Source organism: Mustela lutreola, chromosome 2 (genome assembly GCF_030435805.1).
Source record: "Mustela lutreola isolate mMusLut2 chromosome 2, mMusLut2.pri, whole genome shotgun sequence".
NCBI classification, from domain to species: Eukaryota; Metazoa; Chordata; class Mammalia; order Carnivora; family Mustelidae; genus Mustela; species Mustela lutreola.
Genome location: NC_081291.1, coordinates 123,131,320 through 123,275,498, shown reverse-complemented (window position 1 = coordinate 123,275,498; position 144,179 = coordinate 123,131,320).

Sequence of the window (144,179 nt, the reverse complement as noted above, 5' to 3'; positions counted from 1 at the left end):
AGCTTTTGATCTTAATAAAATCTGAACTGTTAATTTTTGCCCTTTCTTCCCTTGCCTTTGGTGATGTTTCTAGGAAGAGGCTGCTGTGGCTGAGGTCGAAGAGGTTGCTGCCTGTGTTCTCCTCAAGGATTTTGAGGGGTTCCTGTCTCACACTGAGGTCTTTCATTTTGAGTTATTTTGTGTGTGTGGTGTAAGGAAATGGTCCAGTTTCATTATTCTGCAAGTGGCTGTCCAATTTTCCCAACACCATTTGTTGAAGAGACTGTCTTTTTTCCCCTTGGACATTCTTTCCTGCTTTGTTGAAGATTAATTGACCATATAGTTGAGGGTCCATTTCTGGGCTCTCTATTCTGTTCCATTGGCCTATGTAAAAGTTTTTGTGCCATTACCATACTGTCTTGATGATTATAGCTTTGTAACAGAGCTTGAAGTCTGGAACTGTGATGCTGCCAATTTTAGTTTTCTTTTTCAATATTCCTCTGGCTATGCAGGGTCTTTTCTGGTTGAATATAAATTTTAGGATTATTTGTTCTATGTCTTTGAAAAAAATTGATGGTATTTTGATAGGGATTGCATTAAATATGTCGATTAATTTATATAGCATAGACATTTTACAATATTTGTTCTTCCAATCCATGAGCATGGCAGGTTTTCTTATTTCTTTGTGTCTTCCTCAATTTCTTTCATGAGTACTTTGTAGTTTTTCTGAGTACAAAGTTTTTGCCTCTTTGGTTAGGATTATTCCTACATATCTTGTGATTTTGGGTGCAATTGCAAATGAGATTGACTCCTTAATTTCTCTTTCTTCTGTCTTGCTGTTGGTGTATAGAAATGTAACCGATTTCTGTGCCTTCATTTTATATCCTGTTGTTGCTGTATGAGTTCTAGCAGTTTTGGAGTGGAGTCTTTTGGGTTGTCCACATAAAGTTTCATATCATCTGCAAAGAGTGAGAGTTTGCCTTCTTCTTTGACATTTTGGATGCCTTTTATTTCTTATTTTTTATGATTGCCAAGGCTAGGACTTTTTGTACTATGTTGAATAGCAGTGGTGATAATGGACAGCCCTGTTGTGTTCCTGACCTTAGGGGAAAAGCTCTCAGTTTTTCCCCATTGAGAATGATATTTGTTTGGGTTTTTCATAGATGGCTTTTATGATACTGAGGTATGTACCTTCTATCCCTACACTGTGAAGAGTTTTGATCAAGAAAGGATAATGTATTTTGTTAAATGCTTTTTCAGCATTTATTTAGAGTATCATATGGTTCTAGTTCTTCACATTGATTCACAAATCAATCACATTGACTGATTTGTGGGTGTTGAACCAACCTTGCAGCCCAGAAATAAATCCCACTTGGTTGTGGTGAATAATCCTTTTAATATACTGTTGGATCCTATTGGCTAGTAATTTGGTGAAATTTTTTGCATCTGTGTAGATCAAGGATATTGATCTGTAATTCTCCTTCTTGATGGATCTTTTTATGGTTTGGGGATCAAGTAATGCTGGCCTTATAAAATGATTTTGAAAGTTTTCCTTACATTTCTATTTTTTGGAATGCTTTCAAGAGAATAAGTATTAATTCTTCTTTAAATGTTTTGTAGAATTCCCCTGCTGGTCTTTTGTTTGTTGGGAGAATTTTGATGGCTGCTTCAATCTTCTTACTGGTTATGGGTCTGTTCAGGTTTTCTATTTCTTCCTGGCTCAGTTTTGGTAGTTCATATGTCTCTAGGAATGCATCATTTCTTCCAGATTCTCAAATTTGCTGGTGTATATTTGCTCATAATATAGTCTTATAATTCTTTGTATTTCTTTGATGTTGGTTGTAATCTCTCCTCTTTCATTCATGATTTTATTAATTTGGGTCCTTTCTCTTTTCTTTTTGATAAGTGCGGCCAGGAGTTTATCAATCTTATTAATTCTTCCAAAGAACCAGCTCCTAGTTTCTTGATTTGTTCTACTATTCTTTTGGTTTCTGTTTCATTGATTTCTGCTCTGATGTTTATTATTTCTATTCTTCTGCTGGGATTAGGCTTTCTTTGCTGTTCTTTCTCCAGCTCCTTAAGGTGTAGGGTTAGGTTGTGTACTTGAGACATTTCTTGTTTCTTGAGAAAGGCTTGTATCGCTATATATTTTCCTCTAAGGACTGCCTTTTCTGTATTCCAAAGATTTGACCAGTTATGTTTTCATTTTCATCTTTTTCCATGATTTTTTTTTTCAATTCTTCTTTAGTTTCCTGGTGGACCCACTCATTCTTCAGTAGGCTGTTCATTAGCCTCCATGTATTTGAGTTCTTTCCAACTTTCCTCTTGTGATTGAGTTCTAGCTTCAGAGCATTGTGGTCTGAAAATATGCAGGGAATGATCCCTATCTTTTGCTACTGGTTGAGACCTGATTTGTGATCCAGGATATGATCTATTCTGGAGAATGTTCCATGTGCACTAGAGAAGAATGTGTATTCTGTTGCTTTGGGATGGAATGTTCTGAATATATCTGTGATGTCCTTCTGGTCCAGTGTGTCATTTAAGGCCTTTATTTCCTTGTTGATGTTCTGCTTAGATGATCTGTCCATTTAAGTGAAGGGGGTACTAAAGTCCCCTACTATTGTTGTATTATGTGCATAGGTCTGCTGCCAGTCTAATAGTTCTACTATTGTAGGTTGCAGACCTGAGCTCCTTTCAGGATTTTCTCTTTGTCTCTGAGACTTTTAAGTTTTACTATTAGATGATGGGGTGTTGACCTATTTTTTTTTAATTTTGAGAGAGATTCTCTGTGCCTCCTGGATTTTGATGCTTGTTCCCTTCACCAAGTTAGGGAAATGGAAATTCTCTGCTATAATTTGCCCTAATGTACCTTCTGCCCCCCTCTTTCTTTCTTCTCCTGGGATCTCAATTATTCTAATTTTTTTTTTTTTTGCCTTATGTTAATACTTATCTCTCAAATTCTCCCCTTATGGTCCCTTAATTTTTTATCTCTCTTTCTCTCAGCTTCTTTATTCTCCATCATTTGGTCTTCTATATCACTAATTCTCTCTTCTGCCTCATTTATCCTAGCAGTAAAAGCCTTATTTTTTTATTGCACCTCATTAATAGCTTTTTTGACTTCAACTTAGTTAGATTTTAGTTCTTTTACTTCTCCAGAAAGGAATTCTCTAGTATCTTCTATGCTTTTTTTGAGCCCACTAGCACCTTGATAATCATCATTCTGAACTCTAGTTCTGAGATCTTACTAGTGTTTGTATTGATTAGGTCCCTAGCTATTGGTACTGCCCCTTGTTCTCTCTCTCTCTCTCTCTTTTTTTGGTGGGGAGTTTTTCTGCCTTGTCATTTTATCCAGATAAGAATAGATGAATGAGAGAACAAAATACTGAAAGGTTCATAACAACCCCAGTAAAATGTACACTAACCAAATTGGAAGAAACCCAAAAGTGGGAGGATACCCCCCAAAAAAAAAAAAAAAAATATATATATATATATATATATATATATATATATATATTTAACTAGTGAATAGAAGAGAACCACACACTTGATTTTGGGTGTATTTTGGTCTGTTAGAAGAAACTACATCTCAAAAATTTAAAGAAAGAACTATATATATATATATATATATATATATATATACAAAAAAAAAAGGGTAAACATGATGAAGGGATAATATATGACTGTAAAGATGAAAATTAAAAATGGTTCTAAAAAAGGAATTGACAAGATAAGAAGTTGGTTGAAAAAGAAAAAAAGAAGAGGAAAAATATGATCACGCTGGAGACTAGAACAAAGCCATGAGCTAGATTTAGCATATATTTTGATCTGTTAGAAGAAACTGAATCCCAAAATTGAAAGAAAAACCTACATGTATACAAAAAATAAGACTAAATACAATGAAGGGGTAGAATATGACTATAACACTGAAAATTTTTAAAGATTTTTTTACAAATGTATTGATAAGAAAATAAAAGTTGAAAACCTCAAAAAGATGTATTGATAAGAGAAAATAGTTAACAGAGGCTAACATAGGAAAGAGAAAATTTAAAAAAATAGAATAAGCAAAAAACAAAATTAAAAAAAAAATTTAACTTTGAAAGACTAAATAATCATAGGAAAAGAGCCATGAATTCTATATGTTGCATTCCCCTAACTCTGTAGTTTCACAATTCTCATTCGTGGGTGAACTTGGTCTTGGCTGGATATTCTTGCTAATCTTTTAGGGAAGGGACCTGTTGCAGTGATTCTCAAATGTTTTTGCCTGAGGTGGAATTGCACCACCCTTGCCAGGGGACAGGCTAAGTAATCTGCTCGGTTTTTCTCTCCATAGCTTTTGTTCCCGAAAGGCTTTCCATAGAGCTTTGGAGGCTAAGAATCAAAATGGCAGCCTCTCAATCTCTGGCCCTATAAGAGTTGAGAGCTTGGGGCCCCACTCCTCAGTGTACCCTCAGAGAAAATCAGCCAATCACGCCTTTCTCCCTGGTCTCCGGCTGTATTCTGAGTTCACCCAGCCCATGATTGAGCCTTTCTATCTCTGGTGAACGGCCCTGTTTGGAGTCTCTAAACCCAACAGATTCCTGCCATGTGCTTTCATGCCGCTCTTCTCAAAGGAGGAAGAATGGGATCTCCCCAGATCTGCCACTTGTGGGGTCCCTGCTCGAGGATCAGTGGCCCAACTGTGCCCCAGATCATGGTTTAAGATAATCCCAAACTGAGAGCCCACTCCTTGCCTCCATCTCTGGAGCTAGCTTCCCTGCTCCGGTACCTGGGAGCTCTGCCATACTCAGGCACCCCTGGTGTTTTTGTGACCCAGCAGGTCCTGAGACCACACTGTCCCTGTGCGTGCTCTACCTCCTGGTTAGCCTCTGGAGCAATGTCCCTCAGTGGAGCGGACTTGTAAAAGTTTCGATTTTGTGCTCCATTGCTCTACCACTTGCTGGGAGCTGGCCCCTCCCTCCCTCCCTCAGTCTATCTTCCCATATATTTCCTCAGATTCACTTCTCCACACATCCTCCTATCTGGAAAATTGTCAATTTTCTGTTCCTAGAACTGCTCTTCTTCTCTTTAATCTCCTGTTGATTTTGTAGGTGTTCAGAATTTGATAACTATCTAGCTGATCTCCTGGGACCTGGCATTTTTAGGTCTCTTACTCCTCTGCCATCTTGCTCCTCCTCCCTTGGCTTCTCTCTTATGAAGATACTTGTTATTGCTTTTAGGGCTTACCCAGATTTTCTTTCTTTCTTTTTTTTTCTCTTTCAAATTTTTATTTAAATTCTAGTTAGCTAACATACTGTGAAATTTTGTCCCAGATATTCAAACTAATCTTACCATCTCAGGGCACCTGGTTGGCTCAGTCCAAAGAGTATGCAACTCTTGTTCTCAGGTTTGTAAGTTTGAGCCTCACATTGGCTGTAGAGGTTACTTAAAAAAATAAAATCTTAAAAAAAAAAAATCTCAATATCCTTCATTTAGTCACATCTGCAAAAACTCTATATCCTAACCAGGCAACATTTACGGGTTCCATAGATTAGGAGGTGGATATGTTTTGGAGGAGGGACATTTTTCAACCCACTACAGGTATCTTCTTTGGGTTTATAGTATAATATCTAACATGTTTTATGAATTCAATAACCTTCTTTTCCTATTCCTTTTCCCTCTCTTCCTTCAAAGCCCCATACCTGTCCTCCATATCACCTCCTTCTACCTATAAGCTAGATAAAACTTTAAAAAAGTTTATGCCTGCTTTTGGTATCCCTGTGCCTTCCAGTCTTTCCTTAATAATTAGTCAAAACCACTGGGGCACTTGGGTGGCTCAGTTGGTTAAGCATCTGCCCTTTACTCAGGTCATAAGTTTGGGGTCCTCGAATCAAGTCTTGCTACTTCTCCCTGCTAGATAGGGAGTCTGCTTTTCCCTCTCCCTCTGCCCCTTCTGCAGCTTGCACTCTCTCACTTGCTCTTTCTCAAATATATTAATAAAATCTTTATTTTCCTACCCCCCAATCCCTCCCATGTTGCATATCCACTTCCTCATATCAGGGAGATCATATGATAGTTGCCTTTCTCCAACTGACTCACTTCGCTAAGCATAAAGAAGATGGGATCGGGAGGGAGACAAACCATAAAAGACTCAATCTCAAAAAACAGACTGAGGGTTGCTAGGGGGAGTGGGGACAGGATAGGGTGGTGGGGATATGGACATTGGGGTGGGTATGTGCTATGATGAGTACTGTGAAATGTATAAGCCTGGCAAGTCACAGACCTGTACCCCTGGGGATAAAAACACATTATATGTTTATTTAAAAATTTAAAAGTTAAAATAAAAAAAAATCTTTAAAAATTCTTAAAAATAAATAAATAAAATAAATGTTTAAGTTCACTTACAAAAACATTTATTTAGGAATCACTAAGTGCACTGCCTTAGACTTTGGGGGATTAAAAAAGAAAAAAGAAGAAGAAGAAGAAAAAGAAGCATTCTCTAGCCACAGTAGGTGACTCTCTGAAGTTGGATATAGATAGTTAAACAACTTTTTGTAATGTAAGGGAGAAGAGTTTATGACTTACACAGAAGGATCTGCAGTGCACAATAAGGTAATAAAGGAATTAGTGATGGTTATTGAGAGATAGAGTTTAGTGAAAGTATCTTGGAGCCAATGAAATTTGAACTGTGCCATGAAGATAAGAAGGATGTCAATGGTTAATAATGTTGGAGGAATTTTACAGACAGGAGAGAGGTGCAGAGGAAATAGAGCTCTTTCTTATTTCTCTACAAAAATCACTTCCCTCTGGCTGCCTTAAACATTCCCCTTGGGCCAACCTATCCAAAACTGTTTTCTCCTCAGTGCACTATATGGGAAAATATCCTCTTCTCTAAATCTCCTTCCAATTAGCTGCTTCAGTCTAGGTGTTGAAAGGAAATTAATATGATTAATCTCATTCACTATATGGTTTATGTGGCTGATAGCTCCTAAAATCCCTTAGAACAATAAGAGGAGTTTCTTAACACCAATAAATTTCTGTTGGGACTTTATGTCGTGTGTAAAATTATATTCAGGAAGACTGTGTTCCTAAATCACTTCTATTAAAGAAGATTACTCTAAATGAAGAAAATGATAAGCATAGGAAATATTCCAAATGATAAAAGTGCCTAATTAAGCAGCAAAGATTTTAAGCTGTAGAAGACCACTCCATTATTTTTTATTCTCCATCATGCCAATGTTGTCAGAAGAATTCTCCCTCCCAATCTCCTCCCTGCCCTTCTCTCTAAAAAGAAGAAAGAAAAAAAACCCTTATTTTTAATTTTCTCTTTGCATCTTCTAAGAGGCAACTTGGGAAGCAATGGACAGAAACAAATCAGGCAACCCTCCCCCCCTCCTTTTTTTCAGTTAATTCAGAATGAATTGGATTTACACAAGCAACAGTGCTTAAGCAAAACCGTTCCTATGGTTACACAGAAGGCTTTCTAAATGTGGCACAAGATGCAGGCAGCCAAAATGACTTGACTGTTTATGTTAAATATGAAGTCTATTCCCTATTGAAATTTAATGATCTACTAGCTGCATTTTAGCAGCTTGCACCCTGATAAAATTAACATTTTGAATACATTTGGAGAGATAAATTGCTTTAGCAATTGGCGAGTATTCACTCATTTTTATTTGATCACATCAGTGATTCAGATGAAAGCATTTCCCCCTGTACTATTAGAAATTGGGTCTACAAATTATCCTCATCTCTGGGCCTGCAAGTCCCCAAACACACTTTATTATCTTTTTTCAGGTTTGCTGGTGCCAGATGTTAAACCTAACACTTGGTAAGAGAACTCAGGAAAAAAATATGTATTTTCTTTCTTTTATAACAACCAGGCAGAATAGAATCAACACTGTTTCTTGTGGCATCTCTTGAGTCATCCAGCAGTTCTCAAATATCCAACAAGGTGAGTGGTTCAGACAGGGTGAAGTCTGTTCCCCACCTCCCCTAGCTTCTCCTGAATGAAAAAGACAATCTGTCTGTTTTGAAAGGCTGACAGGAAATTGGAGTCGGAAAAGATATATTCACTGCATATTTTAGCTGACACCATTCAAATTTGCTACATAAGGGCGTTCCTTGACGTCTGTTAGTGGGAACCTCCCATTCAGCAAAAACAGAAAATGAAAGCAGCCTACAGGATGCCAACCTCCTGTAGACATTTACATATTTAGTTCAATTCAGTTAATATTTATTAAGCATCTTATATAGACTAGGCATGTTGTAAAAGACTATGGTCATAGAAATACAATACATAGTCCCTAAATACAAATAGCCCTCAGTCAAGTAGATAAATGGCCAATAAATTTTGTTATGCCAGGTCTTTCTTCTCGATAGCTGATTATGTGTATCTCCATATCATCTTTACCATCTCATACCAAACATGAACATTTCACTAAAGATTTGAGTTGTTAGGGAAGGCTTTCTGTACACATATCACCTGGAGTATTTCCCTAACTCGTTTCCCCTAAATTATTCCTCAGGAAGGTCACCCACTGGAGAATTTTCTCTACCTTCCCTCTTCCTCTACATATCCCCAATTCACTAGTGTCTTGTCTCTTTCCCCCAGGATCCCATTGCCAAAACACAATCAGGCTCAGAAAAGGTGTCAGCTTTTCTATCCAGCATGCAAGTCTTCATTTTCAATAACTGAGAACTATGAATGTTGGGATCTTAATAGATGAATTGTATGAGATTCAGCTACAACATTTTTAAATCCTTGAAACACAAGTTTATCAACACTTCCCTGGCCTTTGCTTGTTAGAGGAAAAATATTTCATTCTAAATCATGTACCAGACAAGCTGGCCATTTAATAGTAGGTTTAATTATAATTTATCTCTTGAGATGAATATACTTAACAAATTTGATACTTGAGAATTTTAATCTGTTTGGGGAAATTTATTTTGAATTGGCAAGTAGAAATACATTCATCATATATTGATTCCCTTGTCATGGTAATTCCCAAATTTAAGTTGCCTCTTAGCACTCTAATTGGTCATTCTAGAAGTGATTCATTGTGGTCATTATTAACATTTTTGTTGAACTTTTTAGTGAATTTCTCCCTGTAGAACATTCATTGGATGAATGTAAGATATAAATTTTTCCTTTTATTTTTGGAAAAATGGCTTTAAGATCTATTCTTTCAGGAAAAAAGTTGCAAGAAGCTGGTATCCAAATATGAGAGACTTACTGAAATAGGTGTGTTTATAGACTTTACAGATGATATCCTGAGGTCCAACAGTGATTTGAGTTTCCAAAGTGATCTATACATTTTGAGAGAGGAAGTCCTAACAACTTGAGTATAGTTCAGAGGAATTCCACTTTTCATTTTATAGCTTCGGGCGTATTTTCAAGGAAAATTGCTTTCTTCAAACCTCGTATCTTTAAGAATATGGGGGTTCCTGGAAATGACTTGATAGTTGGTTAGGTAAACTATTAAATAGTCTCTGAATAGTCTTCAGCTTCCATATCATCAATTATTCACCAAAATTGTACTTTTTTTTCTGTTTATAAGAAGTCCACAACTAGAATATTGTTCTAATGAAGAAGAGAGTTGAGCTAAATGCAAATGTCTTTTTCCTGAGAGACTAAGTCTTCATGGAGAGCTCCATAATGGTAGAATTTGGGTATAAAACTACAGAATTCGATTTTTATTCTGTAGGAATAGCTTATGTGGAATATAAACACTTAGAATTTTTTAGTAGAGGAGTGAAATTATCAAACTTGATTTTGGACAGATGAGGAGAATATTACAGAGGACATCACAAACTTGACAACATGGGGTCATGCACATGAATGTTATGCCAAGCCAGGTACATGGTTTTAACTGCAGGACACAAATCACTTCTATGTAACCAAATCTCAGGAAAAGCATAGGTCTGCAAAAAACTCTTTTTTCCAAGAAATGATGAATCATTTTCCTTTTCAAAATTCACTATTTCAAATTCAAAGAGGAATGTTTATTATGTGGTATCTTAGAAGATATATCTGTTCTTGCCATATTTGTTCTCTTTGCCCTTTTTATTAAAGAAAAAAGTGGGGTGGGGAAGACAAATAGCTCTGAGTGCCAAATGGATTTTAAAATAATGACTCTAAAATACTGATGTCTCAAGTACAAATATAAGGAACTTGATTTAATAATTTTTTTCAATATGCAATTAAGGAGATTTAGATAATATTTCTATGGAGTTGAAACAGTTAATTTTCCAGGGCTGATTTCCAGGGTTCACATCAACAGTCCATGCATAACATAATGTAAGACATATTTAAATACCCAAAAGTAATTTCATCGGGCAATGAACCACAGTGTTTTCCCGTTTGTTCTTACTTGGAACACACTCACCAGTTCACTCGGCATCCATCACTTTTATTTTGTATCAGATACTCATTGTCTGAAGTAATAATGGATAAGTGATCCAAAGAATAGAATATTGCTTTGAACTGCTGACACATTGAATAATGCAGCATTATGCAGGATTGTACTGCTAGCCAGAATACCCACATTCAGTTCATAGCTCTTTCCAGAAAGCATGCCATTGCTCCCCGATTTCTGTATAATAGGTATTCTACAGTGGGTGATTAAAAATGGAAGTTTTTCTCTTTCTGTTCAATAGAATGGAAAATGGTATATGATGTATTTAATTTTAATCATATCACTCCATGGACACATTTTTCATGAGCTATGTTGAAAGACTGCTTTTCATTTCTTTAGTGTAAAATATCCTGAAATAGTAACCAGTGTGGTACAAAAATGAGAGAGTCAATTTATATATTTATGTGAATTGTTTTGGATGCAAACCTACATTACATAAAGTTAAAGTCAGGGAGTGGGAAATCTCTCTCTCCAAAACACCAGTGACTAATCAATGAAAAACAGAATTAAAGAAGCACCTTCTATTTGGCCATTTAAGAAAGATGCTGGATTTGTGATTAATTTCTAATGGCCCACATTCAACACAATGACACAAACCTAGGAGATGTCTATCTATAACACGAGACCATTTGCATGAATGTTGTGGCAAAGTGGACACTTTTTTTTTTTTACTGCAGAAAGCAGAGAAGACATTTTTTTTCTTGGTACCACAGGGTGAAAATATGTGTGTGTTTTGGAATGTTAGAAATGCATGTGTGTGTCTGAATCTGTATCTCTCTGGGTGTTTGTAGATACGGATATGTGTGGGTATCATTTTTAAGAGATGTATATGTTAAATAGAGTCTTGAATTTAGGGAAGAGGTAGTGTGTTTTTGTTCATGGAATTTGAAAGTCACCAGATTGTTGGTGAGAATTTTCCTGGCCTTTTTGTGAGCACCAAAGACCATGACCAGCATGGAGTTATGTGAGCTCTTCCTTTGTGCATGGTGAGATACACATTTTGGTTTTCTTTTACCACTTTACTGCATATAATATTGAAACTATGTCTTTAACTTTGATGATTTTGGGATTTGAATTGCTGCATGGTAATATGGTGCCCCATAGCCTAGAATCAAGTTTCACTTTCTAAACTACACAGAAGATCCCGGAAATGTGAGGAATAGGGAAAAGACTGAGCTACAACCATTGTGCTGAGTGGATGGAATGGAAAAGGGTGTGCAGCATTATAAAATTGTCTGGGTAGCTGAAAAATATTAGTCTCCAGACTTGAAGTTCTGGGAAATACATAAAATGCATGATAAACTTACGGCATTATGCTTGACTTACAAAATATTAGTATTATAATTTGCCTTTCCAATTCTAAAAATTGAATGTGTCCATTATCCCATTGTGGTTTCTTGAAAGTTCTTTCTGGTTGAGTTATAGACAATTGGTAGACAATTGGTGCTTTTCTATATTTATACTTATGGTTTCTGAAATGTTGATCAAGGTAGAAGGAGCTGTGTAGATAGCTGAGTACTGCCGCAGTCTCTGCTGGAAAGTGATTTGAATTTGACGTTATCCAGTTATTCGGGTAGGACACTTAATCAGTCAGGCCTCAGATTTCTCTTCTCAGCTGAGTTACTTGGAGTAGATTATTCTATGTCCATATAGAATTTTTTAAAAAATGTGTAAGTTGTGACAACTTACAGTGCCATAGATTGCATGGGCTTTCACATGATGGCTGTTTTTCATTCAGTACTGGTTGACTGAGAAACTATATAAATAGCAAAAATAAATAAATGAGTGAACAAGGATATCTAGTACATAGTAGGTGTTTAACACTTTCTTGCTGAATATATGAATTTGGTAATGTCTTTAGATGTCATTGCATTTTACTAAGCACAACTGCAACTGAATATATTTGCAAAACAATAAGATATTTCTGTGTGAGAGGCATTTTTAAATTCAGTCCATGGAATTAATAATTGCTAATGTGATTTTGATCACTGACTATGCACCTGGTGTGGAGCCAACCACTGAGTATTAGATCATTTAATCTTCAAAACAAGCCCATGGGGGACCATTTTACAGATGGAGAGACTGGGTATATTAACTATTTTGCTAAAGATTTCACAGTTAGTAAGATAAATGATCTATATCAATCTGAGCTTGAGACCTTTTCACAAATACTATAGTACTTTGCAAGACAACACTTGCTGCATGAGGGGAGTTCATCTGCCCTCTCACAATTCTTCCTCAGCCCCATCTAGCAAATGGCTTGGTATCTGTCTGTCTACTCAACTGTCCCAGCAAAAGCACAGGCAAACACTTAGCTTAGTTATTGCTGTGGCTTTAAGGGAACTCATATCTCTGCAAGGAAGCCCTTTGAAATACAAAGGATCAGTGCACAGCTTTTTGTTCAGAGAAATCTTTGAGCAAGGTCATGTCTGTTTCCTGAATGAACAGGGTTAGGATAGGAAAACTGGAGAGTTTCCCAGCTCCAAGAGAGCCAAGTTTTCACTGTGTCATTTCATTCTTCTCTTTGAAGTAAATTCCCAGAAAATCAGACACACCCATATCCAAACTTAAGTACAAAACACATCCTACAGCCAACTGGGCATGGTTCAGGGAGTTTGCCGCCATTTTGGATTGCCTGTACTTTTGTTCCCTTTCATTAGCAAAGATAATCGCATATTTCCTGTAACTTCAAAAAAGTGCTGATTAATCCAGCACAGGCATATCACTGTAAAGAATTCTAAAGTATAAAGAGGATAAATCAGAAATAGGAAGAGATCAACTTTACTAAACATGTGTTTCCATCACAGCTGCAGATTTAGTTTGGTCTGTTCTTTCAAACTACCAGTATAGACTCTCCCCTATTTTTGTGATTTCATTTCCCATGAAGTGAATTTTTATTATCAATCTGTAATTAGTGGTCTGTTAACTTTAAATAGGTATATTCCTACTTTTTTTTTTTTTTTTTTAAGATTTTATTTACTTATTTGACAGAGGTCACAAGCAGGCAGAGAGGCAAGCAGAGACAGAGAGGGTAGCAGACTCCCTGCCAAGCAGAGAGCCCAATGCGGGGCTCAATCCCAGGACCCTGGGATCATGACCTGAACCGAAGGCAGAGGCTTAACCCACTGAGCCACCTAGGTGCCCTGGTATATTCTTCCTCTTAAGGAGAGAATTCTTCCTAAAAATCGGAGTTGATTATTTAAAAAAATAAATAAATAATCCCAGAAAAATGTCTGGCCTGCAGTTGGCCTCCTTTGTGGGATTAACTTCAAATCTGCTAGCATGTTTTTTTGGGTTTTTTTAAAGACGAATGAACTAAATTCAATGTCAACAAAAGTTAGAATTAATCATAAAAGTGATCAATACTATGTGTGAGAAAGACTTGTTCATCTGGATATAAAAACACTGTCTGTGAGACACATATTTTTAGATGCCTTATAAACTAAACTTATGGAGAAGAAATCATGCAAAGTTTGACCACAGACGAAATGTGGATCAGTCCCACAAATTTCTAGTCACCTAATTTGTAAGGGCCCTGTATGCCTCTCATTCTGGGCACTCAATAAATAGTAAACAGGGCAGCAATTTCCTTTCCTGTCTAGTCAGGCCATCATTATTTCTGTACAGTCTCTGAGCTAGTGAGCACATAGAAAAACACAGTTCTCCACAACTTGAATTATGTCTTTTGCCCTCCCACCTCCTCTTTTCTGTGTGCTTCCGCTGCTATAAAACCTACTGGAAATCTAAGAATGTTAGCTCTCAGTTACCACTTATTAAACCTTAACCTTTCCTCTCCTAAATGCCAAGTTCTAGCAGGTCTAATCAGCATATTTTATTCTGCCCTTTTCAATCAGCCATTTGGTGATGTTGATTTGCTGCTAAAGGAAGTTTATAAAAAAAGAAATCCACTAGCTTTTGAACATGTCTCAGTTCCTTAAGGAAAATGGTATTTTATGTAACCGCTTGTCAGGATGTTTTCAATAGTTGCTTTCTCCATTTTGGAGGTCCTTGGGGAGAGTTCACTTATACCTTTCACATCTCTTTCATTTATTAAAGTACAAAAAAAAATGCAAGTCATTAACATCCAAATATATTTAATACCCTTGGCACTGAGCCTCCTTTCATGCTGCTGAGCAGCCATCTCTACACCACATACCATGATACAAGTCCTATGCCCCAAATATTTCCTTGGCTTCCAGGATGCCACACTCATTTTCTTCCTACCTCACTGACTTTTCCTTTTCAGCCTCTTTAACTGGCTCTCCTCTCTCTGTCCTTCAAATGTCAGAGAGGTCTACTGTTCAGTTCTCTAGCTCCTCCTCAATAGGAACATTCCCTCCTTGGGAGAGTGCCTCATCTCTCTAGCATTACATACATAAAACTTTTCAAGTTTTCCTCTGCATTTTGGAGCTCTGAGTTCCAGATTATTATACTCCTTATTCAATGTCTTAACTGAGTATCTGTAAGGTTTTATAGGTTTATCACAACAAAAAGATATTTTCTCCAAAGTACACTTCCTTTAGACTTCCCATTTTAATAAAATGTGCTACCATTCAGCTGGTTGCTCAAGCCAATAACATATGGGGCATCCTTGGTTCCTTTACTTCTGTCCTTTACCATATACAGTAAAGTGCAATATCACTTTCTTTCTCTGAAATGTATCCTGAAGTTGTTCCCTTCCATCTCCACTGACAGGACCCTTACCCAAGGTACCATCATTTCTTCCCATAAGCTATTGAAGTAACCCCTACGATGGTTTCTAGCTTCACCTCTCCCCTCAATATTCATACAACTGTGTGATTTAAAACATAAATGTACATAAGATGATGTAACTTGCTGGTCAAAACTATAAAATCGCTCTGCCTTAGAAGTCAAGGAAAATACAATGTCCTGAAGATAGCCTACAAAGCCCGAAGCCTGGCATGACCTCCAACCCCTTATCTGGTGCCACTTTCCCTTCACTCATGCTGCTATAGCCACCCTTGGTCTGCTTGATTTCCTCTGAACACACAAAGGCCAACTCTTCCTTGTGACTTGGTACTTGCTTCTTTCTTGGCCTGGGACACTCTTCCCTCTGATCTCCATAAGTCACCTTCTTTATATGTCATCCAGGTCCTTTCTGAAATACCATCTCAGAGAAGTTTCCCCTGTTCCCTCCGCCTTTAAAACTGCTCTCCCCTATGTCTCCATTCTCCAGTTAAACTCAAACTCCGCATGCTGCTTTACTTTTCTTCATGGAATCCTTATTGTTTGGAAATATTTAATTTATTTTTATAAGCAGTTCATCTCCTGCCCCCTCTACAAGAATGGAAGCTCAGTGATTTTGCCTGTCTCATTCAGACAAATGTCCTGGGTCTCCAACATTTGGTGTGGTGCCTAATATATAATAGTCACTTAATACTATCTGATGAATAAATGAGTAACCAGTTGGAAGTCTTGAGTAAATAAGATAGTCTAAGTCATCACATGACTTGTTTTATTGTTCTTTATGAATTATGTTATTTGTTCACTTGGTTTTATGTCAGTAGTCCACAAATTTAAAAAATGGAGATAACTATGCTCTTATAGAGAGATCCATCCTAAAAATCTGGGTAAATATGATTAAAACATCAGCAAAAAACAAACAAACAAACAAACAAAAAAAAAACAGAACAAAACAAAAAAAACCTGTTGTTGTTGCTGAAAATATAAATTTCTATTGTCACTTAGTCACCTGAAAGGTTTGTTTTTGTCCAAATGTCTAAGTGATTATGGCAATGAGGATTAACTTTTAATGTTCACAATAATCAGCTAGGGAAGCTAGCTGTTAAATCTGTTTTTTTGTTCTAAATTTTGATTTATTAATAAGGTTCCAGGCAATGTTGATGTAGCTGCTCCTTGAACGGCTTTGAAAATACTGGGCCGTGGGTTTTGTAATTCCTTTCATAAGTTTGAGAAAAATAGACACATACCTATCTGATTTACCTCTAATGGAAAACCAAATCTTGTCACTTAGGTGCTGGTGCTGGGTCCTAAAGAGCACAGCTCAGTCATGTGAGATATCATCTCATATGAGATATAGCCAACCATTAATAAGTCCAGGTGATAAGTGAGTTGAAAATGGAAACTGGATGTTCTATTGCAAGACCACATGGAGATTATAGGTAAGGAAGCAGAGACAGTCAAAGAAACCAGAAGACCAGGAAGACAATGACGGGAGGATAAAAGAAGCCTAGGATGAGGGCAGAGATTTTCCTAAATGGGACTGAAGCTCTTCAGAAACTGCCTGGGGCAGGTTAAACTTGCCTAGGCCATAACAGTGTGGACAGACAGTTTTGCCCCCCAAAATAGTGCACCACAAACATGCTGTGACGATATATAATAGTCAGAAAGCCCTCCACTAACTTCAATTCCCAGGTAGCACAGAGTGGGAGGGAACTGAACTAAAAGCTTTAGCCAATAAGACAAGGTCATGGATAGTTTTCGTACCATGCACACATGCCATGATGTGCTAGGCAAACTGGAAGTTAGGAAGTTTTTGACATACATTCTCTAATTTCAGTTCTTGCCAGTATGCCATCCTAATGTTATGAATACCACACATCATCATTTTCCAACCCCATACATTCAGACAGATCAATTCTATTGCTTCTTAGTTTTCTTTCATTTTAGAGCAAAAATTTCCTGAGTACCTGTTTTTGGTCCTTTGAAGTATAGTAGCAATCTTAATGAAATGGTTATCACTGACAGTCATTGGAAGCTCACAACTGAAGAAACGAAGGCTCAGGAAACTTGAGAACTGTTCCATTGTCAGAACTGTGAATGCAAAACTAGATCTGTCTAAATGAAGCTTGTGCCTTGAACAATCTGTCTGGACTCAGTGCCAGCAGCCCAGCCTTGCTTCCCCTCTCCCCAGTGCTTCCACTCTACCCTACCCCATAAGCTGTGGTATGAGAAGCCCCACCCTCCAGGAGAAGTGCCATCCGGCTGCCAATCTTGAATTCTAGCAGTGAGGAGGGAGCTATGAATCATCAGAGGTGCTGAGACTATTTACATTGGTCCTGGTGTTGAATATTCTGGTCTGGTTGGTAGTATGGGCCTCAGGCTGAGGCCTCCCATATTCCCCATCAGTGTTTGGCCAATCTGCCTGCTTGGACGTCTGACTGCTTATTCCTTCTCTATCCTACACCTACTCACTGAAAAGTGAGCCTAGTCCAGAACTCCAGCCGTCAGATTCTGGTTACTTGAAACTTCTGCCCAGTTCTTGTTAGCAATTTTCCTTGGTAATGGTTACTGACTCCAGTATCATACTGATGATTCTACACTGACCTTTCTTACCTATATCTTGGACACCTACCAGTTACCAGTGAGTGGCCCTTCTAGAAATCCTGACACCACCCCTGTCCTACCCCAGCAGCATAGGATATTGCCCCACTGTGCCTAGGGTTTCTTGCACTCTCTCAAGTTCTGTAGTTTGCACTGGGTAGACCCATGCCTTTAAGACTGATTTGTGGGCAAGAGGAGCAAAAGAAGGATGAGGTCTTGGTTATGATTTACAGTGAACTTGTCCCAGCAAATAGGCCAGTCACTCCCTGTTTTCAGGCCAGTGGGGATAGGGACCTCAAACATGAAAGGATTTAACAATCCAGTTAAAGGTGAGTTCAGATTTCTAGATAAGATACAGTTCAAATGGTGTTTATGCTATTTGGATATCATGCTCAGGAAACCAAGTGAGGAAAAAACCTGTTTCCTTCCATTGCTGGGCTAAATCAATAGGACACAGAAGGAAATCCTGATATAGAGCTATTCCTGTCACAGGGAGGCAAAGGATCCTGAGTGGAAAATGGAGCAGACTTTTCCATTTTGTATCTCCTCTCACTCTTATCCTTTAGCAGATTTTATTGCAGTGATTTGCCTAATGGTCAGCCCTCCCTGGGATGGCGTGATCCCTGGGAGGGCCACTGGGGTCCTTCTGCTCACCAGCATGTCCAGCGTTGGATACAAAGAATGTGCTCGATCACTGGCAGTTGCTGGAAGCAACGAAACAGTGAATGTTTAAAAAAAATGAAAGACCCTCGTATTAGCAAATAAACTATATTGAAGAAAAGACGGTTCCCAACTCACTTCACAGATACTAGACAAGATACCCTTAAGTCTTGTTAGAGCCACCTACGCCATCATTTTAGAAGTCAAGATTATAATGATAAGCAACAGAACTGTGCTCTTCAAATGCACATTGCACTTTTCAAATGACAACTGCAAAATATCTTGCTCCAGTCCTTAAAGCCCAGAAATAGTGAGATTGGAGGTCTATGCCAACAGAATGGATATATTTAATACATTGCTGGCTAACAGCCATCGAAAGACTCTCTTTTTATTTCCCCCTCACCCTTCTCTTTCCCAACGTTAAGGGTAGACCTAGGCACCAGGGTGTGAAATTCTACAAAAATATCACTCCTAGAATTACCTGGCTTTGGTACATTTGTACATAACTGTTCTAATGTAACAGCAAGAATCTTACCCCTCCTGTTTATTTCTCTGAAGCTGTAATAAGCAATCCTGTGTGACACTGCCTGTGGAGCGGTTGCCAGGCAGCAGAAAGAGATCTACAGCAGGAGGCGGGAGAGCTGGGGGAAGAAGGGAGAGCAGCAGAGAGAGGAGGAGGGGAGGAAGGCTGAGCCAGTGGGGGCTGGGCGCTCAAACCGCTGAGCCAGAATTCCATGTCCTCATCATCGCTCATGTTCCTCGAGCATAATGAGCCAATAAGCTGAACCTTAGAGGAGAAATAGAGATGGAAAAGAAACCTTTGAATGTTGTCATTAAATATGGTGTCACAAATGTTTCTTATTTTGTGAAGAAAGGGTTTCAGATTGTTTTTTTTTTTTTTCCTCTGTTGAACTTTGCTTCTTGAGAAATGCAGCTCTACAAATATCATAAAAGAGCCACTTCTCAGTGGGCCTGCTTTGCTCTAAAGCAACAAACAATTAGCACATAATATCTCCCAGCACTGTGCACGGGGAACATACACATTATAACTTGAAAGGTTTCAACTTCTCTTGCAGTGTGGAAAAGGAAAACACAGAGAAATGGGATTCAGCTCTTTACAGAATATGCAGTATTGAGAGGCATTGGTGTGCCTATGAGCTAGGAGGTTACCCAAGGTGTTTCAAGAAGCTGGCTTTCTCGGTGTGAGGCTTTGTGTAGTTTGCAAAATGGGGAGCTACAGCTGAATCCCATCTCTTGGCTTTATAAGAATCTGACTCTAATGACATTAAAATGATTGGACTGGGATCTGAGCAGAAGGGGAGGGGGCAGATGGCACACAGGTCCCTCCATACTGGCCTGGATATCCCCCAGCACAATGCATCTTGCCTTTTGCCAGCCTTCCAAGCTGTCTGTGACTAGTTGGACACTCTCCAGTGGTAACAGACAATGATTTTTATTTAGATGTTTGATTATTCTTGTTAATCAAATAGAACCAGAACAGAAGGTTTGTTCAAAACAAACAATGTATTTACAGATAGCTGTATTTGGTTGATGCACACTTTAAGGCTCTGAAGTTGCTAGTCATTCTTCTCAGAGGACACAAACCTACCATCTGGGAGAGAAAATAGGACAGAACGTGTTAAAATGGCAAGATGATCCGAATGAACTTGGAATTAATGTAATGATGACCAAGTTTGTATTTCACCTTAGCAATGGGAACTAAGGGTGAGAATGGGAATGTAAAATGAGGATATCAACTCTGAACATTGTGAGGAGCAATAGATGGGCTCTTTCCCCCTTCTCCCTGTTGCATAGTCAGCCTTATTTCTCCCATCCAGTGGCCTGACTTTTTAGTCCCAACTGAGGTCATGAAGGAATCAATTGAGAATAATCAGTTTATCCTGCACATTTTAGGAAAAATACAAAGTGTCAGAAGAAAAAATATTCTTTAGCATAAACCACACAAAGAGATAAGAGGGAAGTACAGATATGGGATGCATGAAATAGATGACAGGACCGAAAACAAGCCCGCAAACCAAATCCACCAAGAACCAGGGCTAGATGCAGGCACAGTCTCACTCTGCTGGTTTTCGGAAGGCTAACACCTTTTCCTATGGAACTGCAAAATATTTACAGACACTTGACAGTTCTCTAGGTAGCACAGTTGGAGAATGGATACTCAAGCTCTCTGGAATGTCCTTTGATTGAGGTTTTGTCTATACGGCACAGCAGGGGAAACTAATCAGGGAAGCTGCTGGTTTGCCTGAACACACTGGTTAATGACCATCTCCAGAGAGCCTCCCTGGAAACGGGAGATGAAATATCACACTAGTTCATGTGAAACTGCACTTTTAATCAAAGTAAAAGGGAAAAATACTCTGGAGTCAGTCTCATAGTTGTGCCACAATGGAAATTTCTACCAAAGTCTACCATCATTGTTTTTTATTCATTATAGATTTTGTCTCTTAAAGTTTAGTTTTTATTCTATCAGAGTTATGCATGACATACAGAATATTAATGGGAGTGCCTGGGTGGCTTAGTGGGTTAAGCCACTGCCTTCGGCTCAGGTCATGATCTCAGGGTCCTGGGATCGAGTACCACATCGGGCTCTCTGCTCAGCCTGCTTCCTTCTCTCTCTCTCTGCCTGCCTCTCTGTCTACTTGTGATCTCTCTGTGTCAAATAAATAAATAAAATCTTAAAAAAAAAAAAGAAAATGTTAATGGAATTTTTCCCAAACTCTCAAAGTCAATAGCAATGGATGACAAAACCCTCACATTCTAATGAGAGAAAATAGACCCGCTAGGCAGCACCCGCCAAGTAGTAGTCAAAATTTGGTATTGTGACCTTGAAACCATATCTGCCTCCAGCCTAGCCAGAAGATAATAAAAGATAATGAAAGGCCCTTTTTGTAATAGAACTGACTGTCGAAATCTAACGTGAATGCTCTAGCATTGAGCCTTCATTTCCTTATTCTTCCCTCTCCTCAACCATGTAGGAGAATTTCACAGGACTTAAGTCGCCACAGGAATGGAGCAGGAGGAGGGTCTTAGGGGAAATGGTCTTGTGTCTCCTGATATTTGGGCAGCCATGAGTTTGAAAGAACAGATGCATTTGGCGTTGAACTTGTCCAAAATGAAACAAAGGCATCATCCTGGATCATAAAGGGAGTCACACAAGAGGATAGAAAGCATAAGTGTCTTTTTATTACTAAGACAAAGGTTCTGGTCCAATTGAAATTCAAAGTGAAATATAGTGATGGATTTAACTCAGTTGGAACAGATTAGACAGATTCCATTTTCTACATGACAATAATAATGTTCAGGGAAGGACTAAGGAATGGAAGAGATCAAACATACAGCCTCCTTATAAACACACCTGTGCACAGCTCTTACAGTGTACACATAAGAGTCGGCATATCTTTCCTCTTGAGGTTTAGATTGTTGAAAAGGTGTTAACGCAATTTACAATGGGGTTGTGTTTTTTATTTGCAGTGCAAATAGGAAAGGACTTTTGATCCAAAACCAAGGCATAATTTTCAGGGTAGAAAAGATAAAGAAAAATAGAATCTGCATCGTCTTTTGAAGATTCCAGCTCTAGCTGCCAAGAACAACAGAACAAATAGATTCCAGTGAGAAGATAAGCACCTTTTCAATCCTGAGAGCTTTGTCATTTTTCAAAACTAGCACATTTTTTATAGTTTGCCATAGTGATCTTCAAATGGAAAAATGGATTGGTCAGAAGCAAGTTAATTCCCATCTAGCCCCTTTTTTAAGGATAAGGGACATCCTCAAAGGGAAGTAGCAACAGGCAATGGTAGGTGAAGAAAATAAAGGCACAGTCGGAAGATGAGTGGATTCAGAAACCAATTAAAATAAAATAGCCTTGAAAGATTCCTTAGACTATTCACATATTGCACTACAGGAAAAGCAACAGTTTCCCTCAGTCATTCCTTCCTAAATGTTTTGGTTTTGTTTCCAGAAATAACAAGTTTAATTAAATGTGCAAGATATACTCAAGTGATCCAGACTAATGCACACAGGGATTTTGAAGTCACTTAGAAGATTTTAGAAAGGATTTTGATTTGCTGGGCTCAGATACTAATGAAGAAAGCTGATCATCAGGGAAAGAGAGAGAACGCTGTGTATGGCTCTGTTACTGCTGTCAAAGCCAGTTATTACATTACTGGGAAGGAGTGGTTTTGAAAGTAACAAACATTATGTAAACTGGAAAGGAAATTAGCTTTATTAAACTCCTTATATGTGACAAGGTGCTTTCACATGCATTATTTCAATTAAATCTTAAAACAACCCCAAGGAAATGGATATTATTGCCCCATTTTTAAGATACATAAGCCAAGAATTTAAGAAAGCCAAGAATAGTCGGGCATGTGAGCCCAGGGCATCTTATGGCAAGTCCAGTTCCCTTTCCATTATATTGACTTGTCCTCCATGCTAATGAAGATGCATGGTCAGTAAATGGTGCCCCTGAGCAAGAGATAAAGGTGTCTGGAATGCACTAAAAACATTCTACCCTTTTAATTCAAAACAACAATATCCTTGAACAGCCCAGTTAGAACACATTTGTATGTTAAGGATTATAATGCAACATCAAGCATTCAACAGAATTCTACAGAAACAGTCACAAAATGTTGACAGTAAGATTTACTCAACTTGAATACAAATGCTAGTTTCAGGAAGATATAATGTGACCTTAAGAACGATTTTTGTATGAGAAGGGAAAAAAGAGAGAGAGAACTTAAGCTGCAAATCAATCGAGGCCACTGGAACTATCTCAAAATGTTGCTATTTATCTGGGATTAGAAATTTGAAAACTAACTGTATAAAAATCTTAAACTTTAAAAGGTGTAAATGCATTAAACATGTCACTACTAGTACCATCTTTTTCTATAAGCCACAAGGATAATGAATGAAGCTTAACACATACTATAGGTAGGTCAGACTAGCTTCTAATTTATTACTATACAGAATAGCACCCTGGCAAGTTACATGGGTGTTTAACACTGGACTTTAAGTCAGGAGACTTGGGTCTTACGAACTACTAAGACTGGGGTCTTACTAACTACTAACATGAGATTTTTTTCAAGTGAACTGGTCTTTCTTGGCTCCAGTCTCCCAGAGGTCAAATGCAAATAGACTTTAACACACATCAGCACTTATGAGGATGTATAGTAAGTACATTCACAATATGTGTTTTTAAATGAATTTATAAAATAAGGAGTTGGGTTATATTTTTTTCTAAAGTTCCTATAATATTCTAACTTTTTATTAACTGGGATTTATTGATGCTGCACTCTGCCAGAAGTTATTCAAAATAAAATCAAGGATAAACGAGCTTTTCTCCGAGTTCTCTGCCAAGGACACAAAGCCTGTCAGACTTTTTCAGCTAAACAAATGTGACTGGAAATAGGATATGAAGTGTGAAGAGAAAAGAGGATAGATTTACAAAGAAGCTAGAACATCTACGTAAGACTTCCCATGAATAACCTGTTATGTCATAGGAAAGGTACTGAGATGAGAGCCAGAACTTAGATGGGATTCATTTCTGGTTCCGGCACTAAACAGCTCCATGCCTTCGGCTGTCTTTTTTACTCTCTGGCTCTTGGTTTCCTCAGCAGTACAATGAACTGCAGCATCAGTGGAGAGGTAAAATGAGGGAAAGTCCAAAATGTCAAAGAGCCAGAAAAGCAGACCTTTGAGGAAAATGCACATTGTGAAAAAAAAGTACCATATTCAACCAAGTAAAAAACTGATGCCATGTAATCATACCAATGTAATGATTAGAAGGAAATTTCCTTATTATGATGATGAGTTCCCAGTAATTTTATGTTTATCCATTAAACAAAGATAAACTAGTATGAAAAATATCAGAGTTCTTTGCAATGAGAAATATCATCCTCCAATACTCTTTTTAGTATGTTTACTTATATAAGAAGTAGGGGTCTGGAATAACTAAGTTGCAGAGAGCTGGGTAAAAAGAAAACAGAATGAGATAGCACAAATACAAACTTAATTATTATTCAACTACTACAAAAAGGAGTGGGTCTGAATGTACTGGTGTTAAAAGATGATTTTTATATTGCATTAAAAAACAACTTATAGAAAACACGGATTTTTAAAAATATGTATATGGAATATATATGTATATTCTGTATATATGTATATATGTGTGTATATATGTATATATGCATGGAATATATATGTACATTATATTCCATATGCATATGGAATATAATATATATATAATATTATATATATAATGAAAATGTATTCAAAAATTTATTTAAAAATTCTGAAAACTGGTCTCCACTGAGGAAATTACCAAGACTGGATACTGGGTGAAAGTAGTGATATAAAAGCAATTTCCACATTTACTGCATAGACTTCTTCATATTTTACTCAGTGAGAATACATGTATGCACTACACTGTTATTTAAAAAATAATTTACAGACACTAATAAAAAAAAAAGCCCAGGTGGCTCAGTGGGTTAAGGCCTCTGCCTTTGGCTCAGGTCATGATCCCAGGGTCTTGGGATGGAGCCCCGCATTGGGCTCTCTGCTCAGCGGGGAGCCTGCTTCCTCCTCTCTCTCTCTGCCTGCCTCTCTGCCTACTTGTGATCGCTGTCTGTCAAATAAATAAATAAATAATCTTAAGGTGGGGAAAAAAAAAGAAACAAAAAGAACATGGGCTACAGAGTCAGACAATGCTGGGATTTACCCTAACCCTATTCCTTATTAGCTCTGTATATTTGAATAAGTTAATTAACTTTTCTCACTGACGTTCTTCTCATAGAACAAAGATAAAAATAACTGCCTTACTGTGTTTTGATAGGGATTAAAGATAATGTATGTAAAGCACCTGGAACATATTCAAAGTTTAATAAATTGTAATTGTTATTATATGAAGAAGATAGATGAGATCATCTTAGTTTTATTTTATGGATCAGTGAAATAGATTCTCATTAGAACTCTTTATTGCCTGATAGAAACCCTTCTCCTTCTGCCCACTTGGTTAAGGAAAACATTGGAGGACAGTAAAGAAGAGACTAGAAGGGGAATGACAGAATGGAGGCAGCTGCACAGCCTTCTGGGGTAGCTCTCCGTAGCATGCACAGATCGCAGAGGAGAGGTGAGGGTGCACTGATGGGTCTTTGTCTTTTAGGGCCTTGTTCAATATCCTGTTGCACAATTCTCTCTACTCAAGGCTTTTTTCCTCCTTTCCTCACTAGCCCTTGGAGATGTCCTCAGCAGGAAAGGAGAGAGGCTATGATTTGAGGCAACTGGTCATCTGATCAACCAGTCTCAGCTAAACCATCAAGATCAAAGCAAGGAAAATGCCATTCAGTCTGTGAGGCTTTTCCTAGGAGGAAAAGTGAAGCAACCCAACTGACACAAAGTAGAGTCGGGAGTACCCGGCCTCCTGCAAGCTGATGTAATGATGGCTTAGAAGAGAGGTTGGAACTTGGCAAAAGGAAGGAAAAATGGTTGAAATAGCATGGCCTGTTTAATATATCAGGGGACAAATAGGTATTTTTGCTTTCAGTTTTTAGAACCAACAAATGAAAATGGCTCAGAAGCCCTAAGCTTAAGGAAAGGAGATGAGCCAGGAAATAATGGTGAATACCCTCTGGAACTCTGTTCCTCCCTGTTTAGGATTAGGGCCACAGACACACATTTGTCAAATTTCTTACAATTTCTACCTATTCAGGGTCACCCATAGCTCACATATCATGTAAAGAAAAATGCACTCCTTCCTCTGGGCAGAGGAGTCTATGCCACAGAGGATGGTTATGCAAGCAGAATATGGGTTGGACTTCAGCCCCATTTACCCCTTTGGGCTGGCACCCTTGTGCAGTGAACAACCTGCACAACACATGCAGCAGCCCTACACTTATTTACTCAAAGTGCCAATCAACCTGGAACACATGCTGTGTTTTGTCATCTTCTTACCTTTGTTTATGTGTTTTCCTTCCTCTGAGCTTGAAACTGGCCAGAACTATAGCAACTGCTTTGAAATTAATCCCCCCAACAATCCTGGTTGTTAGGCATTTTTATCATCCATTTCTTCCAGATGAGAAAACCCAAGCTTCGAGAATGACTCAAGTTACTCACCCAAGGTGGCTGCATGGTTCATTAGTAACAGAACTAGGTGTGAACCCAACTTTGAATGACTCAGGAGCCCATTTTTAACACTGCACCTCAGTCCCTTTCTAACCACAAGGTTGAATTAACATTTAAGCTTCTTTTAAATAAAAATAATTAAAATTTCAGACATATATTTAAGTATGAGGGAGCACCCTCCCTATAAATATTATAAAGAATTCCTTTGAATTGCCCCAATAAAGTTCGTTTATCTGAAGTAATCATATACATAGGCACCTTAGCTATTAAAAGGAATTCCTATAACCTACCTCAGTGATAGTGATGGCAATGTGCACCAGTCTCCAGTTCAGAATTCAAATAACTTTCTCTGCCATCATCTGAGACTCTCAGCTGAATTGAACTCTCATCCCGAGTTGCATATTTCTGTGTGTTAACGCATTAGCTGTGTGTTGGTGCAGATAGAAATAACCCATCATGTGAGCTGCTTTTTAACTCTAGGTCAAAGAAGGACAAAAGATTGTAAAGCCTGCTGCTATGGAAGAATCTCCTCCATACCTTAACTCTTTGTCAAAACTTACTCCTGACACTGAATTATTAAATCAATTATTGGAATATGAAAAGTCTTAGGTGTTCGGGGGAAGCCTAATTTCCAACTCAAGATCAAAGAGGCTCACTCAGCCTGAAAACAGTCAGATTGCTAGGACGACACTTTAAAGCAATTCCCCATCTGGTCTGCTTTTGAAAGATTAGCAAATTAATCACATGGAAGTATGAGCAAACAGAAAGTGTAAAGCCATCCACAACAAAAACAAACAAACAAACAAACATATAAGACATTTGGAACAAAAAATAAAAAACAAAAAGAATGAAGATAAGTTAGGCCAAACTCTATACCCTAAAATACCTTTTCTTACTTAAAATGGAAACTTTTTAAAAAATAAACATATAATGTATTTTTATCCCCAGGGTTGCAGGTCTGTGAGTCACCAGGTTTACAAACTTCACAGCACTCACCATAGCACATACCCTCCCCAATGTCCATAACCCCACCCCCCTCTCCCAAACCCCCTCCCCCGAGCAACCCTCAGTTTGTTTTGTGAGATTAAGAGTCACTTATGGTTTGTTTCCCTCCCAATCCCATCTTATTTCATTCTTTCTTCTCCTACCCCCTTTACCCCCCATGTTGCATCTCCACTTCCTCATATCAGGGAGATCATATGATAGTTGTCTTTCTCTGCTTGACTTATTTCGCTAAGCATGATACCCTTCTAGTTCCATCCATGTTGTCACAAATGGCAAGATTTCATTTCTTTTGATGGCTGCATAGTATTCCACTGTGTATATATACCACATCTTCTTGATCCATTCATCTGTTGATGGACATCTAGGTTCTTTCCATAGTTTGGCTATTGTAGACATTGCTGCTATAAACATTCCGGTGAACGTGTCCCTTTGGATCACTACGTTTGTATCTTCAGGGTAAATACCCAGTAGTGCAATTGCTGGGTCGTAGGGTAGCTCTATTTTCAACATTTTGAGGAATCTCCAAGCTGTTTTCCAGAGTGGTTGCACCAGCTTGTGTTCCCACCAACAGTGTAGGAGGGTTCTCCTTTCTCCACATCCTTGCCAGCATCTGTCATTACCTGACTTGTTAATTTTAGCCGTTCTGACTGGTGTAAGGTGATATCTCATTGTGGTTTTGATTTTTATTTCCCTGATGCCGAGTGGTGTGGAGCACTTTTTCAAGTGCCTGTTGGCCATCTGGATGTCTTCTTTGCAGAAATGTCTGTTCATGTCCTCTGCCCATTTCTTGATTGGATTATTTGTTCTTTGGGTGTTGAGTTTGCTAAGTTCTTTATAGATTTTGGAACCTAGCCCTTTATCTCATATGTCGTTTGCAAATATCTTCTCCCATTCTGTCAGTTGTCTTTTGGTTTTGTTAACTGTTTCCTTTGCTGTGCAAAAGTTTTTGATCTTGATGAAATCCCAATAGTTCATCTTTGTCCTTGCTTCCCTTGCCTTTGGCTATGTTCCTAGGAAGATGTTGCTGTGGCTGAGGTGGAAGAGGTTGCTACCTGTGTTCTCCTCAAAGATTTTGATGGATTCCTTTCTCACATTGAGGTCCTTTATCCATTTTGAGTCTATTTTCGTGTATGGTATAAGGAAATGGTCCAATTTCATTTTTCTGCATGTGGCTGTCCAATTTTCCCAACACCATTTATTGAAGAGGCTGTCTTTTTTCCATTGGACATTTTATCCTGCTTTGTTCAAGATTTGTTGACCATAGAGTTGAGGGTCTATCTCTGGGCTCTCTATTCTGTTCCATTGATCTATTTGTTTTTATGCCAGTACAATGCTATCTTGATGATGATAGCTTTGTAATAGAGCTTGAAGTCTGAAATTGTGATGCCACCAACTTTGGCTTTCTTTTTCAATATTCCTTTGGCTATTCAAGGTCTTTTCTGGTTCCATATAAATTTTAGGGTTATTTGTTCCATTTCTTTGAAAAAAATGGATGGTATTTTGATAGGAATTGCATTAAATATGTAAATTGCTTTAGGTAGTATAAACATTTTCACAATATTTGTTCTTCCTATTTAGGGGCATGGAACGTTTTTCCATTTCGTTGTGTCTTCCTCAATTTCTTTCATGGGTACTTTATAGTTTTCTGAGTAAAGATTCTTAACCTCTTTGGTTAGGTTTATTCCTAGGTATCTTATAGTTTTGGGTGCAATTGTAAATAAGATTGACTCCTTAATTTCTCTTTCGTCTTGTTGTTGGTGTAGAGAAATGCAACTGATTTCTGTGCATTGACTTTATATCCTGACACTTTACTGAATTCCTGTACAAGTTCTAGCAGTTTTGGAGTGGAGTCTTTTGGGTTTTCCACATATAGTATTATATCATCTGCGAAGAGTGATAGTTTGACTTCTTCTATGCCGATTTGGATGCCTTTAATTTTCTTTTGTTGTCTGATTGCTGAGGCTAGGACTTCTAGTACTATGTTGAATAGCAGTGATGATAATGGACATCCCTGCCGTGTTCCTGACCTTAGCGGAAAAGCTTTCAGTTTTTCTCCATTGAGAATGATATTTGCGGTGGGTTTTTCATAGATGGCTTTGATAATATTGAGGTATGTGCCCTCTATCCCTACACTTTGAAAAGTTTTGATCAGGAAGGGATGCTGCACTTTGTCAAATGCTTTTTCTAGCATCTATTGAGAGTATTATATGGTTCTTGTTCTTTCTTTTATTAATGTGTTGTATCACACTGATTGATTTGCAGATGTTGAACCAACATTGCAGCCCTGGAATAAATCCCACTCGGTCGTGGTGAATAATCCTTTTAATGTACTGTTGAATTCTATTGGCTAGTATTTTGGTGAGAATTTTCACATCTGTATTCATCAAGGATATTGGTCTGCAGTTCTCTTTTTTGATGGGATCCTTGTCTGGTTTTGGGATGAAAATGATGCTGGCCTCATAAAATGAGTTTGGAAGTTTTCCTTCCATTTCTATTTTTTGGAACAGTTTCAGGAGAATAAGAATTAGTTCTTCTTTAAATGTTTGGTAGAATTCCCCCAGGAAGCCATCTGGCCCTGGGCTTTTGTTTGTTTGGAGATTTTTGATGACTGTTTCAATCTCCTTATTGGTTACAGGTCTGTTCAGGTTTTCTATTTCTTCCTGGTTCAGTTGTGGTAGTTTATATGTCTTGAGGAATGCATCCATTTCTTCCAGATTGTCAAGTTTGTTGGCGTAGAGTTGCTCATAGTATGTTCTTATAATTGTCTTATAATTTCTTATAATTTCTTTGGTGTTAGTTGTGATCTCTCCTCTTTAGTTCATGATTTTATTTATTTGGGTCCTTTCTCTTTTCTTTTTGATAAATCTGGCCAGGGGTTTATCAATCTTATTAATTCTTTCAAAGAACCACTTCTCGTTTCGTTGATTTGTTCTATTGTATTTTTGGTTTCTATTTCATTGATTTCTGCTCTGATCTTTATGATTTCTCTTCTCCTGCTGGGTTTAGGCTTTCTTTCTTGACCTTTCTCCAGCTCCTTTAGGTGTAGGGTTAGGTTGTGTACCTGAGACCTTTCTTGTTTTTTGGGAAAGGCTTGTACCACTATATATTTTCCTCTCAGGACTGCCTTTGCTGTGTCCCAAAGATTTGAACCGTTGTGTTTTCATTATCATTTGTTTCCATGAATTTATTAAATTCTTCTTTAATTTCCTGGTTGACCCATTCATTCTTTAGAAGGATGCTGTTTAGTCTCCATGTATTTGGGTTCTTTCCAAATTTCGTCTTGTGATTGAGTTCTAGCTTCAGAGCACTGTGGTCTGAAAATATGCAAGGAATGATCCCAATCTTTTGATACCGGTTGAGACCTGATTTAGGACCCAGAACATGATCTATTCTGGAGAATGTTCATGTGCACCAGAGAAGAATGTGTACTCTATTGCTTTGTGATGAAATGTTCTGAATATATCTGTGATGTCCTTCTGGTCCAGTGTGTCATTTAAGGCCTTTATTTCCTTCTTGATCTTTTGCTTGGATGATCTGTCCATTTCAGTGAGGGGAGTGTTAAAGTCCTCTACTATTATTGTGTTTTTCAATAGTGTCTGTCAATGTGTTTCTTTGATTTTGTTATTAATTGGTTTATATAGTTGGCTGCTCCCACATTGGGGGCATAGATATTTAAAATTGTTAGATATTCTTATTGGACAGATCCTTTTAGTATGATATAGTGTCCTTCTTCATCTCTTATAGTCTTTGGCTTAAAATCTAATTGATCTGATATAAGGATTGCCACCCCAGCTTTCTTCTGATGTCCATTATCATGGTAAATTGTTTTCCACCCCCTCACTTTAAATCTGGAGGTGTCTTCGGTTCTGAAATGAGTTTCTTGTAGGCAACATATAGATGGGTTTTGTTTTTTTTTATCCATTCTGATACCCTGTGTCTTTTGATTGGGGCATTTAGCCCATTAACATTCAGGGTAACTATTGAGAGATATGAATTTAGTGCCATTGTATTGCCTGTAAGGTGACTGTTACTGTATATCGTCTCTGTTCCTTTCTGATCTACTACTTTTAGGCTCTCTCTTTGCTTAAAGGACCCCTTTCAATATTTTCTGTAGAACTGGTTTGGTGTTTGCAAATTCTTTCAATTTTTGCTTGTCCTGGAAGCTTTATATCTCTCCTTCTCTTTTCAGTGATAGTGTAGATGGATATAGTATTCTTGGATGCATGTTTTTCTCGTTTAGTGCTCTGAATATATCACGCCATTTCTTTCTGGCTTGCCAGGTCTCTGTGGATAAGTCTGCTGCCAGTCTAATATTTTTACCATTGTATGTTACAGACTTCTTTTCCTGGGCTGCTTTCAGGATTTTATCTTTGTCACTAAGACTTGTAAATTTTACTTTTAGGTGACAGGGTGTGGTCCTATTCTTGTTGATTTTGAGGGGGGTTCTCTGTGCCTCCTGGATTTTGATGCTTGTTCCCTTTGTCATATTAGGGAAATTCTCTCCAATAATTCTCTCCAATATACCTTCTGCTCCCCTCTCTCTTTCTTCTTCTGGAATCCCAATTACTATAATGTTGTTTCGTCTTCTGGTGTCACTTATCTCTCGAATTCTCCCCTTGTGGTCCAGTAGCTGTTTGTCCTTCTTTTGCTCAGCTTCTTTATTCTCTGTCATTTGGTCTTCTCTATCGCTAATTCTTTCTTCTGCCTCATTTATCCTAGCAGTGAGAGCCTCCATTTTTTTTGCATCTCATTAATAGCTTTTTTAATTTCAGCTTGTTTAGATTTTAGTTCTTTTATTTCTCCAGAAAGGGCTTTTATATCTCCCAAGAGGTTTTCTCTAATATCTTCCATGTTTTTTTCAAGCATGGCTAGAACCTTGAGAATCATCATTCTGAACTCTGTATCTGACATATTACCAATGTTTGTATTGATTAGGTCCCTAGCCTTCGGTACTGCCTCTTGTTCTTTTTTTTGTGATGAATTTTTCCGCCTTGTCATTTTGTGTAGATAAGAGTATATGAGGGAGCAAGTAAAATACTAAAAGGGTGCCAAATACCGCAGGAAAATATGCTTTAACCTAATCAGAAGAGACCCCAAATCATGGGGGGAGGGGATAAAGGGGATAAAAAGAGGTTCAGAAAAAAAAAAAAGAAACAATTAAAAAAAGAAAATGAATAAAGAAAAAATATAAAAAGAAAAATATATATACATATTAGATAAACTAGTTAAAAAACATTAAAAAAGAAAAGGGTAAAAGTTAAAAAAATTAGCAGAAGAAGAAAAAAAATTAAAAAAAAAATTAAATAACTGCAAGACTAATGAATCATGGGGAGAAAGCCATGAGTTCAGTGCTTTGCTTTCTCCTCCTCTGGAATTCCGCTGCTCTCCTTGGTATTAAACCTGCACTCCTTGGTAGGTAAACTTGGTCCTGGCTGGATTTCTTGTTGATCTTCTGGGGGAGGGGCCTGTTGTAGTGATTCTCAAGTGTCTTTGCCCCAGGCAGAATTGCACCGCCCTTACCATAAGCCGGGCTGAGTAATCTGCTCGGGTTCGCTTTTGGGAGCTTTTGTTCCCTGAGCGCTTTCCGTAGAGTTCCAGAGGATGGAAATGAAAATGGCGGCCTCCCAGTCTACGGCCCAGAGGAGCCGAGAGCTCGGGGCCCCACTCCTCAGTGCATCCTCAGAGAATAGCACCCAATAACTCCCGTCTCCCTGGCCTCTGGCCTTGCTCTGAGCTCTCCCAGGCTGCAACCGGTTCAATGTAACCCCGAGCTGAGAGCTTACTTCTTGGCTCTGTGTCTGTAGCCAGCTTCCCCATTCTAATACCTGCAAGCTCTGTGACACTCAGACACCCCCATCCTTCTGTGACCCTGTGGGACCTGGGGCCATGCTGACCCCGCATGGACTTCACCTGGGTTTAGCCTCTGGAGTGATGTCTCTTGCGAAACAGACTTTTAAAAGTTCCGAATTTGTGCTCCAGTTGCTCCTCCGCTTCCCGGGAGCCAGCCCCTTCCCCTGAGGTCTATCTTCTGTCGCTTTGGATTCATTTCTCTGCCAGTCCCACCTTTCAGAAAGTGGTTGTTTTTCTGTTTCTAGAATTGCTATTCTTCTTCTCTTCAGTCTCCCATTGGATTTGTAGGTGTTTGCAATGTTTAGATAAGCTATCTAGCTGATCTCCTGCTATGTAGCCTCAGCCTGCTACTTCTCCTCCATCTTGACTCCTCCCCCCAAAATGGAAATTTTTAGAAAATACAGGTTAACTTATGGCAATAAAGATAGTGTGAAGAAAGATGACAGTCACTAGTACTACATGCCAAACATTTTCAGTCCTCCACCTTTCTATGTAAGTGAGAACTGTGCAGTCTCTTGTAGTTAGGTGGAGTTATATAACTAGTGTGAACCAATGACTTCTGCTCAGAGATAATACACATTATTTCAGGGCTAGAGCATTTAATTGACATACCTTGCAAAGGTCATATTTGCCTTTAGCACAAGACTGGCAATATTTGCTGATTCATCACTCTGAGTCTCTGTGTGGCTACTATGAACAGGACCCCAGTGCCAACTCAAGATAGTCATGCATGGTAGACAAAGAATAATTTTGTCATTTTAAGCAACTGGCATTTTGCTATTTGCTACTGTGGCATAAACTAGTCTAACTAATCAAACATTGAGCAAGATCAAACAGAAATGAGAATAGCAATTGAACCACTGAGATCATTGTTGAATATAGAGTTATTAGAAATATGATATAAAAAATCAATAAGCATAAGAGAGCACACTAAAATGCAAGACTAAAGAACAAATATGGAAGATGGAACCTGGAAACATAATTTGTGAAAAATAGGAATTACTAGTAAAGACAAAAATAATTAAACTAATTTAAGTACAGGAAATTAAGACTTTGGGGAGAGAAAAATCTCTTCACATATCAAGAGAAATTTTAAATGTAAAAAATAAGAATATAGCTTACTAGAGTCACATATTAACCAGCAAAATAAAAAAAAAAAATGGGAGTAAAGCTAAAAATCTGAGATTGGCAAAAGTTTATCAATAAAACATAGTCCAATTTAAACATTTAAAATAATCTAAGTATTTCAAAAATGGGAAATGATTGATTATGGTGCTTGTATTTTATATAGTATTATGTATCCCTTAAAATTATTATTTTAAAGATTAGGTAAAAACAGAGTAAAATATATACCATATAATGTAAAACTTAAGACAACAGAATCCCTAGATTTTAGTTTCCCTATAAACACAGTTTTATAAATTTTGGATTTTAAATTGGTAGGAAAGTGAAATTTTAAAAATTGCTGTGCTAGAGCAGTAGAATTAAAGATTATTTTAATATTTATTCTTTCAAAAAAAATTACAGTAAGCCTTTAAGTTAATGTACCAAGACTCAAGAGGATGAAGAAAGGCCTCTTTATTTCTTGAAAAGTTGATTAAATAAGACAGATTTTATACTTGAGCAATATTATAAGGCCTAAAATTTTATAAGAAATTACCTCCAACTTTTCTCCCCATAAGAGATACAGATTTTGACTATTATCATTTATTCTGAATTAAAGTAACATGAAAGTATAAAGATTTATTATTTATTATAATTATTGCAATTTTTTAGAAAAATACTTAATTCAGATAGACATTATTTTAATCATTTTTGTAGTATTTCTATAACCATAATTAGTCTAGTACATTATATATTTTTCTTTACAGGGTGCCTTAATTCTTTTTTAGTAAGGCTATTAGTTTCTGTTGGAGGTGCTGGGGCCATATTCCACTGTTGTGTTTGACTTATGTCAAAATTCTTTCTTACTGAGGAGTAAAGCTTATTGTTGATTGACAGAAGCTGATAAAAAGACATCAGAAGCTAGATGAACACAGTACTTTTCAGACTTTTAGGTACTGAGGTGTACAATTTCTACATTTGCTTTAGGAATTTTGGTACAGTTAGATACTTAAGGACATAAAATATATGCTTTGATCACTCTTACTGATATACTGTTAATGAGTACTGAGCACACAAATCCAGTGCTGGCCAGATAGAAAGATAAATGTGCCCTGGTCTAGTAGCTATAATAGATTGCAAAGGCTGCTGGATATACTTCAAGATAGATCACTGATTTCCAAAGCAAGGCTAAGTGGCTCCTATGTTCCCAACATAATGTGATGTACATTCAACATCCTTTCAGTTTTATTGAAAAAATTATTTTATGAATAAATACATTACATGATGGAAGGAAATACACTTAAATTTAAATATTGGTATTACTGGGGAGTGACTTTTATTTCTTCATTTATTTTACTAGTTTTCTGTAACATCTACAAAGCATGAGTTATTTTGTGATAAAAATTAAATTTAGGCTACACAGAAAGTCACCTTAAAAAAAGAAAGCTAGCAGTCCTATTTTTTAAAATTTATTATAATTTTATTTAAGTATATATGTCATATAATTCTCATTCCAGAATGTGGAACTAGTCTTTGTAAATAAATCATTTCATACATTAAATGCCTTTTTAGCATCAACATTCCCCGCTGCATCCCCACCCCACACCCCACTTAGTCTAGTTGCATGGAGTTTTTGGTATTTCATTGTATCAGAGGAATCCAGGTGAACAAAACAGCATAGGTAGAATCCTTTACCATGTTCTGTCTTAGCTAGGTTTTTTTTTTTTTTTTTTTTTTTTTCAGGTGCGCTGCACAGATACACTCTTACTGGCCCTCTACCTCCTGCAGTCATCTTCAAGGACTTAATATTAACTGTGACCTCTTCCCCCTGTGAATATGGAAAATTCATTTCAGATCACACTCTGTCATTTCCAGTGATTTTAATGAATTATGAAAGTCTGATCTTCTAAGACTCCTCCACCCACATCCTCCCCCAGTTCCCCACACTTTGCATTTCCCATTGCCTCTAGGCCTGAAGCTTCATTCATTTGAAAACTATTCTTGGAAAGATTTCCCCTCCTCCAGCTGTTAATCTGTCATTAATGGACCATAAGTCATTCAGATATACTGCACTATTATGCAACCTCAACAGAGTGGAAAAAATCATTTGCTTTACTGTCAATGTAAAAACTTTTATCTTTTTTGACAGTTTTATTCAGAAAACCTCAGCTTTATTTTAATTTGATTCTAATGATGGTTTTCAGAAAATGACTTGAGTAAGTAAAAAGTTCAGTGCAATGACAGCTGTCATGATTTCTGGGGTATTTATTGAAAAGATGCATTCCAAATACAGTGCATCATTTGTTGGCACAGTGGATGGGAGTTAATTATTCAGAGCTGATAATGTGGTGGTATTTACTCAGTCAGGAATTTAAATGAGGAAGGCCCATTCCTTTGAATCCCCTTTTTCTTTTCTAGCTAGAATTTCTTTGAGTAAAACTTAGATTCACAGATATTCCCATAGTTCTGAACTTATTGCAATTGTTGTTAATTGTAAGGATGAGGTAAAATGACCTTCACATTTTCTAGTGCTAAAAAGAATAACCTGAAGTGCAGTGGAAATGAAAGGTTTTTTTGCCCTTTCTTTCTTTCTTTCTTTCTTTCTTTCTTTCTTTCTTTCTTTCTTTCTCTTTCTACTGTAAACAGCTGTATTGAAATAAAGGGTAGAGGCAGATGTAAAAATCTGAGGTCGCTTTATTTTGGACATTCATGACCTGAATTAAACATAGCTATGGTTCTACCTGTACTTTCAAACTCACTTTCGTTTAGTGAGGAAATATTAACTATGTCTGAGTTTACATGTCTATGATGAAATTATGCTTGGTTGAGAGTGGTTAAAAGACAGAGACTAAAGCCTATATTCTAGGAAGAATTTTATTTGGAAATATTTACATCAGCTTTTCACAAAGTAATATGACCAGCTGAAATCTGCACTTGCCCAAATAATGGAGTATCTAATGCCAGTTCATTTGGTTATCAGTAATTGTGCCATAGAATATCATCCTTCATGGAAATTATGACAGTGATAGCTAAGGAAGCAAAGCTATGCACATTTTCAGTCAAGAAATCTATGTATGAGCAATCTGAAAAATCCATCACTGTACAACTACTAAATTAGTAACACTTTAAATGATTTTAACACTTCATTGTGGTTTCAAAGAACAGCTAGCTAAAGTTAGCTCAGGAATGAACATTTAATATAAAATCGAAGGTGGACTTTTTCTCTCAAAACTCATTTTATTCAGAATTGCAATGATGTAAAACAGATAGATAGCAAATAAAATACAAGGCAAAGAGGAATAGTTCTGTTGCTTGTTTTATTTACCTGGATAGAGGCAACGGAGGGTGATAGCTGCCAATGAACAGGTATAGAAAAAGCCTGGAAGAAGAATATCTTCAAATATCACACACATCACAAATATCTTCAAATATCTTCACATAGTTACTTGCAGCAATGCATTGTCCCTGGGGAAATTGACATAGCCCAATATAAGGTATCAGTAACATCATGTTCTATATTTTGCACTTTTGTTATCCAGTATTAAGTGAAAAGGAACAAAGTTCTTTTCATTTTTCTTTATTATTTTTTCTTCCAGATTGCATCTTTATGCTAAATTCCTCAGACTTCACTGAAGAAAATAAAACATGTTAGTGAGAGGATTATGTTCCCATTCTACCCTAATTATTTTAAACCCAAAAGCTGAAATCAAACAATGAAGCTTTTCTAAATCTGAAAATGTTTCCAATCTGAAGATCTAGAGGCCTTAATAAGTTTATAAGCTCTGACTGCATAATTTAGGCAGGATGGTAAACACAGCTTCGAGAAATCTTAAGCCACGCTTTCTAGACAGCATTAGCTTTTATCTTCACTAGATGAAATCTCATAATACCTTACTGAATTGTTCCATTGTATTTGAACACACACACAAAAATACAGATTTAGCAAATGTTAAAAACTACATTAATTTCACTGTAGTTAAGAAAAAGCAATTCACTACTTAAGAGAAAGTTATACATGGGACAACCATTTAATTCTTGTACACATATATTCTGTTAATTAACACAAGTGAAAGTTTGCTTTGCAAACATCTAATGGGTAGGGTGGTAATTCTATCAGAGTGATCCTGGGAAGGAGGTACTCTGATGCCTGCTATAATTTGTATGCTTTTTTTGTTCAACAGCTTACATTTAATCACTTTTTGTCTATTTAGCTTGGTTGTGGGCCATTCATCATTATACCAAATGTCCTTCCTCTACAGGAGGGATGAGCCGGCTCTGCAAAGTCAGTCCTCTGGAGTTCATTAGCAGATGTCAGAAGAATTGAGAGGGAGGAGGGGGAATCATTCCTTCTCATGCACAGGCATGGTGATGTTGCCCAGCTGTAGTCCACCCAGACATCAGAGCAGACACACCAGTTCCCAGCTGAGTGTTTCCAGGGTCAGAGCCAGCAGACATATAAAAGAGAAATACTTATTACCCATCCAGTCCTTTGGGACTGATTCCATATTTACATGCACAGTAATCGCAAGCAATTATATTGTTTTGATTCATTCTCAGGGTACTTTTTAACGTTACTTAGGGGTCCTGAGAGTCTGTTTAAATACTTACAGATTTTTCAGTTCCATTTGTTTTCCATGATTTTTCAGAATTTGTTTTCAATTCGTTTGGAGAGTGAAAATCTGGTTTGAAATTTATGCAAGTTTGAAAAGATTACTCAGCTATTTACTGCCAATGTGTATATTGTTTAAAACCACAAGATAAAAGTGCTTATTGGAAGAGGTATGTTTAAATAAATAGGTTATTTTCAATATATGAATAAAACAACTTGGATTAATGTCTTTGAGGTACTGCAGCTTTTATTCTAGTCTTGATAATTCTCTACTCTACCCTGAAGAACACTTCCTTTTTTTTGCAGTTAGACTAAATGAAGATATAATAAAAATTATTACTATTTATTTAATAGGTGCTGTATATACATTACTTAATTTAATTCTAATAACAAATGGCTTACATTGCTTTTTATCCCATTACACAGGTCAAGAAACTGAGTCTCAAAGAAATATCTGATGGAAGTCTATCTGAGTCTAAAGTGTGGGCTTCTAATCAATCTGTACCATAATGTTTGAATACAAAGAAATATGCTGCCATTGGTTGGAACCACTCTGTCTTTTCCTCTGTGAACTCCCTTCATGCCTGATGACAGGTAAGACACTTTGGGTTTCTTTTTTTTTTTTTCTTTCTTTTTTTTTTTTTTTTTTTTTTTCCAGTTTGCTCCTTAAATTGGTGGCAATACCACATAGCAAATAGGGCAATAATGCCTGGAGTATGGCTGAACTTGGGTTTGAATTTTAGCAATGATTTCATGAATATGAAACCAAAAGTACAGGGGATAGAAACAAAAATAGACACATGGTACCACATTAAGCTACAAAGTGTCTGCACAGCAAAGAAAACAATCAACAGAATGAAAATGCAACTTTCAGAATGGGAGAAAATATTTGCAAACCATATACCTAACAAAGGATTAATCTTTAAATTAATGTATGAAATTAATGTAAGAAATTCCTACAATTCAACAGAAGAAAACAAATGACCTCATTTAAAAATAAGCTAAGAACTTGAATTAGACATTTCTCCAAAGAAAACATACATATAGTCAACAACTATAGGAAAAATTGCTCAATGTCACTAATTATCAGGGAAATGCAAGTCAAAACCATAATGAGATAGCTCTTCATACCGAAAAACAAAAGACAGCAAGTGTTGGAAAGGATGTGGAGAAATTGGAATCTTTATAAACTTCTGGTGAATGGAAAATGGTGCAGCAGCTATGGAAAACAGTACAGAGGTTCCTCAAAGAATTAAAGGTAAAAGGTATATGCTGCAATCCTAGAGAAAACACACATACACACACACACACACCAAGCAAAGCAAAACAGAGAGGTATAGTGAAATACCAATTGAGAAGTGAATGTGAATATTACAATATACTTGACTAATGCAGAATAAAGCTATAAAAGAAGGAAAATAGCAAATAACTGATGCACAAATAGAACACAAATAACAAAAGAGCAGGCTTAAACCAATCATAACAGAAATTATATTAAAGGAAAATAGATTAGGTGCTTCTGGAATGGCTGAGTAGCTCCTATAAGATGGTACCCAATCACAGATAACCACTATAAAATCTATACAAAATTCTATACAAACAAACAAACAAAAAAACAAAAACAGCGCTTGAAGCCAGTGAACAACTAATAACAAAAGCAGTCAGACTCTGGAAGCAAGCAGACACCTGAGACAGACAACAACACAGGATGACTTACTGGGCTTTACATCTTTTATCTTGAAGGTTGGTGAAATTTGGCAACACTAAATTTTTATTTAAAAATGCATAGATTTACTGAACTGAAGAACTAAACAATAGAGTCCGGGGAAATCCCAGCTGTTTAAATGAAAGTATGCATTCTTGGGCACCTCAATGGCACAGTCCATTAGGCATCCAACTCTTGATTTCAGTTCAGGTTATGATCTCAGGGTTGTGAGATGGAGCCCTATGCCAGGCTCCATGCTGTGTGGGGAGTCTGCTTGAGATTTTCTCCTTCCTCTTTCTCTGCCCCTCCCCCTCATGCATGCACTGTCTTTCTCTCTAAAACAAAAAACAAATCTTATAATAAGTGTGCATTCTGATAAGGAGAGTCAGACACTGGGAGTGCTAAACTTTGTGTAAACTCTGCTCAGATCTCTGATTTATCTCTGAAATATGCATGTGTGGGACAGACTCCAATTAAGGGGGGAAGGGAAGAAAAGCAAAAAAACAAAACAATAAAAAACAACAAAAAATGAACTAAGCTTTGAGATGCTATCAAGAAAGTTTGGAGTGTAGGACCAACTTGAAATTTCCAGAATCCATATTTTCTAAAATATGATATTCAAAATGTCCAAGACATAATTCAAAAATTTTCCTCTTTTTTTCACTTTTCTTTCTCCCTCTCAAAAAGCTTTCTTGTTTCCATTTGATTTGGGCTCCAGGGTGGTTAAAAAGTTGCGATGGGGCTGCAGGGAAAGGTGAGGCAGAAGTCCTGATGCCAAGGGGACAGCAGGGGGCCCCTCAAAGGCGTCTGGGCATTGGAGGCTTCTAGCCTTGCTCCAGGGTGAGCCTTCCCAGGAGACACCTGCCCAGCCCAGCCTAGCCTCCCCGCCTGCAAGCCTGCTGCAGTTAGTCACGTGGTCGCGCATCTTCTTGATGAGTTTCACCTCCTCATCCAAGAAGTGGTTGTCGGGGAAATCATTGAGTCTGTGCAGGCAGAGTCCAGGGCGTGCAGGTATAAACGGTCCTGGTTCTGCTTTTGCAGAAAGGGCGCCGCTGCTGCTCTGGTTTTACATCTTCAGTTGCTTGGGGACTCTCCTGCTTCTCTTCGGCCGACTCCTACAAGAAGCTGCACAGCCCTCCGGATCCCGGTGGTCAAGGGAACTAAATGCCTGGAAAGAGGTAGGTGTAAGAGCCCGGCAGATGTCTGTTGACCAGGTGGATGATGGCGGCCTCTCTCTGGAGGGAATAATTCTAACAAATTTGGGAGTTCGCGGTTGATGGGCTTACATAAAGAACTAAACTCAGAAAAATGGTTTTAGCTGGTCATGGAGGTGGAGGATGGCTGAGAAGATGACTCTGGCTGTGACTGGAAAAGAGGTTGGTGGGTGGTTGGTGGTGGGAGGCTGGAAGAAGTGGCATCTCCGGTTCTGTTCCATCTGAACGTTGTTGAAGCAAAAGGCAAATCCAGGGGACCACTAGGCATACTGCTTACATGTAGATCTTCTACAGTATTGTAAATGTATTTCCCTTATGATTTTCTTAATATTTTCTGTAGTTTATTATAAGGATATAGTGTATTAATACATATACAAAATATGGGTATATAAACAAATTATGTGTTAATGGGCTGTTTATGTTACAAATGACTTCTAATCAATAGTAGACTGTTCAAAATTATACATTCAAAACTTATACATGATTTTCCACTGCTCCAGGGGTGTTGGTGCCCCTAATTCTTGTGTTGTTCAAGGGTCAACTGTAATACCAAATGAAAACTCAGATCTTCAGGAAAGAATTGAGATTGTCAAAACTGATAAATATCTGGGCAAGGTTAGAAGCTTACTTCTTTCTATCTTAACTTCTGAAAATACTTAGGACTAATTAAATCCAAATTATAACATGTGGGGTATATAATGGTGTAGCAGTAATGCTTATGACAACTATAATTTAAGGGAATGTGGAGAGGAAAACGGATCTATAACATTGCAAGGTTTATATATTTTTCAAGAACTATTACAAAACTTATTAAGTAAACTGAAAAGTTAAGTATTATAATTCCTAGAACATGCACTCAAATTAATGTAAAAAGATATAACTAAACAGTCAATAGATAAAATTACTTTCTAAACATGTGAATAAGCTGAAGACTTCAATTATAACACAATGATTATCATATAGAATACAGAAGCTTTTTTTTTTTCTTAAGGAACATACACATACTAATTTTAAGAAAAGTAGAGTAGCTGTAGTAATATATTAGAGAAAATAGATTGCAGGGAAAAGAGTATTACTAGAGGTAGGGAGGAACATTTCATAATGATAAAAAGAACAATTTTTCAAGGAGACTAGTAAGGGTGTATGTAGCTAGTAGCAGAATTTCAAAATGATTAGGGCAAGTGTTAACAGAAAATAAAGGAAAAACAGAGGTATCTACAGTTATAGTATGATATTTCAAAACTCCTCTCTCAGCAAATGATAGGACTAATTGAGAGAAAATCAGTTAAGTACATAAACAACTTGAAAAACTTTTTTAACCAACTTGATGGAATTGACATTTATAGAGCACTACATCTAACCTGAAGAATACTAATCCTTTTCAAACAAATGTACACAGAACATTTTCCAACATAGGACATATCCTGAGCCATCTAAAAAGTCTCATTTTCAAAGATTTAAGTTATATCTAGTATATTTTCTTACCACCGTGAAATTAAAGTAGAAATCAATAAAAAATGACATCAAGAGAAACCTCAAATATATGGAAACTAAGCAGTCCCAAAGAAATCTGTGTATTAAAGAAATACAAAATACAAAAATACAAAATACAAAATATTCAAAAGTAAATGTTAATGAAAAAAATTAGGATTTGTGGAAGGTAGTTAAAACAGTGCTTAGAGGGGAAATTTATAGCTCTATGTGTTTAGCTTTAAAAAAAAAAAAAACAAAAGCAAGGTTTAAAAATCAATCATCTATCCTTTCAACATGAGGAGTCAAAAAAAGAAGCCAGTTTAAATCAAAGTAAATAGAATAAGAAAAATAATGAGAGGAGCATTAAATAGATAAAATTAATGAAATAGATAAAAAATAAAGCAATTAACACAGTTAACTGTGGTTCTTCCAAAGGATTGTTAAAATTGATAATCTCCTTATCTATGTTCAACAAGAAAAAAGGTACACAATGGCCAATGGCACCAAATATTTGTGTATCTCAAGGCACATGCCAGTGAACACAGCAGTAAGGTTTATCCCATTTCTGTGGTTCAGCATTCAAAAGTCAATGTAATTCACAACTTTAACAGAAGAGTTTAGAACGATCTGGAAGATACATAAACATCAGAATAAATGCACAGAAAACACTTGACAAAACGACAAAACCCAGAACTCATTTGGATCAAAACTCTCTCTAAACTAAGAAAAGAAAAAGACTTTATTTTGACAAGAGCATCTAAGAAAAACTTATTGCTAGAATCATACCTAAAGATGAATGACTGAACACTTTTCCTTGGAGCTTAAGGCCAGCATATCTGCTTTACCACTTCTTCTCCACTTTGTAATTTAAATTGTAACCAGTGATATAAACTAAGATTTAAAAAAAAAAAAAAAGTTATGTAGTTTGGAAGGAGAAGTAAGGCTGTCTTTATTTACAGACAATATGATAGTACGTAGAGAAATTTTAATAAGTATCTACTTGAATAAGTGAATTAAACAAACTCACATGATACAAGGTCAGTTTTTTTCTGTATGGTAGCACTCAATGAATGGATATGATTAACAAATACAATTTACATTAGCATTAGAAAACATGAACTACTTAAGATAAATTTAGCATTAAAGTAAGTACAAAGCTTACATACTGAAAACAGCAAAACATTACTGAGAGAAATTAAAAGACTTAAATAGCCATATATTATGCTTATGTGTTTTGGAAAATTCAGAACTATTAAGATGTCAATTCTCAAATTGAACTATGGTTTCAATGCAGTCTTAACCTAATTTTCATCCATTTTTTTTTAAAGATATCAACAAATTACTTCTAAAATTTGTGTGGAAATGTGAGGGTTTAGAATTTTTAAAAATCTTGACAATGGAAACAGCAATAAAATTTGAGTACTTATAAGGGATTTGAAGACTTATAAAAAAGCTACAAAGGTAGTATGCTTTTGACCTAAGAATATATCAATGTAGTAGGTTAGAATCCAATAATAAACTCATACTTTAATTGTGAAGTTTCAGCTAAGACTCCAAATTATTCCAACGGGGAAGGAAGTGTCTTTTGAATAAATGGTGCTGGGCCAACAGGATCGTCATTTGGAGGTAAAACCTTGTCATATGCCTCACTTCATATATAAAATTTAACTTGAGATGATCTAAGAACCAGACATGAAAGCTAATAGTATAAAGTTTCCAGCAGAAAACATTGAATAGTATTTTCAGTACCTTGAGATACACAAGTATTTCTCAGTACATAAAAAGTCAGGGCATAATTATAAAAAAAATATTAAAATGCACTTAATCAAAATTGAACACTTCTTATCAAAATCAGTATTCAGTGAGTATATAGATAAGTCACAGACTGGCATAAAATATTTGTGGTGCATATAACTGACAAAGAACTTATATCCAGACTATACCCCAAATTCCTACAATTCAATAAAAATAAAGACAACTGGTCTGATCAAAATATAAACAAAATATATGTGGTTGCCTCCATAAGAGGATGGTCAATTTATTGTCTGGAAGGATGCTGGGATTTTTCTAGGGTATTAAAATATTCTATACCTTGAGCTAGGTGTGGGTTACATGGATATATGCTATTGTCAGTACTCATCAAATGATGTATTTAAGATCTAGGATCCTCTCTTTTTGTAAATTATACATGGAAAAAAAATAAGGTGTTACTTTAATTTCCAGATCTGCTGCAGCACCAGTCTGTTAATGATTTCCTCTTTTGTATCATGTAAGTTAATAATCATAGGTCAAATAATTTATTTTAATAAAAATTCAGTACCTTTAAAAAAGATCATCACTGTTATAATATGTGCTTAAATCTGGAAAGCCTATTTGCTGAAGGTTGTATGGGAAACAAAGCTATCATCTGAACTCAGGTTATGGTAAATACTGTTTTGCTGTGTTAATAGAAGTGTTTATTTTTCATTTAAAAAGTAAAAAAATATATACTCATTAATCTTTCACTTGCTAATGCAATAATAAGATGATTTTTAAGAATGAAAAATGATTCTTCAGGCACAATGATAGAGCAAAAAGAACAATGGACCAAAGTCAAGAAGTCTAAACTGTATTCTTGGCACTGTCACTTTGTACTTGTGCGGTGAACCCTAGAGAAGTCTCTAGCTCTCCAGGCCTTCCCTTCTCTCATTTACAAAATGAAGTGATGGAACTGAAAGACCTCCAAGTTCCTTCTTCCCTCCAACATTCTGTGATCTATGATCCATTTCTTGAACTATAATCATAGGTGTTCCCTGTTTTGACATTTTAATATGTCATGGCACTTATGCTTATTTTCATTCATTATATAGCTATTCAAAGTTCAAATTCAGGAAGCTATTTTAAGAATATCAGAAATATAAATTAATTTTAGTTGATATTTATGATCCTGTTAGCATATTATTTGTTGTTAAGGTCATATAAAGAACTAATCATTCCCACTTTGATTCCAGAGGCATATTGTATATTACAATAACATAAATCACATTAATGTGAATGTGTGATTAATTTTGAAAAGAGACAGATTATATGCTTTGCTTACTATTTACATATTGCATGTTATGAATTTATTTCTTATTCATGGTAATAATATTAATTATAATAAATTTGTTTTATATTCATATAGATGTCACACACTTCTGGAATTTAACATTTATAGTACATGAATACATGGCCACTAGCCTTTATGCTCCTATTTCAGATGTAGTTACTCAAATGGATAGTCACAAAATTAACAAGCTATGAAACCAGGAAAAAACAATCTGGTAATTGGATTTTGTTGATTTTGTCATAATATCAAAATATGTAATTGCTTTCCTCTGGCATTTTTTTAGTAATTTCATGTTAACTATTTATCAATAGCCAATGGCCTAATTGGAAGCTACTTTAATTTGGGTTCAGCAGTTTAAGAAGCTGGTTTGAGAGGGCTGGATATTCAGTGAAATTCAGATTCCCAGCATTCTTACTGAAACATTCTGGCTTCATGTTTATGCTTCTTCACATCTAATTTTGATGAGAGAGGATGTGATATAATGCGAAGGATTAAAATCAAGGCACTGGAAAATGGGTTGAAATTTCATTTGTACCACTTAAAATAGACTTATTTTGGGCAAATTTCTTAACTTCTTCAGATGCACAGTATGCAGGCAAGGTAACACTGTGATTCCAGTTGTGAATATACCTGGAACTCTCTACGTAGTCAACATAAATTGGGTATAGATTTGCATCCCATGTCTGCAGTGTAACTCCTACCTTCTGTTTTCTTAATCCTTTCACTTTTTATAATTTTTATTTTTTTTAATTTTTCTTAATTTCATTCTATTTTTTCAGTGTTCCAAGATTCATTGTTTATCCACCACACCCAGTGCACCATACAATACATGCTCTCCCTAATATCCACCACCAGGCTCACCCATCCTCCCACCCCCCTCCCTTTTAAAACCCTCAATTTGTTTCTCAGAGTCCACAATCTCTCATGCTTCGTCACCCCCTCCAATTCCCCCAATTCACTTTTCCTTTCCTTCTAATGTTCTCCATGTTATTCCTTATGCTCCGCATGTAAGTGAAGCCATATGATAATTGACTCTCTCTGCTTGACTTGTTTCACTCTGCATAATCTCCTCCATCCATGTTGATACAAAAGTTGTGTATTCATACTTTCTGATGAAGGTGTAATATTCTATTGTGTATATGGACCATATCTTCTTTATCCATTCATCTGTTGAAGGGCATCTTGGCTCCCTCCAGTTTAGCGATTGTGGCCATCGCTGCTATAAACATTGGGATACATATGGCCCTTCTTTTCATTACATCTGTATCTTTAGGGTAAATACCCAGTAGTGCAATTGCAGGGTCCATAGGGTAGCTCTGTTTTTAATTTCTTAAGGAATCTCCAACAAGATAAAAAGCTTCTGCACAGCAAAGGAAATAGTCAACAAAACAAAGAGGCAACTCATGGAATGGGAGAAGACAATCCTTCCACTTTGCAATTAACTCTTTTAGATGAAAAACTCTTCCTCTATTTCATCCCTCTGTGTTCTCATTAATCTTTATCCAGATGACTGTATACATCCCTGCCCTGTCATTGAGGCTCCCAGCTCCTAACAGAACTTGTCGACTCCCACCAATAGGGACAAACCATCCTGTCTCTCAGCCTCTTCCTGAAGCACTACCGATGCCTTCTTTGGTTAATACCCTCAAAATGTCACTCTCCCTTAGTGATACTAGAACTCCAAAAAATCCTGCCAAATTCTTAATATCCTTCTCCAATTCTTAATATCACTTCACTGGACACCAGGCTAGCTTTCTCACTGGCATCCTATATTTTTCTGGAGCCCCTCATTTGTACACTCACCTGATTCTTTCCTGAGTCACTCCTTATATCATTCTCTGGCTCAGAGATCTTTATAGGTTTCTTATGGCAGACAGGGTAAAGTCTAAGTTTATTACATGAGTTTGAAGGTCCTCTGTTAATCTGCCTTTCAGAAATCCTGGTCTCTATATCTTCTTGCAAGACTTTAATTTTAGTCAAACTGAACTGTTGCTTGTATACCTTTCTTCTTTCTATCTTCATAGTTGTGTTCACATTTTCTCTGCCAAAAGGGTATGTTTCCCTCCTAATCCCCACGTGCCTAGATGATGCTCATTTGTCACCTATAGACTCTAATTCCATCATTCATTGAAATTTTCTTGGGTCACTGTAGGAAATAATCTCTTTCCAAGAACACGTTGGTTTTATCCCTCAAACTTTCCACATGTGCCCATCTACTGAGATACATGGCTTGTCATCCCACATGTTCCTTGGTTACAGAACCCATATGTGATTTAGCTCTGTCTAAAAAGATAGCTTATGGTTTACAGAAAACAACTTCAATCAATGAATGGAAGAAAATAGCTGTGTTATTGAAACAAAACAATTTCCCATAAACTTTGCTGAAATGGCTATTTGCTGCAGAAAACAGGCATTTATCATATCTATAAAAGAACACCAATAGAACTAGATTTGGCATAAAGGGTGAATTTATTATGATGGTAGAAGAAACTACTATAAGGGCTGTGAATTAGCAGGACTTAAGGATGTTACAACCAAACACTGGTCCATTGCGGGAAGACTGGGAAGTCATATCTCTCCATTTCTAATCTGTGATTCTTTCTGAAAATCTGACATTGTTTGATCTCTGTCTTCAAACACTGACATTTTGCTTTTCATCCCATATTACAGACTTGGCTGCAACAACTTTGAATTTTCACTTCTTCTATTAAAGAATATTTATACTATAACTTCAGCCTTTTAGTTATAATTCCCATTCCCAAGGAGGGATTCTAATGTATACCTGGCATTATCAGTGCCCATCTTTAATCCTGTGTCATTGATTAGAGAGCAGAGTCACATTATCAGATTTTTCTGGAGAAACTGCCCTGTTCCCAAAATACCTATGATTATAATATACACTATGGCTCCCTTTTGCATCCAAGGATGTCTGTAATCATTTGCATCTTCGGGAAAGAAAAACTTATTATGAAAAGTGTGTGGGTGACACAAGAAACCCTTTAGGTGGCCATGCCATTGGCCAAACTGCTAAAGCAGTCTGTAAATTATAGAAATTAATAACCCACTATTCTGCAATTTTACCTGGCTGTTCTTCAAAATTATTTTCTGAAATACTGCTCCTTTACATTGTATTCCAGATGCATTAATTCCATCATTGGAGCTATTACTATTGAAACGTTCAAGTCAGAGTTAAAGCTTTGGTGAAAACTTATGAAATCATTTTGACTGTTGGAGACTGTTTATCTTTGAAATTGGCAAAAGATCACTTTTGTCACCAAACAAGTTCCTGAAATAGCCCCTCATCTTAAAATGAAGATAGAGTCATCCAGTAAGGTGTAAAGGATCATTATTCTTCCATAGGGTAGAGGACAACTGACCTCCAACATAGGATTTCATGAGTTTGAAAAAGGTGATAGATCAGCCTATTTGAAATATAAGTTATTTTGGCCATTAAATGTTCATTGGTTTAGCAGGTAGCTTTGGGCATGATTGGAAAGATTTTTTTTTAAACCCTTAATCTGTCTGTTCCCCTTCTCTGGTCAGAAGTTCAAGTGAGGCAAAGTGATCCAAGGATCCATGTGTCAGAGGAAGGTAGGGGCAGAGGTTGAGGCATGAGGTAAGCAACTGAGGGCAAGTTCTGGGAAGCTGTTTCCTGGACCTGGGAGAAGTCCAAGGAAAAAGAGTCAGTCTCAACTGGGATTGATTAAGTGAAGGACTGGAGCCTAGGTGGGGATTGAATATTAACAACTGAATGGGCTGGAGATGAGGAGGAGGTCGATAATGAGGAATCTGAGAATGAGGGTCATGCAGCAAACAAATGGGTATTGGTCTATAGAAAAATCAAAATACTCATAACAGTGATCTACTTGGTTCATGCAGTCCTGCTTTGCTTAGTTAGGTTTTGCTTTGTTTTGTTTTTAACGGTCTGGAATGGTATATACAAAAGCTTATCCCCACATGGTGCTTCTGATGTTGGTCACTGCTATTTGAGTGGTGCTGGGACATAAGGAATAAGAAAAGAGTTAAGCACATGGGGAATTGGACATTAAACCACTGACCTCTCCCCTCTGTTTCCCTAGGAGTGAAGTCAGACATATATTTGAAACCTTACTTTTAGTCCTTCCTATTAATATAGGCCACAGATGATAGCTATCAATTAATTCATCTGGTAGGAAAGTTGTTAACTTAATAAAATTATGATATTCAAATTTCTATTTATCCCCTTATGTCAGTAAGTAATGTATTCAATTGCAACAACTGAAACTCTCAAATAGGAGTTGACTTCTATAAACAAAAATTACAGTGTGGACAAATCAGGGCAAGTGACAGTTCTGTGACACCATCTTTCCTCTCCACCATCTTTAAAGGATAGGCCTTTGACTTGTGATAGTTACATCTTGGTTGAAGAATAGGTGCTGTACCTTCAAAACCTTTTTGTCTGCATTCCAAGATGAAAAAATGAGACTGAAAGTCTGGCTTTCTGATTGTCTTAAGTAGTATTGAGAAGCTGTTAATTAGCAAGAAGAGAATAAAATTTGAGGAGGCAAGCTAGTGATATTTGCCTTGCCCTTTCCCGGATCAGTTAAATCCATACCTTTTTCATTTTTTCTTCTCGTGTGTTTTTCTTCATTAAAAGATCAAACTGAACTCTGAAAAGGTTTGGTGTGTGGTTTATAACTAGTCCTGGGAACTGGGAGTCGACGTTGCCTGGGTTGAGCAGACCTAGTCTCTACTTAATTTTTCAAAGGCAGGTCAAGTCTGTTGCATTACTGATGGTTCATACAGTGCCCGCAAGTCCTTTAACTTGACCCTCTGCACATTAGTCACGAAAGAGGAAGAGGGCAGAGGTGGATAGGAAGCACGGCTCTTAGGGAAAAAATGGCCCTGTTGTGCAGTGTGACTATGTATAAAGCTGTGGCTCAGTGAGGAAACAGGAAGCTGTGATGCTGGGGAAAAGTGAATTCAGAAAGGACTGTGTCTGGTGTGTGAAGTGGTTGGAGTTTTTCTTATAACATTAGAGAACTTAAGAGGGATTTAAGCAGTAGAATACATGAAAAGCCAGAGGAATCCCCAAGAGGTGAGTGGGATGACAACAAAGAACGCTCACTTTTTTTTTTTTTTTTTTGCATCTGTGCACTAACCACTAACTCTGAATATTTGAACTCAGAAAACTTAAAAACCTGTAATGCCCTTATTCTTTATGTTACCATGTTAGACTTCACAGGAAGTCACATATCAAAGTTGTTTTTTTAATATCCTAACCTGAATTTAAAGTACTCTTTATCTTCTCTGTTTAAAGAATGACAGATTGATACATATTCATATTTAACATAAAGTAATTCAGTTTGGTTCAAAGTTGGAGGACAAGTTGGGAGAAAAATCGGGATCAGAAAGATATCTGCTCCACCAGCAGCTTGAATTTACAGGAGCACTATAACTATATGGGATGTGGGGCCCGCTCTTCATATTAAGGAATTTGTTGCTTTCTGTTCCAGACAACCAAATAAACTACAAACTGTGCTGGGAACAAATTACCCCCTGTGTTTGAAATAGCCCAACAACAGGTGTAGACAAAACAAAGGCACAGTGCCTCTACCCCAAAGGAAGCAAAGACCCAGAGCTTTATACTAAGCAAAAATCCATAAAAAGGATCAAATAAAGGCTTTACTCAATTTAAGTTCCTTTTCCAAAAAGAGAAGTTGAGCACATTACTGTTTCCTGAATTTAAAATTTAAGAAAACGTTACATAAAATTTTATTTAGTTTATTTTGTTTAACTTCGGCATTTGAGAAAACGTCTATTTCTCTGGGTGGCTGTGACAGTTACCTAGAAAAATGTTATGTTGAAAATAAAAAGATCAGTATAATTCAACAGACCTAGATATCTAATCTGGCATTTTACAGTCAAAGCTGTGTTAAATCAGGAAATCAAAAATTCTCTGGAACTCTGAGATTTACCTATAAAATGGGATTTTTTTTTTCCTCCATTCAAGAATACTCCATTCTTTGTTTCTTTCAAGGAAGATTCAACTTAATCTTTAAAGCTGCTCAGCCAAAGTATGAACAGAGAAAGCAATTCCCTATATAATGTGATCTAAAAAGTAGATTAGTTTCCTTCAGATATGAGTATATAGTTAATTGAAATATATAACTTCAATAATGGTAAATCAATCCATTTTTTTTTTTTTCCTTGAGAGAGAGAGACAGAGAGCATGAGCAAGAGGAGGGGGAGAGGGAAAGAGAATCTTAGGGTCCACGCTCAACACAGAGTCAGTTTTGGGGCTCGATCTCTTGACTCTGAGATCATAATCTGAGCTGAAATTAAGAGTTGTTTACTTAACTGACTGAGCCACCCAGAGGCTCTATAGGTGCAAATTTAAGTTTTATGTGACCTGGAGGGTGGTGCTGAAAGGAAACAGGCTTTATGTTCAAAAAGAATTTTAATGTCTTTGGTTATAATTTAATTCTTTTAGATCAGTTAATCACCAATTAACACTTTAATCCAGATTTACTGACAACCAGATAAATATAATAAACTTGAGAAGGCAAGAAACCAGAAAATTGGAATGGTTTTGATAGGGTTAGTGAGTGAATTGGAAATAAGCCTCTTTTTTTTACCTTTTGACTCTAAGGCTTATCTCTACGCTTTAAATTTTCTCTGATCCAAAGTAATAATGACATTTCTCTAAATGTTATGCTGTGTTTGAAAACCTTTCACTATAATGCTGTTCTCACCAAGGTGGTAGTTCTCAATGGCTGATGGAAATGTCTGTGAAATTTGTCTAAAAGATGAGAAACTAATAGCAAGAAAGGATTTTATCAGAATTGGTAGAAGCATTCATGTTTGTTTGTCCTAGCAATTTTTCTCCTAAAAAAGGGATAGAAAGCCAAATGATGAATCCTTAATCTCTCATGGGGAAACAAAGAAGAAAAGATGTTTGAAATTGCCTTCTTAAGTGTAGTAGCTTTGCAATAAAACAAGACAGCTCTTTTTAAAGTTTCATTTATTTATTTATTTTCTGATTCCTTCAAAACCTGAGAGAGTCGTTTTGAAAACAACATGGCAATATGAGCTGGCTCCCAGTGTCCTTTACCTTTCACTCTGGTGAAGCCTCAAGAAGAAATCATTCAGAAAGGACCCACAGTTCTATGTATGGAGATAATTACTACAGGATTAGCAGGAAGGGAAAGTAGCTAAAAGAAACTTTGGAAGTAACCTAAATGTCAAAATGTTTTAGAATGCTTAGTTTTAGATTTGAGAATTATATTACTTCTATTCTATATAATATTTATTTAAAAGATAGTATTATTTAAACAGGCTTTTATATCAGCTATAGGACTTCTTAACCATTCTTCTATTGTGCTGGTACTGTTTTGTGAATATCAGGATGCTAAGAAAACATGGCCGAAGGTGTGTGTGTGTGTGTGTGTGTGTGTGTGTGTGTGTTAGAGAGAAAGAGAGAGATTGAGAGAGGGAGGAAGGGAGAGACAAGGGCCCGGGGAGAGCTGTTATGTTTAATCTTATCAAATAACAGCAAAATGATATATATGAAGTAGTAGTGGGCAGATACTGCACCATTATGCATAATGGTGTGGTATTTTGTTTTATTTTTCTAAATATGATTTGAGGGAATCCAGGAAGCCAACTATAGAGTTAGGGAAGATTCTTTTTCAACTCAAAAGGTGTGTGAGTATAGGAGAGACACGATACGTTTCTATATGTTTGGCCATCTGTCTTGCCCTGTACTATGCTTCTGAACAGAGAACTTCTAAGGTTAAGATGTCAGTGAATGGAGACATGGAAGATTCTCACCACCTTATCTATTGGCAAACATATTTTTGCACTAACTTTTTTTAGAACATGAACAGAAAAATAAAACACATGAAATTTATGAGAAAATCATGCAGATGAAGTGAGAAATATTCTGAGGCAACAGAGAGAATACCAGATCTCTGCAATTGATCACCTAAAAGAACCAGAAGAGTACCTTCTGGGTATTTATAATAGGATGAGCAGAGATGGGGACAGAGTGGCATCATGAGGTAGTTACTGGAAGAAATGAGATTGAGAAAAAAAAAACAGCGAAAGTGCGAAGCAAATAAACAAATTAAAATAACAATAAAAAGTAGGGGGGAATGGTAAACTGGAGATATTAGCACCAAAATTCAGTAGAAGAATTAAGTTCTACATAGGAAATATTAGTATAACATAAAAATGGAAGGGAGGAAGGAGTGATGTTAAAATCTAACTTGTATATTCTCCCAAAATAATAAAGACAAGAGGAAAGAAATCAAAATAAAAGAAGACTAAAGAGAAAAAGGGGATTTAATATACAGACATTGTAGATGTTCCCCAGGTGTAAGCCAAATAAAATAAGGCAACAGCCAAGAATAAAATTATAAATTTAAAAAAATTGGCAACTATAATTAATAGTTTTGAGAAAGAATCTGGTAGCGCAGATGAAGTAAATTGTGTTCTTTCAAACAGTTTTGATGACAGGAGAGACACATATGGTTACTTTTTGCATAATTATGGTAAAGATAAAATTCTACAGATAACTAGACAGAACAAACACAAAAATAAAAAAAGTTTACTTAATTGATGTTTTTTCCCTATGCCACTAGATGTCTAAATACTGCTGTTGAGAAACTATTCTGGAAAGTCAGAATTTGAAAGATAAAGGTCACAACTCAAGCCTTTTATTTTAAACTGACTTGATCTTTGTGGTCAAGGCAACAGAAAAATCATCAGCTTAATATGTAAAGACTCAGAAAAAAAGCAACATGCCTGACTTTCTTGAACATCTTAGAGGAGGCAAATAAATACATATTAAATTCCTCATCTGCAGAAAGGGGAAAGGATATTTGTTTAATTCTAAACTTAAAAAATAAGTTATGTTATTTACATATGCTTTTTTAAAACTTAGAGTTATGAACAAATGGATTAATAATGGAATATTCTAATTATTTTATGGGTTTTTATTGAAGTATCATTAACATACAGTATTACAGTACTTCCAGCTATACATCATAGTGATTCAGCAATTCTATACATTACTTAGTGCTCATCAGGGCGTGTACTCAGTCCTCATCACCTATTTCACTCATCCCGCACCATCTCCCTTTTGGCAATCACCAGTTTGTTCTCTGCATTTAAGGAAGAGTCTGGTTTTTTTGTTTGTCTATTGTTTTTCTCTTTAAATTTGTTTTGTTTCTTAAATTCTACATGTGAGTAATTTATCTTTCTCTGACTGACTTATTTCACTTAGCATACTACCTTGCCATGTTGTTGAAAATGACAAAAATCTCATTCTTTTTATGGCTAATAATCCTCTGTGTGTGTGTGTGTGTGTGTGTGTACACACACATATTCCACTGTCTTTATCCACTCATCTATCAGTGAACACTTGGGGTGCTCCCGTAATTTGGCTATGTAAATAATGTTGCAGTAAACACAGGGTACATGTATCTTTTTGAATTCATGTTTTTGTTTTCTTTGGGTAAATACCTAGTAGTGAAATTACTCAATCAGTCTTCATACTGCTTTCCATAATGGCTGCACCAATTTGCATCCACACCAACAGTGCACAAGGGTTCTGTTTTCTCCACATCTTTATCCACACTTATTATTTCTTGTGGTTTTGAGTCTAGCCATTGTGACATGTGTTAGCTGATATCTCATTGTGATTTTGATGTGCATTCCCTAATGATAATTAATGTTAAACATCTTTTCATGTGTCTGTTAGCTATTTGTGTAGCTTTTGAAAAATATCTATTCAGGTCATCTGCACATTTTTAATTGGATTATTTGGGTTTGTTTTGTTTTGTTTTGGTGTTGAGTTGTATAAATTCTTTGTATATTTTAGATATTAACTCCTAATCAGATATATGATTTGTAACTGTCTTCTTGTAACTGTCTTCCTTTCAGTAGTCTATCTTGTTTCCTGGGTGGTTTCTTATGCTATACAAAAGTGTTTTATTTTGACATAGTACTGGTATTTTAATATTGCTTTTTTTTCTCTTGCCTCAGGAGTTCTACCTAGAAAAAGGCTCCTATGGCTGGTGCCAAAGACATTACTGACTATATTTTCCTAGGAGTTCTATGGTTTCAGTTCTCACACTTAGGTCCTTAATTCATTTTGAGTTTATTTTAGTGTATGATGTAAGAAAAATAGTCCAGTTTCATTCTTTTGCATGTAGCTGTCCAGTTTGCCCAGCACCATATGTTAAAGAGACTGTCTTTTCCCCATCCTAGGTTCTTGTGACCTTTGTCATAGAATAATTGACCATAAAATAGTGCGTTTATTTCCAGGGTCTCTGTTCTGTTCCACTGATGTATGTGTCTATTTTTGTGTCCATACCATACTATTTGATTACTGTAGCTTTGTAGTATATCTTGAATTTGGGACTGTGATACATCCAGCTTTGTTCTTCTTTCTTAAGATTGCCGTTATGCTGTTTTAAACAAACATGCCTGGGGAGCCTGAGTGGCTCAGTTGGCTTAGTGTCTGCCTTTGGATCAGGGCATGATCTCAGCACCCTGGAATGAAGCCCAGTATCAGGCTCCCTGCTAAGCAGGGAGTCTGCTTTTCCTCTACCCTCTCTGTCTGTCCCTTCCCCCCACAATTTGTGATCTCTCTCTCAAATAAATCAATAAAATCTTTTTAAAAAATTCCTCTACTATTTTGATGATTTTTTTTTCTATTATAACTTAGGCTAATGTGAACTAATAAAATAGAAGTCTTATAATTATAAAAATTGAACAGAAATTAAAGCTTAAATTCTGTAGAATATTCAATGATATAAAGAATTTTACGATTTGATATTAAGAACAGAACCAGAGGGGTGCCTGGGCTCAGTGGGTTAAAGCCTCTGCCTTTGGCTGAGGTCATTATCCCAGGGTCCTGGGATCGAGCCCCACTTCATGCTCTCTGCTCTGTGGGGAGCCTGCTTCCTCCCCTCTCTGCCTGCCTCTCTGCCTGCTTGTGACCTCTTTCTCTCTGTCAAATAAATAAAATCTTAAAAAAAAAAAAAAAAAAAAAAAAAAAAAAGAACAGAACCAGAAAACAAGGGAGGCCCCGTAAATCACATCCTATAAAACTCATAAACACGTGAGTGTGTGCTCATAAACACACATACACACAAGGAGGGGCATCACTAAAAACCTAAAAAGTGGTTATTTGCTGATCATGAGATTGGAAGTTATTTTTATTACATTTGACTTTTTGACACTTTCAAATTTCCTTCAATTATTACATGGTTTTATTATAAGAGAAATGAATTATCAAATTGATGAAATGTCAGTTTGATTACAAATGACTATGTTTATGGAATTTTAAATCAAGAAAATTGATTCCTGCTGTTTTGTTAATCTATTTTGTAAAGATAACTGGGTTGATATTCTTCAATTTTGGAGTATATTGTTGGGGTGGAAATTTATTAAACATGGTAAATAATATGTTATATAGGTCATATCATTATCATTAGAGACTTTTGTTCAAATAGTCCCAGGACCCTGGTATCATGACCTGAGCTGAAGGCAGATGCTTAAAAGACTAAACCACCCAGGCGCCCCTTAGCCACTCATATATTTTAAATAAATATAAATGTTTTGCCACAAGTAGTTTGTTGCAAGAAACATAATTTCCAGTGTTCTGGAAATATTGACATTTTTAAACTTTATTTTTCTTCCAACTTTTTATTTAAATTCAAATTAGTTAGTATGTAGTATAGTATTGGTTTCAAGAATAGAATTTAGTGATTCCTCACTTACATATAATACTCAGTGCTCCTCACAAGTGCCTTCCTTAATGCCTATCACCCATTTAGCCCATCTCCCTGCCCACTTCCCCTATAGCAATCCTTAGTTTGTTCTTTATAGTTAATCTCTTATGGTTCGCCTCCCTCTCTTTCTTATTTTATTTTTCTGTTCCTTCCCCATGTTCATCTGTTTTGTTTCTTAAATTCTACAAATGAGTGAAATCATACAGTATTTGTCTTTCTCTGACTGACTTATTTTGCTTAGCATAATACATTTTAGTTCCATCCATGTCCTTGCAATTGGCAAGATTTCTTTTTTTTTTTTTTTGGATGGCTAAGTAATATACCTGTGTGTGCGTGTGTATTGCATTTTCTTTATCCATTTATCACTTGATGGACATTGGGGCTCTTTCCATAATTTGGCTATTGTTGATAGTACTATTATAAACATTGAGGTTCATGTGCCCCTTCAAATCGATATTTTTGTATACTTTGAATAAATACCTAGTAGTACAATTATTGGGTCACAGGGTAGTTCTGTTTTTAACGTTTTGAGGAACCTCTATACTGTTTTCCAGAGTGGCTGCACCAGTTTACATTCCCACCAAAAGTGTAAGAGGATTCCCCTTTCTCTGCATCTTCTTCCATACCTGTTGTTTCTTGTGTTCTTGATTTTAGCCATTCTGACAGGTGTGAGGTGGTATTTCATTGTGGGTTTGATTTGTATTTCCCTGATGATGAGTGATGAGCATCTTTTCATGTGTCTGTTAGCCATGCATGTGTCTTCTTCGGATAAGTGTATATTCATGTCTTCTGCCCATTTCTTAACCAGATTATTTGGTTTTTTTTTTGGGGGGGGTGTTTAACTTCTTTAGAGATTTTGAATACTAACCTATTATCAGATATGTCATTTGCAAATGATATATCTTCCCCCATTCTGAAGGTTGCCTTTTTGTTTTCTTGACTTTTTTCCTCTACTGTGCAGAAGATTTTATCTGGCGAAGAAGTCTCAGTAGTTCATTTTTGCTTTTGTTTCTCTTGCCTCTGGAGATCTGTCTGGTAAGAAGTTGCTATAGCAGAGATCAAAAAGGTTGCTACCTGTGCTCTCCTGTAGGATTTTGATGGTTTCCTGATTCATATTTGGGTTTTTCTTCCATTTTAAATTTATTTTTGTGTATGGTATAAGAAAGTAGTTTCATTCTTCTACATATTGCTGTCCAGTTTCATTCTTCTGCATGTTGCTGTCCAATTTTCCCAACACCATCTGTTGAAGAAACTGTCTTTTTCCCATTGGATATTCTTTCCTGCTTTGTTGAAGAATAGTTGACCATATAATTGTGGGTCCATTTCTGGGTTCTCTATTCTGTTCCATTGATCTATGTGCCAGTACTATACTGTTTTTGTGCCAGTTCTATACTGTCTTGATGATCACAGCTTTATAATACAGCTTGATGTCTGCAATTGTGATGCCTCCTACTTTGCTTTTCTTTTTCAACATTGCTTTCACTCTTTGGGGTCTATTCTGGTTCCATACAAATTTCAGAATTATTTCTCCTATCTCTCTGAAAAATGCTGGTGTTATTTAATAGGGATTGCATTGAGTGTGTCGATTGCTTTGGGTAGTATAGACAGTTTAACAATGTTTGTTCTAATCTGTGAGCATGGAATGTTTTTCCATTTCTTTGTGTCATCTTCAGTTCCTTTAATAAGTGTTCTATAGTTTTCAGAGTACATATCTTTTACCTCTTTGGTTAGGTCTATCCCCACGTATCATATTGTTTTTGGTGCAATTATAAATGGGATAGGTTCCTTTATTTCTCTTTCTGCTGCTTCATTATTGGTATACAGAAATGCAACAGATTTCTGTATGTTGACTTTATATCCTGTGACTGCTGAATTCATGTATCAGGTCTAACAATTTTTTGGTGGAGTCTTCTGAGTTTTCTATCATGTCATCTGAGAAGAGTGGAAGTTTGACTTCTTCCTTATCAATCTGATGTCGCTTATTTATTTTTATTGTCTGCTGCAGCTTGGAATTCCGGTACTATGTTGAATAACAGTGGTAAGAGTGGATATCCCTGTCACATTTCTGACCTTAGAGGAAAAGCACACTGTTTTTCCTCATTGAAGATGTTAACTGTGGGTCTTTTGTATATGGGCTTTATGATGTTGAGGTATATTCCTTCTATCCCTGCTTGAGGGTTGTTGTTTGTTTTGGCTTTTGTTTATTTGTTTTCTATAAAGAAAGGATTTTTTTTCTGCATTTATTGAGAGAATATTTTGTCTGTATATTGTTATATTGTCTGTATATTTTGTCTGTATATTGTTAGAATCATATGGTTATTCTTTCTTTTATTAATGTGGTATATCACATTGATTTGCAAATATTGAACCACCCCTGCAGCACAGAAATAAATCCCACGGATTTATTTATTGCCATGAATAATTCTTTTAATGTACTGCTGGATTTGATTTACTAGTATCTTGTTGAGAATTTTGCATTTATCTTCATCAATTCTCCTTTTTAGTGGGGTCTTTGGTTTTGGAATTAAGGTAACACTGTCCTCGTAGAATGAGTTTGGAAGTTTTCCTTACATTTTTGTTTTTTGGAACAGGCATTAGCTCTTAGATATTACCTGTTCTTTAAATGTTTGGTGGAATTACCCTGCGAAGCCATCTGGCTCTGGACTCATATTTTGGGAGATTTTTGATTATTGATTCAATTTCTTTGCTGGCTATAGATCTATTCAAATTTTCTATTTCGTCCTGTTTCATTTTTGGTAGTTTATATGTTCTAGGAATTTATCCATTTCTTCTAGATTGCCCAGTTTATTCACATATAAAAACTCAGAATATTCTCTTATAATTGCTTTTATTTCTGTGCTGTTGGTTGTGATCTCTCTTCTTTCATTTGTGATTTTATTTATTTGGGTTGGTTCTCTTTTCTTTTTGATAAGTTTGCTAGGAGTTTATCAGTTTTGTTAATTCTTTCAAATAATCAGCTCCTAGTTTCATTGATCTGTTCTACTGTTTTTATGATTTTTTTTTTGATCATTTATTTTTGCTCTAATTTTTATTATTTCCCTTCCTCTGCTGGCTTTAGGTTTTATTTACTGTTGTTTTTCTAGCCCCTCTAGGTGCAAGGTTAAGTTGTGTATTTGAGACTTGCCTTGGTTCTTGAGAAAGGCTGATATTGCTATATATTTCCTTTTTAAGACTGCCTTTGCTGCATCCCAAAGGTTTTAGACTGTTATGTTTTCATTTTCAGTTGCTTCCATGTATTTTTGTTATTATTATTTCTTCTTTAATTTCCTGGTTAACCCATTCATTCTTTAGTGGATGTTCTTTAACCTCCATGTATTTGAGATCTTTCCAAAATTTTTTCTTATGGTAGAGTTCAAGTTTCGTAGTGTTGTGGTCTAAAAATATACATGGTATGATAAACTTTGTATACTGGTTGAGGCCCAATTTGTGACCCAGTATGTGATTTATTCTGGAGAAGGTTCCATGTACACTTGAAAAGAATGTGTGTTCTGCTGTTTTAGGATGAAATGCTCTAAATATATCTGTTAAGTCAATCTGGTCCAGTGTATCATTCAAAGCCATTGTTTCCTTATGGGTCTTCTGCTTAGATAGTCTGTCCATTGCTGTGAGCGTGGTGTTTAAGTCCCCTACTATTATCATATTGTTATCAATGTGTTTCTTTAAGTTTGTTATTAATTGATTTATTGGCACTGCCATGCCTGCTCAGCTTAACTCCAGTGAATGGCATGGACTTCCAAAACCTCAGAATTTGAGCTCTGCTGTTTGCAAAAACTTGCAATAGTCAGCTCTTCCCAACTTCCCAGTCAGTGGTTTTGGGCAAGGGTTTTTCTTGTGTGAACCCACTGTGCTGCTCTCTCACTTCTCTGCTGAAAGGGTTCTCTCCCCTCTGTGGCACAGGGGATCTTCTCTCCCCTAATTGTCTCCATGTCTCTTACCTGCCACATTTTCTCCCTCTAATTGTGCAGCTTGTTCTCTTAACCCTCAGATCAATTTCCTAGGTGTTCAAAATGATTTGATGCTAATCTAGCTGTTTTTGAGGAATGAGGTAAATGCAGAATTCCCCTACTACTCTGCATCTTAACTCCCTCCTAAGAAATACTGACATTTTAAACTAAAACTTAAATCCCCTTTCAAATTGTACCCAATAGAATCTAAATAGAGTAAATAGAATCAAAATGCCTTAGTAACAACATCCATGTTTAAAAAGAGAAAAAGCTCTTCAGAGACAGAAATTTTACATAATTTTTCTCTTTGAACTGATGTTTTTATCCTACTTTTCCATGTAATTTTATTATCTTTTAATTTTCCAAAATTTTTATCAATTTCTCATGTAACAAAAAAATAAAAATGAGTATGGATTTTTTCTTTTTTTTTTTTTTTTTAAAGAGTTGCAACCTGTAGCCCCAGGCAATCACAGAGCTGCTGTGAATACCTCAGAGGGCTTGCAACAGTGTCTTTTTCACAATTTATTAATTTAAGAGGCATGTTAGGTGAGACGTGCTCTCGCTTTTGCTTTTTTTTTAAAAATATTTTATTTATTTATTTGACAGAGAGAGCTCACAAGTAGACAGAGAGGCAGGCAGAGAGAGAGAGAAAAAGAGAGGGAAGCAGGCTCCCCGCTGAGCAGAGAGCCTGATGTGGGCTCGATCCCAGGACCCTGAGATCATGACCTGAGCCGAAGGCAGTGGCTTAACCCACTGAGCCACCCAATGAGTTTGGATTTTTATGTAGAAGTGTTTTAATTTGCTTCTGAACATAGGGTCTATAATACTAAAATTGTTCTTCTTGATTGATTTATCATAGTAATTATTAGTACACAATTGACAAAAAGATCCATATACAAAATTTGCTGAATAATAAGCATATAAAATTATTAGAAATATTAATACACATTATGTATTTTAGTTGAATGTGTTATCAGTGAATGAGCTTATTGTTCAAGTAAGATTGCTTTAACCTTCAATTCAAATCCTATGTTGTTTTCTTTTTTTATAAACGCAAATCCTGTTCATCTTAATAAATAGGTAAATAGAGGAGATGGAAAGGGTTTTGGTTTTTTTTTGCAATATTATTCAATTATTTGAACTTATTTCCAATTATGTCAAAGAATCAGAGTGCTCTATCACTAAAATTTAATGAGCTGTAAGTGGATAAGTATTGTTTTAAATTTTGTTGGGAATAAAATGTGAAAACCACCTGCCTTTTAAGGAAATTTGTTACCCAATCAGTAGAGTTCACTTTCCTAGGATGTGGGAATTAAACCAAATATATTTTATAGACTTACCGATTTCTCACTAATTGTAGTGCTACTGTAGTGCTACTATTTCCTCCAAGCATTTGGAGGAAATCAAATGTTGACAATGTCAGCATCTTTACTGATCTATTACTTTAAAAAATAAAATCAGTAACCAGAATTATTATAGGGAGTATTTCTGATAACCCCATGAAATTCCCATGGTCCACTTTAAATAGAATAATATAATATTAGTCTTTGGTGTCTGAGTTTTTTCACTTAAAAAATGTTTTGAAATCCATTCCTGTGTTTTTTGGGTCATTGGTAATTATTTTATGTTAAAGAATAATGTTATGGGTGTACCACAATGTGCCTATCCATTCACCAGCTGATGGGTATTTGGGTTGTTTCTAGTGAAAAGCCTTCACAAGCTAAGGTTTTATAAACATTTGAGTCTAAAGTTTATTTCTCTTGTGTAAATACCTGGTAGTAGTATTGCTGTGTTTGGGGATTTTGGATGGGTTTGGGATGCATTTTTTTCCCCTTCCATTTAAATGTAGAATATAAGCTTTTGCTTTCCTAATATTTGCTATTCAACACATTAAAAAAAAAAAAAAAGATTGGATTCAAATTAAAAGGGATGCCTATACCAGAACCAAACAATAAGTCTCAAGAACTAATGCTTTCATGTCAGTTATTGATAGACTGCTACTCTCCTGGACAGCCGTATGCAGCAGCTAATCATTATGTACTAGAAAAAAATATTTATTTAAAGAGAATTTATAGTAATCCTGAGAAACATCAGAGAGTATAGTTAATAAAATAGAAAGGGTATATATTCTATTTAAAAAACCCTCCTTATTTTCAAGCTTTCATTACTATGTTGAGAGAAAATGCTTACAACATATTAAAGGTTATAGAATTATATAGTAGTTATTATTTAAATTTTCTATTAAAATTTTTGATATATGTATACATAAAGCACATTTACTATATCTTAGAGCAGGTATTTCACTTTATTTTTATTTCCCATTTTGTTTATTTTCCCATTTGTATCTTTTTACCTTATCATTTTTTTCTGTATTGAGAGTCTATATTTTTAAAATGATAAAAACAAAAATCTTAACATTTTATTTCATCTTCATGTGAGCAAGGTTTTCAAAGGAATATATTAACTTATAAAGAAAAAAAAATTGATAAATATACTTCTGAAAAAATTAGCCCTTTATAAGGTATATAATACCATAAATAATTTCAAAGGCAAATTACACACATACTGACAAAATATTTGTAATATGTTTAATTTGTAGGGGATTTATAATAATATATAAGATGTGGTACCCCAAAAGTAAAATATTCCTATAGAAAAATAGGGAAAGATCAGACAGTTCACTAAAGAAACACAAATAGACAATAATAGAAAAAAATGACTGCCTGTATTAAGATAAATTAAAATTAAATCAAGACCTCACATTTAAGCTATTTTAGTGGCAAAAATTGAATAAAGTAATAATAGCTCGAAAGACCATACTCCCCATTGAGATGATCTGGGGCAGAGAAAGGGAACCAGACTGGAAGGTGAAGCCTGAGTGAGTCAGAGCCAGTAGAGGCAGGAGACCAGAACAAGAGATCAGCAGGGAGCTTTGGATACAGCAGAGGTGAAAACTATCCCACATGGCTTTTCAATGCATAGGGGATGGAATACAAACCATTTTTATTAAACTTTTAAATAATGACCTCATATATTCCTGGGAAAACCCAGAACCTAACACTTAGTTTGACATCATTTATATATATGTAAATTTGCTCTACCATTTTTCATTGTTTACTTATTTGCATTGGCTTTATTTTTAGCCATACTTTCATATGTTGTACTTTTTACCCAACTCAAAATTTCTACCAGTCAAGAACTATACAATTTATTTCTTTTTTATGCACTCCTCTAACCAAGGCATAATAAAACACTACCGTTTTTTATATGCAATAAAACATGAAAATCACTACAATTTTGCTGTGGTCCCAGTCTTGCATACTCCGTTCACCAAATATGACTCTTGAAGTCACACAGCACTCTTCTGTCTTTTAGAAGACCACTCTGTAACCTTTTTTCTTTTGACTATTGTAACATTATAATATATGTCCCTTGATGGAATATTCTTACCACAGGGGTGTCCTCTTAACAAGTGCACTATTCAGGTGGTACAAATTACTGTAGCCAAAGTTCTTATTTATCATCAGTGTCCATAATGATTGTTCAGCCTAGTTCAGATTGGTGGATAGTTTTGATATATGTGTTGTTAAATATTTGACTATTGCTTCTTTATTAAGGTGCTCCTTCAAAACATAGTTCCTGAAACAATATCCTCTATATTTTCCTCCATGTCATTTTATCTCTCCCAGTGTTTTGCAGGGCTTGCTAAGCTGGCAGGCACCCTGAACCACTTCCTGTTTGATCCTTCTTTTAAACCAGGCTGATGATTTCTTTGCTCAATAGGTCATGCTGGGGCTCCTTCAAAAATGGCATAAAAGTAGAGACTGGCTACAATGATTTAGGACATTTTCTTGAGTATGTATCTAGAGTTAATTCCTAGCAGTGGCATCCCTATAGGGTACTGAAACTAACACTATGATAGACAGAAACAGGCAATCTATAGACAGGTTTCCGGGTCCAAGTGGAACAAGATAAAAATTAATGAATAAAAATGAAAACACAAAATAATGCCTGGTTAGGTGTTATACAGAAGGATAAGTGGGGCAATTTCAGTCCTGAGGTCCAAGCTGCTGCAACTTACCTGGCTTCTGTGGCAGTCCTTGAAATTTCAGATTAGTTGTGGTTGATGGGAAATAAATGCGTGGCAGGAGATAAGAACTTAAAATGTCTGTTTTTTTAAGTAGATATGGGACAAACTAAGAGTATGCATATGCTATTTTATCTCTTTTATATCAAGGAATAAACTCTGACTGGATATTGTGATGATTTAGCTGTGATAGAGCAAAAACTAATAGTGACATAATTATTTGTTGACTCTTTATTAAATAAGAGATATTGTATAAAGTACGTTACCTAAAAATAATACTTAGTAGTTACTGACTTACCGTTTGCCAGACAATATTCTAAATATTTTTATATTAAGTCATTTTATACTCTAAAATATTATGACATAGTTGTAATCTTACTCCTGTTTTACATTTGAGAACACTGAATTCAAAAGAGGTTAAGACATAGCTAAGAGCTAGCAAACATTCAGTTGTTTATACATATTTACATAAATACGTTTTAATTTAAACATGTATTATTATCCTAAGGATATGAAACTAATATCCTTATTTTCTATTCTTCTGCTATATAAATTGTTTACTATACCATCTGACAGCAAATTCATGACAGGCCTATAATCTGTAGGAAAGAAGTGGGACTCTTATGAGTTACTCTGAAAGTCATTATAAAATGGAATCTAGGTAAGGTGCCTGATACTCATCTATTGTAGAATATAATAGTAACAGTAACAATAAGTCTACTATAATCATATCCTTTATTTGCTTACCTTACATTTATTTTCTAGTCTTTTTTTTTTAAATTTATTTATTTATTTGACAGACAGAAATCACAAGTAGGCAGAAAGACAGGCAGAGAGAGAGGAGGAAGCAGGCTCCCCACTGAGTGGAGAGCCCGATGCGGGGCTCAATCCTAGGACCCTGGGACCATGACCCGAGCCGTAGGCAGCGGCTTTAACCCACTGAGCCACCCAGGCACCCCTATTTTCTATTCTTGACAACCCTGTGAAATAGACTCTGGTACTTGTATTATCCATCTTGCAGAGATGAAGGGACTTGCTTAGAGATAGAAATACTTTACCTAGGGGTCACCAGGCTAACTAAGTGGTGGAGAAAGGTTCCTGGCTCTGAGCCCAGGGTTCCAGTTATACCATAACAACCAAGTATGGCTTCTTGTAATTATGTCTGTTTCAGATTTATTTTCTATATCCCCATTCCTCTATCTATTGACCTGGAACGAAAATCCAACCCATTCCACTTCTAGGAGCTTTACTTCTGAAGCCCTTCAGTTTGGCTCCCGGAGAGGTCTCCGTAAGAGCCATACATATTATTGCTGTGGCCTGCTCTCTAAAATGTTCCAATTCTGTTCTAAATAACTAGAACAAATTCTAAGTGGAAGAAAAATATAGTAGAGATACAAATAATTGGGAAAGATAAAGAAGTAGACATAGGAAATAGCTGGGAACCACTGAAGGCCTCCAAATTAAGATCCAAACCAAAGTCCTGCCTCAGGTACTATGTGGTTAGAAAGCATAGCTGATGGCACTGCCAAGGGACATCTTCTGGCTCCACCATTGTTCTCTACTCATTATAGCACTATGAACAATCACTAAGTCTCTCCAAATTCTTGCGGCTCTCCTTCAGGGTTCTAAATCCGTGGTGGAAGGAACCCCTGGTCTGACTCTAAGTCATGTGTTCTTCTAGCTTCCAAGACAAGCAGAGATGGAAATTTATCCTCTTTGGTTGCTATTGCATAATGAGGCTTAATTAAGAACCAAACAATAGATTTTTTGAAACCAAAAGAAAAAAGACAAATATTCATTACAGAGAGAAAGAGCAAATTTATACATCTGCAAAAATCTTTTAATGGTGTTAAGCTCCTAGAGCTCAAAATTCAAGGAACTTAATCTCTCCTGTCTTCCAACATAGGTACACATGCATATACTTAATTCTTTTAAACGATATCATGTGGCCTTGAGCAAATGACCACACTGTAGCTTATGAGCATCCTCAGTTAGAAAACAGGTGCTTCATTATTAATCTTTACCTGCCTGGAAGGCTAAGTGGATTTATGACAGCACTGACTCTAAGAACCTAAAAATTCTCAATAGAAAAGTGATCTAGGACAAATAAAAAATGTTCTTATCTTATGGTTCTTAGACACAGAAGCTATTCTGCAATTTCTTTAGATTTTCTAACTAAAATATATTTTTCTATCAAGGCAGATTAGAACTTGCTCACTATAGTGAAAGAGGGTGCTATAAAATCTGGAGGCTTGGAGCCCCATGACAATCTTCATTCTAAACTAAAGGAAAGCCTTGGAGAAATCAGTACTGATGTGTTGTTGGGCTCATGTGTACATGGTAAGATCACCCATGGGTGCAGCTACCTCAGGGCTACTTGGCAATACTGCTCTAGCCAAACATTAATTCTTTATGTTCATTCCAGTTCAAATAATATTACCTCCCATTATACAAATGTGGTATTCTCTTAATTCATGCAAATGTTATTAATGAATGAAAAGAATGGAAATATATTTTTCAAGTTAAAAATGCCATGATTTTTCTAAATAAAATAAAACTAATAAATTTCTCATATATCTCTTGGAAGAAATGGAGGAAATGAGGAAAGAAAAAGGTTACAATGTATTATAAAACAGTAACTTGACTATGGAACAGATTTATGGTCACATAAAATTTTTAAATAGTGTAGGAGCGTAGTCTCCTGTACATGACAGTCTGAGGACATTTACAATTTTATTTTAAAAAATAAAAAGCTCTTCTTGAGCTACTGTGGCACCAAGGATGCCCTGAAACCTCAATAAAAATCTATTTTTACACTTTTACATGGGAAAGAAAAGATTGAAAAGAATATATAAAGCATGTAATACCGGAACCAACCTGCGTATCTGAGTTGTAAATATCTTAAATAGGTGTTCCTGAAAAGGGCACAAATGGAATTGCCTGTTGCTGAAGCTGATTCAGGGAGCACACTATTGATCCACTAGTCGGCATAACTCCTTAAAATGTGTGGTCGTATTCTCCATGCCACATTACCAAATGTTGCCTGTTGATGTTTCTTATCCCAGAAAGGAGATGAAAGATTCTTACTCAGAAAGCCCTCTTCCTTTTTCTAAAAGTGACTTCTGAGCTAGATGAACCATTTGTGTAGGGGACATCATTATGATAAAAATTTCCCTTCCTATAGAAAGTGTGTTGATTCGAAGTAAACTTTGTCTTAACAGGACCAAAATAATTTGAACATAGTTTGCTTGACGATATGTTAATGCTTGTTAGTGAAGACACTATACCTGGAGCCAGAACTGGAGCCATTCCCTGGCCTGTCCCCATTGTAGACATAGAGAGATCTAGACACATAGGGTTGTAGAGAAACCACATACAAAAACAAACCCTGGGAAGATGTTTTAGAGCCAGTACCACTTAGGAGTTGAGACAGGTGCTCTATTAAAAAAAAATTTCAGTGAGGCCCTGAGTTGAGTTATATGTAATTAAATGGCAGACACTTGGTCTGGAGATCCAAAGTTTTAACTGTTATACATAAAGAATTTTTTGAAATAATTTAGTAAAATATTAACCATTATTGTACCTATGAAATAAAGTAATAAAGAACTAGCAATCAGTGTGAAACCTGATTTATGTAGAAATCTTTATTTAATACCATTGATAACTTAAGACTTTTTATATCAGTTTAATCCACCAAAAAATATTAAAGCAAAGGTGACCTATGCCATATCTTTTCCCTCAAGAACCAAGACAAAATTATACAAATACCTATAATGTAATAAGGTGGTTCTATACTAATGGAACAGGAAACAGATGACACTAATTCTCACAATGGAATCAGGGACAACTTCCTTGAGTGGACATTTGCTCTGGACTTTGAAATAGGGCAGTATTTTCATTTGAGAATCATGTGGGAGAAATCCAAGGAAGGAGAATCAATGTAATCAAAGACCTATGGACAATAAATATTAATCATTTGCATATTTGAACAAAACCCATTAGTAGTTGCATAGTACTGTGTAGCTGAAGCAGAATAGAAGGTGAAATGTGTAGTAAGAGATGATGTTATACTAAGATAGGCTAAGGTTTGCTAGTAGAGATCTTTCCATCCTATGTTAATGAGCTTATCTAGGGAGAATAAACTCATTAACATGGCTTTGAAATAGGAAGCCACTGTAGCATTTAGAGTTGATGAACACATGCAGTTTCTGTAATTTGTATCGAATATATAAGTTGAACGACTAAGCATATTGTGCTAAATTAAAATGGAAAATTAGCTATATACTAGGTACAGTGCTTAAAGCAAAGTGGTTATTTCTAATCACCACAACAACCCCACTAGGACAAGTATTGTTAATTATACTGTACAGTGGGAGATCGAGAGGGTCAGAGAAGTCTGTTAGCTGGCAAGTAGCAGAGCCAGAACTCAAATCAGATTTTGTCTCACTACAAAGACCAAGCTGTACATCATGGAGCAGGTCAGCCTCTAGAAAAGCTGAGAGAAAGCATGACAACAACAATGCCATGAGCAAGATCCTCCTTAGCACGGTAGACAGTGTGTCAGTCTCCTAACAGTGCCGTGAGCATCATTTGGGGGACAGGATAATAATGCCTTTGTTGGTGGCACCAGAACATGATCTCTAGTAGTACACAAACTAGAAATATAACTAAGGGAATAGGCTTCTCATAGCACTTGCACAGCTTCACATAACAAAAGAAGTTCAGAATCACTTTCTTGTGGGAAGTAGGAAACTACTCTCTTCTTTCCACAGGAAAACACAATTATGCACTCAGATTAATAGTGGAAATTCTAACAGATCTTGCCACATGCTGCATGAAGCTCACTGGAATGACTAGGCCTTATGAATGTACCATTTTTTTCTGCAAGGGAAACAAAAAAATCTTTCTTCATAACATTTTGGAATCACTACAATAAAATAAGAAAACATAGAAAACTGTATGTCTGCATTGTTATATATATATATAACACTACAATAAAATAAGAAAACATAGAAAACTGTATATATGCATTGTTATATATATATATATAATATATACATACACACACATATACACATATACATACATATATATGTTAATATATGTTAGATAAGCAGCAAGCTATTTCCTAAGTGCTTTAAAAAGGCATGAATTGCAACTAATATATTCTTGTAAATCTTAGCCTTAATTGTCTACATATTTTATCTTGAGAATAAATAGCTCTTGCTTTTCTCTTTCCAATAGATAAAACTAGTCAGAGTATCAGAACAGGAAAAGGACATACACTGAGTTAGAAAAGTTAGGAAGTTGAAAAATATATCAAGTAATAATTTTTAGTAGTAATTAGCTAATGGCATTTTTTGGTGTTTTAGCAACAATGAATTTTAAAATTGGTTCCAGATACATATACACATACTCTACACATTCTCATCATAATGGGTGTGTGTGTGTGTGTGTGTGTGTGTGTATGTGTATGATGTTTGTGTGTGTGACAGTACCCAGTGGTACAATTACTCTACTTCTCTTTCTTTCCAGGGTGATGTTGACTCATCTTCATCAATAGACTAATACTCGATTTCTCTCTGATTCAGTTGTTGGGAGCCAATCAGTCATTCATCAGAAGTTGGATAATTAACATGACCCGGTGATTAAAACATAGAGAGTGTGAAGGGGAAACCTTTTCTGTTTCTGTCCTCTTTCCCCCATTTTATCACATGATCCAATTAACATAATGGCTGCTTAGTATACTTAAAATATAAACTTGTTACCATGACCTAAAGGGCCCTACATAATCTAGTACTACTTATCTTTCTGACCTCATCTCCTTACTTTCTTCTCTTTGCTGTTCATTGAACATACCAGAAATGTTTTCTTGAACCAGTCCACCAGTTGATGTATTTTTATATACTGGCATTTTTATGTTCTGTGCTTCTTTTTTCGCTTTCAGCTCATTATTGGTATCCTAGGACTTAAGAACCTCTCTGAGGATATCCTTACTGAGTGCCACTACTGCTCCTGCACATCCTTAGAATGACAATTATCCTGGTCAAGTTTCCCTCTCCTGATTCTTTCAGAGCAGCCAGTCCTATAAGGGCCAGAGAAGTCTGTTTTTTGCAGAGATGGGGAAAATGAATTTCCTCTCCCTTGGTTAAATCTAGACATCTGGAAGACCTTACCTTTTCTGTGTTGTGGTGTCATACAAAGTCTCAAGTCTCAGTCTGCTTATATACCCCTTTCAATCTATGGGATTTAAAAATTAAAATGTGTGGTTGGCAGTGGTCACATAGCCTTTTATCTTCTAGGTCCCTATCTCTGTATCTCTTCCAGTCCCACAATAGTCCCTTCTCTGTGCACCAGGCAGTAAAGTCTCTGAGGTGAGGGCATGCTGAGATACAGTGTACATGCTGATTAACAAACGTGATTCAATACGATACAATCTAACACATATTAATATAAGTCTGCTGTAGGTTTGGGTTATACAGGCACATAAACATACTGATATATACATATAAAATATATATAGATAGATAGATAGATAGATACACTGAAATGTATTTGTGTATGAGTCTTTGTGTTACAGTAAGTATAAATTCAGTGATACATTCAAGAACTGGATCTGCCTTTTACCAGCTGTATAAATCTGAGAAAGTCGCTTAGCTTGTCCAAATATCAGTTTCTTCATCTGTAAATGGGGAATTTCAGTAGATTCACATTATTTACAAATTTAATGTTCATGGTGTCAACATTGTGCAAGTGACCATGACGGACCGTGACATGTGATGATTTGTAATTTTACTGAGGCATGAAATTGAGGCTTGTGTACCAAGGGCTATTGTGCAGAAATGAGCCGGTTAGCTCGGGTATGAGCCTTGTTAACTGCTCAGCAGGCAACTAGTCACATGGTTGGTTGTTTTCTGCTTGACCCTGCTTACACAGTAAGTCCCTTGTAGCAATTTTTAAAATGTGTGGCTTTGGGGGTTTTGGGGAAGAAAAAAACCAACTGCTGGTGCTGGTGAAAAGAGATGAGAAAAAAATAAATGAAGATATTCAACTGAATGGTGTTTTACAGTGAAAACCAGAAGTCTTCAATAATTTTTTTCTTGTTTATGTCCTGAAAGAACTTTGAAAAATTATGTGGCCCCTCACACACTTTAAATTGACATCAGAAATTTTCTTTCATAAGTTTAATTACTTGAAAGTGATGTAATTTCTATAATGCTATTATAGAAATTTAGCAATTTTAAATAAAATTATGTCTTTCTTAAATCAGTTCCAAAGAATACTATATCAGAATGACTTGATAACTACCATTATACATTACAAAAGCACATGAACAAGCTCTTAAGTTATTTCAGTTTTATCTCCTTAAACTTATATTTCCATTCAATGTACACCACAGAATTTTATTTATCAAAAAATAAGTTAAATTTTATGTGTGAAAGTCTGTTACAGATCACTGTATCATATTTCTTTGCAATAGAAACACATGCATTTAATTTTTTGTAACTCTCCTGGGACCATAAAGTTCTATTTAAAAAATATTTTGAGATGTATTATCACTATAATTTATAGTAGTATGCAATAGATAGAAACAACATAACAATATAATAAATTTTGATAAGTCATCAACATAAAAGATTATTGAAAATGCATCTCCTAAGATATATGAATCTTATATCTATGGATAAATATGACTTGCTATTAGACTGAGCCAAGATTCAGCATTGATTCTGTTACTATTTTTGTTTGTATAGATGGAAGTATGAAACAAGTGTCCATATAAAAATATAGATAGAAATGTAAGGAATTTTATTTTATTGACACAGTTCTTTGAACACTTTCCAAGTATGCCCTAGTAATTTATCATTAAAAATTATTCTAATGCTGTATCAGCCAACAACTCAATCAGGATCTCCTTTAATTCTGTTGAATGACAATAATCAGAAAATACTGGATTTGAGATTCAATTTAGATCATCCACTTTCCCAACACTTGCAGCAGTATTTCAAATTGTCTTAACATTAGGTACTTAGATATAGCTCTTTTTAAAACATTTTTTTAATTTATTAATTAATCTATTTATTTGAGAGAGAAAGCATGAGCAGGGCAAGGAGCAAATGGGAAAGAGAGAGGAAGGGGGAAAGAGTCTTAAACAGACTGTGCATTGAGTGCAAAGCCTGATGTGGGGCTTAATATCACAACTCTGAGATCAGGACAGTTTGTCAAAAGCAGGACGTTTTTGTAAAAAGAAAGTTGGAAGGAAGACTTGAGATGTAAGTTCTCTGTTATATCAGTTTTAGGGAACAATATGTATGGAAGTTTACAGTCTAGAAATTGTTTTCCTATAACTATTCAAGTACCCAAATACCTCTTGGGAAGTCTCCATACCTTAGTTTGAAGGCCTCCAGCATAAATTAAATATTAATCATAGAGTATATTTTAATAACTTTATATGTGGTATCACTCTGCACTTGCAGAATGATTTAAAAATTAGTACTTCTAAAAAATACATAAAAATTAGTACTTCTTTGCATTTTACGGTTAAGATGTTATGCTATTTAAGATTCTCATCTTTAAAATTCCTACAGAGCTTAGGAGGTATCCCTGGTGAATGTTCTACCTATTGTCCTACTGTATAGGGTTAGACTGAAATTAAATGAGATGAAGTAGGTAAAAGTGTTGTCAATTTCAGAGCACCCTGAAAGTGCTATGGCCTGAAAGAACAGGCCTCCTTGTGAAAGAGAAGAAATGAATAGCTCAGGGGGTTGTGTGCAAAGTGGTGAGTTCTAAGAAGCCAAAGAGCAGAAATGAATAGCTCAGGGGGTTGTGTGCCAAGTGGTGAGTTCTAAGAAGCCATTTAGCAGAGGAAGAATTTGAACAAAGGTATCACTTCGGAACAATAGGTATAGAAGCAGAAAGTAAACATGCATTTGGCAAACCAAATAAGAAAGAAGATTTTAAAAACAAAAGTATGTTTGTTTTTTCTTGAACCCAGTCTGAGCATCTGAGCCTATCTGTGGCTAAAGGTTAGTTCTGAGGTTAGAGAGAGAATTTATGCTCTGGAAGCACATTTAGTTTCAATGTTTTTTTTTTTTTTTTTTTTTTTCTTCCATTTCCTTTGTTGTTTTGTGTTTCTCTTAGGGTTTTCTTGTAACTGTCTAAATGTGCTTTCACTGAAGTCAGAACAAAATGGCTTTATATCTTCTGAAACTCATACTACATCAGAGATCAGACTGCCTCTTGAGAGCAGACACCAATAATCTTCTCACTGGCTCTGCATTTCCTCTACCATCTCCTTCCAACCCGTTCTCCTCACAGCTACATGAATGAGCTTTTAAAAATGAAAAATAGAATACATTCTCTCCCTTTCTTGAAGTCTCCTAATGGCTTTCCACACTGCACTTAGGATAAAGCTTAAGACATTATGTAGCCTATCAGTGGGTTAAGCCTCTGCCTTTGGCTCAGATCATGTTCTCAAGGGTCCTGGGATCAAGCCCCGCATTGGGCTCGTTGCTCAGCAGTGAGCCTGCTTCTTTCTCTCTCTGCGTGCCTCCCTGCTTACTTGTGATCTCTCTCTCTGTCGAGTGAATAAATAAAATCTTAAAAAAAAAAAAAAAGACATTATATAGCCTAAAATAGTGGTATATTGTAATTGGTTTGTATAGACCCAGAAAATTATTATTAAATTATTTTTAAGTTCTGTGAACTGATTGTTGAAAGCAGTCATCATTAAAAATTAAATTATTTAACCCTACAATAAAATAAGCAATATAAAAAGAAAGGTAATAGTCAAAACATCACTTTCTAATTATTTTGCACTTTACCCTTATCTATGGTCTTAGGTTATTTATGTTTATTGTATTTGTGTGGTGAAATATGACATATTAATGTGCAACTGCACATCTCCAATTTTGCATTCAGTGACATCAGCTGGTGGCTTAGTATCAGTCATGTGGGTATATTTATACCAAGGAAATCTGCAGTGCTATAAATCAGGTTAAATATTTACTAGCACAGCACTGCGGAAACATGATTTGAACCTGGATTAAAGATAGAAAGGCCAAGCTGATTTCTCCTTGAAGACTTTTGGTATTTCTCTCTCTTTTGGTATATCTCTCTTTTTGGTATTTCCTTTTTACAACCACTCCCCAGAAAACAAATCATTTTGAATTGATGAATTTTGGGCACCTGGGTGACTCAGTTGGTTAAGTGTCTGCCTTTGGCTCTGGTCATGATCCCTTGATTAAGTCCCACATCAGCCTTCCTGCTCAACAGGGAATCTCCTTCTCCCTCTACCCTTACCTCCTGCTCATGATCTTGCTTTCTCAAATAAATCAGTGGGTGGCTCAGTGGGTTAAGCCTCCGCCTTCAGCCCAGGTCATGATCTCAGGGTCCTGGTATCGAGCCCCGGGGAGCCTGCTTCCCCCTCTTTCTCTGCCTGACTCTCTGCCTACTTGTGATCTCTCTCTGTCAAATAAATAAATAAAATCTTTAAAAAAAATTGATAAAATTTGTTTATTTGTACTCATTCATTTAACTTTTGAAATTACATTCTTTGGACAGTCTTTGTCCATCATGCTCCATAAGAACTAACATGAAGTTCATATGCTTTAAAAACTTTACTTTTCTGCCCCAGGTACCATGAAACTTTTGCTTCTCCAATATTTAAGTGTATAGCATGTCTAATGGTATTATCTATTCATAGTTATACTTATTGTTCTTATTGATTAAAATCTCTTCAACACAGTACATTATTTGAGGGCTGTATTTTGTTTAGTTACTCAGTGGCACTTGGGAAGTGAACTAATAGGTATTTTAAGGTTAATTATATCTGAGTCCAGTTGCTGTAATATCTATAGAAGTTTTCCTGAACTGCATCAAAGGATCTGAGAATTAAATTATGTTCTATTCAGCACTGCCAGTAATAAGAATTTGACAATCATAATTTGTCAATTTGCTTGATAGGACATAAGGCAGAATAGCATCTGGTTTAGCTTTTCCATTTCAGTATTGCCTCTAAGATCTTTGAGAAGAGACTATGTTTCACAAGCCCATCAGGAGTATAAATATGTACCATTTTATAGCCATTTTCTCCAGACATGACTTATACCTTTAGGAATAAAATGTGAAAGACAAAGATTTGGGGGCCCTTGTGAAGTATTAAGTAAGGAACAAGACTTAGGCTAGCTTTAAAATCAAAATTATTTTAAAATATTCTTCCAAACAACAACCCCAAGCCAACCCAGGTAAAACAAAACAAAACAAAACATAAGCAAGGCACATGTTAAATACACCTCACTCTCTAAACTCTAAGGGAATTTTAAATATTGTTAATATAGCCATTTTAATTTTTTTGGTCACGATAATTGTAACTAATTTGAACATGTGAAATTCATGTAAGAGCTAAAGGAAGTCTGTAAATGTTAAATAGACCCAAAGATCCAAGGGGTTATCTATACAAGTCAGTGTTAAGGAGATGGAAAGTTAAAGGATTGTCTTTTGATCTACATGACAATTTCCTTTTAGCAGAATCAGGCAGATATTTGTTTAACAGATCCAAATATTTGTGGTTCTCAGAAAGAAATAATGCCTTTGAATTTCATCAATATTATATCTGGCTTCAAACAGAAGCATGAGTTGATGTAGGTTTTGTGAAACCTAAAGTTTAATATATTGGGGGACCAATTTTTTAAAACTAATACAGTTAAACAAAATTACATTCAATAAATATTTAGAATGAAAAAAGAAATCATAACAATTGTAACTTTAGCTACATTTTGTGACTGTACACTCTTCGATGGCCTCTTAATATGACAGTGGTTTTGTATTTTCTGTTTAGACAACATAAACCCAGTCTCTCCTCTGACAGAGTTGATCAAATTTTGTTGTTGAATTTTTTTTTTTTTTTTAGTTAATTCAAATTTATAAAGCATGTGACTTCACGCACAGATGTCCTCCCTGTTTGTGGTACAGTTACAGATTTGTGCCTCCCAAACAGGGATTCTGATAAATTCTATTATGCTTCATTCTTGTAAAAAAGAAAAAGCAATTGTCTGTTGCATTTAGATTGTGTATACTGCATTGACTATATAGTCCTGCTGGGAGGAAACTTTTATTTTACCTAGAGCATTGTTAGGAATCCATCTAACTCATGTAAAGATTGGGGGAATTTTCTACAGATTAACCTCTGTTTCCACACTTTTTTTTTTTTTTTTTTTTTTTTTTGCCTTGTTTTTCTCCTTGCATAGCATCCTCTGCCAGGTGTTGGTAAAACTCATATTAAAATGCACTCACTGACCCTACAATTTTATGGCATGGTAGAGTGAACAGCAATATTCACAGAAGGTGTCTGTATGTCAGAACTTTTCATGGAAGTTATCACAAGCCATTAAATCCCACTAAACCTAAATTAGATATGTCCCAAACTCAACTTCCCCATCACTAAATGCCTGGGCACACTAAGACCACCTGAAGAGAAACATGAAGGAGTTAGGAAACAGTCTTAACCAATATGGTTGAATTAAATTATTTTTTCTTTCTTTTTTTTTTTTTAAAGATTTTATTTATTTATTTGACAGAGAGAGGTCACAAGTAGTCAGAGAGGCAGGCAGAGAGAGAGGAAGGGAAGCAGGCCCCCCGCTGAGCAGAGAGCCGGATGCGGGACTGGATCCCAGGACCCCAAGATCATGACGGGAGCCGAAGGCAGCGGCTTAATCCACTGAGCCACCCAGGTGCCCTGAATTAAATTATTTTTGCAAATGTTACAGAAATAGGAACATTTGAATATATTTCTAGGACTTATTTTTGGACCTTAGGAGGAGCCAGTGCATGTGAGCAGCTCTATAGAATAAATTTCTTTAAACTTCTTGGGGACTCTGTCTCTGGATACTTTAGGATGCACTATAAAGAATTCTAGAAGTGTATAAGCGGGATTGGAATTAGCTCCACACTAACAAAATGGAAGCCAGGTATCAAATGTGAGATCAGAGATAAATGTGGGTAATTCAAACCATGTTACTCCCTCAGAACTTCCATCTCAGGAAATGAATCCTCTTCATTTTTCTTTTCTTCACTGTTACCTTCTTTCTATCAGTGAGTCCTGTGCATTATACCACCAAACACTATCATGTCTACCCATTTTCCTTGATCACATTACCATCTTCTGTTACCTAGCATTAGGCAGGTTACCTGTAACCAGCATCCTAAGAGACTTCACGATTGCTCCAATACCAGACCTACAGTTCACTCCTCACATAGAAATCAGGGGTATTGTCTAAAAACATTTATCAGGTGTGTTACTTTTCTGGCTAAAATCATCTAATATCTGCATTGCTCTTAGAACAAAAGAGCATCTCTGGTATGGTCTGCAAGGACCTATAAATTTGGTTCCCCCTTGCCTTTCTACCTCAAACTATCCACTTTTTTTTCCCATTTCTCTAATTTCTTCTCTCAATCTCCTTTTTTTGCTTTTCTAGTTTGTCAAGTTCCTTCCTTCCTTCAAGCCTTTGTACTAGTTTCCATTTCCTAGATGCTATAGCTCCTCATCTTTCCTTGAGTATCTCTCCCTAGCTGAAATATGAGGTCTTCTAACAGGCACCCTTAAATCATCCTATAAAAGTGTTCTCCCTTTGTATCAAATTACCTTACTTAATTTTTTGGTACTTATTATATAAAACTATCTTATTTATTTAGTTAATTCTTTAGTTGCCCCTTCATGTAGAATGAGTACCTCACAAGAACAAGAAATCTGTAGGTCTTAATCATTTCAGTCAGCATATAGTGTCTAGAATAACTCTTCGCAAATGCTAAGAATTCAAATCTGTTTGATGAGTGCTATTTTCAAAGAAAAAGAAGAAGAAAAGGTTAAATCTGATTTGTGGAATATTAGAAGCCAGGGAAGTACAGTACAACAATGGCAAGGATGTCAGTTACAGAATTATAACATTTCTAAGAACTAAATTGGGACTAGGCCTCAGTACATTGATCAGGATTACACAGGCCTTTCTGGGTCTTGCATCAGTGTCTTTTAGGATCCTGAGAAATGCCAGGTACCAATAGACTAAGCAGAAGGAAACAGAGAGGTGACCTGTCATCCCAGCGGCATTTGGGAGGAAATTTAAAAACATCCCATGGACCACAAAAGTACCCAATTTTGCCATTCTTGGGCACAATGTTAGCACCTGTTGTTTCAAAGCACAGACTTTATCTAGTGCCCTGTTGCCCATCATTGCTCCTAGCAGAGCAAAAGAGGCCTCTAGCTTTATGCTTATTCTGAATATCTGTGATGAGGCAGAAACAGGTAACCTCACAACCCTGTGGCTCAAAATTGAGGTTATAGTACTAGGTTCTACAGCTGAAATACGGCTATTGAAATACTGGATTTAGCTATGTGATTTTACTGAATCTCCTAATGCTTGTCATGTTTTGTAGAATATTAGGTCTTTTGTTAGTCATGAACAATTTAAAATGTGTAGTCAATTAATTGATTTTAAAATTTTTACTCCAATATCTTGACCAGCCAAAAGAATGTTTTTCTCCAATCAGTTCTCCAATGCTTTTATCGTGCTATTTGTAATGTACAATTCTGACTATCCACTAAAACCAGATAATACTTCTTATTCCCTCTTTATTTCTCAGAACCCACCAAGCTGTTGCCTTAGGAGTGTGGTAGAATCTTTTCCTAAATGTGTGAGACTGAATTTTTAAAGCCATGCATTGATTATTTCTATTTTTTCAACACTGGTGGGTTTTATTGTAACAAGAAGATCACATAAGTATTTTCAGCTCATCTAAGTAATGTCAGAATTTCATCTTTTTTCCAAAGCAACTGTTCGAGTTGGGTAGTAGTCACATTAAAATATGTACAGCGCCATCTTTTGATGGCAATCACTGCAAAGAAAAAAAAATTACAGTCACTGACATCCATCATTTTAGCTTTTGCTAGCTTTTAAAAAATGATGACAATCTGTAACCCCCTCAAACATGGACTAGCTTTTTTCCTCAGTCACATAGTCACTTCCTTTTTGTTGTTTTTGTTGTTTTTAGATGAGCCCAGCTGCCTTGTGAGCACTGAAATGTCAGAAAAAAAATCATTTTCCATAAGAGAGAAAAAGAAGTAAATGTTCTAGGAGGCAAGGCAACCACAGAAATCATTAAAAATCTAAAGAAGTGATTCTCTGCTTATTGTACATGGGTGACTCCCGTTAGTGTTAATGACAGTTTTGAATGCACTGACAAGGCTGCTCACATAGTGTTCCATCTGTACTCTTCAGTTTGTATTTATAGAACAAAGGCACAGACAATGGCCATTGGTTTTCAGAGGGAAAATAAGGTGCAAAGAACTATTTTATCTAATACAAATATTTTGCCTATGTATGATCCTAGATAAAATGACAGAACCTATCTGGACATTATTCCTTTCAATTCTAAAGTTGATTTCACTTAGAAATTTCTATGGTCTAGCTTATTGTTATTAACTTACAACAATGTTTAGCACCTTAACTATCAAACAGAAAAACATACATAAATGGATGTCAATTTATTGTCATATCACCAGTTTGATAAAAATTTTCCACTCCCACGGGAAGGAGCCAGAGAGCAGTGGAAAGAAGGATACATACTTTTTCCTTAGTCAGGAAGTCAAGGATTTCTCTTTATGGGCCTGTAGGAAGTGTTTGGGAAGTTGAAGGGAAGGGATAAATTTCTTGGGAGATAAAGTGAAAACCATTAAAATGTAGAACAATTTAAATGTCTCTTTCTAGTTCATTCAGAAATATCTCAGTTGTTTAATCATTTTTTGTTTTAAGAACGAGTAGTGTTCTTACATTTTTATAAAAATACATGGTTATATTTTTATTCTAAGAATCTTTAAAAAAGTAACAAAGAATTTATTTTTTTAAAGATTTTATTTATTTATTTGACAGACAGAGATCACAAGTAGACAAAGAGTCAGGCAAAGAGAGAGAGGGAAGCAGGCTTCCTGCAGAGCAGAGAGCCCTAAGCGGGGCTCGATTCCCGGACCTGAGATCATGACCTGAGCTGAAGGCAGAGGCTTAACCCAGTGAGCCACCCAGGCGCCCCACAAGAATTTTAAATATAAATTTCCAGCTGAAAAATGGTATAGTTAAAGGTACATGAAGATGAAATATATGTATGTATATTTGTGCTTATTTATATATATGTCATAACTGTGTGTGTGTATATCTATATACACATACATGCATATACATATATAAGAATACACACACATATATATATGAGATATATATATCATTATATATATCACTAATCTTTTCTCATATATATCATTATATATATCACTAATCTTTTCTCAATTGGGAAATTATCATAAACTTCAAGAAAATGATAGTTTTTAAAAGAGGGGAAAATGTGGATTCTTTAGATAAAGAGAAGAAAAATACAATATCCTAAGAGAATAAGAATAATTATTCCTACACTAAATTGTAAAATATCAAGTAATGGTACTATTAACATCAGACATTTAATAAATATTATTTCCTTAGAAATACTTACTAAGCATTTTTTTCCTGCATTATATCTGAGTTAAGTTTGGAATAAAATTTTAGTATCGTCTACGGACTCTGGGCGAAGGGCTATATGGTAGAAGTCATGATGACACAACAATGACACTGAAAGAGGGAAGCAAAGGAGAAAGAAATACTTCAGTCATTCTATCTATCCTCTCTATAGTTTGCAGGTGCCTCCTATTGGCCAGACTAGAAGCCAGAAGTCAGTACAATCCTGATTAGGCTAGCAGATCCGTACTCCTAGGCCACAGAACAGGGTCCTGACGTGGAGAATAGATAGGAGCTGGCAGTCAGGGCAACAAAAAAGTATATAGGATCCTAAGATTCAACTTTTTCCATTTTTAATTGATTAAGTAATTCCTTTATTTGTTTTAAAAGTTAATCTAATAGTTTTCCTCTACCAGGCACTGTTGGGAATAATAAAGAGAATTAAGAAGTAAGGATATAGAACATCCTAAGGACTCTACAAAAAATTGTTAAAACGAATGAATGAAGTCAGTAACATTTACAGGATATATAATCAATATGCAAAAATCTTGTTTCTTTTTTTTAAAATTATATTTTATCTTTTCAGTGTTCCAAGATTCATTATTTGTGCACCACACCCATTGCTCCATGCAATACATGCCCTGCTTAATACCCACCACCAGGCTCACCAAACCCCCACCCCTCTTCCCTTCCAAAAGCCTCAGTTTATTTCGTAGAATCCACAGTCTCTCATGGTTCGTCTTCCCCTCCAATTTCCCCCAATTCACTTTTCCTTTCCTTCTTCTAATGTCCTCCATGTTATTCCTTATGTTCCACAAGTAAGTGAAACCATATGATAATTGATTCTCTCTGCCTGACTTATTTCACTCAGCAAATCTTCTCCAGTCCCATCCATGTCGATACAAAAGTTGGGTATTCATCCTTTTTGATGAAGGTGTGATATCCCATTGTATATATGGACCATATCTTCTTTATCTATTCGTCTATTGAAAGGTATCTTGGCTCTTTCCATAGTTTGGTGATTGTGGTCATTGCTGCTATGAACATTGGGGTACATATGGCCCTTCTTTTCACTATATCTGTATCTTTAGGGTAAATACCCAGTAGTGCAATTGCAGGGTCATAGGGTAGCTCTATTTTTAATTTCTTAAGGAATCTCCACACTGTTTTCAAAGTGGCTGCACTAGCTTGCATTCCCAGCAACAGTGTAAGAGGGTTCTCCTTTCTCCATATCCTCTCCAACATTTGTTGTTTACTCTCTTATGATTTTGGCCATTCTAACTTGTGTAAGGTGGTATCTCAATGTGGTTTTGATTTGAATCTTTCTGATAGCTAATGATGATAAACATTTTTTCATGTGTCTGTTAGCCATTTGTATGTCCTCTTTGGAGAAGTGTCTGTTCATGTCTTCTGCCCATTTTTTGATATGATTATCTGTTTTTTGAGCGTTTGAGGAGAGCTTTATATATCTTGGATATTAGCCCTTTGTAATGTTATTTGTGCTTCTATACACTAATAGTAAACTACCAGACAGAGAAATTAAGGACAATCCCATTTACAATTATCAAGAAGAGTAACATATCTATAAACAAATTTAGCCAAGTAAGTGAAAAGTCTGTGCACTGGAAACCATAAGACACTCATGGAAAATTTGAAGACACAGATAAATGGAAAAATATTCCATGCTCATGGATTAGAAATTTAATACTGTTAACATGTTCATACCACCCAAAGCAGTCTACAGATTCAGGGCAAACCCTATCAATATACCAATAGCATTTTTCACAGTAATAGAACAGGTAACCCTAAATTTTGTATGGAACCACAAAATACCCCAAATAGGCAAAGCATGCTTGAGAAAGAAGATCAAAGGTAGGGGTGTCATGCTCCTTGCTTCTGAACTTTATTAAAAACCATAGTAATCAAAACAGTATAGTATCTGCATAAAAACAGACACATAGATCAGGTGGAACAGAGAGCCCAGAAATAAACCCATGAACATGATATGGTCAATTTATGACAAAGGAGTCAAATACATAAAACAGGCTAAGCACAGTCTCTTCAATAAATGGTGTTGGGAAATTGGACAGTCACATGCAAAATAATGAAACTATAACACTATCTTATACCATATGCCAAAGTTAAGTTAAAATGGATGAAAGACTTGAATATAAGACCTGAAACCATAAAACTTGTAGAAGAAAACATTGGTGGTAAGCACCTTGACATTGGTCTTAGAGATAATTTTTTTGGATCTAACTCTAAAAACAGAGGCAACAAAAACAAAAATAAAGAAGTGGGACTACATTAAACTAAAAAAGCTTCTGCACAGAAAAGGAACTCTTCAATAAAATGAAAAGGCAACCTGTCAAATGGAAAACATATTTGCAAATTATATCTAATAAGGGGTTAATATCCAAAATATTAAAAGGAGTCATACAAATCGATAGAGAAAAAAACCCACAAAAGCAAAAACAAACACTCCCTCCCCCCAAAATAAACCCCTAACAATCTTATTCTTAAAATGGACAGTGGAGGGCGCCTGGGTGGCTCAGTGGGTTAAGCCGCTGCCTTCGGCTCAGGTCATGATCTCAGGGTCCTGGGATCGAGTCCCGCATTGGGCTCTCTGCTCAGCAGGGAGCCTACTTCCCTCTCTCTCTCTCTCTCTGCCTGCCTCTCTGTATACTTATAATCTCTCTCTGTCAAATAAATAAATAAAATCTTAAAAAATAAAATAAAATAAAATAAAATGGACAGTGGATCTGAACAGACATTTTTCAAAAGATCCTTAACATCACTAATCATCCGGAAAGTGTAAGTCAAAACCACAGTGAGATATCACTCATATCTATTCGGATGACTATTATCAAAAAGACAAGAAATAACTAATGTTGGCAAAGATGCAAATAAAAGGACCCTTGTGCTCTCTTGGTGATTGATGCAGTTACTGTGGAAAACAGTATGGATGTTCCTCAAAAAATTAAAAATGGAAAGTCTGTATAATTCAGTAATTCTACTTCTGTGTATTTATCCCCAAAACACTAATTTGAAAAGAAATATGCACCCCCCCATTCATTGCAGCATTATTTACAATAGTCAGTATAAGGAAAAAACCTGAGTGTCCATCAGTGGATGAATGGACAAAGATGTCACACCCACAGCGGAATACTATTCATCCGTAAAAAAAAAAAAAAAAAAAAAAAAATTATCCCATTTGCAACAACATGGATGGACCTTGAGTGGATTATCTTAAGAGAAATAAGTCAGGCAGAGAAAGAACAAGTATCATATGATCTCCCTTATATGTAAAATCTAATTTAGAAAAGTTCATGGATACAGAAAACAGGTTGATGGTTATCAGATATCAAGAGAGGAGGATGAGTAAAGGTCAAAAGGTACAAACTTTGAGTAATAAAATAAGTCATGAGGGTATAATGTACAGCACAGTGACTGTAGTTAATACTGTATTTATTACATATTTGAAGCTTACTCAGAGAGTAGATCTTTAAAAAATTAAATCTAGTCTTATGCCCAAAGAGCTTAGAGTGATAGACATTTGCACAAATAATTATGACATAGAATAGAATGGGTCACAGGAAGACTAGCATAGTGTGACTAGCATATCCTAGGTGTAATCATCCTTGTTAATAACTTACATCTTGTTTTCCATGGCCTCAATGTGTTTAGTGGGAAATATAGTCTGTTCCTTCAAATTCTTATTCTCTAAATATTACCCTAAAGCCCTAGTATTATTGATATGTATAAACCCAATTCCAATTCAGATACTCTTCTGACTGATTTTAGGTAATGCTGTTTTTAGTTTTTTGTTCTCTCGAGAGGGGAGAGAGAGTCATTGTACATATGATAAGAGCTGCTGCCTATTGCCTGCCAGCCTTTAGGCTTCAGTGCTTACCTTTCTGCTGAGTTCTCTACTCTGTTGATGGCTGAGTTCTCTACTCTGTCATTTCTCTGGTACTCATGGAATGAAACATTTACTCTTGTTCATTGACTCTGTACAGTTAATGTCAGTGCCCTCTACATACTTATTTTTGTGATTTTGCTGAACTTCTGGATTTACAGCCACCACACAGTCCATGATCCACTTCCTGGATGATAAAAAAAAAAAAAAAAAAATCTTAAACTGGTTATCTAATGTTATTCCTTTGACACAGGAAAGGAAATTTCCTTTCTCATGAGCATCTCAGTAGGGATGTAGACATGTTGGGTCCCTAGTGACATCATTCTCTTCAGATATCTTTAAAAGACATCTAAACTTTCTTTCATAAATTTATATTGTTGCAAACAATACAGTCACTGATATATGGCAAATATTGACATTTTATATGAACAACTATGTGCTGTTATGAGAGATAAAATTCAAGTGTAACACATAGTTTGAAAGTACAATGATAGGAAAAAATATATCTTGTTAGTACTAATTAAAGGTAGTTGGGTGACTGTATGATTAGACAAACATATTTTGATACAAAGATAGTAGAGATAAAGATATCATTCATGACAATGATAAAGTAGATTCAATAGAAATATTCCTGTATGCATATACCCTAATAGTTTCAAAACACATATAACAATAAGTGACAGAACCAAAAGGAGAAATGTAGATTTCTACAGTCATATGGGAGATTTTAACACACTCTTCTCTGTAACTGATAAAAAAGACAGGCAAAAAATAATCAGAAAAATATGGAATATAAGAACACAAAATAGAAAAATGAATAGAATATTCAAGAACTCTGGGACAATTATAAAAGATCTAGACTAGGCAAAATGGGAATATTGGAAGTAGAGGAAAGAGAAAATGGAGCAGAAGAGTTATTTGAATTAAAAATGATGGGGAGTTTTCTAAATTCTTCAATAATGGACCCAAACTGCAGTTCCAGGAAGTCAAGAGAACTCTAAGCAGGATAAACAATAAGTAAACAAAAACAATAATAAATAGTAAACAAAGTAAGTAAACAAAAATAAAAACCTACATCTAGGTATATCATATTTAATCTGGAGCAAACCGAAAACCAAAAGAAAACCTTTAAAAAAAAGCAGAGGAACAGGATGTCCCTTACCTATAGAAGAACAAGGATGGAATTGTGTTGGACTTCTAGTTGGAAATCATGCACACAGGTACCTGGGTGTCTCAGTGGGTTAAGCATCTGCCTCTGCTCAGGTCATAATCCCAGGGTCCTGAGGTCAAGTCCTTCATCGGGCTCCCTCCTTGAAGTCTGCTTCTCCCTCTACCCTTTCTGTTATGCTCTCTCTCTCAAATAAATAAATAAAATTAAAAAAAAAAATAAAAAGGAAAACCATGTACACAAGAAGAGAGTAGACTGAAATATTTAAGGATTTGAAAGAGAAAAAACCCCGCTAATCTAGAATTCTGTGTCTAGCAATATATAATTCAAAAGTGAAGGGAAAATAAATATTTCATCAAACAAACAAATACTGAGGGCATTTTTTGCCAATGGAACTACTTCACAAGAAATGGTAAAAGTTCTACAGAGGGATGCCTGGGTGGCTCAGTCAGTTAAGCATCTGCCTTCAGCTCAGGTCATGATCCCAGGGTCCTGGGATTGGGTCCCTCATCAGTCTCCTGCTCAGCAAGAAGCCTGGTTCTCCTCTGCCTGCTCTGCCTGCTGCTCCCCTTGCTTCTGCTCTCTCTCTTACAAATAAATGAATAAAATCTTAAAAAAAAAAAAAGTTCTCAGAGAGAAGGAAAATGATATGTCAGAAACTTGGATCTATGTAAAGAAAAGAGAAGTATTAGAGAATAAATGATGATAAATACAATATTTTATTTTTATTCTTAAACATATAGATACCAGTGTTTATAGTAATAGCAAAAATAATATATTGGGTGATTCCAATATATGAATAAGTGACAGAAATGACAATCCTATAAGAGATGGGAGGAAGGAATCTGGAATACTCTGTTGTAATCCCTGTACTATCTATGAGCAGTATAGTGTTATATGAAAGTTAACATAGATTAGTTGTAATGTATATTGCAGACTCTAATGCAACCCCTTAAAAACTTAAAAATGAATTGTAATTGACATGCTGAAATAGATAAAGTGGAATCCTATAACCTCTACTAAAAATCAGAGAAGTTAGGGGCACCTGACTGGCTCAGTCAGTTAAACATTGATTCTTGGTTTCAGCTCAGGTCATGATCTCTTTGGTTATGGAATCAAGTATTCGTTGGGCTTCTTGCTCAGCAGGGAGTGCACTTGAAAGAGTCTCTCTCTCTGCCCCTTCTCCCGCTTATGCATGCTATTACTCTTTCTTGATCTAAAAATCTTTAAAAAATGCAGAGAAGTTAGAGCAAGTTTTAAAAAGAGAAACAAATAGCAAGTGCAATGAATAGAAAACAGCTAAAACATAGTAGATATTAATCCAACTACATCAATAATCACTTTACATGTAAATGGTCTTAATATACCAATTTAAAAACAGAGATTGCCAGAGTGGGTCAAAAAACAAGACCCAATTATAGGTTGCCTTTAAGAAACTCACTTTAAGTTTAAAGATGATTTAAGAATAAAGGGATGAAGAAAAATTTACCAGAGTAACACTAATCAAAAGAAAGCTCGAGTGGATGTATTAATCTAGAACAATGCAGAATTCAGAATGAGAAAAATAAAATCAGGGATAAATAGGGGGCATTGCATAATTGGTAAAGGAGTCAATTTTCCAGAAGGCACAATGATTTTTAATGTGTATGTGCCTAATAACAACATCAAAGTTAGTGTGGCAAAAATTAACAACCGCAAAGAAAAGACAAATCCACTCATAGTTGGAGACCTGAATACTCACTTATTAGTAATTGACTGATTCATGAGGCAGAAAATCAGTAATAATAGTGTTGAACTGAACAGCACCATTAATCAACTGATAAAATTATCATTTATAGAGTACTACATTTAACCACAACAAAATGTATGTTTAATCTCAAAATCATGGGAGTATCACCAAGATAAGCCACACATGGGGCCATAAAACTATAGACCAGTATCTCTCATGAACATAGATGCAGTCCTCTTTGCAACAAAATATTATCAATCAAGTCCAATAATATATATATATATATGAATATATATACATACATATATAAAATTACCAAGTGAGATTTATTCCAGGTATGCAAGGTTAATTCAACAGCCAAAGATCAATGCAATCTGTCTCTTTGATAGGTTTACTAAGAAAAATCATATGATCATCCAATGAAGAAGAAAAAATATAAATAAGTAATAAATACCAATAGATTTAGAAAAAGCATTTGACAAAATCCAACATCTGTTCAGGATAAAATCTCTAAGCAAATTAAGGATAGAGACCTCCTCAACTTGATAAAGAGCATCTTTAAAAAGTCTACAACTACAGGGCGCCTGGGTGGCTCAGTGGGTTAAGCCACTGCCTTCGGCTCAGGTCAAGATCTCAGGGTCCTGGGATCAAGTCCCGCATCGGGCTCTCTGCTCAGCAGGGAGCCTGCTTCCTCCTCTCTCTCTCTGCCTGCCTCTCTGCCTACTTGTGATCTCTCTCTGTCAAATAAATAAATAAAAAAAAGAAAATCTAAAAAAAAAAAAGTCTACAACTACATCATATTAGTGATGAGAAAACAGATAGTTCCCTTCTGTAATTGAAGACAAGGAAAGAATATCCCTTCTCATCAGTTTCATTTAACATTGAAGGAGAAGGCTAGTAAATTTAATAAAGCAAGGAAAGGAAATAAAAAGTATACAGAATAGGAATGAAGAAATGAAAATGATTTTGTTTGCAGATGACGTGATTGTAGAAAACAACAATCAGCAACAACAACAAAAATCCTGCCAACTAATAAGTGATCATAACAAGGCTGTAGGATATAAGATCAAAACACAAAAAATCAGTTACTTTCCTATATAGCAGCAATAAATCATTGGGAAGTTAAAAATATAATATCATTTAAATTAGCACCAAAGAAGGAAAAGGAGAAAGAAATAAAATGCCTAGGTATGAATCTAACAAAATATATACAGAATTTAAATGAGGAAATTGTAAAACTCTGTATTTAAACTCTAATGAATCAAAGAGCTAAATAGAGATATATTCCATGCTTATGGATTAAGTATGAATTCTCCAGATGTTCATATTATACATGTTGTTAAGATGTTATTTCATCTCAACTTTATGGATTCCGTACAAACCCCACTGAAATCTCAGAAAGTTGTTTTATAGATGTGGAAAAATGGTTCTGAAGTTTATGTGGAAAGATGAAAGACCCAGAATATACAGCATAAATACTGATGAAGATTAGAATGGAAGACTGATACCACCTGACTTGTAGACTTTCTGCCATGCCACAGTAATCAAGACAGCATGTTATTGGCAAAACAAAAACAAACAAAAACAAAAAAAACAATAAGTCACAAGTTAGTGGAACAGAATAGGGAGCCGAGAATAGACCCACACAAATATAAATCAAATGATCTTTAACAGAAGTAAAGGCAATTTGATGGGAAAGGATGATCTTTTGAAAAAATGGTGCTGAAACAATTGGAGATTCATATGCCCACAATAACAACAATAAAATCTGAACAGAGAACTACACTTTTCATAAAAATTAACTCAAAATGGGGCACCTGGGTGGCTCAGAGGGTTAAGCCTCTGTTTTCGGCTCAGGTCATGAACTCAGGGTCCTGGGATCAAGCCCCACGTCGGGCTCTCTGCTCGGCGGGGAGCCTGCTTCCCTTCCTCTCTCTCTCTGCCTGCCTCTCTGCCTACTTGTGATCTCTGTCTGTCAAATAAATAAATAAAATCTTTAAACAAAAAAAAAAAAAAATTAAGTCAAAATGGACCATGGACCTAAATGTAAATTGAAAAAACTATAAAATGCCTAGAAGTAATGTAAAACTATTCGTTGATAAAGTTTTAGATAGAACATCAGAAGTATGATCTGTGCAAGAAAATTATGATAATTTGGACTTTATCACATTTAAAACTTTGTTGGTTTTATTCTGCTAAAAGAATAAAAAGACAAACCACACTGGGAGAAAATATTTACAAACCACTTATCTGATAAAAGGTTGTAATACAGAATATTCAAAGAACACTTGAAACTCAACAATAAGACAAGGAACAACACAATTAAAAAATGGGCAAAAGACCTAAACAGACATCTCACTAAAGAAGATAAACAGATGCCAAAGAAGCATATAAAAATATCTGTACATCATACATCATTAAAGAATTGCAATTTAAAACAAAAAGGAAATACCATTACACAACTGTCATTATAGCCTAAATCTAGAACACTGATAATACCAAATACTGGTGAAGATGTGAAGTTACGGGATCTCTCATTTATGACTGGTGGGAGTGCAAAATGGTATAGCCACTTTTAAAGATAGTTTGGCAGTTTCTCACAATGCTAAACAAAGGTTTAGCATATGACCAGTGATCATGCTCCATGGCATTTACCCAAATGAGTTGAATAATATGTATATACAAAAACCTACACCTGAATGTTTACAGGAGCTTTATTCATGATTATCAAAACTTGGAAACAACCAAGATGTCCTTCAAAGGCAAAAGGATAAACAAACTATGGTACATCATACAATAGAATATTGTTCAGGGATAAAAAGGTATGAGCTATGGAGCAACAAAAAGATACAGAGAAATCTTAAATACTTCTTGCTAAGTGAAGGCAATGTGAAAAGGATATGTACTGTATGTTCTCAAATAGACAACATTCTGGAAAAGGTGAAACTAAGAAATAATTTTAAAAAAATCAGTAGTTTCTAAAGTCCAGGGAGGAGGCAAAAGGAAAAAGAAATAAGTGAAGTTTAGGGGATTTTTAGGGTGGTAAAACTATTCGGTAAAGTTGTAATGGTGGGTAAATTACATTATGTACTAATCAAAATCCATAGAACTGTACAACAAAGAGTGAAATTAATGTAAAATATGAACTTTAATTCACAATAATATATCAATATTGGTTCATTAATTGTAATTAATTTTAACATACTAATCTAAGATGTTAATAATAGGGGATACTGCGTGTTGGGGGGAATATTGGGGTTTCTCTGTACTATACATTTAATTTTTCTGTCAATCTACAACTTCAATAAAGTGACTAGAAAATTAAGGAAATATCATTCTGCAAATGGAAAGAATTACAGCAGAAGCAACATAAACATTAAAATTTTGATTTGACAGATAACTTGAAAGGGGAAATTTATCCCTGGAAAAAAAAAGCTATATATTTTTTCAATGTGGAAAGAAGAACACAACAGTCACTATAAACATTTATCCAAATAGAATTTAAATTAAACGTGGTATATATTTATTTTACAGAATGGTTTATTTTCAGATCTCATTTAACACAGAAATAATAGTTGTTATGTTACTATCATTGTTCATTTCCACTACTGAGCTAAAATATAAATGCAGTGAGAATGAACATCATATAAGATACAGTACTCTCTCAAAGTAAATGGTATTTGCTTTTACTCAGTATTAGCTAATAGTCCAATTCAGTGTGGTTCATGAAAGAGCATAATGTGGTTAGCAGATTTTTCTACCTACTTCAAGAGCCAGACAAATTTCCCAGTGGAATTGAATTTGGGTATTAGACAACAGGAAATGTGGCTGCTGATAACTGAGTTACTTTAAACCCTGAAGCAGTCACTGGGACATTTTGTCCATTAAGTATACAGATGGCAAAGTAGATATGCCATTCACAGCTGCATGCATGAGGCTATGACATTTTTGTCTGTATTAATCTCATGGATCACTTGACATGACTCATTCACCCTCTCTTTCTAGCACATGAAAAGAAAGCTAACTAGCAAAACTTAGAATTTTTAATAGATCCACACTCTGTCACTATCTACTCTTAAAAGTTTTAGGGGGAAATAAAAATACTCATTTCATTTACAGGTAATTGGGCCAACACAGTGTACATTTTGTGGCTTCATTTCCCCTCATTATCATGTTAATGCAGTCAAAAATCAACTCTAAAATAGTACAAATAGACCCCAAAAGAGTATACTTAATGCATATGTTCCTGACAAGAGTTTCTGTCCTCAGGGGCAGTGGGGTCAAGTTACTAAAACTTAAAAAGGAAATTGAATTTCAGGAAAATGCATCGACTACAATTATTCAAAATTTCCAGCAAAAAAATTTATAAGAGTTTAATTGTTTACTTTGTCTGAACCCTATAATCATGAGCTAAACATAAACGAGGAAATCTGCTCAACCATCTGTATCTTACCTTTAAGTTTCAGTTTTCACAAATCTGTGTGCTGTGATGAACATCCAAAGTTATAGGACAAAGTCATGATGGACATATTCAGTGAAGCAATGTGACCTGTAGTCTCCCAACCCTGGCCAGAATAAAAGACATGTAACAGGATGATTATCACTAGATAAAGTAAAACACAACAGTAATGACTGGTATATATGAAAGAGCAGAAGCACACAACTCAGGCCTTAAAGCTCAAGGAAGACCTTAATCGACCCTGGAGCAAAATTTGAAAACTCCTGGTCTAAAAATTGGGAGTTGAGTTCTCTATTTAAAGAGCCATGCATGAAAAGGAAAATTAATCCTCAACTGTGTGTAAATTTTTTGTGTCTGTGTGTATAGATTTGAGCTGAGAGAACAGGTCTGAAATTCTGTGTCACGCTAAATGGCCCCTTCTCTGTCTGTGCAAATTAAGTTGCACTTTGAAGATGTTTAAGCCTCTTTAACAGGGAGCTCTTGATCCTTAAATATACTTTTAGATGAAAAAAAGGATACTTTGGTATGCTGAGCAATTCAGTATAGCCTACAAGCTCTCTCTCTCAAATTATATTCATCTATTTACATTGTCTTTTTCTGAGGTCTGTTGCCACCAACCACCCCCCCAAAATCTTTGTTTTACAATCTTCAAAATTTGACATATTGGAAGAGCAATCCAGGACAATATTTAAATATGAAATAGGAAGAGAGCTCATACTGTAATACACAGAGGGAAATAAGTGGTGAAATAACATTTATAGGCTTCTAAATGGCCAATGTGTCTGAAGTGGGTAGAGCATGCTGCTTTCCTATCCTGGAAAGAAAGAAAAATGTGCCAACAAAAATAGCACTGAGAATGCCTGAAGGGTGGAAGCGCTGTATCAATAAAAGCATTCTGCTGCCCATTAAGCCAATACCAATTAGATTCATGGATTCTAAGAGTTGAAAGGGGGTGTAGAGACAATCTCACTAGGCATTCTCAACCTCAGCCATTTCAGAAATGCTCTCTGTAAACACGCCTCCTGGAATTCATAGCCTTGTTAGTTGCCTCCCACAAACTGGATGTGGAGTCTCTAGCCCCAGGTGCTTCTGCTGATGCCACATGGATCAGACAGTTGAGCATTTCTTGGAATACCTGATCCACAAAATCACGAGCAAATTAAGATGGTGTTTTAAGCTAGTAAGTTTCGAGAAGGTTTGTTTTGTAGCAGTAAGTAACCAGATCGATGACTTTTTTAAGTTCAAAATATACCCTGCAGGCCTACCTGATTATTTTATTTTTTCACATGTCCATCTAGAATCATTTTCCTTTAGCCTGATATATCTTCCATTGCTTATTACTGGTGATGAATTCTCTCAGGTTTTGTTTGAACACATTTTCATTTTTGAAGAATATTGCTACTAGGTCTAAAATTCTAGGTTGTTGGCAGCTACCATTTATTTTTTACTGAAGTATAATTAATATACAATGTTATATTAGTTTCAGGTGTACAATATAATGGTTCAGCAATTCATAGGGTACTCAGTGCTCATCATGATAAGTGTGCTCTTAATCTCCCTTATCTGTTTCACCCATGCCCCTCCCACCTCCCCTCTGAGAACCAGCAGTTTGTTCTCTGTATTTAAGAGTTTTTTTTTTTTCTGTCTGCTTTTTTCTTTGTTCATATGTTTTGTTTTTTAAATTTCACTTACGAATGATTTACTATGGTATTTGTCTTTCTGTGACTGACTTATTTCACTTAGCATTATGCCATCTGGGTCCATTCATGTTATTCCAAATGGCAAGGTCTCAAGTCTTTTTTTGTTGTTTGTTTTATAAAAGGTCTGATTTTTTTAAAATTTCTTTTCAAAGTAACAGTATTCACTGTTTTTGCACCACACCCAGTGCTCCATGCAATCCGTGCCTACCCGAATACCCACCACCTGGCTCCCCCAACCTCCCACTCCTGCCCCTTCAAGACCCTAGGGTTGTTTTTCAGAGCCCATAGTCTCTCATGGTTCACTTCCCCTTCTAATTTCCCTCAACTCCCTTCTCCTCTCCATCTCCCCTTGTCCTCCATGTTATGCTCCATTTGTTATGCTCCACAAATAAGTGAAACCATATGATAATTGACTCTCTGCTTGACTTATTTCATTCAGCATAATCTCTTCCAGTCCCATCCATGTTGCTACAAAAGTTGTTGGGTATTCAAGACTTTTTTTATGGCTGAGTAATAATCCCAGTGTGTGTGTGTGTGTGTGTGTGTGTGTGTGTGTGTGTGTGTGTGTGTGATCTTCTTTATCTATTGATGAACACTTGGGTTGCTTCTATATTGTGGCTATGTAAATAACACTGTAGTAAACACTGGGGGTGCATGTATCTTTTTAATTCATGTTTTCATTTTCTTTGAGTAAATGACCAGTAATGGAATTACTGGATCATAGGGTAATTCTATTCAAGATTTTCAGGAACCTCCATATTGTTTTTCACAGTGGCTAAACCAATTTGCATTCTCACCAACAGTGGATGATGGTTTCATTTTCTCTACATCCTTGTCAACATTTGTTATTTCTTGTCTTTATTATTTCAGCCATTTTGACAGTTATGAGGTAATATCTCATTGTGGTTTTGATTTGTATCTCCCTGAATTAGGGATATTGAACATCTTTTCAAGTACCTGTTGGCCATCTGTATGTTATCTTTGGAAAAAATTTCTATTCAGGCCATCTGCCCATTTTTTAATAAGATTATTTGTATTGTTTTGTTTTTGGTGTTGAGTTGTATAGGTTCTTTATGTATTTCAGATATACTCCTAATTGGATATATTATTTGCAAATACCTTCTCCATTCAGTATTTTGCCTTGTTGTTGGTAGTTTCCTTTGCTGTGCAAAAGCTTTTTATTTTGGTGTATTCCCAATAGTTTAATTGTGCTTTTGTTTCCCATTTCTGAGGAGACCTATCTAAAAAAATGTTTCCATGGCCAATATCAAAGAATTTATTGTCTGTGATTTCTTCTAAGAGTTTTATTGGTTCTCTTCTCACACTTAGGTCATTAATCCATTTTGATTTTATTTTTCTGTATGATATAAGAAAATGGACCAGTTTCATTCTTTTCCATGTAGCTGTCCAGTTTGCCCAGCACCATTTGTTGAAGAGATTTCTTTCCCCATTTTATATTTTTGCCTTCTTTGTCAGAGAATAATTGACCATTTAATAGGTAGTTTATTTTTGGGCTCTCTGTTCTTTTCTATTGACCTCTGTGTCTATTTTTGTATCAGTACTATACTGTTTTGATTACTATAGTTTTATTATATATCTTGAAATCTGGGATTGTGGTACACCTAGGTTGTACCTACGTGAAGGCTGCTTTGGCTATTCAAAGTCCTTTATGGTTCTGTTGAATTTTAGTATTATTTGTTTTAGTGGTATGAAAAAATGTTGGTATTTTGATAGGGATTACATAAATCTGCATATTCTTTGGTTAGTGTAGACATTTAAACGGCATTGGCTCCTGCAATCCATGAACATAGAATATTTTTCAGTTTGTGTCATTTTCAATTTTTTCACCAGTATTTTATAGTTTTCAAAGTACAGATCTTTCACCAATTTGGTTAGGTTTATTTCTAGGTGTTTTATTATTTTGGTGCAATTTTAAATGGGATTGTTTTCTCTTCTACTTAATTATTGGTATAAAAATGCAACAGATTTCAGTATATTAGTTTTATATCCAGTAATTGTATTTTTAATACTTATTCACTGAAAAAATACATAATGTTAAGAAGCTTCTATTAAGGGGTGCCTGGGTGCTCAGTCGGTTGAGCGTCTGCCTTTGGCGCAGGTCATGATCCCAGGGACCTGGGATCGAGTCCCACATCAGGCTTCCTGCTCAGTGGGAAGTCTGCTTCTCCCTCTGCCTCTGCTCTCACTCTCTTCCTTGTATACTCTTTCTCTCTAATAAATAAACAAATTTTTTTAAAAAGAAGCTACTGTTAATTAATGCTTTTTAAAAATTCTGGTAATAACAATCATGACAATTATAATAGCTAGCTTTAATTTATTTGCAAAATGTTCTACTAAGAGCTTTCCTTGATTATGCTATTTAATAGTCCTAATGTACCTATGAAGAAGGTATTGTTCTTAGCATCCTCATTTTGTAGATGAGAAAACTGAGTCACAGGAAGATTAAATAATTTTCCAACTGTCCCCTAACTAGTAAGGAATTATAGCATGTTTTATTCATTGTGATACTAAATATACTTGATACATTGTAGTTCATAAGGCATACAAACATACTATTTATTTACAATTCTCAGTACATTGAGATAAATTTACAGTTACTGTATAGCTTTACGGTCTCCAGTAAATTCATGGACTACTATTTGAGAACATTGATCTAGATGAATTACCTAGGCTTTTTTTTTTTTTTTAGAAGGAAACATTGTGAGGGGCAGGTGGAATAGTTACATGAATATCCTAAGTTGTATAGTTTGTGGCCTTGTCAAAAATACCAGCCCTTGTTAGTGATTTCCAATTCAATGTCTATATTAGTCCTAGGTCATCTTTAATTATGTTTGGATCTTTGATTCTTTATGTCTTCCTGTCAGAAATATACTCTGACTTTAGGTCCTGTTGAAGTTAAAGTCTTCAAAATCTTCTCTCATTGCGAATTTATAATTTTTGGAAATTTTACTTTTGTCATTGTGAATTATATTTTCTTGTTATTCTAGGTAGTGTAAACATTTGGAGAAATAAGATTACACCTTTTAAAAAAATCTGATATGCACTTTTATTCAGATTGGCTTCATCACATCAGCTTTTACTCTCCTGTGCAAAACAACCTAAAATGTTTTAAGTAGGTAACTATTCCTATTTTGATATCTTGCCTACTTAATACTGTCTACTATATTATGCTGCATCAGGCTTGTTCTGTATGCTGTGGGAATTATCAGTTGCCAGGTAATCCAGTTATTTTCTATTCTTTCATTGTTTTAACAAGGGTCTTTTGTTTTTTTTTGTTTTGTTTTGTTTTGTTATGTTTGAAGGGTGATCAATGTAAATATCTTGGCAAAGTTCATTTCTTGTTCATGTTACTTCTAAACGTCATTCAGTCTTTGAGGGGTTAGCTTTATAGGAGTTCATCTTAGGTGAACTTGAATATGCCCATTTTTCTTTGAGAGTGGAATGAAGAGTTCTAAACAAGTCATAAAAACTGTAAAAGCAATTTTAAGAGTCCATCCTGATTGTTCCCACTGTGAAGTAGAAAGAAGCATTGGGTTTTCAAAAACATTCCTGTACTCAAGGATATATCAGTAACTATTTATTGAACATTCCTGCAGGAAACATTATGTAGACTGGGGAGAACTCTGCAGTGGTTCAATGAGTTATTTACAGAGTTCTCAAGGCAAGGTATTGTAATTTATGCTGAATATGAGTTGCCTAACAGTAAATCCAATAGTACCAAAAAGGATTTAGTGACAGAACTCTCCTGTTAATTTATTGTTAGCAATATAATCATTGTGTCAATATAATCTAATTCCCACTAATAAGTTATAATCAAACTATACAGTTCTGAAAAGACTTTAGAAATATACGTAAGCCCCCTCATTTTATCCATAAGAGAATGTAAACCCAGACACAAAGCAAGTCAGTTTCTGTGACTTTGAATGATTGGCAAAGTTAAGTTTCAACATCAGACCCCTTAACCCACACATGGGCTTATGTGTTTATGTCTAATACACCATTAAAAAGAACAATAGTAGGTAGTTAGTAAGAGAAAATAATAAAAGCAAAACCTATTCTTGGATATTTTGGGTTATGCAAAGGATTGAAAAGTAGAAATAAAATTTGAGCAATAAGTAGTTTTCTAAGCAATGTTGTAACATCAGAAAATGTGTGTTCTCGTTATACTAGCTCCTCCAGTCCTTTGGTAAAGGACAATGCTTTTAAAGAATTCTAGCAACACAGACCATGACCATTGTAATGCCTAAACTTTATTCAAATGTCTCTGGATCTTAGTTTCTTCTATAAAATAATGAAACATTCTACTTTGTCTATTCGTCAGACTTCTGTGAGAACAACGTAAAACAACTTTCCTGACAAAATTATTTACTGAATTCATTTCTCATCACAAATGATGTTGAGAGGTAAGTCCAAGAGCAGTTTACTTATAATTCTAAAGGTAGCTGTTGTTCTTCTGCCTCTTCTATGTGGCAATTCTTATGTTAGTTGTTTTCCATAAACTATATCTAATTCTCACATCATCCTTGGGGTTTAGCTATTTATTTTTTCCTCACTGATGTGAGGTAATTGAGTATCAGAGAGATGAGAAACTTAGCTAATGTAAAATGACTAAAAAGTATTTAAGGCAAGGGTGAATTCAAGTCTGAATTTAAAGTCCAGGTTTTTTCCCATGATGCCAGGCAGCTTCATCTGATCTCAAACTAAATAGTTAGCCTTATTAACTACTTGGCAGGTAGTTCTTATATTTATCTGTCTTCAAGATAAAGGTACCAAATTCGTTGAAATTAATTGTTTGCTTGTGAATTCCTTGTCTTTCTAATGAGAAAAGTAAAATATATTGAGATTTAAAAATATGATTACTAAATATGGTTGAATTACTCTTAATTAATCTTTGTATTCTATATATCAAAATATGTTGTACATCTTAAATATATACAATTTTTTCAGAGTTAATACAGTATTTTAAAAATTTGTATTCTGCATATTTGAGAATTAATGTAAGAACTTTAAAAGTTTGAATGGAAAAGAATGGGAAAAGCTATACATTGCAAACACTAATCAAAAGAAGTTTGTGTTTATATATATATATATATAAAGCACACCTTAAATAAGAAATGATATTAGAAATAAAAAGGGATGTTTGTAATTCTAAAAAGTCAGTGAGGAAGATGTCAACATTCTAAATTTGTGTATGGCTAATAGCCTTGCCTCAAAACATATGAGATAATAATAATTGATAGAAATAAATGTATAAAGAAACAAATTCATATCTATAAATTAAAAAGTCACTAAATATTTGGAGCTTAGATTATTTACTTCCAAAACATTCCAAGTCAAAGAAAAAAAATTAAAATACTTTTAAGTGAATGAAAATAGAAATTAGACATATGAAAATTTACTCTTTTTTTTTCTTTACTTTAGCCATTCTTGGGATTTGTTGAGATTTGTTTCACTTAGGGTTAGTTTTGGTAACTATTCTGTGTTCTCAAGAAACAAAGAAACAAACAAAAAATTAAATTAAACCCAAAGAAATAAGGAAAAACTAATGAAGACAAGACCAGAAGCTTATGAGAGAGAAAACAATGCCACACTAGAGAAATTGAACAAAGGCAAAAGCATTACTTAAAGGAAAATCTAATAAAAGTCATAAATTCATGTCGAAACTGATCAAGAAGAAGAGAACACAAAGTATACCAATATCAACATGAAAAATTATCTCCATACATCCTATAAATACTAAAAATACAGTGGATATTATTATAAACAACTATAGAAAATTTAAAATTTTTTAAAATTTCTATAATGTGTGCTTCTTTCATAAACAGAGATGCAAAAATATTTTAGAATTTGTTAATGCAATTGGTATTAGGTATAATACATACATATATATAATATATGTATTTGTTATGCATACATTAATATACCCATAATACATATCACACATGTGTTTCATCCATAAAATGTACATATGTAAAATATATGGCTATATGCATATATGTATTGCATGTGTATATATGTCTGTATATGTATATCAAATGTAAGTTAGGAAGTATATGAGATATATATCACCTTCAGTGATATACATGAAATACCTACATGCACGCAGATAGATATGATGTAACTACCATATCACAAACACTGAGATTTATATCAGAAGTAGAAATTTGGTCTAGTAGGAAAACAAATATCATTAATATAATTTTCCAATATCAATATAATAATAGAGGAAAATTATATGATCATGTGAATAGTTACAAGAAAATCATTTGCTATAATTCAATACCCATTCACCATAAAATTTGTAGAAAAGAAAGATTATAAATATCCCTAAAATGGTTAAGTGTATCCACATACACAAAAAAAATCACACTTAACCATGAAATATACTAAATGTTTTTCCAGAGATCAGAATGGAGTAAGGCTGTCCACTTACATTCTACATTGTACTAGAGTTTGTAACTAGTTCAGTTGGACAGAAGAAGAAGTAAAAATTATAAGTATTCAAAAGGAAGAAATGAAACATTCACAGATGACATGACTCTGTACCTAGAAAAACACAATAATCCGCAAGTAAATTATTAACATCAATAAACAAGTTTAGTAAGTTTGTATATATAAAGTAAATACATAGAAATTAGTTGTAACTCTGAATACTGGTAATGAAAAATAAAAGTAAAATTTCAAAAGCTATTTATAGTAGCATTAGAAATTCAAATATTCAGTAATAAATTTAATAAAACATAAGGCCTTTACATCAAAAACCTTAGAACATTTTTAAGAGATGAGGTGCTTGGGTGGCTCAGTCAGTTAAGTGTCTCACTGTCAATTTTGGCTCAGGTCCTGATCTCAGTGTTGTGAGATTCAAGACCTGCATTGGACTCTGCACTGGGCATGGAGCCTGCTTAAGATTCTTTCCCCTCTCCTCCCACCCTCCCTCTCTCTCTCTTAAAAAAGAAAGAGAGAGAGAGAGAAAGAAAGAAAGAAAGAAAGAAAGAAAAGAAAAAAATTAAAACATTTATAAGAGATGTTAAAGAAAACCTAAAAAAGGAGGACTATCATGCTTTGGGATTAGAACATCTGATATGTTACAGTGCTTCATAAACTGAGAAATCTTGATAAAAATCTTGATAAAAAACAAAATTTTTAATGGAATTTAATGAGCTTATTCTAACATTTATATGAAAATGCAAAACACTTACAATGTCAAAACAATCTGAAAGAATGATGTTGTAGAATTTACAAAACACATAAAGCCAGATGTTAAGGCACACTAAATCCCAGTAATTAAGAATAACTTAGCATTGACACCTATAAAAAGAACATAGTACAGAAAAGAGGTCCACACATATGTGAATATTTCTGACAAAAGTGACTCTGCTAAACAGTACCAAACAATTTTTTTATCAATAAATAACACTGGGTCATTTGAATGTCCATATAAAAATGATCTGTAGTTCACATTAAATACAAAAATGCATTTTGGAAGAATTGTTTACTAAATATTAAAGCTAAAAAGTGAAATGTCCAGTTGATATCATGGAAAAATGATAGTTATCATGGAAGAATGACACTGAAGTAAACAGAGATTTTTTTTTTTTTTTTTATAAACATATATTTTTTTATAAACATATATTTTTATCCGGTTGCCGGGGGGAGGGGGTTGGGGAGAAGGGGGTGGGATTAAACAGAGATTTTTTAAAGAAGACATAAAAGCAGTAATCCTGAAATAAAATTTCTGTAAGTTAGATACATTGAAATGTAAATCTTTTTATTAAAAGACAAAGTGAAGAAAATAAATAGGCCAGCCACAGAGTTGGAGAAGATATTTGCAATGTATTTATGTAACAAAGCCCTCCTACTCAGAATATATAAGATCCATAAAAATTTATAAAAATACATAAGCCCACCATATGGAATTATGGGCAATAGTCTTGGACATCTGCTTTATGATTGAGGATATCCAAATGATCAATAAGCCTATGAAAAGTGCTCAAAAGCATTAGTCATCAGGGAAATGAAATTAAAGCTAAAGATGACACCACTATACCCCACCCCCAATCAAAACAAAATTTTTTTTTGTTTTAAATTTTAAAAAAGTGAGAATGGATGTGACATAACTGGAATTCCCTTCCACTGCTGTGGAAATTGTAATTTGGAAACTGTTCAGCTATATCTACTAAAGGGAAGTATACACATAACTTATCACTCTGTAATTCCATACACACACACACACACACACACACACACACATATATATAATTCCATATGTAATTTCATATATATACATACACATGCACACATACATACACAAGAAATATGTACATTTCTACGCAAAACACAGGAATGAAAATGTTCATACTATCACCAATCATAATTGCCCCAAATAGGAAGCAATACAAATGTAAATCAACAGTAGAATGGAAAAACAAATTATGGTCTAATCAAACAATGGAATTCTGAACAGAAGTGAAAATAGATAATATGTGTTATATGCAATTGCATGAATAAATTTCACATTAACAATGTGAAACAAAAGAAGCCCAGCATAAAGAATATACAGTGACATTTATAAAAAGCTTCAAAAACAGACAAATCTAATTGATGTTGTTAGAAATCAGGATAATGGTTACCTTGAGGGACAAAGTATGAACCCATCATAGTGGGAAGGACACAGAGGGACTTCTGTGGTGCAGCTAGAACTGTATCTCTTGATTGAGATGGTCATTATGCAGACATATTTATTTTGAAAAAATTCATTGAGCTGTATACTTGTGTGTGCACACACACCATACACTAATAAAAAAAAATTATTAAAAGTGGAAGATTCAGGGAAATGTCCCCATGTGACTTCAGTGTTAAAATAGATCCCAGTTCAGTTTGCTTATTTATTTATTTATTTTTTTAGTAGGCTCCATGCCCAGCATGTAGTCTGGTGGGGGCCTTGAACTCAGGAACCTGAGATCAAGACCTGAACTGAGATCAAAAGTCAGATGCTTAACCAGCTGAGCCAACTCAGGTGCACCCCTCAGTTTGCCTGTTTATGTATGAAACTAGATCATAAAGAATTGGAGTTTTCAACACACATACTGAAAGTTTTTGTTTATTTTTAAAGTTGGAAATTGAGTTTTATATTCTTTTTGGTAAAACTTTCCATTTGTTTTCAGGGAGAGCAGACTAACCAGACTTAGAACTTTAGACTTAAATTTATGTTAATAGAGATTGAAATATACAGTCTTAATACATCACTGAATTGGTAAATACATTTAGTCAACATTAAGTGTTTGCAGAGTTTGTTTTCCCATTGTGTATCTTAGGAATGATTTGAGTTACATATAAATTCTGAATCAGGATTATGGCTCCCCCCCCCCCCCATGTCAGAGAATCCTATCTACATTGGCTAAAATAGGCATTGTTTTTCTCACATAACCAGATATTCAGACAAAGACTGCCCAGGGCTGCTGCAGAACGTCACTGGGAGTTATCACTATCTTTTTTCCACTTCTAGCTTTCCATTTCCCCATCCTTAGCATGATTTTGTTCTCATGTGCAAGTCCTTAGTGTCTGGTCTTATGTCCATGCTCTAAGCAGAATGAACAGAGAATGAAGGAGGATGGAGAAACTGCTGAATTAGGAAAGTACACATTTTCTCAATACCATCTTCTGCTGGTGCCTGCCTTACCCCTTAAAGGAAAGGCAATGAAAGAAGGTATTTTGTTGGGCTCAGTGCTGTTGCAAACAAAACTAGGGTTCTTTTGGTAAACAGGAAGAAGTGAGTAGACGTGGTGTCTGTGATACCCATGTTTTCTTACTCCTCGGAACCATTAGGAATTGCTGACAGTGCCTCTCAATTTCTGACATCAGGGTGCAAATATATTTTTTATTAGGTTCAAAGAGCAATTTGAATATAGAATAATTTGATTGTACTTTCTACAGAAAACCTGACTCAGACCCTTTTTGAGATGTAATTTTTTGGAGAGTGGTATATTTTAAATGCTAATGATAGCATTATAGCAATTCTTTTTGCATGTGACATTTCAAAGGGAACACTTTTTCCAAGTAAACATTAATGGATCATTTACATACACAGCAATGAAATTACTGCACTGTTCCATTTAAAGCAGCTTTCCACAACCTATCAGAAATTGCTATTTTGAATTAAGGTTTAAATTTAATAAAATCTAAGGGCATTTTTATAAAAATATGCTGAGTTGGTAGAACATTAGTTAATAATTCAAAAGTATATTAAAATTTTTCTATCTATGCTAAAATAGTTTTAGTTTGTAATCTAAAAAGAAGAGGTATTTGTGTTTTATATGTTTTCAGGAAATAAGCTAGGATCACCATTTGTATGTAATTTGCATACCCATATCATACCCTAGGGAGCCTATTTAAATGTTTTTGAAGATTTATGAAGATGATTAAAGAAATCGTTGATAAAGCTTGGGCTATGTAACAGGGAAGAGAAGTCAAGGAGTTCTGTTGAGACCAAATGGTCCTCTCAGAACTAAATCGTAGAAATGTCTAGGGTTTGGAAAAGATGTAATACCAAGCTTTACAAGTACATTTTCAAATAAAATAACTCCCCTTAGACTAGCCAGAGAATTTTTTAAATAATTATTTATTCAATGATTAAAAAATAGATCTGCAAGTAGTACCTTGAGGCACTGTGACAAAGACCTCAATTCATTTGAGTTAGAAAAGTTTCCAAAAGATGTAAAGATCCCCACAGTTTGTTCCCAACTCTCATGTCTGTGTATCTGGTCCAAATTCCTCATTTGTATTCATGTTCCTCAGGCTGAAAGCTTGTCCTGAAGCTCACCTAATTGGATAGGGTTCTAACAACCTCACTTGCCCTTCTTCTTTTCCACAGACCGGATCCACTAACTAAGATCCTACTTAAAATCTGGCAGATTTCCTAGCAGTCCTTCCTAATGCTGCCAACCACCCAATTTAGAGAGGTAGGAGTGTTCTTTCTAAACAAGTGTTAGTGCTGCTTGGCAAAGTGGGCTGTAGCTCAATGAGCTTGCAGGAGGCTAGCCCACAACATACTTCAGAACAAGATTATTGCCAAACCTAACTGAATGGCAAACCCTGATTTCATGTTCTCTCATAGCATCCTCTTCTTTCCTTCACACAATTAACCAGAATTTGGATTCTGTATTTAGTGTGTGTCTCTCTCACAGACTTATGTCCCTGTGTTATGCATGGAGAGTTCCCTGTCTCCCTTTGTACTTGTTCAGCTTCATGGGCTGTGACCTGTGCAGTGACACAGGGGCCTTCTCTCAAGAACACTCCACATTTGGTTTACTGTTCCACTGCCAGCCCTTGGAATTTTTGAAAAACCATTTTGCCTTTGACCCTGGGTTTTGTAAAGAAGGTCTGATGGGACTGTGGGACATGGACATGAGCAGGGGAGGTGCACCAAGCAGCAGTGTGGACATGTGCAGCCTCAGGCCTGGGGGCATTGCAGGTAAGGGCAGGCACTGCGTGATTGGCATGGCAGCCCAGCACATACTCACAGTCTGGGACAGTATGGGGGAACTGGGGAGCACAGACTCATGGCAGTGACAGTGGCTACAGCAGCAGAGACAGCACAGCCATGTTTAAGAGAAGGGGCTCTTCGAGGAAGCCCCACTGACTCATGGTGGGAGGCTGGCCGGGAAGTTTAGCCCCACACTGCAACTGTGCCAGTACTAACTCCCCAGACTGTACAGTGACTGCAGCTTTTGATACTTAGGCAGTAAACTTTGTTAGTAAACCATTACAAAATAAAAGCATGGACATGGATTTTGCATGTGTCAGTCACACAGGAAGTAAATATCTCGGAGAGTCAGTAGAATTTTTCAGTTTAGAATCTCCAGCTTTGAAAACAGACACAATATTGAAAAGCAAATAGCTACCAGCATAAAAGTAGAAATTCAGTGTGATTGTTGCATTTTAAAGAAAAGTACATTGTTGTTATAGGAAGCTTTGAATGAACTTATTTTAACATGGAAGATAATTTTATAATTAAATTTTCCTTTTAAGTGAAGATAACAATAGATTGCAGAAACAGGGTTTTAAATACAAATCATGAAGCTGCTTCTGGTCTCTTGTATAGTAGTTACAAGAAATGTCAGAGGAAACTTTATAATACCATTGTATAAATTTATATTTAAAATTAAATTCAGATGACAAAAGTGATTTGTATGTGGAAAAGAAGAAGGGCAAGTGAGGTTGTTAGAACCCTATCTCTCTAAAGAGTTAAATCTCTGTAGAAATATTGTTGCCAAAGAATCATTGGCTCTATAATGTAGTAAAATGTAAATGTAATACTTTAATGTAGTACTTCAAAATAATTTATCAGACATTTAGCCTAACCTATAAAATATGTCACAACCTATAAAATAAGATGCATCAGAAACAAATTTAACTTGAGTTAAAAATTATCAAAATTATATGACCTTGCATTTGACAAGAGCACTGATACAGTATTCAGTTATATCATTTGAAAATGAAATTGTTAAAAATATATATTTTGATGGCTTAACAAAAAATTGGCAGAAAAGGTGAATAATCATATATAAATTTAGATACTGTGTTTAAAAATCCTATTTATTATGCTATATAAAATTATAGTTAAATATTATTTTTTGCTAATTTTCTATTTGTGTTGGTATTCGTGCATCACTGTTTACCCCATTACATTAATAAAATATTTTTAAAAGTAAAAGCTCTCTATTTTAGTATCTTTAATGGCACTTCCCCCCTGCTTTTTGAACAAGAGGTCTGCATTTTCATTTTGCTTTGAGCCCTACAAACTACGCAGCAACCCAGCTGTGCACTTTTTTTTTTTTTTTTAAAGATTTTATTTATTTATTTGACAGAGAGAAATCACAAGTAGATGGAGAGGCAGGTAGAGAGAGAGGAAGGGAAGCAGGCTCCCTGCTGAGCAGAGAGCCCGATGCGGGACTCCATCCCAGGACCCTGAGATCATGACCTGAGCCGAAGGCAGCGGCTTAACCCACTGAGCCACCCAGGCGCCCCCAGCTGTGCACTTTATGATTTCAGGTCTGTACCCTCTCTCTCCTTCCTCGCTTCCCCTCTCAGATCTCTGCTAGCCAGTCTTACTCTTCTTCCCCCCTAATTCATGATTCATTCTGCCAGCCCTTTGAGTCACAGCATGATATTCATTAACATCATATTTGCAATCATTTTTAACACTTATTTTTACTAAATCCTTCACATATAATACCTAATTAATTGTCACCATCACTCTGTCGGATAGGAATTTTAGCTAAATTTTATAGACAGGGAAATAGAGGCTTATAGAGATTAAATTTTTTTTAATGTCACACAACTCACTAGAGTTTGAAATCTGGTAAAATGGTGGGAATATTAGATTCCAAGTTCTTTGTTTCTTGTATAAGACATGACTGCAGTGGCTTATATGTGGTGATCTTCTGTTGCTTCCAGGGTCCTTTTTCTCTGCTTCAGGGAGTCCCTCTTCTGAGACATTCACTGTCCTTTCAGTGTCTTGTCCCATGCCTCCAGAAATGCTCTTGTCCCATGCACTGAGATCCTGCCAGTTCCATCTGAAATATTTTCCCCACCATTTTTATTTTATTTATGTTATTTATTTTTCCCCACCATTTTATTTTATTATTTTCCATGACACGGCTCAAATACGCACCTCATTTTCTCAGTCTTTTCTGATTCCCTCTCCTTCACTAGATAGAATGACCATGTCCTTCCCAGGGACACACAGTCTTCTCTCAGTAGGGGACGATTGGGCCGTCACAGATAACAAGTGTATCTTAATTTGCCTTCATCTTCCCAGCACTTAGCCCCTCATTCACTCAATGAGTAAATGAGGAACAAATGAACCAATAATAAAGGGAGAAATATTCCACCTTATACTGGTGAATTATTACTACTACCATATCGTTTAGTGGTTATCATTTTTTAGTCCTAAGTGCTGTTTATGTAAGTCAATTTATACCTTGCAACAATGCCCTGTTCATGAAATTGTTATTTCTTTCAACACAGCTGACGAGGTTAAGTTCATTGTCCACTTTCACACAGCTACTAAAATACAGAGCTGTAATTTGAACTCAGTCTTCAACTCTCAAGCCTGTAATATAAAGAAAATGTGTTTCCTCACACTCTGCATTTATTAAAGCACTGTCTCATATAATACAGCCTTTCATTTAAGTCAGCCCTCTGTCCTAGGAAATTGACTAGTGTTCCCTGGAACTAGAAATCTTTATCGGTGTTTCCTTCCTGTGCAGGTTACAAGTCATCTCTCCCATCCAGCGCCTAATGATTTTGCCTGGATCCAAGCTTGCCCATTTTTTCCCTTTGATCCTGTCCATATTGTTGTGGAGTCTTAGCACATAAGGAAAGGAGTGGGAGGCCAGCATCTTTCTCAGTAGGTCCATTCAGGTTCTTTGCAGCAGACATCTTGGCAAATAGAAGTCTGGCCTGGCACACTCGGAGGTCTGGGAACTCAGTAGTTCCGCAGCATCCATGCTTTCCCTGGTTCCTTCCTGACAGTTAGTATGCCCTCTTTTGGGGACATGTACAGCAGAGAGAAAATAGCTGAAAGTTGGTCTGCTTAATTTAAACTTTAGATATATAATTGCTAAGTTGCAGAAAATCTTAAATTTATATTGGGTTGGGGTACCTGGGTGGGTCAGTCATTTAAGCATCTACCTTTGGCTCAGGTCATGATCCCAGGGTTGGATTGAGCCCAGTGTCAGGCTCCCTGCTGAGCAAGGAGCCTGCTTCTCCCTCTGCCTCTCCCCCTGCTTGTGTTCATATTCTCTCTCAATCTTTCTTTCTCTCAAATAAATAGAATCTTTAAAATATATATATATTGGGCTGAATAAGAGATGTGGAAGGAACAGAGAAAAAAAGAAAGTCTATTCTCTCTACCATGAGAATTCAGATTTTTATTTGAAATGACCACGGTAGCTACTTTCTTATAAAATCTTTTTCTATGACATTTTATTTGAATTTGATATTTGGTAATAAATCTCTTTTTTTAATGCTGAATTGCTTAAGTATTGTATTTAAAGAAGCTTCTCAAAGGACAAATAATCTACAGTTCTCTTAATGTTTTTGTAATACTAAAAAAGGGTAAATTTTCAATTAGGGCTGTATTTTATATGTATTTAAATACAAGAATAATATTTATGTGTAGTGAGAGCAATTCTTCCTTTGGAATGGTAATTTTTTTTTCCCCCACAAAACAGCTTATCCTCTGTAGTACCCTTCATCATTTGTCAGATTTAACAACCCAGAGTAAATGGCTCTCTGAAAAGTAACTACAGGTCCTTCTTGATCCCAATTTGTCAAGCATTTCAATGAAGAAAGTGCTAAGCCTTTAGGAAGGGTGTGAAGAGATTTGCAATTTATCCAAAACTAAACCAAGGCTCAGAAATAGATTTTCTATCTTGCATCTATATAGTTCCTATTGACCTAAGATTGGGATATCTTATGTCATATTCTGTGATACAATTGAATTTTTCAAGTCTTCTTTCTGATACTATTTTTTATTGAAGATACATTGAGGAATTTTTTTAAATGTTCATGTCACCTTTTTGAGGCATCAAAGGTACAGAAAGGGTAAAATATACTATACCATACATTTAGTTTATAGCAAAGGCAAGATTAATGTTCAGAAATGTTTGGCAACCAAATTACTTCATAGCAGATAATGAAAGCAAGAATGATTGAGGATCCAGTGGACCATAGAAAATGTCTACATATTGCCAAATGATGGCTAAGTAACAACATATAAATTCAGTCAAGATGTGGATGCTTTTGTATGTTCTGAAATAAGAAACAACTCTTTAGTAAGCTGATTTGATGGACAATATTTTCTAATTTCAGTTATGATTATTTGATAATTTAAGACCTTTCTTAGTTAGGCAGTTATTCCTTCCTGTTAAAAGGAAAAACATGTGCCTAAGTATATGTGAATATATCTGTCATGCAAAGTTTCCTAATAGATGACCAGGTATCATCGTTCTGATACCTTCATTTATTTGCTTAGCAAAGCCAAAGCAACTAAGGTTCAGTAGATGATTTTTCACAACAACTATAAACTCTAAACTGTAGCATTGGTAAGCTTCTGTAGATACTAAACCAAGCTCACCCCTAGGATAATCACTGGCTACTATGTACGTGCTAAGGGGATAAGGATTGAAAGTAGGGCAATATCGAGCAGAGAAATCAATGTTATGTGAATCTGGGTATAATACTATTTACAAAATACAGAAAACTGCAGCTGAAAGTATAAAAAGCAAAGATGCTTTTTAGAGATCTCCTTCATACATAAATCATGGGTCCAGTTAGATTCTGTGTCACTACTCAACTTTTTCTCAGTATTGTCTGGAAAACCTCAGGGGATCAGGGAGTGTTTCCTTCATTCAACCTCTTTTCAGAAATTAAAAATCATTCTATAGACCCGGTGCATAAGGAAATGGAGAGCACAAAAATGGAGACTGCAAATTCTGCATACAAAACAGACTTCTAGCAGAAGGTAGGACTACAAAGAGGGGGAAATTGGAAAGAAAAATTATGGTGCTGTGGTTTTTTAGGGGAGAGAGAGATCATCTGCTAGGTGACAGTGATAGATTGAAAATAGGATGTGAAGACAATAAAATTTTAGAACTGATGTGATGAGTATGGAAAAGAGTAATTGGATTAAATGCTTGTTACAAAATTATGAGAGCACATTTAAAATAAGATAGCTTGAAATTATAATCAGTAAATATATGACTATCTCAAAAGCCTAGGACTATAGATAATAATGCTGTATTGTATACTTAAAGCTCATTTCCCATTCTCACCCCCAGCTCCCCTCGAGTAAGAATCAGTTTGTCCTCTATAGTTAAGAGTCTGTTTCTTGGTTTGTCTCTTATTTTTTTTTTTCCTCCTTTGCTCATTTGTTTTGTTTCTTAAATTCCACCTTGAGTGAGGTCATATGGTATTTGTCTGCCTCTGATTTATTTTACTTAGCATTATACTCTCTAGTTCTATCCATGTTGTTGAAAATGACAGATTTCACTCTTTTTATGGCAGAGTAATACTCCATTGTATAAATACCACCTCTTCTTTATCCAGTCATCTATGGATAAACATTAGCTATTGTAAATAATGCTGCAGTAAATATCAGAGTGCATGTATCCCTTTGAATTAGTGTTTTTGTATTTTGCGGGTAAATACCCAATTATGTCAATTACTGGATTATAGGGTAGTTCTACTTTAAATTCTTTGAGGAATCTCCATACTGTTTTCCATAGTGGCTGCACCAGTTTGCCTTCCCATCAACAATGCATAGCGGTTCCTTTTCCTTCACATCCTTGCCAACATTTGTGTTTCTGACGGGTGGGAGGTGATAACTCCTTGTAGTTTTGATTTGCATTTCCCCCATGATGAGTGAGGTTGAGTATCTTTTCATGTGTCTCTTGGCCTTCTGTATGTCTTCTTTGGAGAGATGTCTATTCGTGTCTTCTGTCCATTTTTAATTGGATTGTTTTTTGGTATTGAGTTGTATAAGTTTTTTATATATTTTGGATACTAACTCCTTGATGGATAAGTTGTTTGCAAATATCTTCTCCCATTCTGTAGGCCACCTTTCAGTTTTGTTTATTTTTTCCTTCACTATTCAGAAACCAGAAACTTTTTATTTTTATATAGTCCCCTATAGTTTATTTTTGCTTTTATTTCCTTTGCCTTAGGAGACCTATTTAGGAAAATGTTGCTATGGCCAACGTTAGAGACGTTACTGCTTGTGTTCTTTTCTAGGATTTTTATGATTTTAGGTCTCACATTTAGGTCTTTAATCCATTTTGGGTTCATTTTTGTATAGGATGAAAAAAGTGGTCCAGTTTCAGTCTTTTGTATGTAGCGTTCAGTTTTCCTAATGCTATTTGTTGTATATTCATTCCTTTTCTGTTGAAGAATAACTGTCTTTAAAATTTTGGGGTTTATTTCTGAGTTTTCTGTCCTATTCCATTGATACATGCCTGTTTTTATGCCAGTATCATATTCTTTCAATTACTACCACTTTGTAATATAACTTGAAATCTGGAATTGTGATACTTCCAGTTTTGTTTTTCTTTTGCTTTGGCTATTCCAGGTCTTCTGTGGCTCCAAACAAATTTTAGGGTTGGTTATTGTAGTTCTGTGCAAAATGCTCTGGGCATTTTGATAGGGATCACATTAAATCTGTAGGTTGCTTTGAGTAATATGGACATTTTAACAATATTTGTTCTTCAAACTCATGAGCATGGAATGTCTTTCCATTTCTTTGTGTTTCTTGAATTTATTTCATCAATGTTTTATAGTTTTCAGAGTACTGGTCTTCCACATTTTGATTAAGTTTATTCCCATGTATTTTGGTATTTTCATTGTTTTTGGTACAGTTGGAATTGGTGGTGGTGTCTTAATTTCACTTTCAGCTCTTGGTGTATATTTCATCACTGGTGTTTAGGAATGCAACAGATTTTTGTAATTGATTTTGTAACTTCTGACTTTGCTGAATTCATTTATAGGTTCTAGTAGTTTTTTGGTTTGTCTTTAGGATTTTCTATATATGTTATCATGTCATAATGAAGGTTTTACTTCTTCTTACCAATTTGGATGCCATTTTTTCTTCATGCTTTCTCATTACTGTGGCTACAACTTCCAGTACTCTGTTGAACAAAAGTGGTAAGAGTGGACATCCCTGTCTTATTCCCAACTGTAGAGAAAAATCTCTGTTTCTCACCATTGAGTATGATGTTGGCTATAGGTGTTTCATATGAGGCCTTTATTATGTTGAGGTATGCTCCCTCTAGACCTCTTTGGCAATATTTTTTTAATCATGAATGAATGTTGTACTTTGTATACTTGAAAATTTTAAAGGAGTAAATCTTGAGTGTTCTCACCACATACACACACACGGCAACTATATGAGGGGATGGAAAGGTTAATTAACTTCGTTGTGATAATCATTTCACCACATGTACACATATCAAAATATCACATTGTATACCTTAAAGATAATATAATATATTAAATATAAAAATAATTTTATGTGCCAATTATACCTCAACAAAACTGGGAGAAGAAATAAACCCAGATGTGGGAATGGGAAACAAGCAAAAATTGAGGGTGATTCAGATGGGGACAGACAAAGCATGAGTAGACATAAGTCAAGGAACAAAAATTCTTGGTTGATATCAGGTGGTATCAGTTGAACTACTCAGTTGAACTGAGTAGATGTGAGGTACAGACTGGGTAGGAGAATGAATTTGCCTAGAAGAAATGTGACGCTTGTGGGAAAAATGGAATAGACAAAATATTGTGATCACATGCAGATGAAGAACAGGTTCTGTGTTGATGAGGAGTGGTGAAGTAGTAGGTAATAAAGTTTTTGTTAGAAGGGCTTAGCCCTTCACTTCTCTTAGCTTAGCCCTCACACTTCTCAGAAATAGAGGTAACTCATTTTGCAGAAGGAAAAATTGCAGTAGGAGCACATTTCATGCCTTTTTCAAAAGAGGGGCAGCAGCTTTTTTGGTGGTAAGGTCAGGAAAGAAGGCTTTGTGGCTCAGCCCCATCCAGGTGACTCTGCTTTAGTCATTTATCAGGAAGCAGAAGTTTTTGTTTTCTCTATAAGGGAGTCTTCATGTCTGGATAGGTAGGCTTTAATTCTTGAGCAAAGGCAATAGGAACCTCATTACATCCAAGTGTAAGCTACATTCCCCAATTCAGCACCAACGATAATAAAGCATCATCTCTCTGATACCTTCCTAAATTTCCCAGTTGATTCTGAACCTGGGTGGAAGCTGGATTTAATTGTTACCACCCCAAATTCTAAGAGCCATGATGAAAAAATTTTGAAGTGGAGAAATTGTGAACAGTTGATGATATTCAAGGTGTGGCCAGCAGATGGGTGATCTGATAGAAAAAGAGGTCACTGAGTATGAGGAAGTCAAGAATCTATATACTGAACTAGTAATATTTTAAGGAGTTGAGGGTATGAAACAGTGATAGATACCATTCACTTCTATTGAGAATTTTAATTGATATTATATGGTTTAGTGTTATCTGTAAAAATTTAGATGTGCATATCCTATGCTTTTATAGTTCTGTTCCTAGGTATCTACCTTCAGGAAACAACTACATATTAAGACAAAATACATGTTCAAATATGTTCATAGAAGTTTTATTAGCAGTAATAAAAACAGATTGTCAAAAACTGCTCCCATAGATTGCAGTGGAATATTATATAGCAACAAAAGTGACCAATCCTCAACTATACTTAACAGCACAGTTCTGAACCAAGGAAGCAAGACAAGACAATATTTGAAGTATAATTCATTAAAAAATTAAAAACAGGCAATATAATCTATATGATTTATCAAATCATTTTTTACTTTTGTTTTTCCTCATCCCTTTCTCATGGGCTTCTCAAGAGTTTTTGAGAAAGTTATAAATTTACATATTATAATTCAAGTTATCTACTTTTAAATGTGCTGTCATTATTTAATCTAGTATCACAAAAAAATTCATACCAAAAACCCCCCCACATTGCTGAGATAGAGAATCACTTTGTAATGATAGAGAAACAATGAAGGGAAACAAAGAAGATGAGAGTAACATTGTTCAAAAAATTTTGTCATTTATCTCTAAAATTATTAACTGACCTGACCAGGATTACACAGCTGAAATGGAGAGAACTAAAGCTTGAATGCAGCCATTTCACTCTAGATCAAATTTTAGTAAGCCATCTGATTATTTGGAGGTCTCATTCAAACTCAGAATGCTGGGCTCATCCTCAGAGTTTCTGCTTCAGGTCTGGCAAAAGGTCTGAGATCTAAGCTCCTAACATGTTCCCAGGTAATGCTGATTCTGAGGAGGACTAACTGGTTTAGATAATGAGAGTAATAAGACTTATCTTATGGTATATACAAACACACATTTAAAGGATTAATAATTTCAAATATGTAAAACAGTTAACATAGTGCTAGGCAGTAATAGTCACAGCATAAATGTCACTTTTTATTATTATACTATTCCTCTAGAAGAAATTCTCAGTGAACAGTTGGTTCACCTTGAATAGTCATGTGAAAGTCCCACATGGCATGCCACCTTCTTCCCTTTTTCCACTGCCTACTTCCTGGCTCTTCATCTTGTTACATGTAGATGGGCTTTTTTTTCTCCTCAATCTTCTCATTCTTCAGAGAGGAGCACCTGAGAGATCTGTAGACTGCTCTTTGCTACTAGAGATTGCCTTCAATGAAATATCTTCGACATGTTGCTGTTAAACACCACACTCCCAGCAGGACTGATGAAGAGACCAAAAGGATTGAAAGGTTCAGAGCCCCATTCTGTTGCATTAAAATGAAAATCCAATGAAGTCACAGCCAAGCTAAAAATCCTTCACTGGCTCCTTCCCAGGAGGAAGACTCAATCTTCCCTGTGACCTGCCCTTACTGACCTGTTCTATGTCCTCACAAACCCCTCTCCTGCTTTCCAGCCCTTCTTAGACCCACTAATGCTTCTGAACCTGGGAGTCCCTCCTACGTCAGGCACTTTCTCACCTTGTTCCCTCTGGCATGATCACTCTGTCTTTTATCTACATGGCTCTTTTTTTCCTACTCATCCTTCCACATCAGTTCAACCATTATTTCCTCAGGAAAGCCTTTTCTGATATTCCAAATTAGTTCAAAACCATTATTTTATGCTCTGGAGTACCTTCATCTTTGATTTCAGAGTATTTATCACAGTTTGTAATAGTATATGTATGTGATGATTTGATTACTATTTGATTCCCTCACTACAGCATTATTTAATGGAACTTTCTGTGATAATGGAAATATTTTATAATATTAAACACTTAAAATATGAGTAATGTGACTGAAGAACTGAAGTTTTAGTTTTATTTAATTTTAATATCCATAAGTGACTAATAGCTTCCATGTTAGACAGCAGAGGGCTAGACCATAAGCTCGTAAGGAAAGGAGCCCTAACTGCATTGCTCATTTCTGTGTTCCCAGCTTCTATCATAGTGTCCTGATAAATGATATAATCTCAGTAATATTTGTGAAGTGAGTGTTCTTTCTAATGTCTAATGTCCGTATATTTTAATACTATAAAAGAGTTGGGAGTCTTTTTTTTTCTTTTTCCATTAGAATAATTCCCTCTGTTTTGTTTTGTTTTTCCTTTTAAGAAATTAAAAAAAAAAAAAAAAACATTGGTGACACTAAGACATGCTTTTTGTGTGAAATTCTGAATTGTCTAAACCTTGTAGGAGAGAAGTATGGCATATATAGGTAATATCTATTGCTTCAGTACACCGAGAACACATTTTAAGATTCTTAGTAATTTTAAAAAGTTAATTTATTTGCAACTGTTTTTTTCTCTTGGTTAGAATTTTCTTCTAAGTAGTTTTTAATTTCTCATTTACTCAGAGCATTTCATAAGTTTGAGGTATCATTGGACAATTTAAAGTAATTTCTTCTTTATGAATAAAGAAGTAGACACACAAGGGATATTAAAATAAAAAAGTAACCATATGATTATTATTTATAAGTAAGAAATATTTTATTTTTAAAATATTATGCCATTTGCCTACATTTCCAAAAATTACCTAAAAGCATTCAATGATAAGGACCTTTCTTGAATTAAAAATGCCCAGTCTCAACTTTTGAAATCTTACTATAATGATAGCTAAACTTTAGGTAACTACCCAAAGGTATCTGAACTAGCCCCTGCTGCACACTCAGAGGTTCTAATAACATGGGTTTTGCCTATTCAAGGTATTTGTCCATTAGAATAGTTGCCTATCAGGAATATATAGTAAAACCTAATGCCTTCATCCCTGTAGGGAGGATTATCTAATAATCCTACTGTTCCTAAGTTCCTTGAAGACTTTAAGGTTCAGAAGGCCAATATTTATTTCGCTTTGATGGCAGAGGTTTGTTTTGGCAGGACTTCTAAAGAAACTCTTACTTATCTTCTTGCTTATGACTATAACTGTTTCCTGAGTTTGAGATTGGGGTCATAGGGACTCTGCTACAGACTATTTATTAAAGGGGGGTAGGATTGTGTGCAACTGCTTATTATTTTTCTGGGTCTGTACAGTCTGTTTAAAGGTCATCTTCCTTTACTTCCTATAGTAAGTCAGCCAGGAAAAAAAAAATCTTAGATTCTCAAAAATATCCTTTATTTTTTCTTTGAACTTCTGAAAAAGTGCCCTTCTGTGATGGTATGTCTTTTATCCATATATTTGGCATCTGTTTTCAGTATATGGACCATAGGAAAGGTACTACCGTGAAAATTTAAATATCGCAAAATAAGAAAATTTCCACCTTAACATCAAGATGTAAGAGATCAGGCAAAGATGTGCAGAAACAAATTTAAGAGAAAGATTTGTTCTGAGTTAAGCAAGAATGGGTTATACTCAATTAAATGATCATTTTCAATATTAAATATATCTCAGTCAGAAGTGGGAAGGGGGATAATATCTACGGGAACCAAGAAGAAGGAGAACTGCAGAAGGAAATGTTGGCAGTGCCCCAGTCCAGGGAATTGAACCCTGATATTTCGTTGGCTTGGTATCCCTATAGGAAGGGAGAACTTGCTCACCAAGAAACCACCGGTATGTTTAAAATGGCTTCATATTTAGTTTGTCTCCATGGGAAAATACGTGTAGAGAGGGTGGTATGGGTATCTGGCTCTCTTGACATCTATATTCCTAAAAAGTGATAAATGACTTGACCTACTGTCTGTGCCAACAACATTAGGTTTTTGAGCAGTAATCTTGACAGTTCTGAACCAAACACGTTTCTCTGGTCAGGAGGTTTGCTAGCCTCAGGAAATAAAATACAAAGTTCCAGTTAAATTTGATTTCAGATAAATAAGAAATAAGGTAATGATCTAAAAATCATTTAAAAATCATTGTTCATCTAAATTTAAAACTGAGCTGAGAGTCCCGTATTCTATCTGGTAGCCCAACTTGGTGAAAATTGGTGGGTATCGCCAACTTGCCTAACTTACAAGTCCCCTCTGGCATTACACTGGTAGAAACTAATGTTTGAGGGTGAAGCAATGTCCTGCATTTGATAAGGTTTATGATTCTTTTCCATCCATTATCTGATTGGAGCCTCACAATAAATATTTTCCTGTCCTGGTATCATGTATTTATCATCATGAGATTAAAGAGACCCTCTAACTTCTGGTCTACTCTCTTTTTCCATCTGCCTGCTATCTTAGTGGATGACTCTCCTTTGAACACTTTTTCCAACAGCAGTTTCAAAGAGCCATTCATTTCATTTGCTTCCTAATTAATAAGGAAGTTCATTGATACATAACACTTTTCACTGGAATATAACATAGAGAAATAGAGGTTCAGAATATGCCCCAAGCAAACTTCTGGTTTGGTAGACATTTGGCAGACATTCAACCACTTTGAGTATGGTTATTTTCTAATTCAGAAGTCTTTTCATTGTTATCTTTCCCAAAGTACTGAAGATCTCCTTAACTGTTGTTCCAACTTTCTTTCCAAACCTTTTTTCAAGAAATGACCTTTTTTGCTCAATTAATCTAAGGTAAAAAGCACCCAATAATGGGATTAAGTTAAATGAATGTGTGTGGGCAGCCTGTAGAAAAGAATGATATGGCACTTTCCTATTTAGAGCGGGATCCTTTCAATTACTTTGAAAAGACTGGCATTTGGTCTTTATGTAAGATGGAAGATTCTAGGACTGTTTATAAACTTTCTTTAAAAATTATTGAGATCAATAGATAAACTATCAAAAGTGGTGAATCCTGTCCTAATAGAGAGCAGGGCACAAAAGTGGACAGTATGATTCAGCTTTTTTTTTTCTTTTTTTTTTTTTGCTCGGAAGTTAAATTAATATGCAGCCAGCAGATCTATTGAGAAGCAGGACTTGTGACTTCAGTGTCTGAAATCTGTCCCTGATTCTAATGACTCATTTTGTGACTCTGTGCAATTTATTAACTTCTCTTTATTCTAATCTCATCTGCTGGAAAAGAGATTTAATAATACACGATTCACAGGAGGTTATAATCCTGAGTCATTAGTGCAAAAATCTGTAGAGAGAGGATATTGTTAGCTGTTAGAGAGGGGGTGATAAAAGTAATTCTGAAAGGCAACATCTGAAAATCTGGAGACAGTAACAAACTTGTAATGCACAATTATGGTAAAAAAAAAAAAAGCCAATTTAGAATCAAGAAGTTGAGTCATTGGAGACATAAGGAAATGGGGAGGCACTGTGGAGAGCAGGGACAAATCAAAGCTATATTATTCCATGTGGCATGCTTGTTTCCAGTGCCACTGCACCCTCTTTCCTTGACCATACCCTTTACCTCACATACACTGCATTCTACTGAGGGCTTGCTTTCTCTCTGCCACCCTCAACTTAGAACTTGTTCTGGAATGCTTTTTTGTACTAAGACAGATATAAAGTAGTAACTCAAAGGGGTATTATTTTACTGACTGGTGGCAGAATTCCTTATGAGAAAATAATATTTTTGGTTTAATAATTGAGAAAGGTGAAGCCTATGAGAATAGATATGAAGGAGGTGACTAAACTACTTGTCCGAGAGATGATGTTGTGAGGTGAAGGAAGCCTGGAGGAGGCTGAGAAGAGGAAAACAAAAGGCAGTGGACAATGAGTGTCAGAATTGGTAGCAATGACAGAGATAATCTGTGTGTGTGACTTTTTTTTTTTTTAAGATTTTATTTATTTGTTTGACAGAGCAAGAGAGCATAAGCAGGGGGAGCAATAGAGGAAGAGGGAAAAGCAGGCTCTCTGCCAAGCAGGGAGCCCAATGCAGGGCTCAATCCCAGGACTCTGGTATCATGACCTGAGCCTAAGGCAGGTGCTTGACCATCTGAGCCACTCAGGTGCCTCTGATTTTTTTTTTTTTTAATTAAGTTCAGTTAGCCAGCATACAGAGATAATTAGTAAAATCTTAGCTAATATTCTTAAGCTGTTCACATTTTTCTCTTCTAGAACTACCTCCACCAGTGGGGTTGATGCTTTTATCTGTGTGTGGAAGTGGAGGAAATGGGTTGAAAATGCAAGCCCAGATCATAAATAGCAAAAGCTGGACAGATGATGAACAAAAGTGAAATGATAGATGAATTAAATGAACTCAGAGGAAATGGCCTTTTGAGGCTAGAAGTGGCTGAGGAAAAAACATACTTCACCTCCTCCAGAGTTTCCAGAATTTTCTGTTTCTACCACAAACAGAAAAAGGTTTCAGCATATTTTTGCTTTAATCTCCATAGTCTGGTATCTTAACAACTCTAGGATTTAACTTGGGCTCTCAAGTCCCTGACTCAGGCTGTGTGACATGGAGCAGAAATCTAGCAACCCTCACCTCCCTCTTGCACCTCCCCAGTCGGCCCTCACCTAGCCTGCTTCTAGTGGCAATTCCAGCAAATCTTCCTTTGAACTATGAATTGCATAGCTGAAAAAAGAAATGTTTTAAGCAGCTGGAAAGTCATTTATCTCAAGTCTCACTCTTGGAAAGACATTTCTATTTTAACACAGATTAAATATAATGATAGGAACTATGTGGACTAATTTCATGTGCAAGGCTTTCCAAGGATGTGGGGGCACGTGGAAAAGTGTGCACAGGGCAGGGCTGTTAGATGGTAGGCTAGGTGAGGAATCTGCAGGGTCAAGCCTGGAATTAGAAGTCCTTCCAATGGCCCCACACATTCCCTGGAGGAACATTTTCTAAATTCTGTTTTGGCAGGAAAAGAATAGGTTTTTAAAAGAAAAACTGTAATTTGAATCCAATTGCTGACCTTTAACATTATATTCTGCCATCAGAATATTTTAAAGGTCTTGAAGCTTAATAAAATATTCAAATATAAGTATACTGTCCACTGAAGATAGAGCAGCTACAGCTTACACTGTTTTGTTTTTGAAAGAAGTATTATATTTTGCTGTGGGATGCTAATAATTTCTTAAATAAGAGTAAGTCAGAGATACCAAGAAACTCTTCAAATAAGAAAATATAATTTTTCACTTAAAAATTAAGATTTCAGGGGCAGCTGGCTGGCTTAGTTGGTGGAGTGTGCAACTTTTGATCTCAGGGTTGTGGATTTGAGCCCTGTGTTGGGTATAGATAATATTTAAAATCTTTACCAAATAATTAAGATTATTGTTCCATCCCCTCCTTCAGACTGCTTTTAAAAAGGCTACTTAACATTCTAAAGCTTCTTTTTCAAAGGTGATACTTTTGAGAACTGAGTTCAGAATTCTCACTTTTTTTTTTTTTTCCCCCTATCATTTGGTGCTGGTAGAGATCTCCTCACTTTAAAAAATGATTTTTAAATGACAATCTCACAGCTCATTTTTAAATAGTCTCTTTCCATTTCTGCAGAATTGCCTTGGAGTTCAAACAAAATGAGTCACCCAAAGAGAAAAAAAAAAATCACAAGCCATTTTTATACATTATCCAGAGCAGAAATTTAATTTAATGGCACTGATATAGAAGAACTCCTTCTGCAGCAATTTTAAAAGTCAGTTCCTTTACTTTTATGACAGTTAACAAGTTCAGTTATCTATGCAGATGAAATAATAATGAGTGGTAAATGAATGGTGCTCATGTAGGTATGGGAAGGGGGTGCTGGTGGCAAGTGAAGGGGGTAGGTGTGATGTCATAGGGAGAGCAGTTTTAGTTACCCCACAGCTTTTTCCTCATCCTCTGCCTTTTGATTGGAAGGATTTTCCTATGGGAAAATGGGGGGGGGTGGCAAAAAGGGAACTTGAAATGGTTTGTGATTTCTTTCAAAGCTCAAACTGGTTATCCCCACCTTACATCTCTTTTTCTAATGGCACAGAGAACTTAACCAAGGTACCCTGTTCTAATGCATGTCCTATGACCCCTTTCTGCCACAGGGTCCTTTTTTTGACTCCTACACATAAGAATACATCCATTACAGAAGTAGGTACATGTGTCCATGTATGCATATGCCTCAAGAAGAAAATTTACACTTTTACAATAAGTGACGATACTGGTTGAAGAGCTCTCTGTTACAATTTGATATGACCTCCTCTGTGGTGTAAGGAGCAGAGGATAATTTTTCAGCAGAACACCTTTTTTAATTTGTTTTATTCAATACAATTAGCTTACAGTGTTATGAGTTTCAGGTATGCAATGTAATGATTCAACAATGATTCAGGTATGCAATGTAATGATTCAATGCAATGTAATAATTCTATATATTACTAGAGCTCATCACAATAAGTAATCCCCTTATCTATTTTACTCATCCCCACTCACCCATCCACCCACCCATAGCTTCCCCTCTGACAAGTACCAATTTGTGCTCTGCATTTAAGTCTCTGGTTTGGTTTGTCTCTTTTTCCTTTATATGTTTGTTGTGTTTCTTGAATCCTATGTAGAGTGAAATCATAGGTATTGTCTTTCTCTGACTGACTTATTTCACTAAGCATTATTCTCTCAAGGTCCATCTGTGTCATCACAAATGGGGAGTCTCAAGTCTTTTTATGGCTGAGTTATACTACTGTGTGTGTGTGTGTGTGTGTGTGTATGTGTGTGTGTGTGTGTGTGTACACACCACCCTTTTTTATCCATTGATCTATTGATGAACACTTGGGTTCCTTCCATATCTCTCCCATTATAAATACTGCTGCAAAAACATTAGGGGTGCATAAATCATTTCAAATTTATGGTTTTGTTTTCTTTGGGTAAATACCTAGTAGTGGAATTATTGGGTTATATACTAGTTCTGTTTAATTTTTTGAGGAACCTGCATACTGTTTTTCCACAGTGGCTGGATCAATTTGCTTTTCTAACAGTGTGAAATGTTCCTTTTTCTTCACACCCTTGCCAACACTTGCTATTTCTTGTTTTGATTCTAGCCATTATGACATGTATGAGGTGATATCTCATTGTGGTTTTGATTTGCATTTCCCTAATGATTAGTGGGGTTGAACATCTTTTCATGTGTCTGTTTGCCATCTATATATCTTCTTTAAAGAAATGTCTACTTGGGTTATCTTCCCATTTTTAATAGAATTATTTAGTTTTTTGGGGGTTGAGTTGTAGAACTTTCTTGTATATTTTGGATATTAACTCCTAATTAGAGATATCATTTGCAAATATCTTCTCCCATTCAATAGGTTGCTTTGCTGTTTTCTGGATGGTTTCTTTTGCTGTGCAAAAGCATTTTATTTTGATGTCCCAATAGTTTAATTTTACTTTTGTTTCCTTTGCTTGAGGAAACAGGTCTAGAAAAATGTTTCCATGGCAGATATCAAAGAATTTGCTGCTTATGTTTTCTTCTAGTTTTATGGGTTCAGGTCTCACATATAAGTCTTTAATCTATTTTGATTGTATTTTGATGTATAATGTAAAAAATGGTCCAATTTCATTCTCCAAGTTGCTTTCAGTTTTCCATACCATTTGTTTGTTAAGGAGAGTGTTTTTTCCCATTGTATATTGTCACCTTTGTCATAGAATAATTTACCATAAAATAGTAGGTTTATTTCTGGGCTCTCTATTCTGTTCTGTTATTTATGTGTCTATTTTTGTGTCCACACCATACTGTATTGATTACTATGGCTTTGTAGTATATTTTGTAGCCTGTGATTATGATTTATTTTTTTCTCAAGATTGCCTTGTGTATTGGGGTTCTTTTTATAGTTCCATACAAATTTTAGTAGTATTTTTTAGTTCTGTGAAAAGTGTTGTTGATATTATGAGAGGGATTGTATTAAATCTGTACATTGGTATGGGTGGTATGAACATTTTAACAATATTTGTTCTTCCAATCTAAGGGCTTGGAATATCTTTCTATTTGTTTGAGTTATCTTCAACTTCTTTCATCTGTGTTTTATAGTTTTGGAAGTACAATTCTTTTACCTTTTTGGTTAAATTTATTCCTACATGTTTTTATTATTTTTGGTGCAATTTAAATTTTTTTTAAAGATCTTATTTATTTATTTGACAGAAAGAGAATGAGCAAAAGCAAAGAGTGTAGGAGAGGGAGAAGCAGGCTGGGAACCCAATGCAGGGCTCGATCCCAGGACCATCATGACCTGAGCCAAAGGCAGACCCTTTAACAACTGAGACATCCAGCCTCCGTTGGTTTTTTTTTTGCTAGTTTCTCTTTCTGCTACATCATTATTGTTGTAAAGAAATGTAACAGATTTATGTATATTAATTTTGTGACCTGTGACTTTACTGAATTCATTTATGAGTTCTAATAGTTTTTGGTGGAGTCTTTAGAGATTTCTGCATATAGGACCATGTTATCTTCAAAGAGTGAAAGTTTACTTCTTCATTACAAATTTGGATACCTTTTATTTACTTTCCTATTTGATTGCTGTGGCTAGGATTTCTAGTACTATGTTGATTAAAAGTGGTGTGAGTAGACATACACTTCTTGTTTCTGATCTTAGGAGAAATGCTCCCAGTTTTGTACAATTAAGTATGCTGTTAGCTGTGGGTTTTTTTTTTTTTTCATATATTATCTGAGATACAGTCTATCTAAATCTTTGTTGAAAGTTTTTTTTTCCTTTTTTCCATCACTTTTAAAAATTATTTTTATTAACATATAATGTATTATTTGCCCGAGGGATACAAGTCTGTGAATCATCAGGCTTACACAATTCACAGACTCACCATAGCACATACCTTCCCCAATGTCCATTACCAACCACCCTCTCCCCATTTCCCACCGTCCCAGCAACCCTCAGTTTTTGTGAGATTAAGAGTCTCTTATGGTTTGTCTCCTCCCAATCCCATCTTGTTCCAGTTTTTCCTTCCCTACTCCCCACGACCTCCCGCCCTGCCCCTCAAATTCCTCATATCAGAGAGATCATATGATAATCATCTTTCTCTGATTGACTTATTTTGCTCAGCATAATACCCTCTAGTTCTATCCATGTTGTTGCAAATGGCAAGATTTCATTTATTTTGATGGCCACATAGTATTCCATTGTATATCAATACCACATCTTCTTTATTCAGTTTTTTATTATGAGTATGTATTGTACTTTGTCAAACTGCTTTTATTGCATGTATTCAGAAGATCATCCAATTTTTATCCCTTCTTTTTTTAATGTATTGTATCCTACTGGTTGATTTATGACTATTGAACCACCCTTGCTTCCCTGGAATAAATCCCACTTGATCGTGGTAGATGATTTTTAAAAATATATTGTTGGATTCTACTGGCTAATATTTTGTTGAGGATTTTTGCATGTTTGTTTATCCAAATAAATTGGTCTGTAGTTTTCTTTTTTTGTAGTGTCTTTATGTGATTTTGGTTTCACAGTCATTCTGGCCTCAGAATAAATTTGAAAGTTTTTCTTCCTCTTCTATTCACTGGAATAGTCTGAGGAGAATAGATAAAAATTCTTCTTTAAATGTTTTATAGTTTTTATCTGGAAATCTGTCTGGTCCTGGACTTTTGTTTGTTGGTATTTTGTTGGAATTCAATACTGATTGAATTTCCTTGCTTAGGAATTTCTCTGTTTAAATTTTCTATTTCTTCCTGATCAATTTTGGAAGGTTATGTTTCTAGAATTTATGTATTTCTTCTATATTGTTCAGTTTGTTGGCATATAATTTTTTATAGTATTCTCATAATGCTTTGAACAATCTTCTGGTTTCATCTGTTGTATTGGGGTTTGGGTGTTTTGTTTTGTTTTGTTTTGGTTTGGTTTCTTTCTTTCTTTCTCTCTTTCTTGTATCTATCATTTATTTCTTCCCTAATCTTATAATTTCCTTCCTTCAACTGACTTTGGCCTTTGTTTTTGTTTGTTTGTTTTTATAGCTCCTTTAGTTGTAAGGTTAGGTTGAGATTTTTTCTTGTTTCTTGAGGTATTGTTCTAATCTTTCCACATAGAACAGCTTTTGCTGGATCCAGAAGATTTGGAACTGTTATGTTTTCATTTTAATTTATCTCCTTTTTTAAAAATTTTGTGGTTTTTTCTTGGTTAACTCATTCATTGTTTAATAGCATGTTATTTAGTTTCCCTTTATTAACGTTCTTTCCAGATTTTTTCTTTTGATTGATTCCTAGTTTCATACCATCATGGTAGGAAAAGATGCATGATATGATTTCACCTTTTTAGAATTTATTAAGACTTCTTTTCTGGCCTATCATGTGCTCTATTCAGGAGAATGTTCCATGTGCACTTGAAAAGAATGTGTCTTCTGTTTGGGGATAGGATGTTCTGAATGTATCTGTTAAATTCATCTGGTCCACTATGTCATTCAAAGCCATTGTTTCCTTGTCAGTTTTCTGTGTGGATGACCTACATTGATGTAAGTAGGGTATTAAAGTCACTTACTATGGTTATATTACTGTCAATTTCTTCCTTTATATCTGTTAATATTTGCTTTATATATTTAGGTGTTCCCATGTTGGGTGCAAAAATACTTACAGTTGCTATATCTCTTGTGGGTTGTTCCATTTATCATTAAGTAATGTCCTTCTTTGTCTCTTGTTAGTCTTTTTTTGAAAGTTTATTTTGTCTGATATAAATATTGTTAGTCCAGCTTTTTTGTCACTTCCATTTGCATAGTAAATATTTTTCCATCCCTTCATTTTAATTCTGCAAGTGTCTTCAGGTCTAAAGTGAGTATTATAGGCACCATATAAATGGATCTTGCTGTTTTATTCATTCAGTCACTCTGTCTTCTGATTGGAGCTTTAGTACATTCACATTTAAAGTAATTATTGATAGGTATATATGATTCCCATTTTGTTATTAATTTATGGTTGTTTTTATAGATCTCCTTTGTTCTTTTCTCCTGTTGTCTTTTCTTGTGGCTTGATGGGTTCCTTTAGTAATATGCTTAGATTCCTTCCTCTATTTTTGCCTATCACAAATTTTTGATTTGTGGTCACCATTAGATTCATATATAGGATCCTATGCATATTGCAATCTATATTAAGTTGATGGTTACTTAAGTATAAACCCATTTTAAAACACTAAATTTTTACTATACCCCTCCACATATTTTATGTATAATATCATACTTTACATCCTTTAATTTTATGAATTCTTGACTGATTTTTGTAGATATAATTGGTTTTACTCCTTCTGTGCTTTAACCTCTGGACTGATTTTTAAGTAACTGATCTACTACTTTAATAATGTTTGTATTTACCTGTGAAGGCTTTTTCTTCATACTTTTCTTACTCCTGATTATGGCCTTCTCTTTCCACCCCCCCCCCTTTTTTTTAATAAGTCACTGATTTCAGTCTTTCTTTTTAAATTACTTTTATTAACATACAATATATTATTTGCCCCAGGGGTTCAGGTCTGTGAATCATCAGGCTTATACATTTCCCAGCATTCACCATAGCACATACCCTCCCTAATGTCCTTAACCCAACCACCCTATCCCTACCCTTTACCCCCTAGCAACCTTCAGTTTATTTTGTGAGATTAAGAGTCTCTTATGGTTTGTCTCCCTCCCAGTCTCATCTTGTTTCAGTTTTCCTTCCCCTAACACCCAGACTCCTCACCCTGACTCTCAAATTCCTCATATCAGAGAGATCATATGATAATTTTCTTTCTGATTGACTTATTTCACACAGCATAATATCCTCTTATTCCATTCACATCGTTGCAAATGGCAAGATTTCATTTCTTTTGATGGCTGCATAGTATTCCATTGTATATGTATGTGTATGTATGTGTATATGTGTGTGTATATATCCCATATCTTCTTTATCCAATCATCTGTTGATGGACATCTAGGCTCTTTCCATAGTTTGGCTATTGTAGACATTGCTGCTATAAACATTCGGGAGCACATGCCCCTTCGGATCACTGCATTTGTATCTTTGTGGTAAATATCCAGTAGTGCAATTGCTGGGTTGCAGCTCTAGTTTCAACTTTTTGAGGAAACGCCACGCTGTTTTCCAAAGTGGCTGCACCAGCTTGCATTCCCACCAACAGTGTAGGAGGCCTTTCTCCACATCCTCGCCAACATCTGTTGTTTCCTAACTTGTTAATTTTAGCCATTCTGACTGGCATGAGGTGGTAATTCACTGTGGTTCTGATTTGTATTTCCCTGTAGCCAAGTGATGTGGACACTTTTTCATGTATCTGTTGACCATCTGGATGTCTTCTTTGAAGAAATGTCTGTTCATGTCTTCTGCCCATTTCTTGACTGGGTTATTTGTTCTTTGGGTGTTGAGTCTGAGAACTTCTTTATAGATTTGGATACTAGCCCTTTATCTGATATGTCATTTGAGAATATCTTCTCCCATTCTGTCAGTTATCTTTTGGTTTTGTTGACTATTTCCTTTGCTGTGCAAAAGCTTTTGATCTTAATGAAGTCCCATTAGTTCATTTTTGTCCTTGGTTCCCTTGCCTTTGACAATGTTTCTAGGAAAAAGTTGCTGTGGCTGAGGTCGAAGAGGTTGCTGCCTGTGTTCTCCTCAAGGATTTTGATGGATTCCTATCTTACATTTAGGTATTTCATCCATTTTGAGTGTATTTTTGTGTGTGGTATAAGGAAATGTCCAGTTTCATTCTTCTGCATGTGGCTGTCTAGTTTTCCCAACACCATTTCTTAAAGAGACTGTCTTTTTTCTATTGGACATTCTTTCCTGCTTTGTCGAAGATTAGTTGACCATAGGGTTGAGGGTTTATTTCTGGGCTCTCTATTCTGTTCCATTGATCTATGTGTCTGTTTTTGTGCCAGTACCATGCTGTCTTGATGATGACAGCTTTGTAATAGAGCTTGAAGTCCGGAATTGTGATGCCACCAACTTTGGCTTTCTTTTTCAACATTCTTTTGGCTGCTCAGTGTCTTTTCTGGTTGCATATAGATTTTAGAATTATTTGTCCCATTTCATTGAAAAAAAAAAGATGGTATTTTGATAGGGATTACATTAAATGTGTAGATTGCTTTAGGTAGCATAGACATTTTCACTATATTTGTTCTTCGAATCCATGAGTATGGAACATTTGTCCATTTCTTTGTGTCTTCCTCAATTTCTTTCATGAGTACTTTATAGTTTTCTGAGTACAGATTCTTTGCCTCTTTGGTTAGGTTTATTCTTAGGTATCTTATAATTTTGGGTGCATTTGTAAATGGGATCAAATCCTTAATTTCTCTTTCTTCTGTCTTGCTGTTGGTGTACAGAAATGCAACTGATTTCTGTGCCTTGATTTTATATCCTGCCAATTTATTGAATTCTTGTATGAGTTCTAGCAGTTCTAGAGTAGACTCTTTTTGGTTTTTCACATAAAGTGTCATCTACAAAGAGTGAGAGTTTGACTTCTTCTTTGCCAATTCGGATGCTTTTTCTTTCTTTTTGTTGTCTGATTGCCAAGGCTAGGACTTCTAGTACTATGTTGAATAGCAGTGGTGATTGTGGACATCCCTGCCATGTTTCTGACCTTAGGGGAAAAGTTCTTAGTTTTTCCCCATTGAGAATGATACTCGTTGTGGATTTTTCATAGATGGCTTTGACGGTATTGAGGTATGTACCCTCTCTCTCTACACTTTGAAGAGTTTTGGTCAAGAAAGGATGCTGTACTTTGCCAAATGCTTTTTCAGCATCTGTTGAGATTATTATATGGTTCTTGTTCTTTATTTTATTAATGTATTGTATCACATTGATTTGCAGATTAACCATCCTTATAGCCCAGGAAGAAATTCCCACTTCAATGTGGTGAATAGTCCTTTTAATGTGCTATTGGATTCTGTTGGCTAGTATTTTGGTGAGATTTTTTTGCATTTGCGTTCATCAAGGATATTGGTCTGTAATATTCCTTTGTGATGAGGTCTTTTTCTGGTTTGGGGATCAAGGTAATGCTGGTCTCATAAAATAAGTTTGGAAGTTTTCCTTACATTTCTATTTTTTGGAACAGTTTCAGGAGAATAAGTATTAATTCTTCTTTAAATGTTTGGTATAATTTCCCTGAGAAGCTGTCTGGCCCTGGGCTCTTGTTTGTTGGGAGATTTTTGATGACTTCTTCAATCTCCTTGGTGGTTATGGGTCTGTTCAGGTTTTCTATTTCTTCTTGGTTCAGTCCACTCTTAAGATTTTTCTTTAATATTTCTTAGAAGCGTGGTATAGTGGTGATGAACTCCTCTACCTTTTGTTTGGGAAACTCTTTATCTCTTCTTTTCTGAAAGTTATCCTCGCTGTGTAGAGTATTTTTAGTTAAATGTTTATTTGTTTGTTTGTTTGTTTTAGCACTTTGAGTGTATCATGCCATTGTCTTCTGGCCTGCAAAATTTCTTCTGAAAAATCAGTTGAGAGCCTTATGTGGTGTTGCTTATATGTAACAGTTTTCTTCTGCTGCTTTTAAATTTCTCCTTATTAATAATTTTTACCATTTTAATTATTATGTGTCTTGGCATGAACTTCATTGAGTTGTTTTTGTTGGAGGCTTTCTATACCTCCTAGATCTGGATATCTGTTTTCTTCAAATTAGGGATCTTTCAGCTCTTACTTCTTCAAATAAATTTCTGCCCCTTTTTCTCTCTTCTCCATCTGGGATCCCTGTAATGCAAATATTATGCTTGGTGATGACACTGAGTTCCCCTAACCCCCTTTCATTTTTTAATTTATTTTTTTCTTTTTTGTTCTTCAGTTTGGTTGCTTTCCATTTTTCTGTTCTCAAGCTTCTGATCCATTCTGCTTCTTCTAGTCTACTATTTAGTCTCTCAGACATATTAATTTCAGTTATCGTGCTCTTCATCTCTGATTGGTTCTTTTTTATATTTTCTGTATCCTTGTTGAAGGTCTCACTGAGATCCTCCAGTCTTTTCTCAAGTCCATTAAATATCTTTATGACCATTGCTTTGAATTCTTTATCAGGCATATTGTTTATCTCTATTTCATTTAGCTCTTTTGATATGTTTTTTGTCCTGTTCTTTTACAGCTTTTTCAGCTGCTGCTTCTATGCTGTATCTCTTCAGGGTTGTTTATTGTGCTATCTCTTTTGGGTAAAGGACTCAGTTTCCTATTGCCCTTCAGCTATCTCAGAGTTAAGTTTGCTGACTTTTAATGTATCTGAACTTAAGCCTTATTGGTTTCAAAGCCTAATGTATTGGTGACTCATCTTCCTAGTCTGGGTCCCCTGTTTCTGAAGTGCCTGGAATGGGACCTGTGTTCTTTTCTCCATTGTATGTAGCATCCCTCCCATCTGTGGTTAGTCTCATGGGGCATTTGGTACCCAACCATGTTGTCACCCCTCCTACCTTTTTCAAAGTGGCCTCCTCTCTATGATTAATTATGGAAAGTCTATTCTGCCAGTCTTCAGGTCATTTTCTGAGTTGGTTGCACTGATGAGGCTGTTATTTAGGTGTATCAGTGGGATGAGATGGACTCACAATCCTCCTATTCCACTAACAGGACACATTAAAAATATATGTATAAAATATTTTTGGAAATATGTATTCCATATATATACCTATATATGGAAAACATATACTAGAAAAATAAAACTATGAATACAAATATTTGACTTCTGAAGCTCTAAGGAGGGGATGGTGACTCTGGAGTCAAACTGGCCACCCAGTTCACCTCCCATCTAGGCCCTGTTCTAGGGGTGTGCTCTGGCAAAGTATCTGAGAAAAAGAAATGATATAATACCATAATGAGAGTTAAACAAGTAAATACATTTAAAGTGCTATTTGACAATAATGTTAGCACTAATAATTACTATTACCCTAGAATTAAACATGAAATAAACTTTTGGTTGTGATTAATAGACATAGATACTTACAGTTTGCAAGTCATTTCAATATACATTGGTCCATTAGATAGTCACAAATACTGAGGGAAGGTATTTAGAACTTAGGTTTTCATTCTCATTTTATGAAAACCTAAGGTAACCCCCATCCCCCAAAAAACCCACATCACATTTAAAATTTAAAATAAAATTAAATTCTTTATAGGATGATTTATACAAAACAATAGAGATAAGCCAAATATAATCAAGAAAAAGTAATATAAAAAAACTTCCCTATGGACATCTTTAAGATGACTAGTAAATAGTACTTTTTCAAATGTCTTTGCTAATAATTTTGTGAAAAAGCATAAAGAATTAAAAAATAAAAATATGAAAAATTGTAAATGAATTTTAGGTAAGGATGTCAAATGTGTGTATGAACACATATTCACACATATACTCATATATATGTGTGTATGTATATATATATACACTTGAATTAAACATTGCCCACATTGAAACCACAATATAAAGATGCCATACATAGCTACCTACCACCCCCCACACCACAGCACTACCCCCTCATCTGAATTAAAACTACTTACACAATTTTAGATAAAACACTAAATTGATATTTTTGTAAAAATGCCTAAGATTAACTGAAATAAAATCAGAATGCTATGCTATTTTTTTTTAGCAAAACATTATCACTTGAGGAAAATTTCCCAGCTTTTCCTTACATTTCCATAACAGGAAGGATTATAAGAAAGCTTTAGTAAAACTGCTGATAACCTCTCCCTTTAATGTAAGCAATACACAACCTTGGGACAGAAGCTGTTTCCCTAGGGCTCTTCTTAATTAGTAGACCCATTTTGGTCCCAGCACCCACTGCTCTCAGGTGTGGGTCCTGAGATCTACTGAAAATAGGTCCTAGAAGGAAATGACATAAAAGGCTGAAACATTCTGAAATGTCTGTGGGTTTACCTATCTTCCTAACTTTTACCCATGCTAGATGTCTGGCCTTAATTCTATGTCACATATTCTTCATTGCTCCATTTGAACTTTCATCTGCTTGTTTGTCCCAGGAATTTTTGGCCCTCCAGAGCAGTTAGTCCCCACCCACCCCCCAAAAAAAGAAAAGGAAAGAAGAAAAGGATGCTTATAACTAATTATTGAGGACATACATACCTGCTATTCTTTCTACCCATGTAATATTCTCCTGAGGGACACTCTTCCTGTTTTACTTCTCCTAACCTCACGTCCTCTATCCTGTCCACCAGATCCACTATCTCACCACCATTTGGTAATATGAGAAGGAATAACAGGAGAGGTAGACCCTATGACGATATCTGATACGACAGAACCAGATAGGTTTCTGAGGAAAGGACCACACCAGGAAACCATATCACAATAGCACATCACATACGATACCACAGTAAATTCTTCATGAAGGTCATTTAATCTGCACAATGAGTTCCTGGGGTCACTCTCAGCTCCCTACAGCCTGGGCCTGGACACTTTCATTGACCAGTAAGATTGACAAGTAAATGGAAAACTCATCTCTCTTTGAGTACTAGAGGGTTTGATACCTTCTCTGATCCTTTAAAAAAAGAGAGAGAGAGAGAGAGATGGAATAAGTAGCTTAGCTGCCATCAATATATTTTTTTTTTTCTGTTCCTTGCTATTGCACCTAATTATCTTGTCTTGGGACTGTTTTAGAAATGAAGGATTATAAGGCTTTTGAAAGTCCATGATGTTAGCCATTAAAATAATAAAAATGACAGTATAACAATGGTGACTAATATCAACTTAGTCTCAAAGATGTGAGGTCTTCTGTGCTTTGAATACATTATTTCATTTATTCTTCACAATACCACCATGGGAATGTTTTTTTTCCCATTTTATAGATAAGAACACTGAGGTTTAAGAAGTAAAGTAACTTAAAAGGCCAATTTTATGTTGCTGTGTAACAAACCAACCTAATCTTAGTGTTTTAAAACACAACATCATTTAATTTGCTCAAAAATCTGCCACTTGGGCACTGTGTGGTGGGGATAGCCCATCTCTGTTTCAAGCTGGTTTGACCAAATGGGAGGTGGTGGTTTCATGATAGCTAGGGACTAGAATCATCCAGAGGCCTGTGCACTCACTTATCTGGTGGCTGATACTATAAGTCCCTTGGGTCTCTTGAGTGGAATGCCTGCATGTGATTTCTCCATGTTTGACTTTCTCAGATCATGGCAGCTGGATCCTCATAGTGAACACCCCAAGAGATAAGTAGAAGTTGCTGGTTTTAAAAGCCTGGGCCCAAAAGCTGGCCCAGTGACATTTGCAACAGTATTTTCTTGGTCACAGAGCCTAGATTCGAGGTAAATGAGCCAAAGAACTACCACTTAATGAGAGAAATGTCAATAAATTTGGGGGTCATGGTTTAGAACTGAGCACTTACTGGTATTATAGAGCTGTAAGTAGATGCTAGGACTCAACCTTTCAGTATTATTACTTCAAAGTACTGGTTCTTAATCATTTTAGAATAAGGAAGGGGAACACTTAGAACAGAGTTGTATATTGCTGTCCTGCCTGAGTCCACCGAACTTCCCCAAACAGAAATGATGACCTGCTTTTTCTCTTCCAGAACAATTGACCCCACCTGGCCAGCAGGGACATGACCACAAATGTCACTATGCCCTGCCCTTCCAGCCCAGCCCCACTTGCAACCAGTAGCTCCCTCCTGTCCCTCCCCACATACATCTGGAGCAAGGGCCTGCCCCAGCCACCTGGTGTCTGAAGCTAGAGGTAGCTCTACTGGGTGGAAGGAGACCCTGAGCATCTTGCCCCTGCCCAGCTTGCTGCTGCAGAATGGTTTTTGATGAGATACTCAGCCAGCAACACCTCCTGACCCCCAATCCAGCCAAGTTTTGCCCACTCCCTGACCTGCCCAGCCCACACACCCTTGCCATCCTTGACCTCACCTCTCCCCCCTAGTCCTTCCAAGCTTACCTACTCCCACTGGTTGCATCTTGTCCAGTGATGACCTTCTTGTTTTGATGACTCTTCACCTTACAGAGCCAGCAGGGAGTAGGGCTGCTATGTCTTAGGTCTGAGTTTGCTGTGGGGGTTGGTTTCCCTCTTCCCACCTGAAGCTTCAGGCTGAGGCTGCAGTGGGGGGAGTTCTAAAGCACAACGGTATGCATAGTGTAGAAACACTAATAGCTATAGAGTGGCCAGTCCCTCATGTGTAGCCAGGGACTCCACAGGATCATGCCATAACTGGATGCACATAGCTCAGGGAGGTAGGGAAAGTCCAGTGGAGGTGGTGGCAAGCTTAAGCCCACTGGGAGTAGGTTCTCAGACTGTTCCATGTATAAGTTCTCTAGAGGGTTGCTCCCCTGAGTTCCCCATTTTGATGAAAGTGAAGACTTAGTCTTAGTGCTTTTTTTTTTTTTAACCCATCTCCCCCATGTCCACCCTTGTCAGGGCCATGCGAAGTTGGGGAGGAAGAGCCACCACATCCATTAGCTCAGGGCCAAGCCACGACCCTGTCTGCCTATCTCTATTAAAGGACTCCCTTGTGAAGGAAGACATTATGTATATATGTGTGTTTGTGTGTGTATGCGTGGATTAAAGTTCTATGAATGCTCTTATAAAGTATTCCTCCAAAAAATGCAGCTTAAGCAGATATTGGAGGTATTTGAGTGAGAGGAGATCTTGATGTGCTCCTTTCAGCCTCCCCAGTATTTTATAGACCTGGATGTTCAGGTACCAATTAGTTACATGACATGGCCATATTAGGCAGTGGCAGTGGTGGGACCAGAATCCAAGCCAATGCTTTCTCTACTGTGTCTCCACATGGGTGTACATTATTTCCTTTATCCACTTTGGATATGAGTAACTTTTTATCCAAATAACTAACATCTATGTAGTACTTTACAATATGATTGGTGCTTTTGTCTTTACCATCTTGTTTAGGATGTCTGTCCTAACCCATTGGGACAAGGCAGGAAGGTAGATGCAGAGACTCTAAGGGCCAATTCAGAAAAATCAAACCACATATTTTTAGGCTATGCAATATTATGCTAGAAAATAAAGTTATAAATCAAGTGTCAGTGAATATTATAGTGATTAGAAGCGGGTAGAAGAAAACTGGCAGTGAGAGGATTGACATATGGTGAACAAGGCAGACAGAGGTCCTAATGTGGTATGGTTGCTTCAAAATGAGTATCCTAGAAGTTGGATTCTAGGGGATGCACACCTGTTAACTATAACCCCACCAGGTCAGACCCTCACCAGACTACTCTAAGGTAGGTAAGTTCTGTTATTATCCCCATGTCAATTTCCTAGGGCTGCCAGAATAAATTGGCCCAGACTGAGTGTCTTAAAACAACAGAAATATAAGTTCTAACTGTTCTGGAGGTTAGAAATCTGAAATGAAGATGTCATCAGGGTCACACTTCCTCCATAGCCTTAAGAGGAGAATTCTTCCTTGCCTCTTCTAGCTTCTGGTGGTTGCTGGTGCTCCTCGGCATTCCTGTATATCTGAATCCAAATATCCTTCATCTTATGAGGACCTCAGTTCTTGGATGAAGGTCTACTCTAATCCAGTATGGCCTTATTTTAACTTGATTGCATCTGTAAACACCCCAGTTCTAACTAAGGTCACATCCACAGGTGCTGGATAGAACAGCACAGACCCTTTCAAAGAAGTGGAGACTGAGGTCCAGACAGATTAAGGGGTTTTCCCAGATCATTCAGAGGAAAAAATCGGAATTTAAAACCAAATCTTCTGATTCCAATTCTGTGTTTCTGATGTCCCAAAGAGTACGGACGTTTTCTGATTAAAGCCTATAAAAAATAATAATGCTGCAGCATGAGTATTATCTACATTTTCACCAAGAAAAAAGATGACTTCCTTGAACTTTCTGCCCCTTCTGTTTGTTCCCATAGCAACCTGTTATAAGTCTTTCATAAGTGTTATCACTTTATTGTATTTGCCCAATTATTTATCTGTTTCTACTAAAAGCAGAGAAAAAACAGTGTTGGTGGTGGCACTGGCAAATAAGAGGGAGACAAAGCATCCTGCCTTTGTCGCATAGGTTAGATACAAAGCTTGGACTTGAACTCATTCTCAGCAACCTTGACTTCATCTTAGATATCTCCTAAAAGAGTCCTCCCCCACTATGCACAGGGCCACTCATCGATAAGTATCATTAGGCACAGTGCCTATGAATTTTATAAAGGCCAACAAATGTTTGACACCTGGAAAAATATTACCAGCTACAAAATAAAAGAATATTATAAAACTAAATGCAACATGTATTTTAATTAAATTGTGATAAAATATATGAACACTATAAGTGCAATAATTATTACAGAAATAAATATGCAAATCAGAATTGATCTAACACCTTGGTGCATTCTAATTTACTTATTATAACACGAGATAGGTGGGGGGGGGTGCCTTGGGCCTATAAAGATCCTAAAAAGGTCCTGATGACCACATTAAAATCAACCCTATTTATGAGGATCAAAACAACTCCAGATTGTCTGGCATATGAGATGGGAGAGTGTGAACAGCTCTTCATTTTTTTTTTTTTTTCCATCACAAGTAAAGCAGTTTCTTCTTCTTATATAACCATCTTACTCAGGCTCAGTAATGCGGCATTTGGTGAGGTCGTCATGTACTATTTGTGGCTCACTTAATCCTAGTGTTCCTCCCGGGGATAGGCCTAACAGAGAGATGTTTCATCTTGGTGTGTTTTTCCTGTGAAATTTTTGATCCAATTATCTTTTAATCTTTTGCTGCACAGTGTGTTGGGCAAGCAACTTAGCAGCGAGAGCCCTTGTCTATAATGACAATTAACCCAAGAGACAAGAGAATTGAAAATATTTGAGATCAAAGACAGTAGTTCTAAACAGGAGAAAGCGTTATTTTCTTATCTCTCTGTTCCAGATGACACCCAGATAGCTAAAAGAACAGCTAGATTTTAAGGATGTTATTAATTTTCTTAGAACTAATTTTAATTCCATTTCCCCCCATCCTCCTATCTATGGAATAAAAGTCTTGTTAATCCCTTCAACATAAACGTTTTCATAACATTCAAAGGAGATCTCGGACATCGCTGTGCACACCGCAGTTCCATATTGGGGAATCTTACAACCCAAGTTGGCAAGGAGAGTTTATTTTGTTTAACCACAATAAAAGCCAAGAATGTAAAGTGACTCTACACTTCTGTCACAATTTCTCAGCCTTCTATTGACTTTCCATCCTTTCTTCCCTGGGCTAACCTCTTACACCATGATTTCAGTTATTCTCTTGCCAATCTCTTCAACCCCTTCAGCCTTTTGGCCTTCCTCTGTGCATGTTTCACAAATCCCTGTCCTATTTCTGTCCCAGGATCTGCCGCTTGCTTCTACCTGAAGCCAACTGAGTATTATTCACTGATACCCCCTGCTGCCCCACAGAGTTACCACTTGCAATCGGGGGAGTCCCCCTTCTCTTACCCTTTTATTTATCTTTGGTCAGCAGCCTATCCCAACTTTAGTGTATCCTCCAAACTTTCTCTTTAGGTCCTCATCCTAAGACTCATGCTCATCAAAAAGCTCAGCCACCTCCGTATAAGCATTAGGCTGGAGCAACCTCAAGTTTCCTTCCCAATTCCCAGAAGTCTCTTTATAGCCACACCTCTCCCTTCAGTCTGAGGAAAAGGTCCCATACTCCTTTGACATAAATCCCCATCTGTGATCTTCACTGCATCCATCTTCATTTTCTGTATCCCAAAACTGAAGCTGCAACAAAGTAGGAGAATGCTTGCTTAAAGGATAGTAAGAGAAACAGACAAGAGAACCCACATGGATAACACAGTATGTGTCATTTTGCTTTTCTTGCTACAAAAATATCTACTATAGAATACTGGAGCCAGAAAAAAATTTCCAGAGAAGGTGATACCTGAACCAAACCAAACAGGATTATAAAAAGGTCTAACCGGGATAAAAAGGAGGGAAAAAACCATCCCGCGGAGAGCAAGCTGCAATTACAATGGCACAGAATCATGAAAACAAGGGAGGGCTAAGCTAAAACTGAGTTATCTAGGTTGAGTGGGAAACAGTGAAATAGAGCAAGTACTTAATGTTCAGACTCTGAATATGCCATATAGATTAAGAAGCTTGGGTTTTTATGCTGATAGCCCTAGGGAGCCATTGAAAGTTCTAATCATGAGATGAGCACAATCACATTTGCATTTTAGGAAAAAAAAAAAAAAAACACTTGAATGCAATGTAGAAGATAGATTGCAGTGGGATAGACATAAGGGTTTAAACTAGCAGGAGACCAGTGAATAAACTCACAGTAACCGAGGCCAAGAAAGACAATAGGGTGAACTAGTGCATTGCTGCCTTGGAGTGACAGTGGGAGGGGTGCCTTCGTATGACACCAGTACCCTCAAGAGCATCAGGCAGCCCTAACTACAAAATCTCTGCTATGGATGTAGATGCTGGTCCCCTGGCCTTGTGAAGGCTCAGCAGCAGATTTCACTGCTGAAAGCCAGGACAAAAGTAAAGAAAAGTTGTAGACCCCACAGAAGAACCAAAACTAGGTTCCTAAGCCTATGTGAAGACCTGACAAGATCAGGTGTGAGTGTGAGAATGTGTGTGTGTGTGTTGGGGGGTGGGGAGTTTGGATGAGGTATAAAGATTAATATATGGAAATATTAATATATGGATCTGAAGTCCTTGCAAAAATGGGCGAAGGCATGGGGAGAAAGGAGTTATAGCAACTGGTCTTATATTCATTTACACTTTTTACTTGAGTACACCCAGAGGAAGCAATGAAGGCATCTCACACAGTCTGATCTCCTTGTCTACTGAACGTCCAAGTAGATATAATATATGTTGTAAAGGGGAGAACTTGAATATAGAATGCCCATGGAAAGATTTCCCTGACTAAAGATTTATCTATGACTATAAAACAGAATCTCTGTATTTGTAAAACATAACTCCCTAAGATTTTCACCAAAGTCTTACCATCTTGAGGTATAAAATGGAGATTTTTCACTATTTAAACATCCCCTGCTATATGAGATAACCTCAGGAATCTCACTTAGAGACCTTACTTCTTGTCTGAAGCACAAGTACATGTTTGCTGCAGGGAGAAAGGACATGGCTGACTGCCCTCCAAGTTCCACGCTCTTCCCTGCTCCCTTCTGTGCCTCCTGATTGCCTATTCCCTTAAAGTTAATAGCAAAGCTTGATGCTAGGTGAGATTTGTGAGTCTCATTTCACAATCCAGTCCTGTGTATTATATCTGAGAAGCACTAGTTAAATAATGATTAATCTTACTATATGCCCACTTTTACCTAAGGAATGTTTTGTTCATTCCTTAGGTAAGACAGGTTATACTTAAATATTTTAGCTTTAAGTTTAGCCTGTTTGACCAAATCAAATGCTTCCTTATCCATTTAGATATTTCTGACTGATCCATCCAATTGAATGTGAATTTTTATCCACAGCATCTCTCACGCTATCTCCACTAACCTGGACCAGTGAGAGTAGTTTCTGCCCTCTTCCCCTAACAAGATAATCTTTGACCTCTTTTCAGTGGTTTATCAGTACAAACAAAATGTATATTAGTGCATGCCTTTATCATCTTGTTTCTCATGTCCCAACTGGAAGGAATCATGGATTAGAGAAAAATATCTGAAAGAGAACTTGTATGCAAAGCAAGTATAGACACTCCTTGAAACCCACAAGATAAAACAAGCAAAGCTATGCTTTCTTCTCTAGGGCAATTTAGGCTAGCACTAAGGCAATTACTGCCTGTAGCAGAAGAAAGCTGTCCCCACAAGTAGGCAGCCAGGGAGCTGTGAATTAGCTTTTCAACACCTGAAGCATAAGTTAGAGAAAGTTAATGGCCCTGCTTTGAGAATAATAAGAAAAGCCTGGAGTTAGATGAGGTCCCTCTCATCACAGTAATTTTGCACATTTTAATAATTAGTATTACATCAATATTTATGGTATCACAATAAAGAGGCTTATTTGGGGGGAAATGTTTGATCATGTGCATATTCTGTTCACAGTTGTCCATGACTATAGAATGTTCCATGTCAGGGCAGGGACAGTTTCTTTGCCAAGGCATTCTAAATCAATGCATATTGCCTGGAAGAAATTGGGTCACTTCAAAAGTACTAGCCTTACAACCCTAGACCTAAAATGTGATGCTCATCTTAAACTACAGGTTATTGCATGGAGTGATGCTAAGGCAGCCTATCACGTACATTTTTAAAGACCAGAGGGTATCCCTGATACTGTATCCTTCGGTGGTTTTCAAACATTAGTGCATATTCAGTGTTTATGGTATTTACTCCCTAATACATGATGAATATACTTTTTTTTCTATGGTTTTCTTTACAATAACCATAAACTCTAGACAGAGATTCTTCAAAATATCTGACCAATACTCATCAAAAGTTTCAAGATGATGAAAAACAGGGAAAGACTGAGAAACTGTCACAGACCTGATAAAAGGAAGGAGACATGACAACAAAATTCAGTGTATCTTGAATGGGTTTCTGGAGCCAAAAAATGACATGAGTGGAAAAGATAAATTGAATAAAGTGTGGAGTTTAGTTAATAGTAATGTACAAGTGCTGGTTTCTTAGTTGTGACAAATGCACTATGGTAATGCACGATATTAACAAGAGGGGACACTGAATGAGGTGCACATGGGATCTGTTTGTACTGTCTTTGCAGTTTGTTTTTTTTTTTTGTAAATCTGGAAGTATTGAAAAAATAAGTTTATTTAATGATGCCCATGGAATATCACAGGCATTAAATCAGAGTCTCTGGTGGTGGGACCTGGGTATTGGTATTATTTTGATCTCCCGGGTGACTATCCTCTACAGCCAAATTTGGGAGTTACTGATTTAGATAATAGAAGTCAATAAATGACTTTCCTACTAAATCTAACTTTCACTTGGTCAACAGAGTAGTTCATACTGAAAAAATTTGCCTTTTTTTTGTATTTTTAGAGAAAATATCTTAGTTTAATAAACTGTAAAATATTAGTACCAGTCACTTAAAAAGGAAAGTAGAAACAGAATAAATTCAGATCTGCAAAGATTACATTCTAGGATATATCCTGAGGTCCATATGCATCTCATCTATTCTATTGGAGAGAGCTTTGGGACTTGGGGAGAATTTTGTGACAAACAGAATTCAGGCAATTTAGATAATTACAAGAACCCTCTGTACCCAGAAGGTCACTTGCAAGTGGGAAATATGTTCCTATGATACACCTATAAAGTCTTCATTCCAAAGCATAAAATTTTCTTCTACTTCCTTTTAGTATTGTAAGGAATTAAGGCTCACTTGTAGCATCTGTCTCCTTTTCCATCTCCATATTGTGTGGATGAATCTTCCCAACATGGATGCACTGAAAGTAAAAAATAATTCTAACTATGGGTCACTCAAATAAGAGAAATATTTTTATTTCTAGTGAAGAAAAAAAAAAAAAGACTTGTTACATTAGGAGAGCTGATATTGGAAAGGCTAGCTATTCAGTTGGTGGCTAGAGCATGTCCCAATATTC